The sequence below is a fragment of the Neoarius graeffei genome, chromosome 2 (genome assembly GCF_027579695.1).
Source record: "Neoarius graeffei isolate fNeoGra1 chromosome 2, fNeoGra1.pri, whole genome shotgun sequence".
Classification (NCBI taxonomy): Eukaryota; Metazoa; Chordata; class Actinopteri; order Siluriformes; family Ariidae; genus Neoarius; species Neoarius graeffei.
The window spans coordinates 84,938,607-85,082,785 of NC_083570.1; the positions used below are offsets into that span (position 1 = coordinate 84,938,607).

The 144,179-nt window shown below is 41.5% G+C and overlaps 3 protein-coding genes across 7 annotated transcripts; 2 read left to right on the forward strand and 1 right to left on the reverse strand.

The window, feature by feature from the left end:
- Nucleotides 1-3,038: 3,038 nt before the first annotated feature.
- On the forward strand, nucleotides 3,039-63,203 carry phrf1 (PHD and ring finger domains 1). Of its 5 annotated transcripts, none has more exons than XM_060915100.1 (18): nucleotides 3,039-3,127; nucleotides 3,907-4,069; nucleotides 11,051-11,161; nucleotides 15,557-15,741; nucleotides 15,838-15,921; nucleotides 26,088-26,227; nucleotides 26,523-26,614; nucleotides 28,389-28,555; nucleotides 29,052-29,184; nucleotides 29,354-29,466; nucleotides 33,703-33,896; nucleotides 34,087-34,212; nucleotides 36,964-37,118; nucleotides 41,639-44,464; nucleotides 49,794-49,876; nucleotides 60,810-60,953; nucleotides 61,260-61,388; nucleotides 61,525-63,203. In XM_060915100.1, exons 2-18 carry the CDS (start codon nucleotides 3,976-3,978, stop codon nucleotides 61,675-61,677), a joined length of 4,929 nt encoding a protein of 1,642 aa, XP_060771083.1. In that variant the 5' UTR covers nucleotides 3,039-3,127; nucleotides 3,907-3,975; the 3' UTR covers nucleotides 61,678-63,203. The 5 variants fall into 5 exon arrangements, with proteins under 5 accessions (XP_060771083.1, XP_060771084.1, XP_060771085.1 ...); XM_060915101.1 differs by lacking the exon at nucleotides 3,039-3,127 and adding an exon at nucleotides 3,247-3,588 and having other exon boundaries at nucleotides 29,357-29,466; XM_060915102.1 differs by lacking the exon at nucleotides 3,039-3,127 and adding an exon at nucleotides 3,247-3,588 and having other exon boundaries at nucleotides 28,389-28,537.
- irf7 (interferon regulatory factor 7) lies at nucleotides 63,155-75,732 on the reverse strand. Its single transcript, XM_060915104.1, has 9 exons — nucleotides 75,637-75,732; nucleotides 75,357-75,510; nucleotides 71,022-71,190; nucleotides 70,840-70,937; nucleotides 70,495-70,546; nucleotides 66,667-66,828; nucleotides 66,107-66,499; nucleotides 64,008-64,123; nucleotides 63,155-63,917 (listed from the first exon to the last, which is right to left on the reverse strand). Exons 1-9 carry the CDS (start codon nucleotides 75,651-75,653, stop codon nucleotides 63,768-63,770), a joined length of 1,311 nt encoding a protein of 436 aa, XP_060771087.1. The 5' UTR covers nucleotides 75,654-75,732; the 3' UTR covers nucleotides 63,155-63,767.
- A 13,236-nt stretch (nucleotides 75,733-88,968) lies between these two features.
- Nucleotides 88,969-90,610, forward strand: LOC132874153 (achaete-scute homolog 1b-like). Its single transcript, XM_060910121.1, has one exon. The coding sequence runs from the start codon at nucleotides 89,239-89,241 to the stop codon at nucleotides 89,803-89,805; it is 567 nt and encodes a 188-aa protein (XP_060766104.1). The 5' UTR covers nucleotides 88,969-89,238; the 3' UTR covers nucleotides 89,806-90,610.
- Nucleotides 90,611-144,179: the final 53,569 nt, after the last annotated feature.

A 144,179-nucleotide genomic window follows, 5' to 3' on the forward strand; every position in this document is an offset into this window, starting at 1 on the left:
TCTCTAGCCGCTTTATCCTGTTCTACAGGGTCGCAGGCAAGCTGGAGCCTATCCCAGCTGACTACGGGCGAAAGGCGGGGTACACCCTGGACAAGTCGCCAGGTCATCACAGGGCTGACACATAGACACAGACAACCATTCACACTCACATTCACACCTACGCTCAATTTAGAGCCACCAGTTAACCTAACCTGCATGTCTCTGGACTGTGGGGGAAACCGGAGCACCCGGAGGAAACCCATGCGGACACGGGGAGAACATGCAAACTCCACACAGAAAGGCCCTCGCCGGCCACGGGGCTCGAACCCGGACCTTCTTGCTGTGAGGTGACAGCGCTAACCACTACACCACCGTGCCGCCCGTTAGGACATCAATGGGCTGTATTTTCAAACAAAAGTGCTATTATGGGTACTTTGTTATTGAAGTAACATTACAATGGGACTCGTCTGGTTTTCCTAATGGCAAATTCCTTGATAATATCATCAAATGATATTTCTCTTGAGATCTCTTGGTTGATGCTCATTAGAGCAAGCCCATTCAGATGTTCTTGACTCACTGTTGACCTTAAGTATGTCTTCAGCAGTTTTAATTTTGAAAAGCTTCTTTCAGCAGAAGCTACTGTCACAGGTAGTGTAACAGCAGAGGTAAGGAGCGCGTATTTCTACATCCCCAGCCGTATCAGAGGTGTTGTAAAAAAGGTTTTCAACCTTACATGAGCCAGGGCACACTTTTTTCAATGAAAAAATCTCAAGGCACATCACCAATAGAAAATGTTGACTGAAACTAAAACTCTGTTGCCAATATTTACAATATACAGTCATTCTATAATTTTCCACGGTACACTTGGTGATCTCTCACGGCACACTAGTGTTCCGCGGTACTAGAGTTCGGCAGCACAGTGGTTGAAAACACTGTACACCACTGATGCACTTGGTAACATCTCCATTCAATAACTCCATCCCTCCTTTTTGGTGGGGTTTTGGGGGTGGGCCCCTGGGCATACTTTGCGCTCTAGGCAATCGCCGGCGCTGGTAAAGAGAACACATCTGAGTGCTTGTTTCGTTTCCCTGCAGTCTTGACGCACTGAGATTGTTTCTTGTTTTCAACGCGTTTATTATATTTTCCTCCAGGAAGCTCTTCGCAACATGGTTGCTTGAATGAGCTGCTAAACTGTCATTTTAATGAGAACACAGATCAACAAAGCAACTTTGTTTTATTTATTTTTTTAAATGTGCCAGGCACCATTGGAATATCTCGCTGCGAAATGTGTTCGGTGCATAAAAGACCTTTACTTCAGGCCAGACTGCTCAACGACACCGACAGACTGCTCCAAGTGCAGCCATATTCAAAACAAGCAACAGATCTATGTCAGTTATCTACGTTATGCAAAAACACTCTTTAGCCAACAACACTTAGGCTATTACATGGCCAAAACAGAGAATAGCCGCGGATGCGCACTTGAGCGCTTATTGTTTCATGATTATATAACAACCACCACCACACCCCACCCCACCCCACCTTTTTTGACAAATCGCACCCTGACTACATGCTTTGCTGTACAATTAAATTAGGCTACGACATTACAATGCTGACTCGTTTTCAGAATAGTGGAAGTCATAATTTTTCTCCCCCCGTTTCTGCGCCCCTGGATGGACGCAGCGCCTTTAGCATTTGCCTATATTGCCTATGCCACGGGCCGGCTCTGCTGACGAGGGCCTTTCTGTGTGGAGTTTGCATGTTCTCCCCGTGTCCGCGTGGGTTTCCTCCGGGTGCTCCGGTTTCCCCCACAGTCCAAAGACATGCAGGTTAGGTTAACTGGTGATTCTAAATTGACCGTAGGTGTGAATGTGAGTGTGAATGGTTGTCTGTGTCTATGTGTCAGCCCTGTGATGACCTGGCGACTTGTCCAGGGTGTACCCCGCCTTTCGCCCGTAGTCAGCTGGGATAGGCTCCATCTTGCCTGCGACCCTGTGGAGGGATGAAGCGGCTACAGATAATGAGATGAGATTATAATGCTGACTCGTTTTCAGAATAGTGGAAGTCATAATTTTTCTCCCCCCGTTTCTGCGCCCCTGGATGGACGCAGCGCCCTTAGCATTTGCCTATATTGCCTATGCCACGGGCCGGCTCTGCTGACGAGGGCCTTTCTGTGTGGAGTTTGCATGTTCTCCCCGTGTCCGCGTGGGTTTCCTCCGGGTGCTCCGGTTTCCCTCACAGTCCAAAGACATGCAGGTTAGGTTAACTGGTGACTCTAAATTGACCGTAGGTGTGAATGTGAGTGTGAATGGTTGTCTGTGTCTATGTGTCAGCCCTGTGATGACCTGGCGACTTGTCCAGGGTGTACCCCGCCTTTCACCCGTAGTCAGCTGGGATAGGCTCCAGCTTGCCTGCGACCCTGTAGAACAGGATAAAGCGGCTAGAGATAATGAGATGAGATGAGATATGCACTTTAAATGCAGAGAGGAATTTCACAAGTGTGTGATGAATAAAGTTATTCTTTCTTTGCATGTGCCTAAGACTTTTGTATAGTATTCATCTCATCTCATTATCTCTAGCCGCTTTATCCTGTTCTACAGGGTCGCAGGCAAGCTGGAGCCTATCCCAGCTGACTACGGGCGAAAGGCGGGGTACACCCTGGACAAGTCGCCAGGTCATCACAGGGCTGACACATAGACACAGACAACCATTCACACTCACATTCACACCTACGCTCAATTTAGAGCCACCAGTTAACCTAACCTGCATGTCTCTGGACTGTGGGGGAAACCGGAGCACCCGGAGGAAACCCACGCGGAGAACATGCAAACTCCACACAGAAAGGCCCTTGCCGGCCACGGGGCTCGAACCCGGACCTTCTTGCTGTGAGGCGACAGCGCTAACCACTACACCACCCTGCCGCCATATTTAATAATAATTACTTAACAATAGTAAGAAACGGAATCAAGAAAATAAATGCAGAGTTTGAGGTGAAACGTGCGCTGTATCTTTAAGTGACACTGTGATCTGAGTGCTTTCCGCCATTTCCGTCTCTTCTGTGCAGCCGGTACCGTCTGTCACTCCAAACCCAGAACCGTGTGTGTGGGTTTCAAAATACAGTAATAGTTCATGTCACACACAGCTGTGTAGGGTAGGTCTGCACAACTCACACACTTCATACACTGTAAAGACATGCATGCGTTTAACAAACCGCCATGGAAACTGGCGGCTTGATGAGTGAATAAAGCCAGTCAAGCAAAGGAGTTAAAATTAGCCTGAATGTAGAAGGGCATAGCTTAGCATAGCATAGCCTAGCATAGCTTAGCATAGCCTTTTGGCTAATAACAATTAGCTGTCCTGTTACACGACCTTACAAGCTCGGTGTACAGCCAGAAAATGAGTATTTGGTCATTCTGGTGCTAGTTATATATTTTGAGTAGTTTAATCTTTAAAATGTAAACGTTATTACTTTTATTTGCAGTGTTGTGTTTGTAGCTTGCGTTGCTTGACACTATTCACTGGTTACAGGAAGCAAAACAAAGCGTATTTTGCTCAAGAATATAAACACACACAACAAATGATGTGTGAGAAAAGAGAAAACTGAACTTTAAAGTAAATGTTTTATTTTTGATAATTCATGATCAGTGTGTGGAAAGGAACAATCAGGAAAACTTTGAATGCTCTAACTGACAACTACTACTGACAGTATGTGCTAGCTAGCTAGTTTTATAGACAGCTTTCAGTAAAAGTTATATGATATAAAAGGCGGTTCTCTTGTACCTGGAGGTATTGGCAAACAAAAGTGTGTGTGTGGATTGCTGTTGTTGTTTTTTTCTTTCAATGAATTTACACTAATATGTAAGCAGATATCATGATCACGATTTGGTCGTCTTGCTTGTATAACGTGTTGTTTCTGGTTTGTTTTTCCAGCACTCAGTCAGATACATAGAAGTTTCCATCTGTACTGCATTCAGATTGTGGAGTTTCAGATGCTGAGCCATGGATGAGGAGGACAGCCAGGACGAGCTGATCAACAAGAACCTCTCTCATGGAAAAGGCAAAAGACCTACCACATCTATTCTCTCTGATGACGGTATCATGTATTGATGTACTTTTTTTTTTTTTCTTTTCCCCAAGGTGCTGATTTTTCAGGTCCTCTGTTCTTGGGGTAGATTACCTAAGGCCTCCGTCACAGTTATTCGGAATTAGTAGGAATCAAGCAGAACCAGACGGAATGAAAAATTTTTCAAAATTTGTGCCACATTCGGGCGGGAATTTCAAACTGACCAACATTCTTACAGCTTTGTAAGAATGCCGTTCGAATATTTAGAATGCGCTTCGAACCCACCTCGAATGATTCTTGCACATTCCAGGTGTATTAGCTTTCGAGTGCAGTTCAAATGTAGTTGGAACACTGTAGGAATACCTAGAATGCTGTAAGAATATTAAAAATGCACTTCGAATGCCGTACGAGTGCGGTTCGATTGCTGCCCGAAGTCTGGTCAGAAGGTGCCTCGAATGCTGTACGAATTCACCTCAAATGCAGTCAGAACGCTCCCGGAACAGCCGCCGAATAGCAGCTCGAATACTTAAGGCCTCTGCATGCTCTTATGACAAGGCTTTCGCAGATAGCTTTTCGCAGACAGTTGTAATTTATTGTTGAGCGGGGGAATAGGCGTGCGCGATGTTATTCACCGGCACAACGCAAGGGGGCGCGAAGTCGCTAGGAGTAGTTGGTGGGTGTGGTTAGTGGAGTGTTTATCCTCCGGTTACTTATAATGACTAGAACTTTTTTTTTTTATAATGACTAGAACTGGAGTCGTATAGATGTACGTACTTCCTCAATCAACCGCTCTTCATGCTGCTCCATCTTCGCTCGTGTTTTTAAAAATGCCGGTCGTGAAAACAAAACAAACCGGAAAAGTAGGGAAGCGGAAGTGCGTGTACAGCGGATGTAGAGTGGACCAATCAGAGCCCTCTTGTCTGCGGCGCTGTCTGCGAGGCTTCTGCGGTGGTCACAATTTTTGGGAGGTGCGCGCAGAGCGTCTGCGAAGGTGGGGGGGCTACGCAGACACTGTCTGCGACACCGTCTGCGAGGACTGGGTTGTCAGCATAAATTGGCCTTTAGAATGTACTTCGAATATCCCGGAAGATAAGAAGAATTTTCATTCCGATGGCATTCCAGCTCATTCGAAGGACATTCTGACGGGATTTGAAGTGGCTTGCCATTTCGATTTTTCCCTTGAACGCGATCAGAATGTTTCGAATGCTGTTGGAATGCCGTAAGAATATTTAGAATGCAGTTAGAATACACTTCGAGTGCCGTTCGATATTTCTCCTCTTCGAATGCACCTTGAATGTTTTGAGCATGAGCAAAACATTCGGGCCGGCCACAAGAATGGGCCCGAATGTTTGGAATGCAGTCAGAATTTTTAGAATGCACTTCGAATATCCCGGAATATACGAAGAATTTTCATTCCGACGGCATTCCGGCTCATTCCGCCTCTAGTGTGACTACCCTATAAAGATGGAACAGGATGTCTGCAGGTCTTTAAAAGTCTTCCTTAAAATTAAATCTCTTACAAAATAAGTGTCTAAAAACTGCAAATGCTCATGGTTATAATCTGACAACATCTTTGAAGGGATGCAGAGATTTTTTTTTTTTTAATCAAGATTATATCCAGTGGTGTAGCTCATGTACATGGAGTTTGTGTAGTTTTGGTATTCCACTGAATAAACAACACGTAATTGTTTACTGTCGCCTCTGAAAGTCTTGGAAGACATTTGGGATTGAGATCAAAAGATGAATGTGAGACAATAGAGCAGAATCCCAGCTTTCATTTCCTGATATTTACGTCTAGATGTGTTAAACAACTTTGAATATGACACCTTTGGTGGCAGACCACCAAAATATTTAGATGAGTAAAAGCGTAGGAACAGAGTGTCTTTATAGGGTAGTCACACTAAAGGTGGAATGAGCCAGAATGCCATCGGAATGAAAATTCTTTGTATATTCCGGGATATTCGAAGTACATTCTAAGTATTCGAGCTGCGTTCTCTTTGAATTCTTAGATGTTTGAAACATATTCGGCGGCTGTTCCGGGAGCATTCTGACTGCATTTGAGGTGAATTCGTACATCATTCGAGGCACCTTCTGACCAGACTTCGGGCAGCAATCGAACCGCACTCGTATGGCATTCGCAGTGCGTTCTTAATATTCTTACTGCATTCTAACAGCATTCTAGGTATTCCTACTGTGTTCCAACTACATTTGAACTGCATTCGAAAGCTAATACACCTGGAATGTGCAAGAATCATTCGAAGCGGGTTTGAAGTGGATTCTAAGTATTCGAACGGCATTCTTACAAAGCTGTAAGAATGTTGGTCAGTTTGAAATTCCCGCCCGAATGTGGCACGAATTTTGAAAATTTTTTAATTCCGTCTGGTTCTGCTTGATTCCTGCTAATTCCGAACAGCCCCAATTCCAAAAAAGTTGGGATGCTGCGTAAAACGTAAATAAAAACAGGAATGCACTGATTCGCAAATCCTTTTGCGACTTATATACACTTGAATGCAAAACAAAGACAAGATATTTAATGTTCAAACTGAGAAGCTTTATTGATTGATTGATTGTAAATATACACTCCATTCTGAATTTCATGCCTGCAACACATTCCAAAAAAGTTGGGACGGGGCAACAAAAGACTGGGACAGTTGTGGAATGCTAAAAAAAAACAAAAAACCCAACAACCCGTCTGTTTGGAACATTCTACAGATAAATAGGTTAATTGGTAATTGGAAAGGCTTGTTTACAAGTTGTTTACAAGTAAGGATGGGGTGAGGTTCACCACTTTATGAAAAACTGCATGGGCAAATAGTCCAACAGTTTAAGAACAATATTTCTCAACATAAAGTTTGAAATAATTTATCCGTATTTGTTCATCCATATCCATAATACCATTAAAAGATTCGGAGAATCTAGAGATAATCTCCGCATGTAAGGGGCAAGGTCAAAAATCAACATTAACCTGTGACCTCTGATCCCTTAGGCGGCGTTAATAACCGACATAATCAACAAATCAACATTAACCTGTGACCTGATCCCTTAGGCGGCGTTAATAACCGACATAATTGTATAAAGGATATTACTACATGGGCTTGGGAACACTTCAGAAAACCGTTGTCGGTAAACACGGTTCGTCACTGCATCAACCATGCAAAGCGAAAGCCATACATCGACAACATCCAGAAAAACTGCCAAATTCTCTGGGCCGGAGCTTGTCTGAGATGGACTGACGCAAAGTGAAAAATGTACTGTGGTCTGATGAGTCCACGTTTTTAATTTTTAATTTTTTAAATCATGGACGTTGTACCCTCTAGGCCAGTGGTTTTCAAAGTGGGGGGCGCTAGGGGCCTCAGAAAGTTGGAGGGATGATGACAAAAAAAAACAAAAACTTTTTTTAAGTAATTATTATTAAATATGGCGGCAGGGTGGTGTAGTGGTAAGCGCTGTCGCCTCACAGCAAGAAGGTCCTGGGTTCGAGCCCCGGGGCCGGCAGGGGCCTTTCTGTGTGGAGTTTGCATGTTCTCCCCGTGTCCGCGTGGGTTTCCTCCGGGTGCTCCGGTTTCCCCCACAGTCCAAAGACATGCAGGTTAGGTTAACTGGTGACTCTAAATTGAGCGTAGGTGTGAATGTGAGTGTGAATGGTTGTCTGTGTCTATGTGTCAGCCCTGTGATGACCTGGCGACTTGTCCAGGGTGTACCCCGCCTTTTGCCCGTAGTCAGCTGGGATAGGCTCCAGTTTGCCTGCGACCCTGTAGAACAGGATAAAGCGGCTACAGATAATGAGATGAGATTATTATTAAATATATTGTAATTAGTTTTTTAATCATTATTATAAAATATAATTATTAATAATAATACATCATATCGAAACGTTGTTTGCCATGCTCATCTCTCCGATTGCCTGTGACGTTGCGGTTTGCGCCATTTATCAAGCTGCTTTGCTCCTCAAGCTAGCGTATTGCTAGCGCAAAATGGACAGGCTTTTGAAGAAGAGACCGAAGGAACAAACCAACAGCCCTGCTGTGGAGGACACTGCTGCGCAAAAAACTAAGAAGTCCTGGCCAACTAAAATCCAAAAATATGAGGCAGCATACATTAAGTATGGCTTTACAGCCATACAGAAAAATGGCCATGATTGCCCGAAATGTGTCCTCTGTCTGGAGACCCTGTCAAACGAGTGCTTAAAACCTTCGAAACTTCAGCGTCACTTGGTACAAAAACATCCGACAGATGCTGAAAAAACAGTAGATTTCTTCAGATGCAAAGAAGAGCATTTGGTCAGGCAATCTGCTGCATTCACCCAGCAAGCTACTGTCCCCGAGCGGGCCCTGAAGGCATCATTTTTAGCCTCGTACCACATTGCTCGTGCTAAAAAACCTCACTCAATTGGAGAAGATTTGATTTTACCAGCCACCAAAGACATTGTCCGAGAATTGCTTGGTGAGGATGCTGCCAAAAAAAAATCGATGCTGTCCCACTCTCTGATAACACCGTGAGCCGACGGATTGGTGACATGGCTCAAGACGTATCTGCTCAGCTGTTGGAGCAGGTGAGAGCCAGCGAATACTTCGCACTTCAGCTGGATGAGAGCACAGATTTATCCAATGAGGCCCAACTGCTTGTGTACATCAGATTTATTTCACAGGAAAGATTTGTGGAGGAAATACTATTTTGTAAAGCACTTGAAAGAAGAACTACTGGGAAAGACATTTTTCAAGTTTTAGACGATTACATCGAGTCTAACGGATTGGACTGGATCCGTTGTGTGGGGGTGTGTTCGGACGGAGCCGCGGCAATGACCGGGAAGATCAGTGGAGTGACCGCTCTCATTAAAGAGGAACAGAGGGCAATATATAGAGTAAATATAACAATAAAACACACATTAACGAACCTTATTCAAGACTTACACAAGTTTTTTGTTCTAAGGTTGGAAAGTTATAGTGTTTTGAAAGTAGCTCGAGCAAACTATTTCCGCAGTTTGAACAGCCCGCCATGATATTAATTTTATCCAATCAGAATGCACGTTCATTTTCTCTGCGTAACACTCATGACGTATGTACGTGCCCAGTTGTGTTGGCTCATTGAGGTTGGGAATAGCACGTGTGAAATACCTGTTTCTGCCTCTTGCGACGATTTCGCAAGTCCACGGGTGGCGCCTATCTCATTGCAGCAAATAAATTCTGCTGGACTCGTGAGCAACTCCACGTTACATTTTCCGCACGAGCACCACGCCGTGTCACCTGCACGCAGACGCTCTGCCCCACGCTCGCCACGCCCATGGTCAGCATCAGTCTCATCCTCGCCGTCATCCGAGCTTTCTTCTCTTATTTCATCACCGGAGTCGAGAGTACCTCTCCTAGGTTCAAACTGGTACCCTTCTAAGCCATAGCCTGCTTGCAGTGTGTCTTGCGGGATCTCTTCGTATGATTCGACAGAGCTGTCGCTTTCACTTGATGCGCCCGACGCCATGATTACATGCTTATCTCCTCTATTTCGGAGAGTTCCGCTAGTGCAGTGGGTAGCGCTGACGTCACGGTCTTTTAAAAATGGCGACTCTTGTGCGGTTTAGCGTATAAAGTATTATATTTACAATTACCAAGATATTTCGTTGTTTTCTAGTATATAAATCTGATAGAATACTTAAGAATACGTTACTTTGTCACATCAGCAACTGTATATATTATATTTGGTACCCCTTTAAGCAGAAGGCCCCGCATGTAGTGGCCACACACTGCATGCTCCATCGCAAGGCACTGGTCGCAAAAAGGATGGATAACGAGTTGAATCAGGTACTACAGGAGGTTATACAGTTTATTGTTCAGTGCGAAAATATTTGTGTTGAAAACATGTTAGTTAATAATATTCTTATGCTAAACAAATGTAACAATTATTGAATATTGAATAAAAGTAAGAGAAAACATTCTAAAAGTTGATGTTTCTTTACATATTTTGTAGCATTGTCTGTGGGTTTGCAAAGGGGTCCCCGGCCAGAAGCTAATGCTGTTTGGGGGGCCTTGGCATGGAAAAGTTTGGGAACCCCTGCTCTAGGCTAAAGAAGAAAAGAACCATCCAGATCGTTACCAGCTCAAAGTTCAAAAGCCAGCATCTGTGATGGTATGGGGGTGTGTTAGTGTCCATGACATGGGTAACTTGCACATCTGTGTAGGCTCCATTAGTGTTGAAAAATACATACAGGTTTTTGAGCAACATATGCGGCCATCCAGGCGGCACCTTTTTCAGGACGTCCCTGCTTATTCCCGCAAGACAATGCCAAGCTACGTTCTGCATATGTTACAACAGTGTGGCTTTGTAATAAGAGTGCGCATGCTAAACTGGCTGGCCTGCCTCCCATTGAAAATGTTTGACCCATTATGAAGTGCAAAATATGACACCGCAGACCCCAGAATCTTGAGCAACTGAAGTCGTATATCAAGCAAGAATAGGAAAGAATTTCATGTTCAGAACTTCAACAATTAGTGTCCTCAGTTCCCAAAGGTTTACTAAGTGTTGTTAAAAGAAAAGGTGATGTAACACAGTGGTAAACATGCCCCTGTCATAACTTTTTTGGAATGTGTTGCAGGTGCCAAATTCAGAATGAATGTATGTTTATAAAAACAATAAAGTTTATCAGTTTGAACATGAAATATCTTGTCTTTTGTATTGTATTCAATTAAATATAGGATTTGCAAATCATTGTGTTCTGTTTTTATACGCGTTTTACACAGCGTTCCAACTTTTTTTTTTAAATCAGGGTTGTAAATTAAATACAGTATATAGCGAAAAACAAAAGAATTGGTTTTGCCGTTCCAGTGCTTTCAGAGTGGACTGTATGTGAGGTTGTGTGGATGTTTTTCGTCAAGTATTTAATGACAGCTTTTTTGAATTTGGCCTCAGGACATTTTAAGGGTCATTCAAAAATCTTGAAAGAATTACATTTAATCTGAATGCTGCTGACACTCTGAGATGGTGTATTTATGTTGATTCCGATCTAATATTTGCACATTTTAGAGGAAGATGGCGAAGGCTCACTTGAGGAAGGTACAGACAGTGAGGAAGATGTTTCCCAGGATGGAGAAGATGAAGGTGGCGAGGAAGAGGATGAGGAAGATGAGAGTGATCGTAAGGACATGATGATCCTTTCAGTACTTTGGGTGCTATATTTTATCTTAAATCCTGAAATGTTTGTTTTAAGACATGTGGATATACAGTGTGTATGTGTACCAATACTGCTCTCTAATAGTAATTGCAATTTTGGAAGGAATTACAGTGAACAGGAATATTGGGAATTTTTTTTTTCTTGTGAGAAAATATAAAATGTATAACATATTCTCTGTTATGGACACAAAATAATGCGAATTTTGTGTTAATTACAATAAGTATTCAGGGAAATACGTATTCAGACACTTCTGTTTTTGTTGTTTAATATATTTCCAGTGCGCACATTCATATACCACTTCATATTTACACGCATAATGTCTTGCTTATAAAACAAATGAGCATATTATAAATGTAATATTGTTGACTAGGGTCTGACCAATAAATTGGCGCGCCTATGTTATCAGCTGATATGAGCCAACTGCCGATAAATTGGTATTGGCATTTATAACCAGGGCTTTGAACCAGAATTTTTTTCCTATTGGTTCGTTCCGAACAGAAACGGAATTTTAACGTTTCCGGTTTTGGGTTCCACCATTAAATAGACGTTCCCGAACCGGTTAGAACAAAAAAATTTCGTTCCCGGAACGGTTAATTACGTTCCCTGTCAGCTGTTTAACAAATGGCTATAAAATTATGTCTCTGTCTCATCCGGCTTAAGCCAAATGTAGGCTAATTCTATTACAACCTTCATTAAATAAGACAAGAAATAATTCAAAACAATTATTATTTCAAATGTTGGCGATTTGGATTCTCAGTATGTCTTCCCATCTACACAAACAGAAAAAGTGCCAAAAATGAAAGATAATTCGTTTAGTGTGTTACCAAAGGCTAGTCAGGCCCTATAGAGGGCTACCGCATGACGTCACCGCGCCGCGAGATTTTGTTAGGCGCCATATTGGAAGACCAAGTACACGTCTATGCAAGTACATGCATACATAAAACAAACTACACCTGAAATGTAGCCAGGGCCGGTTCTGCCCTAATCTGGACCCGGGTGCAACATCGCGCAACCCCCCCAAAAAAACCACCAGTCTAAATCAGGACAACCATCACATAACTATAAACATTTTAGATCAACTATTTTAACTAAATGGGCTATAATAAATAAGCCTGCAGGCAGCCACGGCGGGCTGCCTCAGAAAAGTAACCATTTGTCCTACCTTAAAACTCGTTTTGCATTTTCTGCCTCCTTTTTTGTATTTTCGACCCTGCGTTTATTTTCTTTCCTTTTCTGAAAACCCGATTTGTGTCCACTGACGAGTTTGTTCTGCTACCAACGAACTAACTCGTCAGGTCTCGTCTCTCGAGTCCGCGATGATTCCCGTGGGAAGGGCAACAACTGATACATTTTTGCAAACAGCCAATAGGGAGGTTGCAACGTTCAGGCTCTTCTTTGCTCAGACACTCAGTAATGGAGACGTGATAGTAGTCCACCTTCCCGCTCTCTCCATTCAGTCAGCGACCGTCACACAGGAAGTGAACCCCAGCGGGTCATAGAAACTTGCGCAGGAGGAGAATGGCTTTTTTATTTGTAGGCTACGGAAACTTTGAGGAACGAAATAAAAACCGGTATTAACCGGTTACCATTATTTTTAATAAGCGTTTCTGTTCCAGAACATAAAAAATAATAAAGTTTCTGGTTTCGTTTCTGTTCCATGTGAAATAGAAAAAGTTCCCGGTTTTCATTCCTTGAACCGGTTCAAAGCCCTGTTTATAATGGACAATAAATAACAATTAAAAAGAAACTGGGAGATGGAAAATGGAACTATTAACCAACTTATGAGTGTCGTTGCATAGTTTTTCCACCAGAAGGCACAGCAAAACTCCACTGTTGGCAATGATATAATCAGCAAAGTAGCTGCCCACCAGCTATTAATTTTTTTTTTCAGTTGTACACACAAATTAATGCCATATATTTACAAATCAACTTTTTTTTAACTGAAATAATTTTATACAGTTCCTATATAAATAAAGTATCCTAAAGTATTTTATAGCTAGTTATATTAACATTGTGTGTATGCTATATTTGGAGAGGCGAGGTGGCCAAGTGGTTAGGGCGCTTGACCGTCAAGCAAACGGTCCCCGGTTCGAGCCTCGCCTCGGACAGTGATCTGGGGCTCGCCTCCTGTCCACCCAGCAGTGAATGGGGACCTGGTGGAAACACTGGGGAAGTTAAAGGCGGCGAGGAAAGGAACTGGCCACCCTACCTCACCATGCCGACGGCCTAGACAGAGTGTGCTCTCTAACGGGCACTCCCCAACGTACGTACGATAACGTATATGGGACTCTTTGACTTTTTGATGCTATATTTGAGTGAAGATGGAGAAACATTTTTTTTTTCTAATTAAGTAAGCTGTACCTTTAAAACCTTTAATGAATAAATGTTCATCTTTCCAGATGAATAGTCATTTATATAGGCCTAATTAATTCTGTTGTTGAAAGAGTTTTTTTTTTTCTTCTCTTGTACATTTAGGCCTGCTTGACTATTTTTGTGCTATTCACAATGTTTTAGTCCAGGGGTTCTCAACCTTTTCTGCTTTAAGGCCCACCTATTCATACTTGTTATGAGTCGGGGCCCATTAAAAAAGATCCCCAATTATTTTGGCTCATCTATTCTATTAGACTCGAATAATCTGTTGTAAAGTGTATTAATGGGATGCAACATCACTCCCTGTTACAGATGGAAGCCCAGGAATTAAAAAAATGCAATAAAAACAAACACTTTTTAATTGTAGGTATTGTATTTAAAACTGTATGGATGTGCCAGAAGCAAATATAAACCCATGCATGCAGGGCATTCTCACTCAAAAGGGATTAATGATCCAAAAGTGGAGTCTGGTCCATTAACACAAGAACTTATTGCCATGTTTGTGTTCAGCAAACAAGCAAGTTATTAAAACCAAGAAGTACACTCAAAAGAAGTGGATATAGAAACCACTCAGTGGGATTAGATCCTTACACGCTAACAAAGAAGGATTTTTCCTGTAAAAGAAAAAATTACTAGCTAAATTTGACATTAGTAGAATAAATTTTGATCCTATTGTAGCTGTAACTAAATCCAAAAGCAGTAGTTATGGATACTATTAATTAACTTAATGTGAAGATAATTAACAGGTAATCAGCAGATTTATAGGATAATAAACAGATGTGTTTATTTTTAGTCTTCTGTATTTGTAATTATTTGTATCTGTACATACACGACCCCACCAGCTCTGCTGATCAACTTATTGTGTTTTAAATAAAGTTATTCATTCATTCATGATGAGTTGGAAAATTATCCAACTGTTGAGTTCCCCGACATCTCAAACTAACTGGTGCTTTAGATATCGTGCTGCATGAACAAACAGATGAAAATCTGGAAGAGCATGGAGGCGTGCAACTTTTTATATGTGGCTAGGTTAAAGATCTGGGGATCAGGACACTACAAGACAGATGGCAGTAGACGGATTTAAGTGCAGGGAGAGTGTTTATTAGCAGGCGTGATATTTATAAAAACAAAACAGAAAGCAGAGTATTTAAACAGCGTTATAAACATGGCTAGAAACAAACGTGACCGTGATGATAATGATACTTTGCAAAGCCTCTGTGAAAACAGCGTCTGTATCTGTGCATGTTGATTGCGCTCAAATCACTGTCAGGTGTTTCCCATAATGACTGGGTCCCAAGCGTGCGCACAATGCGCTCCGTGAGCATGCGCGGCTGCTCGAGCTGCGCCAGACTCGAAGGCGCGATAGTCAAGTGTTCACCTGCTGTGTGACTACAACTTTTAGCTCAAATGTATATCACCATGCATCGCCACCAAAATGCCTCATTTTCGTCGATGATCCATCGCAAAGCATCGCGAGCTGTAGTGTGACTGTAGTTTAATGAGGCGGATGTGACGTCGGATGCAACCCAGCAATTGTACCCTGCTACGAGTAAAAAAAAAAAAAAAATTAACTTCAACTTGAAAAAAATTTGCGACCCATTAGATGGCGCTTTGCGGCCTACTGGTTGAGAAACACTGTTTTAGTCCATTTCGATGGATGGGTATTGGTCGATAATATTGGTTATTGGAAATCACAGACCTTTTTAAATCACTATCGATGAGTAGAGTGAATGGGGTACAGTTTTTCCTGTGTTTTAAGAGAGACAGCAAATTTTGTTGTATGTTAATTTGCAATGACAGTAAAAGGCGTTCAGATTCTGATATGTGCCAAAAAAATCCCTTACCCGTTGGTCCCTATTGTTAACTTTTGTGCACCTTAAAGCTGCATTAGCGTTTTTCTCCTGCTATCCAGCAGCAGGCAGATTTTTGAACGATATTCATGTTATGTAGTCTGAGTTCTGTCCTCATACTGCGCATGTATTTGGTAGGTGAAGATGGTGAAAACGAGCTGGTGGGAGCAGGAGGGACAGAACTAGCTGATTTTGGGCTGAGTTCAGATGAGGATGCTGAGAAATGCCCTATCTGCCTCAACTCTTTCCATGAACAGCCGGTAGCTACGCCCCAGAACTGTGAACACTACTTCTGTCTGGACTGCATTCTGGAGTGGGCGAAGGTGAGCACGCCACTGTCGGGTCACCAACCTGCAAGCACTTTACACACTATCGCTTGGGAAGTCTTTAATGTTAATTTTTCCCCCTGTTGTCATTAGAATGCCAACTCTTGTCCAATTGACCGCATCGTCTTCAGTAACATCCTGCTGAGAAAATGCTTTGGAGGAAAAGTCCAGAAGACGGTATGGAGCTCATTAATCATTTAGTGTCTTTACTTAATTGTGTGGCATCCTGGGAAAACCCATGAGATATCATGGTGAACGAATTTTGGAAAACAGCCAAAAAATAGAAGAAAATCAGATTTTGGTCAAAATAGGATTTTTCTGCTTATAAAATACTTTGGCACCTCAACTTAAAGAAACTATAAATACAGTGGCATGCAAAAGTTTGAGCACCCTTGCTGAAAATGTCTGTTACTGTGAATAGTTAAGTGAGCAGAAGATGAACTGATCACCAAAAGGCATAAAGGTAAAGACGACACATTTCTTTCTTTTCAGCGTTTTCTGCAAGATTTGTGTATTATTTTTGTTTTGTCCAGTTGGAGAGTGAAAAAAGAAAAGGAACACCATGTGAAAGTTTGGGCACCCCAATACATTTGAGTTCTCAGGTAACTTTTACCAAGGTTCCAGACCTTAATTAGCTTATTGAGCTGTGGCTTGTTCAAATTCTCAACGTCAGATGATGCAGATTTCAAAGCTGTATAAATTCTCTGACTCCTCAAACTTGTCCCTAAAATCAACAGCCATGGGCTCCTCTAAGCAACTCCCTCGCATTCTGAATAATAAAATAACTGATGCTCATAAAACAGGAGAAGGCTATAAGAATGTAGCAAAGTGTTTTCAGGTAGCTGTTTCCTCGGATTGTAATGTTATTAAGAAATGGCAGTTAACAGAAACAGTGGAGATCAAGGTGAGGTCTGGAAGATGAAGAAAACTTTCTGAAAGAACTGCTTGTTGGATTGCTAGAAAGGCAAATAAAAACCCCTGTTTGACTGCAAAAGACCTTCAGAAAGATTGAGCAGACCCTGGAGTGGTGGTGCACTGTTCTACTATGCAGCGACACCTGAACAAATATGACCTTCATGAGAGTCATCAGAAGAAAACCTTTCCTGCGTCCTAGCCACAAAATTCAGCGTCTGAAGTTTGCAAATGAACATCTAAATAAGCCTGATGCATTTTGGAAACAAGTCCTGTGGACTGATGAAATCAAAATAGAACTTTTTGGCCACAATGTGCAAAGGTATGTTTGGAGAAAAAAGGGTGCCAAATTCCAGGAAAAGAACACCTCTCCAACTCTGAAGCATGGGTGTGGATCGATCATGCTTTGGGGTTGTGTTGCAGCCAGTGGCACAGGGCACATTTCATTGGTCGAGGGAAGTATGGATTCAAATAAATACCAGCAAATTCTGGAAGTAAACATCACACCATCTGTAAAAAAGTTGAAGTTAAAAAGAGGACGGGTCCTACAATAAGACGATGATCCAAAACACACCTCAAAATCTACAATGGAATACCTCAAGAGGCACAAGCTGAAGGTTTTGCCCTGGCCCTCACAGTCCCCTGACCTAAACATCATTGAAAATCTGTGGATAGATCTCAAAAGAGCAGTGCATGGCAAGACAGCCCAAGAAACTTGTAGAACTGGAAGCCTTTTGCAAGACGAATGTGTGAAAATCCCCCAGGTAAGAACTGAAAGATTATTAGCTGGCTACAAAAAGTGTTTACAAGCTGTGATACTTGCCAAAGGGGGTGTTACTAAGTACTGACCATCCAGGGTGCCCAAACTTTTGCTTGAGGTCCTTTTCATTTTTTGGTATTTTACGCCTGTAAATCTCATCTCATCTCATTATCTCTAGCCGCTTTATCCTTCTACAGGGTCGCAGACAAGCTGGAGCCTATCCCAGCTGACTACGGGCGAAAGGCGGGGTACACCCTGGACAAGTCGCCAGGTCATCACAGGGCCGACACATAGACACAGACAACCATTCACACTCACATTCACACCTACGGTCAATTTAGAGTCACCAGTTAACCTAACCTGCATGTCTTTGGACTGTGGGGGAAACCGGAGCACCCGGAGGAAACCCACGCGGACACGGGGAGAACATGCAAACTCCGCACAGAAAGGCCCTCGCCGGCCACGGGGCTCGAACCCAGGACCTTCTTGCTGTGAGGCGACAGCGCTAACCACTACACCACCGTGCCGCCCACGCCTGTAAATGATGGAAATAAAAATGTAATCTTGTGGAAAATATTAAAGAAATGTCATCTTTACCTTTATGCCTTTTGGTGATCAGTTCATCTTCTGCTCATTTAACTATTCACAGTAACAGATATTTTCAGCAAGGGTGCCCAAATTTTTGCATGCCACTGTATGTGTATCCAGTCATACAAGGAAAGATTTTAATTTATTTATTTTGTACAGACTGTCTAAGTTTAATAAGTGCAGCAGTAAAAGCAGTCAGTCTATTCTTACTAAAGATGTCCGAATTGTTGCTAGCAAAGGGCGATTTCTTCTCACAGTGAATGTTGGGCTGTATGTAAAGGTGCCATAGAATGGAAATCCGTATTTACCTCGGCATAGTTGAAAAAGGAGAGTTTGGTTCATGGAACTGTGACCCTCAGACAACGTTGTTTCCTCTTTCAAATGCAAATCCTGCCTATGTAAAAGAGTGCGGTACAACGGGTCAATTTCCAAAATCTTGGACTGTTGTACAACAGTTGAAACTCCTTAAGAATAGTAACGAGTATATAATATTTAATAAAATTAATTTAATATAATAGTTATTTAATACTTATTCACGCTTTTTTTTTCCTCCCCTGTATCGCTAGACAGACACCAGGCTTTTCAATGACATAATTTGGGCTACACCCTGCATTTCTGAATTTGGGCTTTTTCTGTCGTGATGCAGGGTAATTTGGGCTGTTCTGCACGCGCAAAGTGCTGTTTTCCCAGTGCGCTGTGTTTAAACCTGCTGCTGCTGCTTTTTTTTTAGCTACAAAGTTGTGAATAAATAAAGAAATCTATGAATCTTTACCTTGATTGCAAAATGTCTACCGCATTAATCCCTCTTGATGTACATGTGCATGACAAAAATAATTAGAATACAGTTAGTTAGTATTTAAAAGATGTGTTGGGGCCTGAGGAGCCTGTGAATGAAAAAGCAAGTTCTGCACTGCTGCCATCAAAGAGACAAACCTGTAGCAGACCTGCGACACAAAAGGTTTTTCAGTCACATCACAAGAATCGGCAGTGCAGTTCACAGCATGCAGTCAGGTAAAAGATCTTAGTTTAAATGAAAGGCTGGCGTCTAAGGCCCTGTCCACACGGCAACGGATTCAGGTGAATCTGATAAAATTGTTTATCGTTTCGGCCTGGCGTCCACACGGCATCGGCGTTTTGGGTGCCCCAAAACGAAATCTTTTGAGAACGGGTTCCAGAGTGGAAAAATCTGGCAACGGCGCCGTTGCGAAGTCGTCTGGATGAGTAGAACGGATTTGTTTACGATGACGTCACAACCACATGACTGTCAGTGCTTCACGCCGGGTAGAAGTGTGACGAACTCGATGCGAGTTGTCAACAAATCCTATAACTTGGTTCATGAAACGCGCTTACAAAATATTTTCACTGTGAATATTTATTGTGTAATGGTGCAAAGTGAGAGAGAGAGAGAGAGAGAATATAGCCCTTAGGGCAGAGTCAATCCCGCCAGCAAAAATAGGGAAAAAAGGAGCGATCTCACCTCTTCAGATGTTGGTTTAAGTCCTACAATACATTCCTCAAAAAGGGCGTAGAAGAACAAATTAATCCATCAATGTGTAGCATTCAATTTATTCCGGACCATTAAAGACGCCGCCTTCCGCGTAGAATCATACGTCATCCTCGCCGCCATATTGGATGGGGCAAAGCGGAGAATAAAGATGCCTCATTCATGTGCTGCGTTTAACTGTACCAACAGGTTTGCCGTCCAAACGAGATCACATGGGATTACGTTTCACAGGTGAGACTGGAAAAATACTTTTCATTGTATTTGGTCATTATAACGTAATTTTACGAACAGATTTTTCTGACATTGTGGCTAATATGAAGTCTCGCGCATAATAGTTTATGCGCATGCGTCCTTACTTCTTCTATTGTTCTGGTGTCTCCGATGGGACCGTCTTACAGCGCCCCTAGAGGTGTGGCATGTGTATTGCATTGTTTTCAGCAAGCGTTGCATTCCCATATGTACCTGATATTTTACTGATCCGTTGCCCATGTGGACGCGATTTTTTTTTTTTTTAATCTCGTTGCCGTTGTCGTGTGGATGTAGCCTAAGACCATCATCAACAAGAGGACCAAGCTCCAAGTCACTGATTCCACCTACACTTATACAACTGTGTGGATTTAAGATGCAAGCTGTATCTTAAATACACACAGTTGTGCTCTGAATAGCTCTCTTTTATTCAGTCTTTTACCTGATTTAAATCATATGACACTAGGTATCAGAGAGATATCGCAGTTGAGGTCAGATAATGTGGGATATAGGGCTATTTTTAGGTTTTTAAATGATACAGGAATTATTCTGAGAATTTATCACAATAGGGTAGTAAACGTTCTGGTTCACACTCCAGTCCAGAAGGTGGCAATAATGCACCTAAAAGCGGTTTGCCAACCACCATAAAAGAAGAAGAAAGACGATTTACCTAAAATGGGCGGCACGGTGGTGTAGTGGTTAGCACAGTCGCCTCACAGCAAGAAGGTTCCGGGTTTGAACCCAGCGGCCGGCGAGGGCCTTTCTGTGCGGAGTTTGCATGTTCTCCCCGTGTCTGCGTGGGTTTCCTCCGGGTGCTCCGGTTTCCCCCACAGTCCAAAGACATGCAGTTAGGTTAACATGGGGCGGCCTTGGGCTGAGGTGCCCTTGAGCGAGGTACCGAACCCCTGACTGCTCCCCGGGCGCTCTGGTGTGGCTGCCCACTGCTCTGGGTGTGTGTGCGTGTGTTCACTGCTTCAGATGGGTTAAATGCAGAGGATGAATTTCACTGTGCTTGAAGTGTGCATGTGACAAAGGTTTCTTCTTCTTCTAATGGTCATTGATGCACGAGTCTCGCTCCTCCATGAAATCATGGCGTGCCAATCGCCTTTGATGGAGAATTCATGCTCTGCACGAGGCTTACGGCTAGTTCGACGAACCTGGAACAACATGGGAATGGTGCGGATTTCACGTCAATTACGAGAAATACATCCTAATTCTCGCTAATTTCTGTGTTTTTAAAGAAGAAAGTCAAGACATTGGGTTTTATGCAGCCAAGTTTATTTAATCAACATTTGTTTTTGTTTTTTTACTTTTGATAGCATATTTTGGGCGCTTGACCTTAATTTGGGCGCCTACAACGTTATCCATCACAGGTTTCATGTAATTGAAAGGCCTGGACACCAACTGCCAGAATCAAATCCCTTGTGTGTGTGTCAGCATACTTGGTCAATAAACAGGATTCTGATTCTGAATATTCATGCACCAAAATTTGCATACACCATCCCAGTCTATGTACAAGTTCAGAGGCGATATTACCATGGGCCTGCACAGTCTAAGCTTCAACAGTTCTGCGGGTATTGGTGCTCAAATACAACAAGATTAAGTGCAGTTGGTGCACCAGTTATTGTTGATATAGATATCCCTGCTCTTACTGGAGTCTTTTGTTCAGTGTGCGCAGTGCAGCATCCAGTCCGTTAGCACAACGGTCCTGTCGGGCACCAGCATGTCTCTGTCTCTGTAAAAATCAGCACATAGCAGTCCCTGAGACATCTCTATATGTTGAGCGACAGCTTTGTACCTTTAGCGAGGAAAATGCTAGCAGGGATGAGAATTTTCCGCCGATCGGCGGATGTCCGACTTTTTCAGACCAAAATGATCGTTTTTGAGATCGATGTAAATCCGTTGAGAAATTTTCGGGGGGTACGGGTTAACGATCTGTGGTCACCTTATGACGCAGACATCCCAAGTCTCCCGGAAGTTCCGGGAGTCTCCCACATATTGATAGTGGCTCCCTGATGCCTGCAAATTGGAGAATATCTCCCGGAATCTAGAGCAAGCGGGCAACAGCGTGCACGCGAAACATTAATGTCTGCCTTGTGCATCTTAGAATGTGCGTATATGACGGAGCGCGAGAGAGAGACTGCGTGTGTGCCTGTTTATGTAGCGCATGCTAGACAAAGAGCATCCTGATTGGGTTACTCAGAAAAATAAGCCAATCATCTTTCAGTGTGGGCGGGCTTTTATCTCTTTTCTCGAGGACCGAAGTTTTCAGTTCAGTCAGTGCAGCCTACAGGATCGTCATGGCAGAGAGCGCGCGCCCCAAAAAACCAAAGTGCAAAACCCACTTCAACCTCAGATTGCACAAAAGAATATCCCTGTCTGATAAGGGTAAAAAATAATGACAGTTTTGCGCGATGTACTGTTTGCAGCAGTGGTTTCAGCATTGCCCATGGTGGCTTAAATGATTGCAAAGGACATGTTGAGGTGAGGAGTGTCATTTCATGTGCATTATATTTAGGTCTACAACAGGCTGGCATGAAAAGACCAAACTTATTGAAGATTTCTGTAAAGTAACGATGTATGACTATACATCATATATATCACCTATATATCTAATACATGTCATATATAAATTCGCCCGTAGTCAGCTGGGATAGGCTCCAGCTTGCCTGCGACCCTGTAGAAGGATAAAGCGGCTAGAGATAATGAGATGAATGAGATGAGATATAAATGTGTATCTTTTATAAATGGGGTTAGCTTATCTAATGTAGCATGTTGGGGAGAATCATAGTATCATATCTATATTTCTGATGAAATTTTAGGTATGATACCATGTATAACTCTCCTACTTATTACTCATTTCATAGGGGGACGGAATTGCTGGCATGCACTGCGCGGGAGCGTCTGCCCAAATTTTTTAGGCCGAGATGAACTTATAGTTTTTGATTTTTAAAAAATTTCCAATATGTAATGCCCATTGTACATGCCTGTTCTTTAATTCAAAATCACCATCTTGATCTTCAGATTGACCATATGGTATCTGTATTACATTACACAACATCCTGTCCAGATAAAACCTAGTTAGTACACACAACAGTTGAAAGGGAAGTGATGAGTGATGTTGAATGTTGCCTGCTTAATATGCAAGACCTCCTGCTACCATGATAACATCAGAAGAAAGCTTAAGAGAATTATATGATAGAACTTTTTTCTGGTTTGCACTTCATTTTAAAGGATTAGAGTATTGAAAGACATGAATAGCAAAAATGCAGAAATATAATACTGTAGAGCTCGTTTATATTAAAAGGTGCATTGATTTTTTGAAATCATCAAATGTGAATTGATTAAAAACAAGTCTCTTGTACCATATCATTTTCACCTGGTAGTCCACCAAGAAGGGGAATTTATTTCCAAATAAATTGCAACTTTTTGCTGATAAAATTAATGGTTTTGGGGTAAAAAAAAATAGCCAAAAATCTTTAGCTCCCACCCCCTGGGCCCCCACCGGGGCTCTGCCCCTGGGCCCCGCTGGGGGCCTGCGGCCCCCAAAGCCCTGTCTTTTTTCAGACTTTTTTAATATTTTTCATTCTCATCCCTGTGCTAGGCAAAGAAGGTCTTTGAAAGTTGCTAAAAAGCTTGTTCACAACTTCACTTGATGTTAAGTACAACCGCGATTCCAAAAAAGTTGGGACAAAGTACAAATTGTAAATAAAAACGGAATGCAATAATTTACAAATCTCAAAAACTGATGTTGTATTCACAGTAGAACATAGACAACATATCAAATGTCAAAAGTGAGACATTTTGAAATTTCATGCCAAATATTGGCTCATTTGAAATTTCATGACAGCAACACATCTCAAAAAAAGTTGGGACGGGGCAATAAGAGGCTGGAAAAGTTAAAGGTACAAAAAAGGAACAGCTGGAGGACCAAATTGCAACTCATTAGGTTAATTGTCAATCGGTCATTAACACGACTGGGTATAAAAAGAGCATCTTGGAGTGGCAGCGGCTCTCAGAAGTAAAGATGGGAAGAGGATCACCAATCCCCCTAATTCTGCGCCAACAAATAGTGGAGCAATATCAGAAAGGAGTTCGACAGTGTACAATTGCAAAGAGTTTGAACATATCATCATCTACAGTGCATAATATCATCAAAAGATTCAGAGAATCTGGAAGAATCTCTGTGCACAAGGGTCAAGGCCGGAAAACCATACTGGGTGCCCATGATCTTCAGGCCCTTAGAAGGCACTGCATCACATACAGGCATGCTTCTGTATTGGAAATCACAAAATGGGCTCAGGAATATTTCCAGAGAACATTATCTGTGAACACAATTCACCGTGCCATCCGCCGTTGCCAGCTAAAACTCTGTAGTTCAAAGAAGAAGCCGTATCTAAACACGATCCAGAAGCGCAGACGTCTTCTCTGGGCCAAGGCTCATTTAAAATGGACTGTGGCAAAGTGGAAAACTGTTCTGTGGTCAGACGAATCAAAATTTGAAGTTCTTTATGGAAATCAGGGACGCCGTGTCATTCAGACTAAAGAGGAGAAGGACGACCCAAGTTGTTATCAGCGCTCAGTTCAGAAGCCTGCATCTCTGATGGTATGGGGTTGCATTAGTGCGTGTGGCATGGGCAGCTTACACATCTGGAAAGACACCATCAATGCTGAAAGGTATATCCAGGTTCTAGAGCAACATATGCTCCCATCCAGACGACGTCTCTTTCAGGGAAGACCTTGCATTTTCCAACATGACAATGCCAAACCACATACTGCATCAATTACAGCATCATGGCTGCGTAGAAGAAGGGTCCGGGTACTGAACTGGCCAGCCTGCAGTCCAGATCTTTCACCCATAGAAAACATTTGGCGCATCATAAAACGGAAGGTACAACAAAAAAGACCTAAGACAGTTGAGCAACTAGAATCCTACATTAGACAAGAATGGGTTAACATTCCTATCCCTAAACTTGAGCAACTTGTCTCCTCAGTCCCCAGACGTTTACAGACTGTTGTAAAGAGAAAAGGGGATGTCTCACAGTGGTAAACATGGCCTTGTCCCAACTTTTTTGAGATGTGTTGTTGTCATGAAATTTAAAATCACCTAATTTTTCTCTTTAAATGATACATTTTCTCAGTTTAAACATTTGATATGGCATCTACGTTCTATTCTGAATAAAATATGGAATTTTGAAATTTCCACATCATTGCATTCCATTTTTATTTACAATTTGTACTTTGTCCCAACTTTTTTGGAATCGGGGTTGTAGTTCCTTGCAGCTCTATGAATGATTCGCACTGGAGGCTAAACAACGCTGCTGTGTCTGGATGAATCATTGCACATTTCACTCTGGATGGTTTCTCAAACCTTAGGCATTATCGAGCAGGCTTCCCCTCAGCGTTTCACTCTGAAGAGAGTTGCAGGTCGCAGCCATGCTGTGTGATTTTATCCACTTGTTAATAGTCGAAACCAGATCGGAGAAATAGTCTGTGGTGTTTTATACATCTGGAATATAAGGCCCATCTTTATCAGTCACTTTGTCAAGTAAATCTCTAATTTATCAGTTTACTCATCAGCAAGACATAACTCGGAAGCTAATTAGATCAGTTGCTTAGAGAGATCCACTCGAATGTGCTTTTTAGACATTTTACTATGATCCATGACTATGGGTTGCCAGATTTTATATTATTATAAATTTGAAACTTTCTAATAACATTTGGATTCTGCAAATTTCCTTTCTGAACATGAGTTTGCTGAAATTTGACAAAAATTCAGATTGCTTTGAAAGTTGCTTCATGGTGAATGTGATTTAAATGACTTCTTGACCGAGATACATAGAAATATCTGGCAACCCTGACCCTTGCTGTGCATTGTGTGAGCCTTTGCGCTGCAAAGTTCATTGATCTGTTGTTAATGATCCCACCAAAAAGGGAATACAGCTTGTTTCATCCTATGGCCAAATCAGAGGGTTGTAAATGGGTGTGTAAAACTGCATCTGGGCATTTTTCCCTCAATCAAAGTCATGTACATGTATTTAAATATCAGAGATCAATTTAAAATCCAGAATAAATGCATTCTTTGGCACCGTTAATCAAATCAGTGTTGGTGATTTGGCACCACAGTTTTCAGAACGTCACATAGTAGAAAATCCGTTTCATCAAAATTTCATCATGTGAAGGATTTTCCCAGGCTGCCACACAGTTTCTCATAGTTATATGTATCTGTTTTCTACCTTCAAATCATTGACCATGACTAGCGAGAAGAAGCCATACTGGGTAAAAAGACCCTTTTGTTGAGGAGTTGGACCTGTTTGTCGTGTGCACATGTAGATTACAGTTCAGAGGCCAGTGACAAATGAACAAGAGGAGCAAGTGAATGTGGATGTGGATCTGGAGCAAACCAGCTGTGAGGTGTGTAGAGGGACAGACAGAGAAGATCGCCTGCTGCTCTGTGATGGTTGTGATGCCGGGTGAGACATTCATGCTGTATTTGTGTCTAAGACACACAGGGTTTTGTTTAATGGTTAAGGTTTGTAAAACACACAATCAGCGAATTTACATTTTGCAAACACCATTTTGGAAAAAAAAAAAACCCACACATCTAATAACTGAATTGAAATGTTTTAAAATTGATTTTAATAATAATATGTTGTTTATGCAGGAAAAAAAAAACCATTGGTATAAGCATTTATGATGTCCTAAATATTTTTATTGAGTGGGGCATTTATCACCTACCTTTCTGACACTCTTGCTTTCCTCTTAAAGGTACCATATGGAGTGTTTAACGCCTCCGTTGGATGCTGTGCCTGTTGAGGAGTGGTTTTGCCCAGAATGTGCACCAAACAACCACAACAGAAGTAATAAGCCAGATTTTACAATTAGCAGCAAATAATTCTATTTTTATTTCCTTTAATTATAATATACAGTGGTGCTTGAAAGTTTGTGAACCCGTTAGAATTTTCTATATTTCTGCATAAATATGACCTAAAACATCATCAGATTTTCACACAAGTCCTAAAAGTAGATAAAGAGAACCCAGTTAAACAAATGAGACAAAAATATTATACTTGGTCATTTATTTATTGAGGAAAATGATCCAATATTACATATCTGTGAGTGGCAAAAGTATGTGAACCTCTAGGATTAGCAGTTAATTTGAAGGTGAAATTAGAGTCAGGTGTTTTCAATCAATGGGATGACAATCAGGTGTGAGTGGGCACCCTGTTTTATTTAAAGAACAGGGATCTATCAAAGTCTGATCTTCGCAACACACGTTTGTGGAAGTGCATCATGCCATGAAGAAAGGAGATTTCTGAGGACCTCAGAAAAAGCATTGTTGATGCTCATCAGGCTGGAAAAGGTTACAAAACCATCTCTAAAGAGTTTGGACTCCACCAATCCACAGTCAGACAGATTGTGTACAAATGGAGGAAATTCAAGACCATTGTTACCCTCCCCAGGAGTGGTCGACCAACAAAGATCACTCCAAGAGCAAGGCGTGTAATAGTCGGCGAGGTCACAAAGGACCCCAGGGTAACTTCTAAGCAACTGAAGGCCTCGCTCACATTGGCTAATGTTCATGAGTCCACCATCAGGAGAACACTAAACAACAATGGTGTGCATGGCAGGTTTGCAAGGAGAAAGCCACTGCTCTCCAAAAAAAACATTGCTGCTCGTCTGCAGTTTGCTAAACATCATGTGGACAAGCCAGAAGGCTATTGGAACAATGTTTTGTGGATGGATGAGAGCAAAATAGAACTTTTTGGTTTAAATGAGAAGCGTTATGTTTGGAGAAAGGAAACCACTGCATTCCAGCATAAGAACCTTATCCCATCTGTGAAACATGGTGGTGGTAGTATCATGATTTGGGCCTGTTTTGCTGCATCTGGGCCAGGACGGCTTGCCATCATTGATGGAACAATGAATTTTGAATTATACCAGCGAATTCTAAAGGAAAATGTCAGGACATCTGTCCATGAACTGAATCTCAAGAGAAGGTGGGTCATGCAGCAAGACAACGACCCTAAGCACACAAGTCGTTCTACCAAAGAATGGTTAAAGAAGAATAAAGTTAATGTTTTGGAATGGCCAAGTCAAAGTCCTGACCTTAATCCAATGGAAATGTTGTGGAAGGACCTGAAGTGAGCAGTTCATGTGAGGAAACTCACCAACATCCCAGAGTTGAAGCTGTTCTGTACGGAGGAATGGGCTAAAATTCCTCCAAGCCGGTGTGCAGGACTGATCAACAGTTACCGGAAACGTTTAGTTGCAGTTATTGCTGCACAAGGGGGTCACACCAGATACTGAAAGCAAAGGTTCACATACTTTTGCCACTTACAGATATGTAATATTGGATCATTTTCCTCAATAAATAAATGACCAAGTATAATATTTTTGTCTCATTTGTTTAACTGTGTTCTCTTTATCTACTTTTGGGACTTGTGTGAAAATCTGATGATGTTTTCGGTCATATTTATGCAGAAATATAGAAAATTCTAAAGGGTTCACAAACTTTCAAGCACCACTGTACAGTTAATACAGTTATGGTATCTGTTTGTTGCAGTTTTAAAACATTCATACACACTCTTTTCACTCTTGACTCACTGAAAAGCCTTTATGTTTCTGTTTCAGGGGCTGAGCAGTTGATAGAGGAGGAGAGCAGTGTTCTTCCTACCACCAGTCACTCTCGGCCAGCAGGCTCCAGACCCACGCGTGCAATTGCACGGACGCAGCACAGCGAGAGGGTCCGAGCTAACGTCAACAGACACCGTATCACACAGGCACGCACTGCTGCACAGGTTTGCATGACGCTTATGTCTGGCTCTACTAACATACCGGTGCTTAGATTTAAGAGGAGAACTGTGAGCTGTTGTCAGTTTCCTCAAAAGCATCACATTCTCAACACTGTGTAGCTCAGAGTGTTGAGAATGTGATGCTAAGTCTCTCAACACAGACTTCGTTGGTAGGAACTTTATTAAGTGGGGGGAAAATTGTGTTGCACTGGTTAAGTTGTACCAGTGATATCACGCATCCCTCAGTAAGTTTGAGTGCCTACTAGAAACTGTTTGAAAAGCATGAAAAAGTTGCTGCCATGTGAAAATCAGGGTTAGACATTGGTATACTCTGTAGGGTGGACTAGGGCACACAAAATAAAATTTTGTGTGTTTTTATGTGTGTGTGTGTATTTAAAGAGATGTGCATTAAAAACCTTAACTGAGGATTGCAGCACAGCATGCCTACCTGAACTATTCCTTCATGCTGAGTGACGTTGGACTGATTTTGTTTCCATTTCAGCTCGCACCTCAGTACCTAATGCGGTCCACCTGGCTGGATGAGACGATCAATGCTGTAGTTGCTGGGCTTAACACAGCCGTGTATGTAAGGGACTTAACTCCCCGCCCAAGAGCTCGCAGGAGACGCAAGAAAGGTAGCTAATAAAATTGGGAAACATCAGCCTAACTTGTCTCTATTTGTACCCAGAATGCTGTGACCTGTGACAAATGATTTTATATTTGACCCTTTATTAAATGCTGACATGGTGAATATACTATATTTTATATTACCAATAATTTCTGCCATTTATATCTTTGGAATAGCAGCAAGAAAGAAAACCATAAAAGACGGGAAGGGCAGTAAGGGTAAAACCTCAACCACGAAGGTGAAAAGGCGGACACGTAAAGTGAAGAGAAAGAAATTCAGGAAAAAAGCGGTATGTTGTGGTCTGTTTGAGCATAACCTAAGCTGCATCTTTTAATATTTGTCAATGATTTATCCTGCAATCAAGTTTATGATAATGTACTCTCTGTCTCAGATGAAAAGTACACTAATTTGTAAGACATTCAAGTCAGAACTGCCAGGTTTCTTTCCGTCCTGTTTAAAGGAGATACGCAGAACCTTTATTTTTAAATACATTTCTGAGTGGATAGTATCTCCACCCTTGACTCTTGTATGCTGCATAAATGGGAATTAAAAAATATATTTTTGAGAGTTAAAATCGACCGCAAAGTTGGTGTTCGAGCTGCCCCGCTGAGCCAGCCAGCCCTGAGTGCGTGACGTCACAGCAGGAACCGATTTTAAGGCCGAGGCCTTTTACAGCTATAGACCAAAGTCATATAAATAATAATTTATGGTGAAAGTAAGAAATGCCGTTCCCGACTTGCTCAACTAAGACTGATTTGACGTCACTGATTGTGCGTTGACTCTCATTAAAACAGGATGGGTGTTATAACTTATGCAATGTACATGTACATGCATGCGTGTTCACTGATAAAACGTAAAAGGCGAATTAAACAATCAGATGAACTGAGACAATCACATTCTGAAGCAAATTAAATAATATTATATCGGTAACTTAAACACACAATACAAGTTACATGTATTAATCTAAATGCAGGTAAACAAGGTGTTTTTGTTGTTTTATATCCAAATGAGAGTCGGAGCTTACCCGTCTGTGTTCTCGCTTCTTGAAGGCCGATTGTTTTGAAACAATCTGACTTTCAGTTGTTCGTTCAGTTCTCTGTTCATTCACTTCTTCCACGTAAGGGTGATATGGCAGCGATATCCAGCGGAGAAATCAGATGGCTGGTCCACTCATTCTCCATTTTCTCCATACTGAGTACTCCGCCATTACTGCTCGGCTCAGGCAATTATTAAAACCCGGGACGGAACTAAATGTCACCGGTTTTAGCAACAACCGCGGGGAGGTCACTGCCCGATCGATATGTCACATCCCGTTCCATCCCGGTGTTTACCAACAACCCTCGGCTCACACGCTTGGAGAACTGGTGCAACTGAACTTACTTTCCTTTTAAAAAATCTCATCTCATCTCATTATCTCTAGCCGCTTTATCCTTCTACAGGGTCGCAGGCAAGCTGGAGCCTATCCCAGCTGACTACGGGCGAAAGGCGGGGTACACCCTGGACAAGTCGCCAGGTCATCACAGGGCTGACACATAGACACAGACAACCATCCACACTCACATTCACACCTACGGTCAATTTAGAGTCACCAGTTAACCTAACCTGCATGTCTTTGGACTGTGGGGGAAACCGGAGCACCCGGAGGAAACCCACGCGGACACGGGGAGAACATGCAAACTCCGCACAGAAAGGCCCTCGCCGGCCCCGGGGCTCGAACCCGGACCTTCTTGCTGTGAGGCGACAGCGCTAACCACTACACCACTGTGACGCCCCCTTTTAAAAAATAAATAAAATAAATGCTTTCCTTTTCTTGTAGTTTTCTTTAATTGTTGGTACTGCACCCTCTTTCAATACGGGTTTATAGCCAACGCTCCTCAACAGATCAGAGGTCTCATAGGAGTCTTCAGTAAAATGTGCAGAGCAGAGGAGAGACCACTTCGTAGGCGCCCAATGTGCCTGTGAGCTTCTCACAAAACGCATCCAAATCTTTGCAGTTTGAACATTCTTGGGCCATGAATGCAACATGAATCCACCTTCTGTCATGTTGCTGGCACATCTACGTGGCATGGCGATAAATTAGCTCTAAATGGAGGACCGGAGTTGCAGTCAGCTCTGTGTTTTAGTATAGCGGAAATGGCGATCAGACCGATAGACTTCCTGCTGTGACGTTATGGATGTCAAGGTCATTCACTCAGACCGCTACCTATATGAATCACTTTAATCATAAAAATGACTATATTAGATTTATTGTTAATGCTTAAAACTATTCCTGTACCATTCTTGAGGTCTTAAGGCATTTATAAACGAAAGTGAGGCCATGGTTCTGCGTATATGCTTTAAAAAGTGACAGGGGATTAATGCTATTATTAGGATGCAGTGCTGCAGCACAGCAACCTATGGGCTCCCCTAGGGGAGCCCATAGGTTGCAGTGCAAAGCACTGCAACTATTGTTCTTCTACGTATTTCCTTCTTCTTCTTCTTCTTATTCCTACGCAAATTTTGATTTCGAATAACTCAATAACCGTACGTCGCACACAGACAAACAATATATCAAAACGTGCGGCTCGATCGGACTCGCTATGCTATTACTTTTCTCTACAGAATAAGATTTTTTCGCGACGTAGTCGCGAAAAAATCGCCCCAAAAAACCCCATTCATTTCTATGGAATTAATTGAAAAAAAAGCTCTTTTTCAACATTTTTCAAACGTCCGCTGCTCTGGCATGCTTTAACCTAGAGACGTGATTCAAACTCTAAAACGTAGGAAAACTTCTCCTCTGTGGATCTGGCATTCAACTTTTCTGCTAGGTTCTACACTTTCGGTTCAGTCCCGGCTCAACCGCCATGTGGCTTCTGGGAGAAAATCCGGCTTTTGAATGGGTGTCTATTGCGTTACACACCAGTGAAGCTCGTTATCTTAGAGTGGAGAGAGGTTGAAAATAAAGCTCAAACTTTCTCGCTTAAACTGTGTTTTCAGCCACAAATTTCACTCTACAGACATGATTTTCTCAAAAGTAGTAGGAAAACTTGTCCTGATTCACACAATGTGTCTACCTAAACGATAGGATTTACGGTTTTTGAATGACAAGCGTCAAACTGAGGACAGGGAAGCTGACAGGCTTCATTGACACCCATTATAAACCTGAGAGAAAAGTCACTCGTATTTAAATCGCTCTAGTGTCGTTATTTTTAAGAGTACAAACAAAAAAATACATCATTTTATTCAGGAGACCCTTCTAGCGCTCACTGTGAAAGAATTTTGTGAATAGCTGCTTCCGTTGTCGAGTTATTTGTCATTGTTCGAGGCCTGTCCCTTAGCAAAATTCAGCAGACACCTGACAAACTCTTGTGTGTGTGTCTTAACCTGCTCAGGCCCTTTACCATGCCGACTGGATTCAGTAAGCGAGCACAGAGGGGAGGGGGGCAGCTGTCTCAAGCACACACATAAATCATGGCATTGTAGCTTCATAGCAGGTCACACAACCGTACGTCGCACACAGACAAACAATATATCAAAACGTGCGGCTCGATTGGACTCGCTATGCTATTACTTTTCTCTAAAGAATGCGATTTTTTCACGACGTAGTCGCGAAAAAATCGTCTCAAAAAACCCCATTCATTTCTATGGAATTAATTGAAAAAAAAGCACTTTTTCAACGTTTTTCAGACGTCCGCTGCTCTGGCATGCTTTCACCTAGAGACGTGATTCAAACCATAAAACGTAGGAAAACTTCTCCTCTGTGGATCTGGCATTCAACTTTTCTGCTAGGTTCTACACTTTCGGATCAGTCCCGGCTCAAACGCCATGTGGGTTCCGGGAGAAAATCCGGCTTTTGAATGGGTGTCTATTGCGTTACACACCAGTGAAGCTCGTTAAGCTCAGAGTGTAGACAGTTTGAAAAAAAAAGCTCAAACTTTCTCGCTTAAACTGTGTTTTCACCCACAAATTTCACTCTACAGACATGATTTTCTCAAAAGTAGTAGGAAAACTTGTCCTGATTCACACAATGTGTCTACCTAAACGATAGGATTTACACTTTTTGAATGACAAGCGTCAAACTGAGAGGAGGGCAGCCGACAGGCCTCACCTTAGCCGCCCACTTTATTAGGAACACTTCTGTTCGTACATACAACCTACAAACACTCTTCTTAGAGTTTAGAGTTTATTTTATTTTTAAAAGGGACAGTGCACAAATTAAACATTATCCTTGTGGTAAGGACAGATGTCTGTCCCAGGTTATAGCAGTACATGCTAATTTCCGCCTGTAGTCACTTTGTTCATGCTCTTGAATAGCTCTTCTTCATGACGGCTGCTGTCTCGAGCACACACACAATCATTGCATTGAAACATCATTGCGGGTCACACATTCACGGCCAGCGAACATGCGTGACCGAATTGCTTCGCGCACTGCATCCTCTCATAATTTCCCCCGGGGAATTGTCCGGTCTAGTTGATATTAATATTGAACCTCTATGCGCCAAGAATCCCTGACCTACTCATAAATGACTCTGTTGTATCCTCTCAGGTGGTGAAAAAGAAGAAAACGTCTCAGGGCCGCATTGCTCAGAGTCTGGGACTGAAGAAACCCAGCCGCAGCTCTTCTATCCCCTCTGTGTACCGCCCATGTGAGCAAACACTGGGTAGCATGAGAGCAGACATCGGGGCAGCCTCCCTCTCCATTTATGGAGACCCCTTTGATCTCGATCCCTTTGATAATGGGTGAGTTTGTGACACGTTACCTTTTAAATGAGTTTAGGTGAAATTAAATGATGAGAATTTGTCAAGCGGTTGACTATTCGAATACTCCTTATACACGTGTCGTTACATAATAACCTACTTACTTAAGTTTTGCTTCCATGAGTGTTGCCAATGTATTTTTAGGCCTAAAGAATGCAACTCTGTTTTTCAGGGATGAGGAGATGGAGCAGGCTCCAGTTCAGCCCTCTTTGTTGGAAGCTAAGCGGCGGGGTTTGTCCCACTCTGCTCTGCGCTCACACCAGCCTGTAGCCAGACCCATACTTGCTGGTTTGTCCAGGTAACCATGTCTCATGTCTCTTTTACATAAGTTATATCCTGTATATCAGCAAATCAGTGTTCAACTAAAACTATTACTGCACTGCAAAAAAAAAGAGAGAGAGAGATCTTAGCAAATAAAGATACAGCGCCCCCCACAATTATTGGCACCCCTGGTTAAGATGTGTTAAAAGCCTTAAAATAAATTCAATTTTTATTGCAGAAGCATAATCTCGCACTGAAAATTGTGTAACCCTTAACTCAAGTGAATTAAAAAAAAAATTAAAAATCCCTGACTAAGAAATAATTATTTTTCATAAAATCACCTGTTCCACAATTATTGGCACCCATAATTCCAAGAAAATAAATGTAATTGAAGCATTTCTGTCATTTCTACTGTCGTTTATAAAGTTGATCAGAGCATCTAGGAACCTTTTAATTAGTAATTCATCACATCCTGTTTCCCTGGGGTATAAATATGATGTGACACAGAGGCCTATTTCTCTTATCCACTCTTCAACAAGGAAAAGACAAGAAAACACACCATTCAAGTAAGGCAGATGTGGGTCAACCTTCATAAGTCAGGCAATGGCTACAAGAAAATAGCCACTCGCCTACACCGGCCCGTATCTACAGTCAGAGGAATCATCAAGAAGTTTAAAACAACTGGAACAGTGGCAAACAAGCCTGGACGAGGATGCAAGTTTATCTTGCCACCACGCACAGTGAGGAGGATGGGAAGAGAAGTAAAAAGTTCTCCAAAGCTCACTGTTAGAGAATTGCATCAAAGAGTAGCATCTTGGGGTCACAACGTCTCCATAACAACCATCAGGTGCTATCTACATGCCAACAAGCTGTTTGGGAGGCATGCACAGAAAAAGACTTTTCTCACTTATAAGCATAAACATAAACGTCTGGAGTTCGCTAAGCGGTACTGGGACTTCAGCTGGGACCGTGTGCTTTGGTCAGATGAGACCAAGATAGAGCTTTTTGGCAACAAACACTCTAATACATCACAAAAGATGAGCATGCGGAAAAGCACCTCATGCCCACTGTGAAGTATAGGGGAGGATCGGTGATGCTGTGGGCCTGTTTCTCTTCCAAAGGCCCTGGGAACCTTGTTAGGGTGCATGGCATCATGAACTCTTTGAAATACCAGGACATTTTAAATCAAAATCTGGTGGCCTCTGCCCGAAAGCTGAAGATGGGTCGTCACTGGGTCTTTCAGCAAGATAATGACCCTAAACATGTGGCCAAATCTACACAAAAATGGTTCACCAGACACAAAATCAAGCTCCTCCCATAGCCATCTCAGTCCCCAGACCTCAACCCGATTGAAGTCAAGTCAACTTTATTGTCAAATATGCTATACAGGTAGTCGTCGACTTACGACTGCGTTTGGTTACGACTGACCGGTCGTAAACCGATCTGGTCGTAAGTCGACCTATGTTAAATGAACGTAAGTATATTGTGATGTGTAATGATATTGTAATCATCTTAAAGTCTTATTTTATCAACATTTTCTTATTTCATTACCTTGGCTCATTATTTGGTTTCAGTCAAACACTGCATATTCGGGGTGAAAGTAACTTTTATTTCTTGCCGGTATGTTATTTTGAGCCATAGTGCGTGCGCGCCAAAAAATACACCTAATTATTTATTATTGTCTACTTATCAAGCATTCACTAGGACTTCTCATCACTCAGTAGTACTAGTATAGTACTTTTTTATCACACTATCACTCTTTCATCCACCTGTATCAGTTTTTGATTATAAATAAATTGCAAACACATCATTTCAACAACACAATCGTTTTAATTACATTTTTTTTAGCTGAACAGTTGAAAACTAACTTTTCATTTTGGACATTGGACACAGAACAGTGTAACAGAACAGAAAAGTGAAAGTTACTTTGATTACCAGCTGTGCACGTTATAGCACAAGATCTGGTTAAGCCGGACGCGTGCTGTAGCTCGCTCGTTGTTTGTCCAGCGAAGCACTGCACACATAATAGAAGAGGCTGGATGCAGTGTTGCCAGATTGGGCGGTTTTAAGTGTATTTTGGCGGGTTTTGAACATATTTTGGGCTGGAAACCGTCAGCAGTATCTGGCAACACTGGCTGGATGCTGGGCGCTGCCGGGAGCTGGGGAGGAAACTGTCGTACACTCGGCTAGCTCAGCTGGGAAACACTTGCCAGTCATAACCAGATGGTCGTAAAGTCGATCGGTCATAAGTCACATAGGTCGTAAGTCGACGACTACCTGTACATGCTCGACATACAGCACAGATGAAATTTCAGTCCTCTCTGACCCACGGTGCAAACAGGCAATGCAATAAATAGAATAATTGAAATAAACAGTATAAACACTCTAGATAAGAAAAAGACATAGACTAAACATATATACATACACACACATATATATGATATATGATTTTTTAAAAATGTTAAACAATAAGCTCTTTAAGCCTATTGCTGAATAGGCTTACTCATGTTGACTCATGTCAACCTTGAAATTGTCTTATCTGCCAAAAGATTGACAGTTTTAAGCTTATATGTATGATGCATTTAAATATGTAAATGTGTTAGTTTTACATCTTAGATAAACATAGATTTTGACTTATGTTTCTTTGGAACATAAAGTTTATCCGTATGCAAGGATGTGATGCTTCTCTTGTTTTGGTAATGTAAATCGCAGTCTTGTAACAAAAGCTAAAGTAAAGTTGCCAGGTTAAAGCATATCCCTCTGTGCTGTGTGTGTCGTTGGTGAACAGGCGAGGGCACAGTATCCCTCAGGTGGAGGAGGTAGCTGAGGCTGCACCAGTCCCGGACTTGCTGGGAAGTATCCTCAGCGGCCAGAGCTTGCTGCTTATGGACAGCTCTGATGTGGTCATCAACAGAGATGGCTCTCTTAAAGCCCCCAAATCTGGTAGGTTTTCCATTTATTCATGCATATTTGAAACTTTAACTAACTAAAATAATCAAATAAAGACTTAATATTTTAGTCTGTAAATTAGGTGTTTTTACATTGCAGTTGTTGACTCCATGATGAGCTACTTATCCAAAATGTTTTTTAAACCAGGGGTTCTCAACCTTTTCTGCTTTAAGGCCCACCTATTCATACTTGTAATGAGTCGGGGCCCATTAAAAAAAGATCCCCAATTATTTTGGCTCATCTATTCTATTAGAAACTAATAATCTATTATAACGTGTGATGCAACATCACTTCCTGTTACAGATGGGAGCCCAGGAATTAAATAAATGCAATAAAAACAAACTGTTTTTATCCCCCACTGGCCGAAAGGCCCGAAGGGGGATTATGTTGTGGCGATGTCCGTCCGTTCCTCCGTTCATCCATCCCTCCCTCCTAGGAAGAGTGCTTGCCTTCTGAAATCAACTCCTCTCACAATTTTTGGAGGAATTTCACGAAACTTGGCAGGATTCTGTGTTATATGTCGGTAATACGCATATTATAATTTTCTTAAATTCGGTCACATTTTACCAGAGTTACAGCCCTTGATTAACAAAATTATAATTTGACAGTTTCACGAGTGTGTGTGTGTGTGTGTGTGTTTTCCTTCTGAAATCAACTCCTGTCACAATTTGTGGAGGAATTTCACCAAACTTGGCCGGATTCTTTGTTATATGTCACTAATATGCATATTGGAATTTTGTTCAATTCAGTTGCATTTTACCAGAGTTATGGCAGAGTTGCCAGCAGGGGATATTATGCTCTCGGAGCACTCTTGTTAATTGTAGGTATTGTATTTAAAACTGTATGGATGTGCCAGAAGCCAACACAAAACCATGCATGCAGGGCATTTTCACTCAGAAGGGATTAATGATCCAGAAGTGGAGACTGGTCTATTAACACAAGAACTTGTTGCCATGTTTGTGTTCAGCAAACAAGCAAGTTATTAAAACCAAGAAGTACACTCAAAAGAAGTGGATATAGAAACCACTCAGTGGGATTAGATCCTTACACGCTAACAAAGAAGGATTTTTCCTACGAGTTGGAAAATGATCCATCTATTGAGTTCCCCGACATCTCAAACTAGCTGGTGCTTCAGGCATTGTTCTACACGGGGACACAGATGAAAACCTGGAAGAGGATGGAGGCGTACAACTTTTTACATGTGGCTGGGTTAAAGAGCTGGGGATCAGGACACTACAAGATAAATTCTGTATCGTTTATGCCCGTGTAAGTAGCATTTCTGGGCTTTTTGTACGCGTCTTTGCGATGATTGTTAGGATGCTACAAGTTTGAGTATCGGGTGTAAACAAACCACAGCCGCTTGATTCTCAATCCTCTCTGCTGTTCTCTTCCAGCTAAACCATTCACAAAGTTCCACAGAAGCCCCTTTAAAGACCTGGGTATTACGGGTAGTATATATGCATTAGTTTACAATATGGCGACTGCGATCAAACAGTAAATAAAAATACATCTGAGGACTTGAGCAACTCCTGAACTTCAAAACATCACGAAATAACGGAAAATGGCGATAAAAGTCATTAGCGAATCCAAATGAAATAAATCCGAAGAATTTATAAACCTTTAATATATTTTATTATTGGTTTTATCAGGCCTAGAAATTCATATATTTTTTCACCAGCCAGCTGGACTAGTTACCTTCCAAAGTAACTCACCAAACAGAAAATCAACTCGGCAAAATTTGTTCATGTATGAATTTTACTTCTGTCAAAAATAACACAAAAGAGAGTAGTTCCCATTGTTCATGACTAATGTGCATTTATTTCAAGACCCGAGTATTTTGATACTGTTAAATACATAAATGAGAACAACACAGAGCACCATAATATAATATCAACAAATAATAATATATTGGAAAACTTGGCAACTTGGTGTATGAGTATTGAAAACAAATACTTACCATCATGACTATAGCACCCAAAATATGTCCAACATGCTTTCTGTATTTAACCATTTATGAGAGAGAAAGCATTAGGAGCTTCATATTGACTAGGAATCAACTTGAAAAAAATTAATTATTCCATAAAAATCGTATCGCAGCCAAGGCCTACCCTGCTCCCACGTTTGCTTATAAGTCCTTTGTCATTTCTCCTTCTCGTACGCTTTATCGGCGGCCTTTTTTCTCCTCTTCAGACCGAGGTCGCTTTGTCCCCCGTCTCTGGCGGTTTCTGTACACCTTTCAGAAAATTCCACATCGCAACGTAGCTTTGGCAGATGTAGATGTAAACAACAACAAAAACACGTGTTTAAATGGGCGATAATGTGGCCACATCTATTGAATTTGATAACGTGATTACCGCGATATTCAACGAGATGCGTTATATGCATGCGCAGTAGTGAAAAAAACGACAGTCTGACTCGTACACGATATGATTCGGAATTCTTCGGTAGTTTCCGTCCTGCTGATAAACACATCGATTAACACAGACACGGCACGCGCTTAATATGTGGCGGCTTTAGTTGACAGTGTGTCTGAATCTTCACTTCATATATATTTTTTATTTTCAACTAGCCAGCCGGGCTGGCTAGTGACAGGAATCACCCGCCAAATGACAAATTAAGTCGCCTCGGGCGACCGGACCACTGCGAATTTCGAGCCGTGGTTTTATGTTTGTCTTATAAATTTTGTCTGTCTCATTTGCAAATGCTTTTTTAATCATTATCAGATACAGCACTTCAGTTTCATTGTACTGTGTACAATGACAATAAAGGCATTCTAATTCTTTCACGAAGTGATCACTGCAAACTTGAGCATTCTTCAACTCCGCTCCTTTCCATCACAGTGAAAGGTTCAAGAGCCACCTTTCTTGTCGTCTTTTGGTAAAATCCTTTGCTCTTTCACCCTTTATCAGTTCACAGGGAACCCACAGGGAAGAAACGTTTATCAGTTTCACGGTTTGTTTGATTCGAACAACCCAAAACAACGCAAACGTAGAATATTTTAACGACTAACAAGGCACTCCAGCAGTAGTAACGCTTTGTGAACAGTGAGCTTAGCTGACCACCACTTCATGTCTTACATATCTAATGAGGCGGATGTGACATCAGATGCAACCCAGCAGTTGTACCCTACTAAAAGTTGACTTCAACTTAAAAAATAATAATAATTGCAGCCCACTAGATGGCGCTTCGCGGCCCACTAATAGACTGCGGCCCAGTGGTTGAGAAACACACTAAACCATCCCATTGCAATCTACCCATTAAACCATCCCATTGCAATCTACTATGAAGTTGGCTTCAGTATTTCAGGGCGCATGCCTTAGAAAGAGTTTGTGCATGAAGTGCATTAAAATAACACATCTGCTATTTAAAATAGTGACAGTGACCCAGAGCATTTTTAAAGGATTTTCCACTAGGAGACCAACTGGTCTGGGCAATACAATCACGGGCCCCAGAGTCCATGCGGCTGCACTGCTGCGGCATATTCTGTGATGCAAAATGGTTCACCAATCACCATACAGACAAACACACTACAGTGACTACACAGCTATCAAGAGCAATTACCAAGTACAAATGTTATGTCAAAGACACTGAAAGTTAAGGCCAATTTATGCTGACAACGCAGTCCTCGCAGATGGCGTCGCAGATGGCGTCTGCGTAGCTCCCCCACCTTCGCAGACGCTCTGCGCGCACCTCCCAAAAATTGTGACCACCACAGAAGCCTCTCAGACAGCGTCGCAGACAAGAGGGCTCTGATTGGTCCACTCTACATCCGCTGTACACGCACTTCCGCTTCCCTCCTTTCCCGGTTTGGTTTGTTTTCACGACTGCCATTTTTAAAAACACGAGCGAAGATGGAGCAGCACGAAGAGCTCGAGGAAGTGAGGAAGTACGTACATCTATACGACTCCAGTTCTAGTCATTATAAGTAACCGGAGGATAAACACTCCACTAACCACACCCACCAACTACTCTTAGCAATTTCGCGACTTCGCGCCCCCTTGCGTTGTGGCGGTGAATAACATCGCGCACGCCTATTACTCCCCGCTCAGCGATAAATTACAACTGTCTGCGAAAAGCTATCTGCGAAAGCCTTGTCGCAAGAGCATGCAGAGGCCCTTACACAGTAATGACATCGGATTCTGACATCAGCCATCTCAGTAACCAAATTTTAGTTTTGTTTTTCTTAACCAACATGATCTTGTGTGTATATCTTATAACATAGATCTTCGTTTTCCTTGCTAAATGTATACTTACATGGTACTTGGTTAATTAATTGCAACTGATTGAACCAAATGATAAGACATAACTTGGTTTAAAATTTGGTCTCCCAGTGAAGCTGGTTTGGCATTGACTAGGAGACCAAATCTGGCCACTGGGAGACCATTTGGTCTCCCAGTAACTATGTTAAAAAATGCTCTGCAGTGACCACAGTATAAATCCCTGTACAGTCTAATGCTCTGCCGTGTAATACTATATCATGACCTGAGAGTGTTTCATAATTGTTCTCTTTATAGCTTGTTTGTCATCTCCAAGGAGCAGCATCTTGGGAGGCTCTTCTTTAGAACGGACACCTTCCACAGGAGCAGCTGACTTTCATTCCAGCAGAGAGCCTGCGCCTTCCTCCAGCCCTTTAACAAATGCATCACAAAGCTCCCTACAGCCCACTCCTGCCCCAGTCACACTTTCAACATCCTGCCCACCCACTTCCCGTGCACCTACATCTGTTCTTGAACACCCGCGTTTATCTGCACCTCTTCCACGCAGGTTAACTCCCACAGACTCAACTGGACCTGGACACAGTCAATGGGGCACCTGTAGCATCAGAGGCCAACCCCCAGCAAGGGTTACAAATGGAGCTCCTGACCCGAATCTTGGGGAAAGGCGAAGTACCACACACGTCCCTGCAAAAAAGCTTCCCCCCAAGCCAGTATGGGTGGATGTGTCTGTGTTGCCAAGAATACCAAAGATTAAAAGAGAGAACAATTCTGTGGCACACGGCAGCACTGGGAGCAATAGCAACAACTTACCAGAATCTTCCATGACGAGTTTAGCAGGTGACAAAGGCCGGCAGAGTTCAGTTGACCAACAGGGAGCAAGTGAAAGCAGGCAGGATAGGCCCATAGACAGCCAGAGGCAGAGACTAGACAGAGCTGTGCCTTCAGCTTCTTTTTCTAACTCTTTTTCTACTCCATCAACCTCTGCTAGTGTAACTTCATATTCACAGCCATCCTCTTCTTCTGCTATTAGTTTTCGCATTAGCAGCAGTGGAAACCCATGGCATGCTCGGCGGCTTTCAGCACCTGATCAAGCCCTGCCTGCAAAGGATAAGGGATCTGTGAAGAGAAATGAGAAAGGCAAGCAGATGTTGCTGTCGACTTATTCTCAGGCTAAAAAGGCCTCTGAGGAGAGTGAGGTCTATGATCCCTTTAATCCCACAGGATCTGATGCCTCGGACTCTGAAGATGAGAATCAGAACGGCAAAACGGAAATGAAGCTCCAAAGCCCTCCACATCCACCCACGGTACAAACTGCGGGGCAAAACGAAGATGCTGAACATGAAATTAAAACAGAGTCCATGGACTTGGATTTTCCTGTGGAAGATGAAACGTCTGGACAGAAAATGCAAGCTAAAAAGGAGCCAACTTCTCCCAAGGATGACTCATGGTCATCACTTTCTTATCAGCCAGCCACCGTGCTTGCAGCTCAGTCAGAGAGTCTTGCTGCTCTTGTGGCATACAGTGGAAGTCCTGTGGCGTCTGATGCTGAGGACAGTGGAAATTCTGAAGGTCCGTTAACAAACGCTCAGGATCGTTCCACATCTAGCTCACCCTGCAGTCACCACAGTGACGAGAAGGTCAAGATAGAGGTAAAGTCTGAACCAGATCTTGAACCATCTCCTGAACCATCTCCTGTGAAATCCACATCTCCAGTTGTGTCTCAGGTAACCAAAGGGAACGGGTTTATACATGAACTGTCGTCCGTATCAGGATGTTCTGATGTAAATCACAAGAGCAAGGAGAAAGAAATAAGATCACCACGTGCCAGTTCAGGAGAGGAGAAGAGGTCACAGTGTGCTTCCAGCAGCCCTCCTTTCAAAGCCTCTAAACAGTCTGATAAACAGAAGAAACACTCGCAGTCCGAAGACAGAAGACGGTCCCATTCTAGATCTCCACGCCGCAGACGATCTCGCTCAAGATCTAGAGAGCGAAGTCATTTACGAGACAGGAGGCGCTCGACTCGCTCCAGCAGCAGCGAAAGCTCAAGGAAGAGAAGACGACGGCGGCACGACAGCCGAGACAAAGAGGGACATAAAAGATCCAAGAAGAAAAGATATTCTTATTCACGGTCAAGATCTCGATCTAGATCCAGATCAAGGTCGAGGTCCAGAGAGAAGAGGAGACAACGAACATTTTCACATAGATCTTCCTCAAGATCCAGGGACAGAAATGAAATAAGTTCTAAAAGGAAAAGGTCGAGATCAAATTCTAGAGACCGGAGACGGAGAGAGAATGTTTCAGAAGGCCCTCGCCACAGAGAACGGCACACTGACAGAACTGTAGCATCTGCTTCTGCTGAGGAAAAGGAGCCGACACGTAGTATAGACAGAAGTGCACTTTTACTGAAGAAGGAGTCACAAAATGAATGCGACACTACGCTTTCAGTTGTTTCAATTAAAAAGGAGACCGATTCCAGTAGTCAAGAGAATTCACAATTAATTGAAGAGTCTGGAAAACCAATTTCGGAGGATGTTCCTTCGATTAGCGTGCCGCACCAATCACACGAATCCAGACCTACTGAGATCAAAGATGAAAAAGACTCCCCACTTAGTAAGATTAAAGAGTCCCAGCTATTAAAAGATCAACTGCCAAAACAGGTCAAAGTCGAGCAGATTTGGCCTGATGATGAGGACTCCAGCAGTGATGATGATGTTCTTGTGATTAATCTGTCTTCCCCTGGCCCTGCTCCCACAGATTGTGAAAAGATGCCTGATTGTGAAACAACAAGCCAGCCTGTAGTGCCAAAAGAGGAGATGGAGGTAGAACCTCTGCAAGCATCATGTCCAGTAAAACAAGAACCCGTGGACTCTTCAGATGAAGAGATCAATGTAGATTATTTGATTGACAACTTGGACTTCATTAAGAAGGAGATGACGGATGAGTCAGTAACTAATGCTGCAGGTGTTCTGGAGCCCCAGGCTGATGTGGGCAAGGAGTCGGCAGGGGTCAAACAGGAGATGGAGTCGGTGTTAGTAATGGCGGGCACCAAAGCCAAATCACAGGGTAAACGAGTCACCTGGAATATACAAGAACCAGTCGCGTCCCAGCCAGACAAAATGAGCAGTGAGTAAATTATTATTTATTTGCCTTTAATGTAGATGTCAGATTGCCGAATGATTTTTGTATTGCTAATGATACTCTCAGTTGTGTTTTAATGTTCAGGGAAACGGCAATACTCTGTCCTTTATTCTGTCTTGGTATTATACGTATTTAACAGTTATTCCACAAAATCGAGTCGTACATGGCACAGAGTCGGCTGTAAGCCATGTACGACGAGATTGAGCGGAATAATTGTTTCTTTCTACCCACATTCACTGGATTTTGAGAAACGGAGCATTTTTATTGTTATTTTTTGCAAATTCAATAAATAAAAATTTTATACAAAACGTCCGACAAAATAATTTCCGCTTAGAATGTAAACAAACCGGCGAAACGACAGGAGCAATTTGTGAAAAATGCAAAAATAATTCTTGAAAAATAAAAAAGATACGTTTTTGCCATCAAATACTTTCATTCCATATTTTGTTGCTTTTTTTGGGGGGGGGGGTGTTTTCGAGTTAAGTTTTTATTTCGTCCTCGGTTGGTTCAGCAACACGTGCCGCGATTTTATTTTTCTCTACTCACGGTATATGAGCTGATAGCTTAGTAGTAGAGTAGCCAATCAGCGCGTGCAGTTGCTCATATCCAGTGAATGTGGATAGAATAATTATCAGTTGCAGGATCCAGGGGTACAAGATGTATCCCGTGTATATATTGTTAAAATATGTAACAATGAACAGGGCAATAAAATCAGTACTGCTCACACAGGTTACTAGAAGGGAAAACTACTTCCACACCAAAAGTCATAGGAATACAACCAACATGTATTTTTTTTATTTTATTTTATCTTTTTTTTTTTTTAAGCGATTTTAGTATTTGGAAATTTGAGCTAAATTCCAGTGTAACGTGTAACATGAAAGCCGCTCACCAACAGAACTTTTACTCGCTATTTTAAAAAAAATGCATCAATTTTCTTTAATTTTTGAATGAATTTTACACTTTGACTATTATGCTAACAATATGGACCCAAACTGGAGAATATGGAACTCGAGAATGAAAGATTTCAAGCAAAATAACAAAACGCATTATGTAATACTGTTTTTAATTATACTCGTATATAAAATAAATCACTAAGTTTTAACTTCATACAAGCTAAAGTTCTCGTCTCGTCTTCGTCCGCTTTATCCGGGGCCGGGTCGCGGAGGCAGCAGTCTGAGCATGGAAGCCCAAACTTCCCTTTCCCCAGACACCTCGGCCAGCTCCTCGGGAAGAACACCGAGGCGTTCCCAGGCCAGCCGAGAGACATAGTCCCTCCAGCGTGTCCTGGGTCTTCCCCGGGGCCTCCTCCCGGGGGGACATGCCTGGAACACCTCCCCAGGGAGGCGTCCAGGAGGCATCCGAAAGAGATGCCCGAGCCACCTCAGCTGATTCCTCTCGATGTGGAGGAGCAGCAGCTCTACTCCGAGCTCCTCCCGAGTGACTGTGCTTCTCACCCTATCTCTAAGGGAGCGCCCAGCCACCCTGCGAAGGAAACTCATTTCGGCCGCTTGTATCCGCGATCTTGTTCTTTCGGTCATTACGCAAAGCTCATGACCATAGGTCAATGAAACTAAAGTTCTCTTCCAAAAAAAATACGCAAGAGTTCTCATACGATTTACTTAGTGTTTGTGAATTTTCAGCTTTCTACTTCTAAAAACGATTCCAAAATTACACTGAATTCTCAACCCCCGAACACATTTATGCAGATAAAAATTGCAGGAAAACTCAGCCATTTTGCTTTGAAAAATGCTTTCTTGGGATCGCGTACAGTGTGTCTTAACAACAGCAAGGCTCGAACTGTCATTCTCATGTCCCAAATGTTCTTTTGGTACCAAATCTTCTTGATTCCATCGTAAACAGCTCCCAAAATTACACATTTTCTGAAACCCCGAACACACATTTCGATCACCAATGTCTAAGAATTGCTTTGGCAGTATTAGTTTACAAAGCAAGTGAGCGTGGTAAACAAAAAGGTTCGAACTTGCTTCTTCTCCACTCACTTCGTGGCCATTTCTTCTTAGTGTGAAGATCTTTGATGAACTGTTAGAGGAGGGCTAATATAATAGTACCCCTAATAACAATAGATATGACGAACAGCCTTGCTAAATGTCGTGTGACTAGCGAAGATAGCGTGACTTTTTACGCTTCGCTACGAATTCAGTAGCGATTTGGAGAAAAAAAACAAAACGAAGAAAAGAAAGTACTATGAGAGAAACCGGGAGGCGCTGGCTGAAAAAGCAAGGGAAAGAATGTAGAAGCTGCGTGAAAAGGGAAAGCAAAGTAAACCGGATCCTCGCGCACAAACATGGACAAAGGTACAAAGATGAGGAAGTAATGCCTTCTTTTTAGAAATAAAAATGAACTTGTATGATTTCTGCACAAGAATGCAAATCTTAGACAATAAATGTGAAAATATAAAAAAAAAAGACCACACCTGCAATGCCTTCTGGGTATTAGTTAAAATGAATAACATAATAGATAATCTCTCAGAATAACTAAAATATTTGTTCTCATGATCAAATCTAATTAATAATCAATATTCTGATGACAGATAAGTGACTGTGAAATTGTTCATTTTTCTCATATGTTACACCTTTGTACCCCTGGAATCTGATCAATATATTTTAGGATTCTGATTTCACAATGCTGTGCGTAATGTTAACTGAAAAATTTAAGTTGCATTGTAGCCAGTAAGCAGCAAAGTGCACTTTTTTGACAGTTTGGAGGCACTTCAAAAGTTATAACATTTGTGACTGGCATAGAAAAATGCTTGAACAGTTATTGTACAAAATTGCAAGTTCAGATGCACACACTTTCAGTTACATAGCACTTAGCAGCTTACCCTGAGCGACTTACTTTATATTATTTTTTTCGCGGTCCGGTTTCCATCAAATCCTGCGCTCTGATTGGCTGACGAGCGGGGTCCTTATCCTATGGTACGGACCCCGGTTATGGACCTCTGGTGACTCGCTCGTTCACAGCAACAACAAACGTAGCAATTTTTGTCAACATTTATATTTTTAATAAGATTTATTTATAAGATTTTTATCAAAAATCTTATAAATTTTAGCATTAATTTTACATCATGGATAGCGAAAGCGAGTTTTACTACCCTGAGAAAGAAGAAATAAAAGAAAACATTTCAGGAGAAAGCTAAAACCTGTAACTGTTGCTAATGTCGAGCAAAAACATGGCTGAATCCTGAATGGCTCAATTTTGTATAAATAGGGGACTACATAGGCGGCAAAATTTAGTTTTTTTTTTCCTGCCATGGAAGTGCACTTGTATACTGAGGAGGAAGCCATTTGCATTACAGCCGTGAATGAGGATTCAGAATAGCATTAATTTTACATCATGGATAGCGATAATGACAGTGTTCACAGCGAAAGCGAGTTTTACTACCCTGAGGAAAAGAAATAAAAGAAAACATTTCAGGAGAAAGCTAAAAACCTCTAACTTGCTAACGCCGCGCAAAAACATGGCTGAATCCTGAATGACTCCTATTTGTATAAATAGGGGACTACATAGGCAGCAAAATGTAGTTGTTTTCCTGCCATGGAAGTGCACTTGTATACCGAGGAGGAAGCAATTTGCATTACAGCCGTGAATGAGGATTCAAAATGGCGGCTCAGCTCGGTTTTCCCTTTCGGACGCTCTCGTTTTCTGTTAGAATTTGGGAAAGAAAAAAATAAATATATTATTTACCAGCTTGAGGGCGGTCCATATGGTGAAATACCGTGACCTCGGCCCAGAGGGCCTCGCTCAGTACTTTCAAGACCTCGGTCACAGTATTTCATGATATGGACCTCCCAGCTGGTAAATAACATACATGTCTCTATCAAAAGCATATCTTCATGTTAGTACAAATAAATCAGAGTCTAAAGGCCCGGTCACACAGCGCTTTACGGCTTTATCACGGCCAAAACCCGTCAAAAAGTGCTCTCCCGTGAAGCAGACGATGTTGTTCGTGTTGATGTCGAAGTTAAGACGTGTTACAGTCGATATACAGACGTGACAGGACGCAGGGGAAAATCGGAACGGCGTCGGACGCGGTAAAAAGTTTTGGACTGCTCAAAACTTTAGACCGCGGACAACCACGGCCGGCACACGTGGTAAAGACGTGCAACACACGTGAAAAACACGTGATAATCAGTGTCCCGGCCGTTATTAAAACTTGGGGAGACGTGGTAAGACGTGAAAGTTTGGCGGTCTATCACGGGCAGAGCACGGTCATCGGACGGGTGTTACGCGTTGGTATCACGGGATATAGCGTGTGTTTAGCGGCTTATCACTGAGAAATGGATTTTTCCGCGTACATAGCACTGTCTAAGCCCGTTAAACGACGTCTCAAACAAGTTCTAAATTCGGTTGATCACTGTCTAATCACTTCTGCATCACTTCTGATTTGCGGCATGTATAAATACCGTAATTTTCTGAGACCTCGGCACTTGCAGTCTAGATGTCAAGGGGTGAACATGAACCCTCAACGCTGTGATGTCCTCATCTTAATGCTCCAGCACCAACAGAACCAACTGATACAGGCTCAACATATCCTTGCTGAGAGAAGAAGAAGAAGGAGGAGGAGGAGGAGGGTGGTACGGAACATCTGGGTGCGTGGCTGGACTTGGTTAGCTGTGCTTAGGCAGTGCTGCAGCAGTGAAACAGCCGCCGACGGCCATACCCCGTACAAAGCACGGCAAAGCCAAAATTGACCAAAAATTAGCACTTACGACCACGTCCACCAGATTTTTGTATCTTTTTGTACGTGATATAGACGCGGAGTGCTGTGTGACCGCCCCTTAAGAAAAAAAAAATTTTTACAATTCAAACACTAACTGAAATAGAAAATCTGGTTAGTTTAGTGGAGATGTGGAAATGTATCCATTTATATTGTTGAACTGTGCTGCATGTGAGCATGGTGAAAAAGACTGAAACAGCAGTTACACTCTTAATTTAAATGTGGCTCGATTGTCTCCCAGTAACATTTTGAAATATTAGCGTAGAGTTATTGGCTGCTCCCGATTAGGGATCCGCTGTGGCGACCCCTAATCGGGAGCAGCCAAAGGAAGAAGTAGTGTAGAAAATCTGTCCTCATAGTTAGTGATATTTATTATACTAATTTGCAACATAAATGAATAAAACAGTAGAGGATATTGTGAGCCCATTTGTAAATCAAGCAGGACTCCTAGTTTGGGAACCTCTTTGTTAGTGGCTCAAAGGGAATGTAATGCAATGCAGAGTTGGGTTTGATAGGATTTTTGCTAATTATTTAGCCAGTAAAGTTTTGTTTTTTCTTTTCTCTCATCACTTTCAGAGCTTGCACTATTCAAACTGAAACTGAAGCAGGAAGGGTCTCGTAAGGCTGCCTCATCCTCCTCCATGCAGAACACTGGCCAGGTACAGTGATGTTCCTCTGCCTCTCTCAATACGTCAATACCATAGCGACTCATCGGGGCTGGAGATAGTGTACATGCATATGACAGTCTCATGGTGGCAGCATGGTGCTGTCTGCATTCCTACCGATAAGCAAAGTTTTAACCACAATGCTGGTTTCACTTGTCCTTTCAGTCATGTAGCAGGGTGGTGGTTTTGTGCAAAATGGCTGGCTGCAACTGTGGAGGATATAGCTGCTCTGTCATGTGACTAAAACTGAAAGTAGACGAGCAGGGTTTTCAAGGGAAATGAAAGTGAACCCAGAGCTGGGTAATTATAACTATTCAGGAATAACAGTGGCCCTTTAGGAAATGCGTACATATACAGTACGATTTTGCAATTTGGCACAGATTACACGTCTGCGGTTCTGAATCTGATACCACACAAGCATAGTTTGTTCTCAGCCACAGTCAGGATATTTTAACAAGAGATAATGTTTCAATATGCACTTTCTAATATCAGCAACAGTACTGCTTTTTGTAAATTATGATTAATAGTTAATTAGTCTATTCAGGACATTGTCCCAGTGTATGGCATTATCAGTGTCACGGCTTCCCGAGTACAGTGGACATGGGAACGGGCAGGTGGGATCAAGGTCACATTCGTTTTTGTTAAACTGTTAGTTGAACACAGAAAACACTTTTCAGCAGTATCCAAAATAAACTTCTGTGTGCCACTTCACCGATGTGATTTCAGCCAGGGGAAGAGAACCTCACTCTGTACTGCTCTTCTCTTTTATCTGCTCCTTCTCACTGTGTGCGCACACACACACACACAGCACATTAATTTACAACAGGTGCTTCCACTTTGCCACTCACCTTCCCCGGCCTCGATCTCCATTCACAAACCGGCACTTGACCATGCCCCCGCTGCCACAATCAGTTATTTGAGTCTTTGTTTGAACTCTGTGATTGTCCATTTAGGATAATTGTCTGAATGGCAGTTTTATAAGAACCATCTTCATTTAGTGTATTTGCAGTGAGTGTCCGCTAGCTATTAAAGACTACCCTAATTCCAAAAAAGTTGGGACACTGTGTAAACCATAAGTAAAAACAGAATGTGAAGATTTGCAAATCATGGAAACCTTATATTTCATTGAAAATAGTACAAAGACAACATATCAAATGTTGAAACCTAGAAATTTTATTGTTTTTTGAAAAAGATGTGCTCATTTTGAATTTGATGTCAGCTACACGTTTCAGAAAAGTTGGGACAGGGGCAACAAAAGACTGAAAAACTTGTGTAATGCTAAAAAAAACCCCCTTAATTTGGTAAAAAGCAAAAACAAAAAAAAAAACAATTGGCAACAGGTCAGTAACATGACTGGATATAAAAAGAGAATCCCAGAGAGGCGGAGTCTCTAAGAAGTAAAGATGGGGAGGGGTTTCACGGCTCTGTGAAAGACTGCGTGGGCAAACAGTGCAACGATTTAAGAATAACGTTCCTCAATGTAAAATCGCAAAGAATTTGTGGATCACATCATCTATGGTACATAATATCATTAAAAGATTCAGAGAATCTGGAGAAATCTCTGTATGCAAGAGACAAGGCTGAACACTGACACTGGATGCCTGTGATCTTCAGGCTCTCAGGAGACAGTGCATTAAAAGCAGACACGTGTCTGTAGTGGAAATCACTGTATGGGCTCAGGAACACTTCAGAAAACCATCATCTGTGAAAACAGTTCATTACTGCATCCACAAATGCAAGTTAAAACCAGATATAAACAATATCCAGAAACACCACCACCTTCCCTGGGCCTGAACTCTTTTTTACAGTGGACTGAAGCGAAATGGAAAATTATCCCAAGGTCTGACAAATCAAAAGTAGAAATTATTTTTAGAAATCATGGACACCACGTCCTCCAGGAGGAGAGGGACCATCCGGCTTGTTATCAGTGCACAGTTCCAAAGCCAGCATCTGTGATGGTATGAGGGTGCATTAGTGCACATGACATGGGTAGCTTGCACATCTGAGAAGGCATCATTAATGCTGAATGATATATACACGTTTCAGAGCAATATACTGCTATCCAGACAAAATCTTTTTCAGGGAAGGCCTTCCTTCTTTCAGCAAGACAATGCCAAACTGCTTTCTGCACATATTAAAACTGCATGGCTCTATAGTAAGAGAGTTCAGGTGCTAAACTGGTCTGCCTGCAGTCCAGACCTGTCTCCCATTTAAAACATTTTGTGCATTATGAAGTGCAAAATACAACAAAGGAGACCCCGAACTGTTGAGCAACTGAAATTGTACGGTCATGTTCAAAATAATAGCAGTGTGTTTAAATACATGAGTAAAGCTCAAAATCCTTATAATAGTTTTTATTTCCATGCATTGGGAACACTGCACATTATATTCTACATCAAAACATGAAGAAAAATGTATCAATATTTTAATTACTTTACAGAAAATGAAGAAAAATGAATATTGGGCTGCTCAAAAAAATAGCAGTGTCTGCATTTTTCATTACAAACTCCAAATATTTACTGTATAAACTGAAAAAATCTTTAGGATTTAGCATTCCTGTGAATCACTAAACTGATATTTAGTTGTATAACCACGGTTTCTGAGAACTGCTTCACATCTGTGTTGCATGGAGACGACCAACTTCTGGCACCTGTGAACAGGTATTCCAGCCCAGGATGATTTGACAACATTCCACAATTCCTCTGCATTTCTTGGTTTTGCCTCAGAAACAGCATTTTTGATGTCACCCCACGAGTTTTCAATCGGATTAAAGGAACAGTCCACCGTACTTCCATAATGAAATTATGCTCTTATCTGAATTGAGACGAGCTGCTCCGTACCTCTCCGAGCTTTGCGCGACCTCCCAGTCAGTCAGACGCAGTCAGATGCGCTGTCACTCCTGTTAGCAATGTAGCTAGGCTCAGCATGGCCAATGGTATTTTTTGGGACTGTAGTTAGATGCGACCAAACTCTTCCGCGTTTTTCCTGTTTACATAGGTTTATATGACCAGTGACATGAAACAAGTTCAGTTACACAAATTGAAACGTAGCGATTTTCTATGCTATGGAAAGTCCGCACTATAATGACAGGCGTACTAACACCTTCTGTGCGCTTCAGCAGCGCATTGATATCTGAGCTCCGTATCAATGCGCTGCCGAAGCGCGCAGAAGGTGTTAGTACGCCTGTCATTATAGTGCGGACTTTCCATAGCATAGAAAATCGCTACGTTTCAATTTGTGTAACTGAACTTGTTTCATATCACTGCTCATATAAACCTATGTAAACAGGAAAAACGCGGAAGAGTTTGGTCGCATCTAACTACAGCCCCAAAAAATACCATTGGCCATACTGAGCCTAGCTACATTGCTAACAGGAGTGACAGCGCGTCTGACTGCGTCTGACTGACTGGGAGGTCGCGCAAAGCTCGGAGAGGTACAGAGCAGCTCGTCTCAATTCAGATAAGAGCATATTTCATTATGGAAGTACGGTGGACTGTTCCTTTAAGGTCCGGGGATTGGGCTGGCCACTCCAAAACTTTAATTTTGTTGGTCTTGAACCCTGATGCTGCTCGCTTACTGGTGTGTTTGGGGTCGTTGTCTTGTTGAAACACCCATTTCAAGGGCATTTCCTCTTCAGCATAAGGTGACATGACCTCTTCAAGTATTTAGATATATGCAAACTGATCCATGATCCCTGGTACGTGATAAATAGGCCCGACACCATAGTAAGAGAAACATCCCCATATCATGATGCTTGCACCACCATGCTTCACTGTCTTCAGAGTGTACTGTGGCTTGAATTCAGTGTTTGGGGGTCGTCTGAAACTGTCTGCGGCCCTTGGACCCAGAAAGAACAATCTTACTTTCATCAGTCCACAAAATGTTTTTCCATTTCTCTTTAGGCCAGTTGATGTGTTCTTTGGCAAACTGTATCCTCTTCACCACTTTTTTTTTTAACAGTGGGACTTTGCAGGGGCTTCTTGCCGATGGATTAGCTTCACACAGGCGTCTTCTAATTGTCACAGTACTCACAGGTGACCTCAGACCGTCTCTGATCACCCTGGAGCTGATCATTGGCTGAGTCTTTGCCATTCTGGCTATTCTTTGATCCAGTCGAATGGTAGTCTTCTGTTTTCTTCCACGTCTCTCTGGTTTTGCTGTCCGTTTTAAAGCGTTGGAGATCATTTTAGCCGAGCAGCCTATCATTTTCTGCACTTCTTTATACGTTTTCCCCTCTCCAATCGTTTTAATCAGAGCACGCTGTTCTTCTGAACAATGTCTGGAACGACCCTTTTTTTTCAGGTTTTCAGAGAGAAATGGATGTACAACATGTGCTGGCTTCATCCTTAAATTAGTGCCACCTGATTGACATTTGTTTTTTCACAGAATGAATGATGTCATTAATTGAAGTCCACACTGCTATTATTTTGAACACGCCCCTTTCACTTAATTATTCAATTACACAGACTCAGGAGCAGGCATATCATGAATGCTGGGTCTGTTGGTTTTCTATGACTCTCCTACACCTACTGGTAAATTATTTGCCATGTAGTAACATAATTTCTACCAAAAACAGTCAGTGCGTTTACATGCACATAGATAAAATCGAATTTCTGCCGTAGCTCGACTGAAATCGAAGTTCTAAATGCCATGGAAACACCTTAGTTCGGCTGAAATCGAACCAAACTGGATTTCTCGTCATCGAGCTACGCGACCTAGATTATGTGATTGTAGCCGAGCTACTTGGTGCATGTAAACCCTGTCGAGCTACTTACTTCAGCACCGCCCCTTCCGGAAGTGACGAGACCACAAGCGGGAAACACAACAGCCTCGGTCGGCATGACAACAGTAGCAGTAGCAAGCAGCAGAAGAGGTCAGGAGGAACAAGGAGAACGAACGAACACGGAACTGATGACTTTGTTTACACTCTTGAATAGCTCTTCTTCATGACGACAACCGGAAGTGTACGAACACGATGGGGCGTGTAGCGCCACCTGTGGCTCGGGTGCACAATGTACCTCACACAATAGCTCGATTTCCTTGTGTGCATGTAGGATTGGATTTCTCTGGCACCCCTGCTGGGACCCTTAGCTCGATTACCGACAGTAGCTCGATTTGGATGTGCATGTAAACGCACTGAGTGATTGATCTGGTTAGTCATGTTGGACTGCTATTATTTTGAACACAACTGTATATCAGGCAAGAATGGGACAACATTTCTCTTTCAGAACTACAGCAATTTGTCGTCTCAGATCTCAAATGTTTACAGTGTGTTGTTAAAAGTAGAGGTGATGCAACACAATGGTAAACATGCCCCTGTCTCTCTTTTTTTTTTTTTTAAATGTGTTGCTGGCATCAAATTCAAAATGAGCATATATTTTTCAAAAAACAATAACATTTCTTAGTTTCAATATTTGATATGTTATTTTTGTACTATTTTCAATGATTTGCAAGTTATTGCGTTCTACTTTTGTTTACAGTTTATACAGCGTCCCAACTTTTTTGGACTTGGGGTTGTACCGTATATGTTTTGGTGATGGAGGATAAGAAATTTCACGAGAAACAGCCAAGAATAATTATTACCCATTAAGCAGAAGAAAAGGGAGCATTCGTTTTCAAACTCTTCAATTGCCTCAGGTCTCTCACATGTTGAAAAGCCATTTCAGTGTTCACTCTTGTCTGCCTGATCATCATCTTAAACTGTTTTGTGTTATAAGCTTCTCTGAAACCTAAAAACGTCTGCCTTTCATGCATTTGATTGCATCCGATATAAGCAATAATTTGCCTCAATCCTTGTCTCTGTGAATTTCTGTCCTGATTATTTCTATGCACACAACGTAATGCAGTGCAGTGAGACAGCCTGTAATCTGATTGGTTAATATCGCTAGACAATGTTGAAAGGTTTAGTTTTTAAAAGTAGACGGCCTTTCGATTTCATAAAATCAGTGAAATTTAGTTCCCTCTGAAATTTGGTCATTTTGAGATGTTTATTTCTGTTATATCTTTAAAAAAAAAAAAAGCCATTCTGTGTCTGGCAAGTACCGTATTTTCCGGACTATATGTCGCTCCGGAGTTTAAGTCGCATCAGCCAAAAAATGCATTATGAAGACGAAAAAAACATATGCGTATACGTCGCACCGGACTACAAGTCGCACTTTTTTGAAGGGTTATTCTATCCATAGAATCTGTGATTCTATCTGATAAGCGGTGCGTGGTTACTGCGCGACTGCATTGTTTATTTAATAAACGAACAGCGGAGCAGTGATAACGCGCCCTTTGCCCTGTAAGTAGCCTAGTCTGATTATTTTAAATATCTACTACTATTTTTAATACTATCACTATCGTTATTACTAATAGCCTATATTATTATTATAACTAATATTAGTAGCCTATTACTGATGCATTAATCAGTTTGCTTTTAGAATATTTTTACCGGTAGGGCTTATTATCGCCCCATGGCTCTTTCATCTGTGTTATTAAAGCTGTAGTCATCATCGAGGAGTGTCATGCTTCATTTTTGTCGAATTTTATTTCATCAAATCAGAGGTCAAGTAGGCTATAGGTATATCATCTCCAAAGACAGGTACGGTAGTAAAAACAACCGTCTAGTGAAAAAAAACAACCACCGCTCAGAGAAAAAAACAGGCAGAAAGTGCGCCTGCCAGTTAACGTCATATCAGATAAAAACATTAAACGTTATTCAGACCATTAACACCATAACATCAGAGACGAAGAATAAAGTTCATCTTGGAAGGAGAGTTATTTTTAAAAATGCAAAACAAAATCATTTATAATAGCCCAGAGAAAAACTGGCTGAATATGGACCGTAACATCAAGTTATTCAATAGCCTATAGGCCGAAAATCAGGGCTTAATTTGAGCCGGAACATGACGGAACAAGATCCGTAACCTCCGTTGTCGGATCCGGCAGCTATTTTCATTTCATTGGGTGTTCCGGCAGCTATTTAAATGGATCAGATCACCTCCGTGACCATCACAAAGGGAAAAAAATCAAACAATAAATTAAATAAGTAAATAAAAATTTGTTTAGTGTTCGGTTTTGATTTTGATATCTGTTGTTGATTTCTCTCCTATGACATCCACAAAATCTATGCGAAAGGGGAAGAGGGAGGGACATGGGGTGTATACTTCCGCTCAATAGAACACCGGGTTTTTTGTAGCCGTTAGCTTGCGCTGTGGAAAAAATGGCAAAAAAACAAGAAAGCTTACTAAAATTTTTAAAATGAATTCTCCAACTTGTTTTGTAAACCCTTTATTTCTTAACTATTACTTGAATTGATTGCACTTATGTTTGCTGGCACTGCTTTTAATGAGCAGGAGAAAAACAGGGAGGGCTTGGAAAATGACCGCAGGTTGGAATCGAACCCGGGTCCCCGGATTTATGGTATGGCTCCTTACCCACCTGAGCCACGAAGTCCCGCTGGCACTTCTTTTAAATACCCTACTTAAATCCTTAAAATGAGTCATTTAACTCATGTCTTGTGTGATCTGATCTCCAATGGTGAAATAAACCAGTTGTGATAAGAGTACAGTCTGTTATTCTCATCTCATCTCATTATCTGTAGCCACTTTATCCTGTTCTACAGGGTCGCAGGCAAGCTGGAGCCTATCCCAGCTGACTACGGGCGAAAGGCGGGGTACACCCTGGACAAGTCGCCAGGTCATCACAGGGCTGACACATAGACACAGACAACCATTCACACCTACGCTCAATTTAGAGTCACCAGTTAACCTAACCTGCATGTCTTTGGACTGTGGGGGAAACCGGAGCACCCGGAGGAAACCCACGCGGACACGGGGAGAACATGCAAACTCCACACAGAAAGGCCCTCGCCGGCCACGGGGCTCGAACCCGGACCTTCTTGCTGTGAGGCGACAGCGCTAACCACTACACCACCGTGCCGCCCCAGTCTGTTATTTTAGAAGATAAATTTAATATATAATTTAATATATAAACTAATAAAAAATATTTTATAACATAATATCATGACATATTACTGTCTGTAACTGTTCGTCACTAAAGCGTTTTCTAAGATCATAATGTCTGATATTATTATTATTATTATTTTTTACACACACAATAAGCGTGTGCGTAAAGTTATAGTAAACCACCCCCCGCCTTTTTTTTTTTTTTTTTGAGTCGCCGGACCCACCCACCTCCTGCGTTCCGGGACCTCCCACTTCACAAATTAAGCACTGCCTAAAATCACTACATAACTTATTTAAATAACTATAGGCCTATCATTAATAATAAAACACAGGTCAATCAAGTTTATCAAGCTGATGATTTCACTCCAAATCAGCAAATCCATTGAATTCCTCATCCTCAGTGTCGCTTCTGAACAACTCTGCCAACTCCAGCAGCAGACGAAGCGCCGTTTCCTCTTCTTCTGCGTGGCTGTCGTCAGACTCAGCATCAGCTCAAGTTATTCCGCGGTGAAAAAAAAAAAAAACATATATACGTCGCACCGGAGTATAAGTCGCATGGCCAGCCGAACCATGAAAAAAAGTGCGATTTATAGTCCGAAAAATACGGTAATTTAATTTGAGGGGATTCCTGAGCAAATAATGTGCATGGAATCGCTCACTTCGCGCAGTCACACAGACAGAAGTAGTCTGTGTGCGCATGCGCAGGTTTACCTTAGCTGTCGTCATCATCTTTAGGGTTTTACGGCAGCTTGCATCCAGTGTTGCATTACTGCAGGCCTAGAAATTCATATATTTTTTCACCAGCCAGCCGGACTAGTTACCTTCCAAAGTAACTCGCCAAACAGAAAATCAACTCGCCAAAATTTGTTCATGTATGAATTTTACTTCTGTCAAAAATAACACAAAAGAGAGTAGTTACCATTGTTCATGACTAATGCGCATTTATTTTAAGACCCGAGTATTTTGATACTGTTAAATACATAAATGAGAACAACACAGAGCACCATAATATAATATCAACAAATAATAAATATATTGGAAAACTTGGCAACTTGGTGTATGAGTATTGAAAACAAATCTACTTACTATCCTGACTATAGCACCCAAAATATGTCCAACATGCTTTCTGTATTTAACCATTTATGAGAGAGAAAGCATTAGGAGCTTCATATTGACTAGGAATCAACTTGAAAAAAATTAATTATTCCATAAAAATCGTATCGCAGCCAAGGCCTACCCTGCTCCCACGTTTGCTTATAAGTCCTTTGTCGTTTCTCCTTCTCGTACGCTTTATCGGCGGCCTTTTTCTCCTCTTCAGACCGAGGTCGCTTTGTCCCCCGTCTCTGGCGGTTTCTGTACACCTTTCAGAAAATTCCACATCGCAACGTAGCTTTGGCAGATGTAGATGTAAACAACAACAAAAACACGTGTTTAAACGGGCGATAATGTGGCCACATCTATTGAATTTGATAACGTGATTACTGCAATATTCAACGAGATGCGTTATATGCATGCGCAGTAGTGAAAAAACCGACAGCCTGACTCGTACACGATATGATTCGGAATTCTTCGGTATTTTCCGTCCTGCCGATAAACACATCGATTAACACAGACACGGCACGCGCTTAATATGTGGCGGCTTTAGTTGACAGTGTGTCTGAATCTTCGCTTCATATATTTTTTTAAATTTTCAACTAGCCAGCCGGGCTGGCTAGTGACAGGAATCACCCGCCAAATGACAAATTAAGTCACCTCGGGCGACTGGACCACCGCGAATTTCGAGCCGTGCATTACTGCCATCTACAGGTTTACCTTTGACCGTGCACTGACAGTTCCATCATTCTGTTGCTAAGCGAACAGCTGATCACACCGAGGTGCTCGCTGACTGCCGATATTTATTAGTTTGGTCCTGCGTTTCCTTTCCTTCGCTATATAACGTCTTTTCTTCTCCCTTTCTGTTACTATAGTCAGTCTTTCACGTTTCATTTGCACACTCACGTCCTCCATTGTTCACTCCTGTTTCAAATTTGTATCCCACAATGCCTTGCACTAACAGAGAACGCTCATCACGTGATGCATGACGTAGTATCTTGAATTGTGTCATGGTGAAGCAGGAAAAAATAGCAGAGAATTTAGGGCCATGTGGCCCTAAATTCATTAATTGTTCTGTTAAAAAAAAAACTAATAAAATTGGAAGTCTGTGATTCGAATTCAGTAGTTTTCGGTCCACTAAACAAAAATAATTGGGTGTTAGGGAAAATTCATTTTATGACCTAAATTTGAAAAATTTGAAAGGCAGTCTACCTTTAAGTAAAGAGCACAAGGAGTCACAGAGATGGTTTCTTCTTTTTTTTTCCTGCCCTTAATGCCATTGTAAGAATATACACTACCGTTCAAAAGTTTGGGGTCACCCAGACAATGTTGTGTTTTCCATGAAAAGTCCCACTTTTATTTACCACCATAAGTTGTAAAATGAATAGAAAATATAGTCAAGACATTTTTCTGGCCATTTTGAGCATTTAATCGACCCCACAAATGTGATGCTCCAGAAACTCAATCTGCTCAAAGGAAGGTCAGTTTTATAGCTTCTCTAAAGAGCTCAACTGTTTTCAGCTGTGCTAACATGATTGTACAAGGGTTTTCTAATCATCCATTAGCCTTCTGAGGCAATGAGCAAACACATTGTACCATTAGAACACTGGAGTGAGAGTTGCTGGAAATGGGCCTCTATACACCTATGGAGATATTGCACCAAAAACCACACATTTGCAGCTAGAATAGTCATTTACCACATTAGCAATGTATAGAGTGGATTTCTGATTAGTTTAAAGTGAGCTTCATTGAAAAGAACAGTGCTTTTCTTTCAAAAATAAGGAAATTTCAAAGTGACCCCAAACTTTTGAACGGTAGTGTATATATATTTTTAATAGTTAAGCACAGCAAACATAAGTCACCACCATGTTTTCTCTTTATCCCAGGTGGCAGCTGCTGTCCAGGGTGGGTCCAAGTCAGCAGCCACGAGCATCGGTTCTCCAGCACTGGAAGGGAAGTCCAACACCGGCCAGGAGAAATCTAAATCCCGCAAAGAGGAACTGTTACAGAATCCTGATCAGAAGGACAAGGTGTGTGTACACAGAGTAAGATTTGTGGCATGTAACAAGGTAATGGTTAGAATTAGGGAAAAGAGGGCTGGTTTTATATCATTGCACAAATATAAAACCAGAACTCAATTTTGTTTGCGGTACCCGGAAACAAAGACAAATTTACAGCAGAAAAAGATTATAATTTAGATTTTGCTTAGTTTGACTAATGTTTAGGGCAAACTCCAAGTTTATGAGTTTAGGAGTTAATGGTTCAATGAATGCACGTCTATGGAGCTTTAGAAAAACAATGTTAAGTCTGTAAACGTTTTGTTTCACCACCTGTAGTACATGAAGAAGCTTCATATGCAGGAACGGGCCATAGAGGAGGTGAAACTGGCCATCAAACCCTTTTATCAGAAAAGGGACATAACGAAGGAGGAGTACAAAGAGATCTTACGGAAAGCTGTCCAGAAGGTATGCAATTCGTACGCGTGGTTTTCATCCCTGATGGTTAGGCTCTGAATCATATGCAGCAGTGAAGCACATGATTTCCTCAGAATCATATTTTCCATTGTTGTAAGTAACTTTGCTTCCTGCTTTTTTGTACTAGGTATGTCACAGTAAGAGTGGTGAAATCAATCCAGTGAAGGTAGCCAACCTGGTCAAGGCATATGTGGATAAGTACAAACATGCCAGGAAACATCGTAAAGCAGAGGATAAGCAGACTGCTGAAGGCTCCAAAGATTCGGAGACTCCTGGCTGATAAGCAAACACGCTCCGTAAACTTGATGCACGCCCTTCTATTAGTCAGACTTCTTGAAAGTAATGTGACCCTGAAGAGCTGCACAGTTGCATAATAAATTTAGTTCATTGTGTTCTTTGTGGAGAGGGTCTCACCTCCGTAAAGCTAGCGATCTGGGTTGAACAAAACCGTTTTACATGTATACCAGCAGTATGGTATGACCTTTAGCATATTTGTACACTATTGTTAATATAGTGACATTTTTTTATCTGGTCAAAGTCAACATGATCTGTTTTGAAATGTTTGATAAACATTGTTATTCAGCGAAATTTGGAAATTGCACCACTGAGGCTGCTCCTTTTTCATAGTTTTGGTTTGCCAATGTTGTACTGCTGTCATTAAAACTTTGAGAACTGGAAAAAACTGACCTTTTCAAAATAACAGTTATTCAATAGAAGAGTATTTAGGTATTGATAGTATAGATGTATATTTATCACACTGGGCTTGCTATGGATTTAAATCTGGAAAATTTGCACACCAGTAAAAACCAGATTTGTCAGTAAACACTTTCAGTATGTGTGGTTGGATAGATTGCCTCATAAGGCTAAACTAGCTTCATGATGACTGTATGACATGGTGTTTCCTGGTTACAGCATAAAGGCCTGCCTAATATTGTGGAATGTGTGCAGGAAAAAAATCATTGTGAAATATTGTCACTGGAGAGAGTTCGAAAAGCTAAGCGCCAGTATCCAGCCTTGGTCCGAAGCTGTTTTTAGACTCGTATCACCATCCCAATGAATCTTTTTTTGGTCTTTGACATTAAAGGATTATTTTACAGAAAATATGCAGAAGATTTTATATACACATGTTCAAGGATTTGAATATTGTATCATGACTCAACAGAAACTCCAGTTTGACTAAAAAAATCCTTTTTTTTTTTTTTTTTGTTTATATACTTAAGCCATATAGAAAATGTTTAACAACCAGTATGAAATAATGTATTTAGATTAACTGGATATAAATCATCTTCATTAACCGTGTTTCCGTCATTGTTTCTGTTGAATATTGCCCGAGAGCTGTTTTGCCAATTATATATTTATGTTTCTGTACAGAGATTTTAAGTGTAGGAGAATACAGAGTGTGGTCCTGCAGTGTATTATAGGAATAAAGCTTCTTGAACATTGTTCCTGTAAACCACATAACATTTGTCTTTGGGACAGGGGGAGGATCTTTTTAACAAGGTGCTTTTGTTATTCTATTCTTTGTGTTCATTTACTTATCAGTAATTTGAAATGTATTTTTTCCACTTCCCCATTCAAAGCATGATTGGTAACTCTAATTCAAAGACAAAATCAGTGTAATTAGACTCGTAGAAGCAGGAACTGTTTTCATAGTTGCTGAAGGCAGACTGTTGATAATCCTCCTTGTCTAATGTGCTGCCTTATTACTGAATTATACTTGATTCTCATTGTGAGCCGGAGAATCCATTCTGCTGATTTGTAAATGCATTTCTTTAACAATTTATTTAATAAAAGTGAAAACAAAAATTTCATTTCTCCCCCCCCACATGTTAATTGTCACACAAGTGTCTCTCAAAGATTCTCAAAACATATTTGCTAGCACAGCATAAATTGATTTTACTGTCCATATGACAAACTATAGTAGAAATAATCTTTCAAGTAATAGATGAGAAAACTTTAAAAGTGTAGCGCTGGCAGAGCCAGGACAATTCTTCACTAAAGACATAAACAAGGTTGTGATTGATAGCAAAAGAAAGCAAAGCAGACAGTTTCTTAAAAGAAAGAGAAAAGAAAGGGACTATACATTAAATTTTAATTACTTCCAGTTGAATATTTTAGGCTGAAGTTATTTTATATTGAACAAAATAGGTAAACACATTTAACAAACCAACTGCTAGAGTTTGGGATACCAGTTTCATTTTGGCAGTGTAACAGGTATGTTTTGTGCAGTCATTCTGCATTCCTGCAACCAAGGAATGCTACATGACCGAGGACATGTGAAACCAGTATTGTGGTTAAAACTGTGCTCATCAGTCAGAATGTAGAGAGCAGCAAGCAGTGTCAGGATGAAGAAAAAAAATAAACAAAAAACTATACAGCAGGAGGTGGTGAGAAAGTGGCTTCAATCAGTTCAAACAGGCTGTTGTGGGAGAGCTGCAGGCTGATGTTGTCATTTTGCAAAGACGACGCTCCCTCCAGCTGTGCTGCCTTATGCAACTCGCGACAAATCAGAGGCACGACCTGCAAAAACCAAAGAAATAAACCCCTGATGTTACAAGCATGCAAAAGGGGCGAACTGTTTCAAGGGAAACAAAGCAGACCACATTTTACCTTCACAACGATCAGCTTCCTCTCCAGTGGCTTTCCATCTGGAAACTTCTCCCCAAAGCACAAATAGATGGTGTACTCAGGAGAGCCACGTTTATTCTCTTTGAAGTCCATGAGATCTGAAATAGAGGTTTAAGAAACATGCGTGATACTGCTGATAACTATATAACAATGCACAATTTATACAGTTTATAGATTTCTACTACAACTATTGAAGTTTCTGATTTCCTGGTATCCGTTACACCCTCTCGGGCAGATCTGGTCAAACAACTGATCAAAGTTTTCATCAAAATTCTCTCGGTACATTAAGCCTGTTGGAATGTAAGCTTAACAAGAAGCTAGTCCTGGTTTTACTGTTACTGCCGTTAGTATTATTCATCTCATCTCATTATCTGTAGCCGCTTTATCCTTCTACAGGGTCGCAGGCAAGCTGGAGCCTATCCCAGCTGACTACGGGCGAAAGGCGGGGTACACCCTGGACAAGTCGCCAGGTCATCGCAGGGTTGACACATAGACACAGACAACCATTCACACTCACCTACGCTCAATTTAGAGTCACCAGTTAACCTAACCTGCATGTCTTTGGACTGTGGGGAAAACCGGAGCACCCGGAGGAAACCCACGCGGACACGGGGAGAACATGCAAACTCCACACAGAAAGGCCCTCGCCGGCCACGGGGCTCGAACCCAGGACCTTCTTGCTGTGAGGTGACAGCGCTAACCACTACACCACCGTGCCGCCCCGTTAGTATTATTGCTCAGTAAAAACAAGACAAGTAAATGATGCATTTTAACATCAATTTTAATTTATTTTACACTACCGTTCACTTTGAAATGTCCTTATTTTTGAAAGAAAAGCACTGTTCTTTTCAATGAAGATCACTTTAAACTAATCAGAAATGCACTCTATACATTGCTAATGTGGTAAATGACTATTCTAGCTGCAAATGTGTGGTTTTTGGTGCAATATCTCCATAGGTGTATAGAGGCCCATTTCCAGCAACTCTCACTCCAGTGTTCTAATGGTACAATGTGTTTGCTCATTGCCTCAGAAGGCTAATGGATGATTAGAAAACCCTTGTACAATCATGTTAGCACAGCTGAAAACAGTTGAGCTCTTTAGAGAAGCTATAAAACTGACCTTCCTTTGAGCAGATTGAGTTTCTGGAGCATCACATTTGTGGGGTCGATTAAATGCTCAAAATGGCCAGAAAAATGTCTTGACTATATTTTCTATTCATTTTACAACTTATGGTGGGAAATAAAAGTGTAACTTTTCATGGAAAACACAACATTGTCTGGGTGACCCCAAACTTTTGAACGGTAGTGTAACAAAGAACTTGGAAGAATGAGAAGCGGTGGAGTTTGTATATAGTATAAACAAGTTACAGTATATTTGAACTTTACATAAAAATGATAACCTGCAGATTCACATCAAAGTAAAACATGTACGAAAAGTTTTTCAGATGTTGGTATGAGTCAGATAACACCCAAGAAATTGTCCTAATAAGCGTCCCAAACAATAAACTGTTGCATGTGTTGTTTCTAAACTAATAGTTGCTTATTTCTCACCTTACCTACTTATCAATACCAAGCCTGTCAGGTCAGGAATCTACCAGCGTCAAGAAAGTTTTAGCCGGCTTTTTCACTGACTGGGTGCACATTTTATCTAGAGATTTACGTTATGCCAAATAATCCCACGCTGATGGTCTGATGATTTTTCAGGATGTCTTAGTGTTCCATTAGGCTTGATAAACAAATCACATATAGATTCTGACCCTATGCATCCTACAGTCATAATCCTGGAACATCAGAATGTCAATATTATTTTATTCTTGGACATGAAGCACGAAAGGCAATCTCAGGTTTGCACTCACCAACAACTGATCATCTGATTTTATGATAAAGTTACATTCATCCAGATGAGCAACCTATTATTGACATTTGTACAATACAGTGCCCTTTCATTTCATTTATTTTCTGTTGGTACAATTTTATTGGTTGTTATTTCTTTCATAAACAGTTTCCAATCTCAGATACTAGTCTATAGATAATTCATAAAGATGTTAATCTTGAGCTTCCGGTTGTCTTGGTTGTCCTACCTTTCTTGTACTTGTCGAAGCTGAACAGCAGTTCATTCTGGTTCTGCAGCAGCTTTCTGGGCTCTGGGTTCTGGATCTCGGCTGGATCGCAGGTGCTGATGAACACATTGCACTTGTCCTGGCGGAAGCCGTAGATACCTGAGGGGAAGACCTCTAGGAGAAGACCTCTTTTGATGTTGTCCAGGAGACGCTTAGTGTACTGGATCTGTTTGTGGTCAATGAGCTCCTCTGTGCTGGGGAAGGGCACGGACACGCCCCTGAGCTCTGATTGATCACACTGTGAGTGGAGCTGAATGCGTGGACCTACACACTGCACCTTCAGCATCTCCGTTCTCCTGTAGTGAATGGAGATCTCCAGGTCGTTGATAGAATGCATGATTAAAGACTGGTGCACTGAGAAGGCACAAGTAGAGAGAGTAGAGAGTTAGACACTGCTAAATGCTTGTTTTGAAATAATATGTAATTCATAGCCCTAGTATTAGAGTTGAGTAACTATTGCACCAGGAAACGCATGTAAATAAGAAATAGAAACATTGAACAACTTGTTGGCTTGTGCATACCTGTATTGTAGGGTAGCTGTGCTAAAATTGGTGCTGAAGCAGGCATGTTATTCGGAAGGCAATGCTGCGGTACTGGTACAACTGGCATTTGGGGAACACCATAGTTGGTGTGACCTGCTAGGTTTTGGATAGGTTGTTGATAGGGTTGCCAATATTGTATTTCTAAAAAGGATTCAAAAGTATATTAAATAATTATCACATTATAATATTATCCTTTTTGATGATAATTCTTATCCAAAAGGTCACATACAGTGGTGCTTGAAAGTTTGTGAACCCTTTAGAATTTTTTATATTTCTGCATAAATATGACCTAAAACATGATCAGATTTTCACACAAGTCCTAAAAGTAGATACAGAGAACCCAGTTAAACAAATGAGACAAAAATATTATACTTGGTCATTTATTTATTGAGGAAAATGATCCAATATTACATATCTGTGAGTGGCAAAAGTATGTGAACCTTTGCTTTCAGTATCTGGTGTGACCCCCTTGTGCAGCAATAACTGCAACTAAACATTTGTGGTAACTGCTGATCAGTCCTGCACACCGGCTTGGAGGAATTTTAGCCCATTCCTCCATACAGAACAGCTTCAACTCTGGGATGTTGGTGGGTTTCCTCACATGAACTGCTCGCTTCAGGTCCTTCCACAACATTTCGACTGGATTAAGGTCATGACTTTGACTTGGCTATTCCAAAACATTAACTTTATTCTTCTTTAACCATTCTTTGGTAGAACGACTTGTGTGCTTAGGGTCGTTGTCTTGCTGCATGACCCACCTTCTCTTGAGATTCAGTTCATGGACAGATGTCCTGACATGTTCCTTTAGAATTCGCTGGTATAATTCAGAATTCATTGTTCCATCAATGATGGCAAGCCGTCCTGGCCCAGATGCTGCAAAACAGGCCCAAACCATGATACTACCACCACCATGTTTCACAGATGGGATAAGGTTCTGATGCTGGAATGCAGTGTTTTCCTTTCTCCAAACATAACGCTTCTCATTTAAACCAAAAAGTTCTATTTTGGTCTCATCTGTCCACAAAACATTGTTCCAATAGCCTTCTGGCTTGTCCACATGATGTTTAGCAAACTGCAGACGAGCAGCAATGTTCTTTTTGGAGAGCAGTGGCTTTCTCCTTGCAACCCTGCCATGCACACCATTGTTGTTCAGTGTTCTCCTGATGGTGGACTCATGAACATTAACATTAGCCATTGTGAGAGAGGCCTTCAGTTGCTTAGAAGTTACCCTGGGGTCCATTGTGACCTCGCTGACTATTACACGCCTTGCTCTTGGAGTGATCTTTGTTGGTCGACCACTCCTGGGGAAGGTAACAATGGTCTTGAATTTCCTCCATTTGTACACAATCTGTCTGACTGTGGATTGGTGGAGTCCAAACTCTTTAGAGATGATTTTGTAACCTTTTCCAGCCTGATGAGCATCAACAATGCTTTTTCTGAGGTCCTCAGAAATCTCCTTTGTTCGTGCCATGATACACTTCCACAAACATGTGTTGTGAAGATCAGACTTTGATAGATCCCTGTTCTTTAAATAAAACAGGGTGCCCACTCACACCTGATTGTCATCCCATTGATTGAAAACACCTGACTCTAATTTCACCTTCAAATTAACTGCTAATCCTAGAGGTTCACATACTTTTGCCACTCACAGATATGTAATATTGGATCATTTTCCTCAATAAATAAATGACCAAGTATAATATTTTTGTCTCATTTGTTTAACTGGGTTCTCTTTATCTACTTTTAGGACTTGCGTGAAAATCTGATGATTTTTTAGGTCATATTTATGCAGAAATATAGAAAATTCTAAAGCATTCACAAACTTTCAAGCACCACTGTACATTTGTTTCAACACGTAGTTAAAGAATTTGTCTTTATATTGCAAACACAGAAATGGTTGTAATATTGCACAATATGGCCAAAAGTATGTGGACAACTGACCATCACACCCATATGTGGGTATTCCCCAAACCCTTATCACAAAGTTTGAAACACAAAATTGGATAGGATGCCTTTGTGTGCTGTAGCATTAAGATTTCCCTTCACTGGAACTAAAGAGCCCAAACCTGTTACAGGATGATGTGCACAAAGTGAGGTCCATGAAGACATGGTTTACCAAGGTTGGTGTAGAAGAACATGAGTGGCCTGAGCCTTGGCCTCAACCCCACTGAACACCTTCGGGACAAATTGGAACTCCGACTGTGCTCATGGTTTTGGAATAGGCACTTATGGGTGTGATGGTCAGGTATCCAAATATCATTGCCAATAATAGTGTATTTAATGGTAGCTACTTCAGCAGGGGTTGTCAACTGATGGACTCACCATAATACGTGTAAGTACTTGTAAAAAAAGAAATACTGCAGCAAACCCAGTAAACATATGAAAAACAGGCACGTGCATTTGCCCTATGTAAATTAGCTCTAGGCAGCTCATATGACTAGAAACTAGCTACAGGTCAGAAGGAGAAGAATTTACACAGTTTAATTGATTTTCATTTAGTTTTATTTTCCCGCACTGGTCTAAACAGCAATTTTGTTGAATGGATTTGGAAATTATTATTATTATTATCATCATCATCCCATTTCCACTTCAGTGGACATGGGATCTTGAAATTGCTTAGGTTTAATGTACACGTCATAGAAGTAGTTAGACAAGGGTCATTTCTTGCTCAGTTTTCAATATCTGGATGAAACTTGGTGTGCATAGGTAGTGACCATCTGTGATCTCCATATCATGCATGATGTCACATGGCATCATGACACCATTTTATGACATCATAAATTTTTCAGGATTGGCTATGAATGGGACTACCTGGTACAGTACCAGAACAAGCTAGACAAAATTCTTTCATGCCATCTTCCATGGCCCTTATACCTTAATGCTTTTTTGCACTCATTTGACCTCTGACCTTGACCCTTTGCCAGAATTAGGTCAAAGGTCACTTACGCGTTAAATCGCTACTCCTCCCTCATTTTTTCATGAATTTTCACCAAATGGGGTATGGAGAACATGTTTGGGGGGCTTCAAAATAGTTCACATCGGTTAAGCCATTTCACCTATTTTCACTGAGTTACGTGACTTTGAACTTGTATAGCAAAAAGTGAGAGTTTTGTCTATTTTTCATGGTCTCTGAGCTAGCCGTGCTCCTTTGCCATCGAAAAATATGTTTTAATGAATATTCATAGTTTTAACCTATTGACCTTTGACCTAGGTCAATATTAGGTCACATATTTTCAATGGCCATGTCTCAAAAATGGAGCAAGATAAAGCCATCGTTACTATTAACCATGAATAGGAAGTCATATATGGGCTTTCATTTGAGAACATTGGTTTTGCCCTAGAGTGACCTTGACAGGTCAGATCAGTGATCCGCATATTTTTCACTGGCCTGCATCAAGAAATTGGTGAAAAATAGGAACTTAGTTGATATTATTGACCATGGAAATATATCCTTTTCCCTTTGTCATCAGATTCCAGACAAGTGGCCTCATTTTTCTCAGTTCTGTGACCTTGATCTTTGTCCCAAGGCCTCAGGTGTGGAAATGGGATACCGCTGTGCCCTTGGCACAGTACATCTAGTTATTATGCCACTATATACAGCATAGTATAATGGGGTGAAACACACAAATATAATCACTTTGAACTGTCTATAGCCATAAACTAAATCACAAATGGTTAAGCATTTAAAGGTAATTATCATCATGATTCAGTCATGCTCGTTGCTTGTCCGGACCTTAGCAAGCAATCATTTTGTGTATCTGGAAGTTTTGGAAAAGATTTTGATAAAAGCTGATATTTGGAACATACCTGTGGGCTGTTGATTTAGATGCAAGGTATCCATATGGTTTGGCAAATCATACTGTATTAAAACAAGATGATGTCAGTAAATGACTTTGCACTTTGAGCCATATTTGTTGTAAATAGCACTTAGTGTAGAGATTCTACTCGAATCAAAGTACACTGTACAATGTTTAAGCATATCTGCTCTCACTAATTTTACTTTCTGAAAACATACAGAAATACAGATGATAAAAGTCATGTACTATGTTGAATTTCAGTGAAGAACCATAATCCTTAATAGCTAAGAAAATTGCCTTTACTCTCATCAGAACAGAGTATATCAATACTGACAGCAGTCTTTTGGAAACTTACCTCCATTTCTTCACATTGGCTGTTTGTGGAGCTGTACATTGCTTTAATTTGAATGTTTGAGCACTGCTGAGGATTTGAATTTGAGCACTGCTGATGTTCTATGGAAGAAGACAGATGTGACTCAGCTTCTTCTAGACCAAGGTTAGCGGTTTTAATTATTCTGTTTGCATCAGGTGTCTTACTTTCAGGACGGACGATACGGTAGATTTTATGGGGATTCTCCAAGTCCTTGGAGTTGTCATGGATCATCTTGAACTGTGTAAGGCCGTTGAGGGCACAGCGGAAGTTGGTCTTCCACTTTGCCTTGTCATTGGGATACTCATTGATCTTACCACTAACCACAGCCCATTCCTAGAACAGGAGAAAAAAAAAGGACTCTTTTATACGGCTTTGCCACACTTATACCAGCAGCATATATGCAGTACACACACAACCGTGTCACTATAGACTCAGCAGTGTTTTTAAATAATTCAGTGTCACTACTGGTTTATTATCAACCAAAAACTTCCAGACAACAGTGTTCTCAAGTCATCTCAAACAGACACTAAAATAAAGCTAGAAGACAAATGGCACAAATTCTGTATGGAAAAAAAAAATGGATATAAGGTGGACCAATGAGGTTGGGTTGACCAAAAAAAATAACCAAAAATTGGACACAGCACTGCCATGCCAGTGAGTGTAGACATAAGATAAATTAGCAACAGTGTGTAGCATGTAAAGTGTATATACTTTCACAGCATTTGTGAAAGTATATACACAATAGAGAATAGGATGTGAACTGAATAATTATTTCAGTATGGTGCCAAATATGAATGGTTGCATCAACAAAAATGGTTCCTTCCATAAAAAAGTGTCACTCTAAAAATAGCATAACTAAATAGCATCACTCTAAAGCAATGGTTCTCACAGTGAGGTCTATGAATCATAGCCAGGGGTTCTGAGATTTAAAAATTAATCTGAAGTCTAAAGTCCTTCCCGCACCGTTTGGCACATTAGGTGGCATCAACCTCCGTTTCTGTAGCCCTCGGCCTCTCACCTATTACATAGCTAAGGGTTACAGTGGGGGGCTGGTCCTCTGGTAACCACAAGAGTTTAGAAATTAATACAGAGGTGAAAATCACAACCCACTTTCATTTATTATATTTGAGTTCTTATCACTTGTATTGAATGTGTTTAATCAAAACCTCAACAATGCCAAAAAGTAGTCTATAAAAATAATGTCAGCGTACACCTGATGTTTACTGCTGTTGGGAAGTTCAGGAATAATAATGAGGAAAACAAACAAACAAACAAACAAAACGAGGGCTTGAATAAACAGAGTATTACTGTACACATTTCAATACTGAGCCTAATGTTTTAAAATGTGGATTATGTTCATAAATGTGTTGAGAAGGTCTGTAAATGTATTTTACAGTGAAATAGGCCCCTTGCTCCAAATATTTTATCATCCATTGCTCTAAAGAGACTTTGTCATTCTTATTTTAATCACGTGCTGTAATAAAATTCTAACATGCTACCTGAACTGCTAATGTAAGGCTAAACCTGTAGAATAAAGAATAAAACTATGTGGATGAAACCTTGTTTTGGAGCAACAATGAAGTGGACTGACTTCTCTCAGTACTGAAACTTCTTCTCAATCTACAGTATATGCTACAGGGGTGCACTATTTTGACATCCTAATTAATACACATCTAAAATATGCTCAGAAATAAAGGTGCGATCTCAGGTGGTATCATCCAGGGGATGTCTTTTGAACTTTTAGTAGATATCTTCTACCAAGGAGGATGGAGCTGGTGTAGCTTTAATAAGCTTTTAGAGCATTACTACAGTACAGTAATAATCCATGCCAGAAATCCCCATAACATAACATAACATAACATAACATAACATAACATAACATAACATAACATAACATAACATACACCAGCTACAATACAACATAAAACAAAATAAGCCAAGAAGCCTTTGTTTGTCACATGTACACTCAAGCACAGACTTAAGCACACATGGTGAAATTCCTCCTCTGCATTTAACCCATCTGAAACACACATGCACACACAAGTGAGCAATGTGGGTACACACATACCCAGAGCAGTGGGCAGCTATGCTACAACACCCACATACCCAGGGAGCAGTCGGGGGTTAGGTGCCTTGCTCAAGGGCACTTCAGCCCAACCTCAAGCCATGGCTGCCCCATGTTAACCTAACATGTCTTTGGACTGTGGGGGAAACCGGAGTACCCGAAGGAAACCCATGCAGACATGAGGAGAACATGCAAACTCTACACAGAAAGGCCCTCGTCGGCCGCTGGGCTTAAACCCAGAACCTGCTTGCTGTGAGGTGACTGTGCTAACCACTACATCACCACAACATAATCCTAATTCAGATATTAGGCTTATTATTCAGAATGTCCATCCATCCATCCATCCATCCATCCATCCATCCATCCATCCATCCATCCATCATCTGTAGTTGCTTATCCTGTTCTACAGGGTCACAAGCAAGCTGGAGCCTATCCCAGCTGACTACAGGCGAAAGGCGGGGTACACCCTGGACAAGTCGCCAGGTCATTGCAGGGGTGACACATACACAAACAACCATTCACACTCACATGCACACCTATGGTCAATTTAGAGCCACCTGCATGTCTTTGGACTGTAGGGGAAACCGGAGCACCCGGACGAAACCCATGCAGACATGGGGAGAACATGCAAACTCCACACAGAAAGGCCCCCGTCGGCCGCTGGGCTCGAACCCAGAACCTTCTTGCTGTGAGGTGACAGTACTAACCACTACATCACCAGACAACACAACATAATCCTAATTCAGATATCCATCCATTATCTGTAGCCGCTTTATCCTGTTCTACAGGGTCGCAGACAAGCTGGATCCTATCCCAGCTGACCATGGGCGAGAGGCGGGGTACACCCTGGACAAGTCGCCAGGTCATCGCAAGGCTGACACATAGACAAACAACCACTCACACCTATGGTCAATTTAGAGCCACCTGCATGTCTTTGGACTGTAGGGGAAACCGGAGCACCCGGATGAAACCCACGCAGAACATGCAAACTCTACACAGAAAGGCCGTCTGGGCTTGAACCCAGAACCTTCTTGCTGCGAGGTGACAGTACTAACCATTACATCACCATACAACACAATCCTAATTCAGATATTAGGCGTATTCCGAATGTGCACAATCATATTCTGGCTGCGTCCTGAAATATTTACTCACAGAATAAATAAGGTTTAAGTTGATATGATTGAGCTATTATCTGGTAGTTACTGACAGAGCATTTTTTAAGGATTTTCCACTAGGAGACCAACTGGTCTGGGCAATACAATCACAGGCCCCAGAGTCCATGCGGCTGCACCGCTACGGCATATTCTGTGATGCAAATTGCTGCATTACGAATCCTCGTTTCAGCCAACATAATATCAATTTTTTTAAGAAACATCAAGTATTTTAAGAAACAGTGAAAAATAAGAAATAAGAAAATCTTCAATTTTATTGCTCAATGTGAAACATAGTATCAAATAACTATATTTAGTCTATAATTTGGAAATTGGAACAGTCTTGACAACCCAACTTCAATATTTCTTAAACATTCCAATCCAAAGAAAACAGTCTTATGAATTTGGACCAGCAATTCAAGCAGCTCCCATAATCCCATTTCAGTTTTACCTTTCAGCATCAATCTAACATAACTTGGTTTAAAATTTGGTCTCCCAGTGAAGCTGGTTTGGCATTGACTAGGAGACCAAATCTGGCCACTGGGAGACCATCTGGTTACAGTCTTATGAATTTGGACCAGCAATTCAAGCATCTCCCATAATCCCATTTCAGTTTTACTTTTCGGCATCAATCTAACATAACTTGGTTTAAAATTTGGTCTCCCAGTGAAGCTGGTTTGGCATTGGCTAGGAGACCAAATCTGGCCACTGGGAGACCATCTGGTTACAGTCTTATGAATTTGGACCAGCAATTCAAGCATCTCCCATAATCCCATTTCAGTTTTACCTTTCAGCATCAATCTAACATAACTTGGTTTAAAATTTGGTCTCCCAGTGAAGCCGGTTTGGCATTGGCTAGGAGACCAAATCTGGCCACTGGGAGACCATCTGGTTACTGTCTTATGAATTTGGACCAGCAATTCAAGCATCTCCCATAATCCCATTTCAGTTTTACTTTTCAGCATCAATCTAACATAACTTGGTTTAAAATTTGGTCTCCCAGTGAAGCTGGTTTGGCATTGACTAGGAGACCAAATCTGGCCACTGGGAGACCATCTGGTTACTGGGAGACCAAACCATTTGGTCTCCCAGTAACTATGTTACTGGGGTTTGCATTAAACAGTTCAAGGGACCAGCCAAACTGCTATGAGAACTCAGTGTGACATGTGAGGACTATGATGATGCATTCTGAGTTCCTTCTCTGCAACTACAGAAACCGACGCCCTGCCTGCCACCGGAAATACTTCACCAGTCATTGGGTTTAGTATCCAGATCTGACTCACTCGGAATATTCGGTTGTCCTCGTCTCCACAGTCTTTCCTCGAGTTGTGTTTCCACGGGATGCGGAATGTGTCCCTGTCGAGCATGTAAAGTCCACCATACCGTCCGGACTGCACTTGCTCGAGGAGCCACTGTCCCAACTGCGGTCTCCCTGCACTGCTCACAACAACAACAACAACATCATCATCATCAGTTATGTTATACTGCATCAGCACTTACTGACTGCGCATGTATAATGTAAGTTAGCATTAAAAATCCATCTTTACATAAACAACACTCTACCTGTTCATTATTGCCATGCTACTCTAAGCCAGTGGTGATCAGAGTAGTGTTTTCTCCTCTCGAGAGCTGCATGTTTATACCCAGCATGACGTAGATCAAAAGCAACACAGGCTTTCGATCCATATATGGATGTTCCGGTTGGGCACGTCATGGCATCCCACGACAGCAGTGTAGAGCCGCACCTCTTTGAAATTTCCCTATCAAAACTGAAAGACAAACACAGACGCTGTTTCAGCCACAGTTTCGTCACCATTTCCTTCACACTGTATTGACTGATTATAACAAAGCAAGGCGTTATTACATGGCCTACAGTAGCTCATCTCATCTCATTCATCTCATTATCTCTAGCCGCTTTATCCTTCTACAGGGTCACAGGCAAGCTGGAGCCTATCCCAGCTGACTACGGGCGAAAGGCGGGGTACACCCTGGAGAAGTCGCCAGGTCATCACAGGGCTGACACATAGACACAGACAACCATTCACACTCACATTCACACCTACGCTCAATTTAGAGTCACCAGTTAACCTAACCTGCATGTCTTTGGACTGTGGGGGAAACCGGAGCACCCGGAGGAAACCCACGCGGACACGGGGAGAACATGCAAACTCCACACAGAAAGGCCCTCGCCGGCCCCGGGGCTTGAACCCGGACCTTCTTGCTGTGAGGTGACAGCGCTAACCACTACACCACCGTGCCGCCCCCTACAGTAGCTACTTATATCATTATTATTGCCCCACAGTGCAAATCTATTACATTTTGGGTCATCATTGTCACTGCCAAACCCAATCCAGACTTGAGGCGAACCATGTTTGGTTGATTTGGCCAGAATTGCAGCAGCACATTCACACCTACGGTCAATTTAGAGCCACCAATTAACCTAACCTGCATGTCTTTGGACTGTGGACGAAACCCACATGGTTAGAACATGCAAACTCCACACAGAAAGGCCCCTGTCAGCCACTGAGCTCGAACCCAGAACCTTCTTGCTGTCTGGCGACAGTGCTAACCACTACACCACTGTGTACCATCCATTATCTGTAGCCACTTATCCTGTTCTACAGGGTCGCAGGCAAGCTGGAGCCTATCCCAGCTGACTGTGGGTGAGAAGCGGGGTACACCCTGGACAAGTCGCCAGGTTATCGCAGGGCTGACACACAGAGACAAATAACCATTCACACCTACAGTCAATTTAGAGCCACCAATTAACCTAACCTGCATGTCTTTGGACGAAACCCACATGGTTAGAACATGCAAACTCCACACAGAAAGGCCCCTGTCGGCCACTGGGCTCGAACCCAGAACCTTCTTGCTGTCTGGCGACAGTGCTAACCACTACACCACTGTGTACCATCCATTATCTGTAGCCACTTATCCTGTTCTACAGGGTCGCAGGCAAGCTGGAGCCTATCCCAGCTGACTGTGGGTGAGAAGCGGGGTACACCCTGGACAAGTCGCCAGGTTATCGCAGGGCTGACACACAGAGACAAATAACCATTCACACCTACGGTCAATTTAGAGCCACCAATTAACCTAACCTGCATGTCTTTGGACGAAACCCACATGGTTAGAACATGCAAACTCCACACAGAAAGGCCCCTGTCAGCCACTGAGCTCGAACCCAGAAACTTCTTGCTGTCTGGCGACAGTGCTAACCACTACACCACTGTGTACCATCCATTATCTGTAGCCACTTATCCTGTTCTACAGGGTCGCAGGCAAGCTGGAGCCTATCCCAGCTGACTGTGGGTGAGAAGCGGGGTACACCCTGGACAAGTCGCTAGGTTATCGCAGGGCTGACACACAGAGACAAATAACCATTCACACCTATGGTCAATTTAGAGCCACCAATTAACCTAACCTAAACTGCATGTCTTTGGACGAAACCCACATGGTTAGAACATGCAAACTCCACACAGAAAGGCCCCTGTCGGCCACTGGGCTCAAACCCAGAACCTTCTTGCTGTCTGGCGACAGTGCTAACCACTACACCACTGTGTACCATCCATCCATTATCTGTAGCCACTTATCTTATTCTACAGGGTTGCAGGCAAGCTGGAACCTATCCCAGCTGACTATGGGTGAGAAGCGGGGTACACTCTGGACAAGTCGCCAGGTTATCGCAGGGCTGACAGACAATAATAATAATAATAATAATAATAATAATAATAATATGTTCAATTTATATAGCACCTTTCTCAAAACCCAAGGTCGCTTTACAATGATAGGCAGAAAAAAGAAAAGAAAAAAAGTCCACCAAATAGAGGTCAGGATATCATTCCAGTGGTGTAGCAGCCACAGTCCCACCAAAAGGTGCACAAAAACAACCATTCACACCTACAGTCAATTTAAAGCCACCAATTAACCTAACCTGCATGTCTTTGGACTGTGAGGGAAACCCACATGGTTAGAACATGCAAACTCCACACAGAAAGGCCCCTGTCAGCCACTGGGCTTGAACCCAGAACCTTCTTGCTGTCTGGCAACAGTGCTAACCACTACACCACCGTGTACTGTGCTGCCCTATCAGAGAATTGTGTAAAACCTTGCATACAGGGTACTACAGCGATCACAACAACAAAATTTTCAAATGCTGTATGTTATAATGGGTAGCATAGTGGTGTAGTGCTTAGCACTGTTGCCTCACAGCAAGAAGGTCCTGGGTTCAAGCCCAGCAGCCAGCAAGGGCCTTTCTGTATGGAGTTTGCATGTTCTCCCCGTGTCTGCATGGGTTTTGTCCGGGTGCTCCGGTTTCCCCCACAGTCCAAAGACATGCAGGTTAGGTTAACAGGTGGCTCTAAATTGACCGTAGGTGTGAATGTGAGTGTGAATGGTTGTCTGTGTCTATGTGTCAGCCCTGTGATGACCTGGCGACTTGTCCAGGGTGTACCCCGCCTTTCGCCCGTAGTCAGCTGGGATAGGCTCCAGCTTGCCTGCGACCCTGTAGAACAGGATAAGCAGCTCCAGATGATGGATGGATGGATGGATGGATGTTATAATAATATCCGTGCAGAAAAATACTTCCCTCCCCCATTTCATCTCCCTTTCTTAATGTGATATTTACATTTGCTCATTTTGCTGATGCTTCTCTCCAAAGCGACTTACAATTGAGACAGGATGCAAGTGAGCAGTTAGGGTTAGGGGTCTTGCTCAAGGACCTAAGCTTGGTGGTGCTGGGATTTGAATTCACTACCTTCTAATCAGTATCCCAAAGCCTATTCTCTCATTTGTACTGTATGTCCACCCTTTGCCTCTGATAACTGCTTCTGACCTGATAGCATATCCTCTGAGTAGCTTTTAAATCCTCCCAATTGTCCTTTACATAACTGCTATCATTCAGATTACTGAGCCGTTTGACCTTTCCCCTGTGATTTATCTATTCAACTATTTATTTTCTGTAGAGTTTGCTTTATATTTTTTATTGTGGTGTTGCCACAGGATGCACGTACATTTTATTTATAGCTTGTGTATTTTTACATTTTGATAAATGCAAACAATGCAGATCTTTGTCCTCAACTCTCCTTAGAATAAAACAGACAGTAGAGGAATTTGTAGACCTTTGCACATCGATCTCAACTTGATCCTGGACTAAAAAAAATGTAATTTTTTTTTAGATGGGAAAGAAACCAATAGAAACTGTATCTGTACAGGGCCTAGCAATGTAGGGGGCTCCCCTAAGATGTAACATCTGATCCCTACATACATAGTGTGTGTGTGTGTGTGTGTGTGAGAGAGAGAGAGAGAGACAGAAACCAGTCATTCTAAGTCAAACAACCTCTGCCAAACCAGAAACTTTCAATGACATAAAAACACCCCAGTGTCTTTTATGCCAAGGGAATTTCATCACGTCGTACAGATATGGATAGTTTGGATACAGAGAGTGCATGGCTGTAGTGTACAGTTTTTATTACTTAATTCTCAGGTAATTACTCTCAGCAGCGTCAACAAAACCCTTTGCTAGGGTTCAACATGCTCCTGTTAGTGTGTTGTAATAAGGAAGTTACATCACTCTTTTATATGTAGTGGAATGCCAATTTAAATTTATTTGTGCTATTTAACCCATAAACGTTCTTTACCACACAGTAATGCAGGTCTCAATGACCCTGGCTGTGTCTTTAGGTTTTATAGCAAAACAAATGTTTAAAATAATCACTTCACTTTCATTTTATTTTTTAATAATATGTACAATATCAGTGAACTGTTTGCATCCACAAGATGTGTGTGCTCAAGTGTGATTTAAAAAAAAAAAAAAACCCCGAGAGATGGAGGAAACGTGACAGGGACGAAAAATTAACATTTGTTTTTCGATTTACACAGACAGGCCAACAATTTTATATCATCTTCTTATTCTCAGGGCAAAATCAACTGAAAATGTTCACTGTACTACATACAATATACTATATACACTATACTATATACAATATAATACATATGTATATTCTTTTAAATGGTGGTTTAGAAATTGAGCAAAACATTTTTAGTATTTTTCAGATTTTAGTAATAGTTTTTAGTTTAACAGGTAAACAATCAAATGATGACAATAACTAATGCAATAAATGATACAGTAAAGTGCAGCAACTGAATTCTGATAAAGTGACAATGTTTGGCTCACGTCTTTGTAAATCATATTTAATTGTATAAAATGCTCCCTCTACAAATAGTGTGTGTGTGTGTGTGTGTGTGTATGTGGGGCGGAGCAGTTTCTATGCCACATCATCTCAGCAGCAGGTGTATGCTTCTCTCTCTATGTCTGTACACCTTTCGGGGAAAAACATGATTCTCATTGTGTGAACCTTTTATTCATTTTTTTTCCAACCACATGACATGAGTGTAAAAACAGCTGTGGATGGAGTTCCACATAACTGCAGTCCACAAGGAGAATATTGCACACTTTCATCAGCAGACCTGTGCATGTGCATATTCCATATTAACTTGAGGAAAAAGGAAATGAATCTCGCTCTTACTGGTGAGCTTCCTTTTTAAAGCTCGCTGGAAGTGCTGTCCTCCATTCATGTGGCTGGACTCAACACGCACAGACCTGGCCTGGTTCAGCTGAGCTGGGGGTCCCCCTTTTTCATCTCCGTAACGCAGAATTCTCACATCCCCTTTCTCTCTTATGCAAAACTCACATCAGTATAGAGAAGTACACCAAGTCACACCAAGAAATGGAGAGTCAGACTTAAGTTTTTATTTCAATGTGCAGAGGTGTTTTTTGTTGGAAAAAAAGTAATGAAATTCAGTCAAACTCCTTTGCTTCAAATACAACTATGGTACATAATATCATTAAAAGATTCAGAGAATCTGGAGAAATCTCTGTACACAAGGGACTGTGAGAGTATCCCATTAGTGCACATGGCATGGGTAGTTTGCACACCTGGGAAGGCACCATTAATGCTGAATGATATATACAGGTTTTGGAACAATATGCCGCCATCCACACAAAATCATTTTCAGGGAAGGCCTTCCTTATTTCAGCAAAACAATGCCAAACTACATTCTGCACATATTACAACTGCTTGGCTCCATAGTAAAAGAGTAGCAAGAAGGTCCTGGGTTTGAACCCAGTGGCTGACAGGGCCTTTCTGTGTGGAGTTCACATGTTCTCCCTGTGTGTGCATGGGTTTCCTCTGGGTGCTCCGGTTTCCCCCAGAGACATGCAGGTTAGGTTAATTGGTGGCTCTAAATTGACCGTAGATGTGAATGTGAGTGTGAATGGTTGTTTGTCTATATGTCAGCCCTGTGATGACCTGGTGACTTGTCCAGGGTGTACCCTGCCTCTCACCCATAGTCAGCTGGGATAGGCTCCAGCTTGCCTGCGACCCTGTAGAACAGGATAAGTGGCTACAGATAATGGATGGATGGATGACCAGTATCACGTCTCACATATTACCAGAATCACATTTCACAAAAATTATCATTTATCCCTTCTGAGCCATCCTTTTCCAAGTGCAGCAGAGGCCCGAAAGTGACATTTGCTGACCAGATCACCAGGTAGAAACCATGAAATGTCTATGCAGAATCTTTTACTCTTCTTTCGACTGCTCCTGTTAGGAGTCGCCACAGCAGATCTGTTCCGCATATTTGATTTGGCATAGGTTTTTCACCAGATTCCCTTCCTGACACAACCCTCCCTAATCTATCCAGGCTTGAGACTGTCACTAAGCAAGCACTGTCTTGTACAACCCACGTGGCTGGATATTTTACCTAATCTGCATATCTTTGAACTGTGGGGAAAACCGGAGCACCCAGAGGAAACCCACACAGACATGGGGAGAACATGCAAATTCTGCACAGAAAGGCCCCAGTCCACCATCAGGCTCGAACCCAGAACCTTCTTGCTGTGAGGCGACAGTGCTAACCACTACACCACCGTGCTGCCCTATGCAAAATCTTTGACATTTATAATTAAAGTAAGGAAGGCAGGAAGGACAGCAAGGCGGTGCAGTTGGTTATCACTGCCACCTCACAGCAAGAAGGTTCTGGATTCGAGCCCAGTGGCCAACGGGGACCTTTCTGTGTGGAGTTTATATGGTCTCCCTGGGTTTCCTCTGGGTGCTCTAGTTTCCCCCAAAGACATATAGGTTAATTGGTTACTCTAAATTGTGTGTGAATGGTTGAGAGGAGAAAATCTCTATAATAATCCAGTAGAAGGCAATGGGAAACCACTACTGTAATTCTTCCCTAGAGATTTTGATGGCTGAAGCTATCAGAGTGGCCATGTCACTGCAGTGATATGCCAGATAGATAAGGAAGGAAAGGCTATAACACTGTCACCAGCAATAACAACTATTATTATTATTATTATTATTATTATTATTATTATTATTATACATATTTTCATACTTAATGTGACAGAAAGCCTGAGTCTATTAGAGATAGGTTGGATTTTTTTTCCTCTTCTGACTGTAGGTTATAGACACTAGGCCTCAGTATCTATATGGGTTTGGTCTCCTTATTTGCTAATGCTGTAGAGTGGAACATTGTGCATACACAGACATTTTACCACATAAACACACATGCAACACTTTCCATGGGAAGTACCACAGAAGTACCTAAAATTCATCTGGCTAAATTTAGCTGCAATTAGACTGCTTTCATTTTATTCTGTGAGAAATCAATCCTTCTGCTTATATACTCAGGTAAGACGCTGAATGGCTGGAGTGGAGAGGAAAAGGAGTGGTAAAACTGCAGAACTGATGAGGAAATAGAAAACAATGCTGGGAAGCATTAGGCTTGTTTGGACTGGTTTGGGGGCGGCACGGTGGTGTAGTGGTTAGCACTGTAGCCTCACAGAAAAAAGGTTGTGGGTTCAAGCCCAGCGGCCGGCGAGGGCCTTTCTTTGTGGAGTTTGCATGTTCTCCCTGTGTGTGCGTGGGTTTCCTCCGGGTGCTCTGGTTTCCCCAAATACATGCAGGTTAGGCTAATTGGTGGCTCTAAATTGACCGTAGGTGTGAGTGTGAATGGTTGTTTGTCTCTATGAGTCAGCCCTGCGATAACCTGGCAACTTGTCCAGGGTGTACCCCACCTCTCGCCCACAGTCAGCTGGGATAGGCTCCAGCTTGCCTGCGACCCTGTAGAACAGGATAAGCAGCTACAGATAATGGATGGATGGACTGGTTTGACCTGGATTACTAGCGCCCTCTGCTGGGCGACTAGCCTAAAGTAGCTGACTAATTTTTTTTTTATTGATAAAAAAAAATAAGTTAATGCTTACTAAAAACGAGCCCCTTTAGTCTAAAAGTAATATAAATACAGGAAATTTTAGAATTTTTTTATTGTCTCTATTATTATACTATTTCTCTATTCAGAAACAGAGGGAATTTTACTGATATCTGAGAACAGGGGCGGCACGGTGGTGTAGTGGTTAGCGCTGTCGCCTCACAGCAAGAAGGTTCTGGGTTCAAGCCCCGTGGCCGGCGAGGGCCTTTCTGTGTGGAGTTTGCATGTTCTCCCCGTGTCCGTGTGGGTTTCCTCCGGGTGCTCCGGTTTCCCCCACAGTCCAAAGACATGCAGGTTAGGTTAACTGGTGACTCTAAATTGACCGTAGGTGTGAATGTGAGTGTGAATGGTTGTCTGTGTCTATGTGTCAGCCCTGTGATGACCTGGCGACTTGTCCAGGGTGTACCCCGCCCATGGGCGCCGCCAGGGGGGAAAGGTTAGAACAATTCTAGGGGCCCAGCACTGCCATGGGGCCCTTTAAGGGGCTGATAATATGCTTTTAATGATTTTAATAAGACTTTTGAAATAACAACAATGCAATATTCCATCTGGTAAAATGAGCTAATTGAACAAGGTTGTCTATTTCTTGAGTTCTTCAACATATTGTCATTTAACCCTCCCCCTTTTGCGAAATGGTACGGTCCAGTTCTGGTAGAAGCGCGATGCGTTAAATCTGTGTGCTGATCAGTGCAACGCTACTTGCTGCTGTGTCGCGGTGCAGCAGCCAGCCAGCCAGCAGTGGAGTGCGTACAGTCTATGATCGCTAAATATGAAGAGTGGCTGTCAAAAACGTAAAGAAAGGCAGCTGAAAGCTGAGAGGGACCAGAGAGGCAGGCAACTGCTCACTCAGTTTTTCCCAAAGAAAGGTAGCTATCGCTCACATGTGTGTTCAAAATATTAGCGAATGGTAAATGAACAGTATGAACGTGGTTGGATTAGCCTATCAAGAGAACACTTTTACAGTTTGTACAGTGACATTTTTTCCATTTTAATAACTGAACTGACTTGTGTGATAAACAGGATGAAATATTACGTTATGCTGGTGCTAATAACTAGTGCTAATAACCAGTTTCATAACTAATGGGGTGCCCTAAATATGCACAGATTCAGCCTCAGGGGGACCTCCGCCCTACCAAACCACTGAACCCCCCTTTGGAGAAGGAGGTAAGCAGCAATACAACCCATAAATGCTTTAGGATTGAAGTTTTTAATGAGCGAGCGCCATATACAGTTTGCTAGATTAAAGTGTTGCTAATAACGGACACCAGTCAAGTGTTTGACATGGTTACATGTGTGGAATGTTCACACGTTCTAAACCATTGGTTTCAAATTGAGGAGCTGGAGAAAGCGCAGCACACATAAAAGAGGGATAGAGGTTACAACATATGAAGAAATACGTACGTAATTGATCAAATTGAAATGTCACTCCGTGTCACTTTGAAATAAATTTATAATAAGATGTTTCCTGTCAGGGGCGGCACGGTGGTGTAGTGGTTAGCGCTGTCGCCTCACAGCAAGAAGGTCCTGGGTTCGAGCCCCGTGGCCGGCGAGGGCCTTTCTGTGCGGAGTTTACATGTTCTCCCCGTGTCCACGTGGGTTTCCTCCGGGTGCTCCGGTTTCCCCCACAGTCCAAAGACATGCAGGTTAGGTTAACTGGTGACTCTAAATTGACCGTAGGTGTGAGTGTGAATGGTTGTCTGTGTCAGCCCTGTGATGACCTGGCGACTTGTCCAGGGTGTACCCCGCCTTTCGCCCATAGTCAGCTGGGATAGGCTCCAGCTTGCCTGCGACCCTGTAGAAGGATAAAGCGGCTACAGATAATGAGATGAGATGAGATGTTTCCTGTCTTTTATGGGTAACATTTGTAAGGCTACTGAGTATGGAGTTCATTTAAATGCATCAAACTTGTCCCTGGTAGGTTAATACATAAAATGTAATAACAAAGTCACAAACTCAAGGTCCATGGGCTATCAAAAGTCAAATAATGACAATAGTGCAATTGTGACGAGGGTGGGCAAAGTTGGGGGGCCCAAAAATTTTGGCGGCGCCCCTGACCCCGCCTTTCGCCCATAGTCAGCTGGGATAGGCTCCAGCTTGCCTGCGACCCTGTAGAAGGATAAAGCGGCTACAGATAATGAGATGAGATGAGATCTCAGAACAGGAAATGAATGCAGCTTGGGAATTTTCGTTCCTTTGGTGACTGAGCTAACAGTGTGAAGTGAACTGCACTACCACTAGTGGCCACTAGATGTCACAAGACATCTATTTAATTAACATTCCCATGAGTTTTTGTGTTTAGTGTGTGTGTGTGATCGATGATCTTCTGTAAGATGTTTTAATGCTGTCGCTATGAAATAAACACGAATAAAGCACTTATCTTGTATTTTTGTAGCAACTGTTTGTTATCTACAAATATGGAAAGGTGGAGAACTGGGTGTTTTGTACAAAAAGAATGAAATCGTGCTCTGTAGCTTGAACAGAGTCGTCACGACTAATTGATTCAGATAATAAAGAATAATATAATACAGGCTACAGTGTGTGTGTGTGTGTGTGTGTGTGTGGGGGGGGGGGGGGGGGGGGGGGGGGGGTTAGTGGAAAAAGAAACAGCCCAATAAATATCATCAATGTTATGCAAATTTGTTATTTTTTTCATCTCTAAATTTGTAGTTTATTTCTTTTATATATACAGTGCCTTGCAAAAGTATTCATACCCCTTGAACTTTTTCACATTTTTCCACCTTACAACCACGAACTTAAAAGTTTTTTATTGAGATTTTATGTGAGAGACCAACACAGAGTAGCACATAATTGTGAAGTGAAATGAAAATGATAAATGGTCTTCAAAATTTTAAACAAATAAAAATCTGAAAAATGTGTTGTGCATTAGTATTCAGCCCCCCTGCATCAATACTTTGTAGAGCCACCTTTTGCTGCAATTACAGCTGCAAGTCTTTTGTGGTTTGTCTCTACCAGCTTTGCACATCTAGACACTGAAATTTTTGCCCATTCTTCTTTGCAAAATAGCTCAAGCTCAGCCAGATTGGATGGAGAGCATCTGTGAACAGCAATTTTCAAGTCTTGCCACAGATGCTCAATGGGATTTAGGTCTGGACTTTGACTGGGCCATTCTAACACATGAATATTCTTTGATCTAAACCATTCCATTGCAGCTCTGGCTGTATGTTTAGGGTCATTGTCTTGCTGGAAGGTGAATCTCCTTCCCAGTCTCAAGTCTTTTGCAGCCTCCAACAGGCTTTCTTCCAGGATTGCCCTGTATTTAACTCCATCCATCTTCCCATCAACTCTGACCAGCTTCCCTGTCCCTGCTGAAGAAAAGCATCCCCATAGCATGATGCTGCCACCACCATGTTTCACAGTGGGGATGGTGTGTGCAGGGTGATGAGCAGTGTTAGTTTTCCGCCACACATAGCACTTTGCATTTAGGGCAAAAAGTTCAACTTTGGTCTCATCTGACCAAAGCACCTTCTTCCACATGTTTGCTGTGTCCCCTACATGGCTTTTTATGCCTGTCTTTCAACAATGGCTTTCTTCTTGCCACTCTTCCAAAAAGGCCAGATTTGTGGACTGTACGACTTATAGTTGTCCTGTGCACAGATTCTCCCACCTGAGCTGTGGATTTCTGCAGCTCCTCCAGAGTGATCATGGGCCTCTTGGCTGCTTCTCTGACCCTTGCTCGCTCTGTCAGTTTAGGTGGACGGCCATGTCTTGGTAGGTTTGCAGTTGTGCCATACTTTTTCCATTTTTGAATGATGGATTGAACAGTGCTTCTTGAGATGGTCAGAGCTTGGGATATTTTTTTTATAACCTAACCCTGCTTTAAACTTCTCCAGAACTTTATCCCTGACCTGTCTGGTGAGTTCTTTGGTCTTCATGATGCTGTTTGTTCTTCAGTGTTCTCTAACAAACCACTGAGGCCTTCACAGAACAAGTGTATTTATGCTGAGAGTAAATTACACACAGTAGGACTCTATTAACTAATTAGATGACTTCTGAAGGCAATTGATTGCACTGGATTGTATTTAGAGGTATCAGAGTACAGGGGGTTGAATACTACTGCACACCACATTTTTCAGATTTTTATTTGTTTAAAATTTTGAAGACCATTTATCATTTTCGTTTCACTTCACAATTATGTGCTACTCTGTGTTGGTCTATCACATAAAATCTCAATAAAAAACTTTTAAGTTCGTGGTTGTAAGGTGGAAAAATGTGAAAAAGTTCAAGGGGTATGAATACTTTTGCAAGGCACTGTACATATACTATTTTTGTATACTTAGTACTTTTGCACTACTCCTACACTGCCTTATCTTTTTCTCTTTATATATTTTGCTACTGTAACAATGTAAATTTCCCCTTGTGGGATAACAACAGGTTATCTTATCTTATCTCACCTTATCTTATCTTAATTAATATATTCATTTTTTTTCTAAACAAGCTGATTATTTGAACATTGTTGAAATACATTTGAATTTAGGGAGGACTCTTACTTTGCAGTCACTTAATAATTTCACATCTTAATGCATTTAGGGCTGGTGAAGAAACATAAATAATGAATAGGCTAATAATAATAACGAGAGGGACAAACCACAACGCATGATCTCTGGCATCCTTTACTGAGAGGCGGCACTATCCATCCATCCATCTCATTATCTGTAGCCGCTTTATCCTGTTCTACAGGGTCGCAGGCAAGCTGGAGCCTATCCCAGCTGACTACGGGCGAAAGGCAGGGCACACCCTGGACAAGTCGCCAGGTCATCACAGGGCTGACACATAGACACAGACAACCATTCACACTCACATTCACACCTACGGTCAATTTAGAGTCACCAGTTAACCTAACCTGCATGTCTTTGGACTGTGGGGGAAACCGGAGCACCCGGAGGAAACCCACGCAGGGAGAACAGGCAAACTCCACACAGAAAGGCCCTCGCCAGCTGTTGGGCTCGAACCCAGAACCTTTTTGCTGTGAGGCGACCGTGCTAACCACTACACCTCCATAGACGCGGCACTAATTAATATTAATATGACTTTATCTCAGGATAAAGTTTGGGTTGTCAGGATCTGTGCAACAGCAGCACTTTATCCAGCCCATGATTCCCCCTGTGTGGTTGTGATATGGTTCCTGCTTTGTGTTATCTGATCTGTGCAAACGTTTAGGTGCTCGTTTGCACCGCGCAAATACGCAAAGGGCACACGTTCAGCCGGGCGCCTGGCATTCACTTTCTACAAACAGGCAGCACCTTGGATACCACTGAGTCTCCTTGGTATTTCGGATTTAAAAAGCTTGGGACTGGGAGGGGAAGTGGGGAAAACCGATAAATTGTATTCTTGCCAATGGGTACATTGTTTAAAAAAAAAAGCATTTCAAAGCACCAAGAAAACTATTCTTTTTTTATTTCTTTTCCCCCCTCCCTCTCTCTCTCGCTAGTTTGCAAGGCGTTTTGCATCCACCAATAGGCTTTCAGGCTGCAGATATTGGGATGTAAATGAGCAGAGCGCGTGCTGGCGCAGTGAAAGCGTCGGATTGTTTATTGAGCCCCGTGCAGCCACGCGCCTGGCCCGCCGAGCTGCAGCTCAAGAATCCCGCAGCGGGGCGGAGACTCCCACACGAGCGTGCGTCTTTTTAAGGGGGTGGGGTGTCGGACGCGTGTTGAAAAAGGGCCGAGTGCTGCCAAAGTTTGTATCAGATCGAGCACTGGTAGGGGGCCAGTAGACACTTGGACATTTCGACACTGAGACCTGGCCACACACGCGAAAGACACGCGAAAGTTTTTTTTCCCCCCCGTTTTCCTTTGTGATCACTTCTTCTGCATCGCCTTGGTGGAATCATTGTACAGGTCCGTCCTGGCGTAGCCCCAGATCGAGATGGAGACCACCAGCAGTATGCCAACGACACAACTGGCGCAGGGTCAGTGCCACTTCGGACGTGAAGAGTGCGCAGTCTCCAACACGAGCCAGAGTGAGAGCAAGAGCAAGGTGCTGAAGAGACAGCGCTCCAACTCTCCAGAGCTGCTGCGCTGCAAGAGGAGGCTCAGCTTCACCGGCCTGGGCTACAGCATCCCGCAGCAGCAGCCGGTCGCCGTGGCGCGGCGCAACGAGAGAGAAAGGAACCGGGTCAAGCAAGTCAATATGGGCTTTCAGACCCTGCGCCAGCACGTCCCGAACGGCGCGGCCAACAAAAAGATGAGCAAAGTAGAAACACTGAGGTCGGCGGTGGAGTACATACGCGCTCTGCAGCAGCTCCTGGACGAGCACGACGCCATTTCAGCCGCGTTTCAGTGCGGCGTCCCGTCTCCAACCCTGTCCAACAGCTACTCCGCCGACCCAGAGTCGCCACATTCGTCTTACTCCTCTGACGACGGGAGTTACGAGCCTTTGAGCTCCGAAGAGCAGGAGCTGCTGGACTTCACCACATGGTTCAACAGATACTGATGAAGTGCTTTGCGCATTTCCACCAACTCCAGCTGAGCGCACCTGGATCCCAGTCTTCCGACTGAGCATTGACCCAATCCAGAATCCAACATCTTTCAAGGTTCAAAGGCAAGACAAGGATTAAAGCAGTGATGAAGTTCGAATCACCACGCAACACCACCGGGGACCCCCTCACCCACCCACCTCTTTCTCTTTCCATGCGTAATGATGATTGGAGGAGAAAGGACTAAAAAAAAAAATCCGACGTTTAAAAGTGCAATTATGGACTTTAATGTTGTATGTCATTTTCTATCCATTTTTAATCAACACCAGCCAAGTAGAGACAAAAAGTCAGTGTGGGACTGTTTTGGATTCAAAAGCGCGCGTTCACGACCCTCGGCGCACATGGGAGAAAAACATACTGCGCATGCGCAGTGTGAATGTTGACAAACTTTGAAAACAGCTGTAGCGGCTAGACTTTAGTCCAGGAATATTATACGCCGTTATTATCATCTAGTGTGTCTCTGTTGATTTAACTAGTCGCTGACCTGAACGTTTTTAAAATGGAAACTTGTACTATAAGTTGTATTGTTTAAAAAAATAAAAATAAAATGAAGATTTATTTTTGTATGCTGAGCAAAACAACAAAAAACAGACACTGCCTCTCTGTGACAACGACCATGTTGTAAACTAATTAGCTGGAAGATCCGTTATTGCTTTTAACACTGAATAGAATGCGATAGATCATAGTACTGATTAGACATGATGCTCCATGATAATGAGCAACCTGTATGGAAATGTTTTTACAAGATATGCACTTGTTCTCTCTTCCTGTAGACTAAGAAAATGTACATATATGTGATTTAACAGATATGCTGTATTTTGTGTAAAATGTTTTATATATTATATATATATATAAATAAATTCACTCTATTTATACATAAGAGCTGCCTCTTTTTACATCCTGAACTTTATAGGTCTGAGCTGCCGCATCAGTTCATCACTTAACTTTCATGTGCATTAATACAATTAACACCAATACACTATAAGGTGGGCGGCATGGTGGTGTAGTGGTTAGTGCTGTTGCCTCACAGCAAGAAGGTCCGGGTTCGAGCCCCGTGGCCGGCGAGGGCCTTTCTGTGCGGAGTTTGCATGTTCTCCCCGTGTCCGCGTGGGTTTCCTCCGGGTGCTCCGGTTTCCCCCAAAGACATGCAGGTTAGGTTAACTGGTGACTCTAAATTGAGCGTAGGTGTGAATGTGAGTGTGAATGGTTGTCTGTGTCTATGTGTCAGCCCTGTGATGACCTGGCGACTTGTCCAGGGTGTACCCCGCCTTTCGCCCGTAGTCAGCTGGGATAGGCTCCAGCTTTCCTGCGACCCTGTAGAACAGGATAAAGCGGCTAGAGATAATGAGATGAGATGAGACATTATAAGGCCTATTTATGCATAAATAGGCCTTATAATGCACTTTTAATCACGATGTCAGATGAGGCAATCATAGTGCCGTAAATTCTTGTCGTGTCTTGGCCAGGAGACTGACAACACTACAAGTTTGACCCCAACAAATCATCATTCATGCCCTTGTGTGTCATTGGGAAGGAGGGTCATGAAATTGTCATGGCTATCAAGGACTATGTTGTAGGATTGTTGTTAAACTAGGCGATAAAATACAAAAAAAGTTGCCGGATCACTCTGCTGTGCAAAGGCGAACTGCAGTATCTGCATATTTTGTCGGTGGCAAAAGACAGTCCAATAATGTCACCTATTCGCTATTGGACCGTCTTTTGCCACCGACACAATATGCAGATACTGCAGTTTGCCTTTGCACGGCAGCACTGTTCTTCGATTATATCACACGACGAGGCAAGTTCATCTTTCCCAACATTCATATCCAGGCCTGACACTGGAAATTTGTCAGCCATGTCAAAATTGTCAAAATCTGCCTGAATTCATGCAGTCTGATCTCAGCATAACATGGATTTATACATATCAGGCAAGGGATTTCGAGAACAAAGATGCTGGAATGATCCATGGTGAATTTTCTTCTCAGATATAGACACTATGGAGATGGATTAATTTACGTTGAGGTCTTTGAAATAATGACTCGTCAGTGAAAATGAGGGGTTGGGATGGAGAGGGGCACTGGGCCAAAACCCTTATTTATATCAGACTGTCTCTCTGAGTGTAATGCACAACGCTCTATTGTGCACGCTTTTGTAGGCCATTATCCATATTAGAGCACTCAACCATTGTAAACAAACACTGGTGGCAATGAAATGAAATAATGGCTTGAATTTCACCTGCAGGCGTTTGCATGTGAAATGAGAGTGATAAAAGAGATGGGACCTCACATCATGACCTTTTAGAAGAGGGTTAGTTCTATTAACAGCCCTGCAACCTCTCAGACATAAGATTCTAGGTTATGGATTAGTGGTCTGCATCAAAACTGCATGTTACCATAAATACCGAAACATGCAGGCCCACAGCACTTTAATGAATAAGTAGTCCACTGATTATAACAATGACTTATCATGTAGGCTATGTATATAATTTATGTACACAAAAACCTGCTGTATGGTTAAAAAAGTATGTTTTTGTAACAAAACAAACAAACAAACAAACAAACAAACAAACAAACAAACAAACTAATTTGGCAACCCTTTTTTTTCATGGAAGTCTCACTCAGCACACACATAAAGCCCAGCACCCCCTTTAACCCCCTGTTACCCCTTCACACACACTCATGGTTCTGTGAGCAGGTGCAAGGCCACGTGCCTGCACTTAGTGACTCGTATGTACTGATGACTGCCATTGGCCATCGTGCCCCAGTCTCATTCCTATGACCTCCGGACCTGTAAAAAAAAGAGCAAATGATTTATAGCAGCAATTATTCATCTGTTTATATAACCTTTATATTTACGAAACAATCACTAGGAAGATATATTCAACATGAATCACTCAGCAGTGGTGTAGTAATCAAAATGATCAATAGACTCATTAGGCTCCTTGTGTATAGGACTTTAATTGTAAAATTAATTCCTCAGAAGTTGTTCTACAGAATTCCAAATATAATTTGAACATCATCCAATTATGGAAATACAGTGCTCAGCGTAAATGAGTGCACCCCCTTTGAAAAGTAACATTTTAAACAATATCTCAATGAACACAAACAATTTCCAAAATGTTGACAAGACAAAGTTTAATATAACATCTGTTTAACTTATAACGTGAAAGTAAAGTTAATAATATAACTTAGATTACACATTTTTCAGTTTTACTCAAATTAAGGTGGTGTAAAAATGAGTACACCCCACAACAAAAACTACTACATCTAGTACTTTGTATGGCCTCCATGATTTTTAATGACAGCACCAAGTCTTCTAGGCATGGAATGAACAAGTTGGAGACATTTTGCAACATCAATCTTTTTCCATTCTTCAGCAATGACCTCTTTTAGTGACTGGATGCTGGATGGAGAGTGATGCTCAACTTGTCTCTTCAGAATTCCCCAAAGAAAATAATTTCTTTACACCACAAAGGTGAAGGCTACAAGAAGATCAGCAAAGCTTTACTTATCAGTCAGAATACTGTAACAAAAGTGGTACAAAAAATTAAGAAAGATGGAACTGCAACCATCTCACAGAGACGTCCAGCTCGTCCACGGAAGTTAACACCTCGACAGGACCGTCTTCTGATGAGAAGGGTTGAAGAAAATCGGCATGCAAGTTCACTGCAGTTATCTAAAGAAGTAGAAAGTCAAACTGGGGTGATTATTTCCCGTGACACAATACAGCATATGCAGAGGAATGGCATGCATGGATGCCGTCCACGAAAGAAGCCTCTCCTAAAGCCCAGGCACAAAAAAGCCCACCTAGAGTTTGCCAGGGCCCATGCTGACAAAGATGAAGACTACTGGGACTCTCTACTCTGGAGTGATGAGACTAAGATAAATGTTTTTGGAACTGACGGCTTCAAAACTGTATGGCGTCGCAAAGGTGAGGAATACAAAGGAAAATGCATGGTGCCTACAGTGAAACATGGTGGTGGCAGTGTCCTTATGTGGGGCTGCATGAGTGCTGCTGGTGTCGGGGAGCTGCATTTCATTGATGGCATCATGAATTCACAGATGTATTGCTCTATACTGAAAGAGAAGATGCTACCATCACTCCGTGCCCTTGGTCGTTGTGCACTTTTCCAACATGACTAAACACACATCTAAGGCCACTGTTGGATTTCTGAAGAAGAACAGGGTGAAAGTGATTCAGTGGCCAAGTATGTCTCCTGATCTGAACCCAATCGAACACCTATGGGGAATTCTGAAGAGACAAGTTGAGCATCACTCTCCGTCCAGCATCCAGTCACTAAAAGAGGTCATTGTTGAAGAATGGAAAAAGATTGATGTTGCAAAATGTCGCCAACTTGTTCATTCCATGCCTAGAAGACTTGGTGCTGTCATTAAAAATCATGGAGGCCATACAAAGTACTAGATGTAGTAGTTTTTGTTGTGGGGTGTACTCATTTTTGCACCACCCTAATTTGAGTAAAACTGAAAAATGTGTAATCTAAGTTATATTATTAACCTTACTTTCACGTTATAAGTTAAACAGATGTTATATTAAACTTTGTCTTGTCAATATTTTGGAAATTGTTTGTGTTCATTGAGATATTGTTTAAAATGTTACTTTTCAAAGGGGGTGGACTCATTTACACTGAGCACTGTAAATATTATTCTCATTCTTCAGATATCTTTTTCATTATGAAATTATTATATGAAATATAAGGCTATTACGGTATTTTCTGGACTATAGAGCGCACCTGTATATAAGCCACATCCGCTCTATTTTTAAAAAAAAATTAAAAAAAAGATATACAAGCCGCACCGGGCTATAAGCCGCAGATATCTATGTTGAAAAATTAGATATTTACTGCATGTACAGAACGATTTTGTACTGTAAATGTACATGTATGTACCTGAACAGATTCTTTCCGAACAGTGCCTTTTAACACGGCAGCAACTTTGCTGATTAAAACGGAAAAGAACCAAGAGAAAATAACCGGTATTTATTTACCTTCATTTCTCCTGTGTTTGAAACCACAAGTCACTTTAATCATCTTCGCTGGATTTGAAAATAATTACCAGTTAGTAATTTGTCGTGCGTGTTCTATCTGCTAAAGATCTGCTAATTCTTCTTTGCATTGATTTTTCGTCTATCTTATTTTTGATTCTACTTCCGGTTAGAGCGCCCCTAGCGGTGGAAGAAAAATCCACAGAATAGCCGCACCTTTGTATAAGCCGCATGGTTCAAAACCTAGGAAAAAAGTAGCGGCTTATAGTCCAGAAAATACGGTAATCTAATTTCTAGACATATTTACTCATTTCGAGCTTAAATGTATCTTCTATTAAGAAATTATTTTGCTTCTTTCTAGAAATAAACAATTAAAACAAGCAAAATTGACTTCCAACAGAATTCAAGGCAATTTCAAACTTGAAGTGAGTAAAACATGTTTTAGTGATCTTATATTTGTTTCAAAAGCTAATAAATCTAATAAAGAAAAATCATTTGAATTTGCCTAGATTCAAAAACAATTTTTTTAACTTGCTGTCATTTTTGCAGTGATTCTATTCCTGAGTTTTCCATCAACAGAATACATCCCTGCAAGAAATTAAAGGGCTAAAGCTAGTAGTCTATAACAGTACATCTTCAAGAGAACTAAATACCAACTATGTATAAAACCCCTAACAACAACAACACTAGGAATGATCCATCACCCAAATAACATCTAGTCAGTGGTTATATTGTAGTGGTCTCTTTCCGCAGAGTAGAGGGGACTAACACATTGTGCATCTCAAGAAGTCTACTGTAAGTAACTATGCCTACAAAGTGACCTATATGATGGATATACCTGGTCAAATGGCCAATAATTGTAGCTACAAGACAGGTATACCCAGTAAACTGGTAGCGCATTGATAGTCAGTTGATTCAACACTAAATCAGACTAAACAGTAGACACTTTATTTATGCAATAGTTTGTTTTAAGAACATCATTATATTTCATTTTGTGAATGTATAAGTATTTTATAAACATTTTGATTGGCCAGTATGCCAATTGTCATACTATCCTATGCTTGCATAGCATGTTTTTCACATAGGCTCTGAGATGTCATTTATTACCTATTTATTATCATCTTCTCTCCAAGACAAAACATCATCTTCTGTATTTCATCCAGGCAAAAAAAACCTTAATCAGTTGTTCTGCTCTGTTTGGCTCATATTGTGATCTGCTCTTCTCATTATCTCTAGCCACTTTATCCTGTTCTACAGGGTTGCAGGCAAGCTGGAGCCTATCCCGGGCAAAAGGCAGGGTACACCCTGGACAAGTCGCCAGGTCATCACAGGGCTGACACATAGACACAGACAACCATTCACACTCACATTCACACCTACGGTCAATTTAGAGTCACCAGTTAACCTAACCTGCATGTCTTTGGACTGTGGGGGAAACCATAACACCTGGAGGAAACCCACACGGACAACATGCAAACTCCGCACAGAAAGGCCCTCGCCGGCCACAGTGCTCAAACCCGGACCTTCTTGCTGTGAGGCGACAGCGTTAACCGCTACACCACTATGCCACCCCTGATCTGCTCTTATTTTTCCAAATAAATTCAGTCTGCCCTACAGACAAATTTAAATGGGCACTTGCTCTTACTACAGACAAGTTGTAGCCATTTGGAAATCCTGCATAGTTCAGTAATAAACTTTTTTAAAATCATCTATGCAGGGTAATTTTTATAGCCCCACATCATAGCTGAGTTAAAATGTTTGATCTTTTTGTGATCTCAGTGGGTCCGGAGTCAGATTTGGTATTTGGTATTTTCTGGGCCATGAGTAAGACAAATACCAGTGGTTTATAATAAAATGCAGACAGCTCTAGCCTGCATCATAGCACACTTAAATGATAAAATGAATTTTAAGTATACAATGTGTAGGTAGCATTGTCACCTCACATCTCCAGGATCACCGGTTCTATCCTGAGCTCGGGTTGCTGTCTGTGTGGAGTTTCATATGTACTCCCAGTGTTCTCCTGGGATTCTTTAGGGTTCTCTGGATTCCCACCTCTCCAAAAATACTGGTAGGCCATCTGGTTACATTAAATTTCTCCTAGGTGTGAATGGATGTGTAACTGTATGTGTGCAGTGAATTGGCATCCCATCCAGGGTGTATCCCTACCTATTGCCTAGTGTCTGATCAAGAGGACCAAATGCCCCATGATGACAATTATAGGAATATAAAAAAATCCTGAAATTTTATATATATATATATATATATATATATATATATATATATATATATATATATATTAGTGCTGTCAAAAATGTTGTGTTATTAACGCGTTAACTTGACTCAATTTTAACGGCGATAATTTTTTTATCGCGAGATTAACACTCTGTGACATGATGCAGGTTTTTCATAAGCTTTTGAAACTGCCAGGAACTTGGAACAGAGATTTTGCTTAGAAAAACGATAGCAGCTAGACTGTAATGCCACGCCCCGCACAGCCAGAGTCCTCTGCCCTCCCCCCAAAGAACCAGCGCGGGCAGGGCGCGCTAGCCCCGCGCCTCGGGACGAAGAGCCATGGTGCTCGGCTTAGGTTTCGTTTTCCCATCGGCGGCTCCAGCCCGACTTTGCAGTGGCTGTGACAAGACGTGTTATGCTCTGCAATAAAAAAAAAAAAAACATTGGTACAACCAGTGTTCGAACTATGCTGATATTTTTGGGGGGTCCCTTTTTTTCCCTTGGGGGGGGTGCTTGCGCTTGTCTCAGAGCGCGGCTCTCCATCGCGTGCTCACTTCGGATATGCAAATGCTTCCCATTACACACGATTGCTATGTCAATAAACATCATTTTGCCAATATTTTAGAGACCCCCCAACATTTCCCAAATCATGTTTTCAAGGGATCTCATGTCTGTTTCAGGGGATCTCAGATCCTCCGAGTACCCCCATAGTTTGAACGGTGAGCAAGCCCATTCACTTTTTTATGCTGATAAGAGAATTACAATGGTTTTTCATGTGACAAAAATGTGCGATTAAATTGCGATTAATCGCGAGTTAACTATGACAGTCGCGACATTAATCGCGATTAAATATTTTAATCGCTTGACAGCACTAATATATATATATATATATATATATATATATATATATATATATATATATATATATATGAAATTTAAAAATATATTTATTCTATCCACATTCACTGGACATGAGCAATCCCACACTTTACTTTGGCTACTCTACTACTAGGCTATCAACTCATATACCGTGAGTAGAGACAAACAAAATGGTGGCGTGTGTTGCTGAATCAACTGAGGACAAAACAAAAACTCTACTCGAAAACAAAACCCCAAAAATACAAAAAAGCAACAAAATATGGAATGAAAGTATTGGATGGTAAGAATATATATCGTACATATATAGCATTTTTCACAAATTGCTACTGTCATTTTGCTGGTTTGTTTACATTCTAAGCGGAAATAATTTTGTCGGATGTTTTGTATAAAGTTGTTATTTATCGAATTTGCAAAAAATAAAAGTAAAAATGATCTGTTTCTCAAAATCCAGTGAATGTGGATAGAATAAAACAGTTAATCCACTCAATCTCATTGTCCATGGCTTATAGCCGACTTGGTGCTACGCGCCTCATCAGCTATCAGTTCATGTACAACTCAATTTTGTGGTATAACTCTTAAATAGGCGGCACGGTGGTGTAGTGGTTAGCGCTGTCGCCTCACAGCAAGAAGGTCCGGTTCGAGCCCCGTGGCCGGCGAGGGCCTTTCTGTGTGGAGTGTGCATGTTCTCCCCGTGTCCGCGTGGGTTTCCTCCGGGTGCTCCGGTTTCCCCCACAGTCCAAAGACATGCAGGTTAGGTTAACTGGTGACTCTAAATTGACCGTAGGTGTGAATGTGAGTGTGAATGGTTGTCTGTGTCTATGTGTCAGCCCTGTGATGACCTGGCGACTTGTCCAGGGTGTACCCCGCCTTTCGCCCGTAGTCAGCTGGGATAGGCTCCAGCTTGCCTGCGACCCTGTAGAACAGGATAAAGCGGCTAGAGATAATGAGATGAGATGAGATATTGTTTCAGGGAACTTTGCCTGCAGATAAGAATGAAATGTTGTTTTCAGAGTTTAATACGAATTACAATAATGAATCACCTCTACACAGAAAAGGCACCACGTTGATTTGGGAAAAGGTAAATAACGATAATAGAAAGCTTGCTCCTTTGTAATGTGTGTGCGTGTGAGTGTGTGTTGCTTTCAACAGATGTTAATTTTTAGCCAAAACATACACCAAGAAAGGGTCCAAAAAGGTCTGTTTCCCCCCAATGAGACACTTTGTAACCCATCTTAGTACATATCTCTGTCTGTGCAAACACACACAATCAGTGATGCAAGGTTTATTGCAGATGAAGAAGCTCCTCTACCACTTTGTCAAATGTGTGCATACATGTTTGAACCATGAAACACTGCTTTATCACATGCTAAATTGAATCTACTCATTATAGCTAATTGTCATCCCAGGTTAGTCTTGATGATGCCTTCTAATACACGCTTCCTACCCTTGCTGAAACCTGCTGCTACATACACAGACTTGCTGATGGTTTTCAAAAGGCCCTTCTACACCTGCTCCTGCAGGAGAAATAGGTGCACAGTGACTTGCTTTCCTGTGCCAGGTTTTTATTATACCTTCTTCTAATGCAGGCTAGTGTCAGCAGGCCTCACTAGTGTCCTAACGCTCGATTTCAGTGTTCCATTCTGCAGCACTGTGGGTTGGCTGCAGACGCTGACAAAAAAAAAAAAAAGTCAGTGGACTTCTATCTCTAAAGAAGATTTTTTTATATAAAATAAGAAAAGGGTTTGAATGTGCTCAGTCTAATACTTTCAACTGACACCTCTTAGCAGAAATAAAAGGAGCTCTAAACTTCAGACGACCTAACTCTCTCTCTCTCTTCTCTCTCTATCTATCTGTCCAACTCTCTGAACCATGAGGGGTGGGTGGGAGGGTCTGCTGCTGTCATTTGCATGGGCCATTGTGCTGCACAAGTTTGGCTGCTTTTTTTTTTGGTGAGGGCCTTTTGGCCATTTACTTCCACTCTGGCTGTCTGTTTGGGGCCGTGAATGGCCTCTGCTCCAGGCCCCCACAAAAGCCCTTTGTGCCATGGCTGCACCATATTCATCATGTAATGCCTGTAAGACAAATCTGATTGGACATTTCTGTCACTTTGATGTGCTTCCAGAGAGCGAGTGGCTTGGTAGTAGCAAACTTATCTCTTTTCTGTTTCTCTCTCTATTTTTATCTCTGTCCGTCTCCATGATTCCCCCCCTTGCCTTACTAGGCCTATAATTCTCTTTCTCTCCATCAATTTGTCTGTCTATCTACCCCCATCTCTCTCCTCCTTTCCGGCTTGGTTAATATGGTAGGCAGATTGTAAATTCAGAAGGGTTGGGGTTCTCATTGTGGTTGCAAAATTCATAATAAATACTTCAGCCACTGAAAAACCAGGTCGAGATGATTGACGCCACTTTACTTCGGTCCGAATAAAAGCCTTGATTTGAGCAGAATACCAAATGAATAGGCCAAGCGTGCACTCAATTCAAACAATTTTAATCTCTCCATGTCCCCTCCCCTTCTCTTCCCCCTCGCACTCTCCTTCTCCCACTTTTTTTTTTTGCCCTGTTCTATCTTCAGTTCCTTTTGTCAGAGGCATTTTTAGGGTAATTCTGCCTAACACAACTGCTAATTGAGCTTCATTAATTTGGATGCTACTAGGCTTTTCTGACAGTGAGCTTATCAGTCTAATGACAGCTCACAGTGTTGAAACTTTGGCAGGGTTTATATTGATCTTTGAATGATGAGAATAGGAATTTTAGGAGCTGTTTTTGTTGTTGTTTAATTACACAATGCCTGTGACCACAAACCATATACTGAAACTAAGATCTTGTGTACAGTTAAGTATAAAATGTCTCAGTATTACATATAAAAATAATTCAGGATTTAATTAGAAGCAGAACTGGCAGAAAATTCACATTTTAATGCTGCCCTATCTGTACTTGTGTGCAAAAGATTGCATCCGCATGGTTTCTGGGAGCTGTATTTTAAAATTCTAGAATTAACTTTAGACAGCAACTGAGCACAACAATATATGAAAAAGAAAAAGAAACAACATAAGAATAAAAATCCATTATCCTAAGCATGTGACAGGTTTACAGAAATGTGAAGAAAAATATCACAACAGAACTAAAAGCTGTTTTGAGGATATGAAAGAGGTTGGGGGCAGTTCTGAAGGTTATGTCACATTCGAAAAGGGAAATGCAAACTTCTGAACTGATATTTTGATCTTCTCACTTTGCTTTCACTATTTGATCATTTGCTAGTCATCATAAAGAAACCTAATGTGTTAATGTTTGGCTGGTATACATTTTTATTTTTAATCCATCAAATACAAGATGGGTGGCACGTTGGTGGAGTGGTTAGCAATGTCTCCTCACAGAAAGACGGTTCTGGGTTCGAGCTTAACAGTCGATTGGGGCCTTTCTGTGTGGACTTTGCATGGTCTCCTCATACCTGTGTGGGTTTCTTCCTGGTGCTCCAGGTTCCTCCCACAGTCCAAAGACATGTGGATTAGGTCAACTGGCTATTCTAATCTGCCCATACGTGTGAATAGTTGTTCATCTCTATGTTAGCCCTCCGGTAGATTGCTGACCTGCCCAGTGCGTACCCTGCCTCTTGCCTGAAGTCTGCTGGGATTAGCTCTAGCTTCCCCCACAACCGTGGTGGACAAGTGATATAGGTAATAGATGGCCACTTTTGGGAGACTTCGTGAGACTGTCCGGGAATGGAGAGGGCTCAGCCATACCACTAAGTTGAAGGTCTACCATGCTGTGATACTTACCACCCTACTTTATGCCTGTGAGACCTGGACTGTCTACAGCAGACACACTAAGTAGTTCAATCACTTCCATTTGACCTGCCTCCACAAACTCTTTCATATCAAGTGGCAGGACAAAATCCTGGACATGGAGATCCTAAAATGGGCTAGATTTCCCAGTGTTAACACTCTTTTGCAAAAAGCCAAAGCCAGATGGACCAGCCATGTCATCAGGATGCCAGACAGTTGACTGCCCAAACAGTTGTTGCATGGAGAGCTGTGCCAAGGCAAGCGCTCATCTGGAGTGCAGAAGAAACGCTTCAAGGACAATCTCAAAGTGTCCCTCAAAACCCTAGAAATCGATCTCAACTCCTGGGAGTCGCTTGCTCAGGATCGTCCAGCATGGCAAGCAAAGCTCACCAGTGCATGTGCAGCAGAGATGAAATGCATCTCCGAGGTCCAGAAGAAATGAGCTGCGTGAAAGGCTCGAACTATCACCACCCCCACTTCAGCACCTACTCACGTGTGCCCGACATGTGGGCGTACCTTCAAAGCCTGGATTGGCCTCATCAGTCACCTCTGGACCCACAACCGCCACCCATCAAAGTGAAGTCATAGTCATCTCCGACCCCGAAGGACGAATAACATCATCATTAGATGGATGGAAAATACAAGACTGGCATATTTTCAATCATGCATATCTGAACATTTAAAAAAAGTATTCTGTTTGATGTTGGTATAGCTTTTTGCAGTAGTTAAAATTATCTATAAGGTCAGTAGAAATTGGGGCTCATAACAACCAAAACAAAGGAGCATGAACCAGTTTGTATGGTTAAGGTTGCATATAACCTTTCCTACAAAATCATATTGTATGAATTAGATTTACAGTATATGTACTCTATAACATATATGTACATTACAAAGATGATTACTAGCATACCAACCACTCAGAAACTCAGATGTTAATTGTAGCATATCCATGAAAATTCAATATTTTCCTTAATTTGTAATGATGATCAACACCATGTCAGTGCATCCTGCCACCTACCTACATTTTAAGAACCTTAGAAGTCTATGCAAAGTGCTACTGCTTATTGACCTGCCTGTTTTAGTATAAATCTGCAATATGGTCGCAAAAATGGCAGCTGGGCGGACTCACCATCACCTGACGAAGACAAAGTCTACTGAAGCTGAATGAATATTTGTTATAAAAAAAGGTTTAGTCGTTGGAACATTTCCGACCACTTCACCAATCAAATTTGTTTCACATTCACCTCACAAAAGGACAGACTCTATTCACTTTCATTTCTAAAGCACTTTTAACAATAGAAATTGTCAAGAAGCAGGTGTACAGAAATCCAGATGGAGATTTAGATTTCTAATGAACAAGCCAGAAGAAACAGTGGCAAGGAAAATCAATGTAAGGGAGAAACCTTGAGAGGAACCCAACCAAAAAGGGAACCCATCATTTTCTGGGACAGACAGTATAATTCAATTATAAATCATTACATTAAATAGTTATGGAAGAGTAAAGACAAACATTACGTAGTGTGTTGAACAGATCTTCAGTATGAATATTGTGAATAAGAGTCCTGGGATGAGTGCAGAATAGAGTTTATTTATGATTACAGCAGCAGTGTAGCAAATCCCTGATGTGGGTGGAGTACAGAAGCATGGCAGGCAAGAAGTGAAGTTCTTACAAACTTTTATTTTTAGCGTATATGTTGAGCTTTTCAGCTGACTCACTCCCACACACACACGCATTCTGGTCGGGAGCGTCCCTTTTCTCTGCTCTCCCCCTCCTTTTATGCTCCGTCCCTGTAACACACACACACACACACACACACACACACACACACACACACATACACACACACACACACATTAATTGACAGCAGGTAGGAATGACTTAGCCACTTACCTTCCCCAACCCCGCCCTCCATTCACAAACTGCTGCTTGGCCATGCCCCTACTGCCACATACCCCCACCGCCCAACTCAGGCCGAGGAGCCGTCCGGCCTGAAGCTGACTCCTCCCCCCGACAGGACAGCAAGTCCACCACCACTATCTGTGCACCTGGCCTGTGGATCACCTCGAACTTAAATGGCTGGAGGGCGAGATACCAACGGGTGAGCCGCACATTGGCATGTTTCATGCAGTGGAGCCACTGGAGGGGTGCGTGGTCTGAACAGAGAGTGAAAGGGCACCCCACAGGTAGTATCGGAGGGTGAGGACCACACACTTGATGGCAAGACACTCTTTTTCGATTGTGCTGTACTTGCTTTCACGTATTGAGAGTTTCCAGCTGATGTACAGAACACGGCGCTCCTCACCCTCCACCTTCTGGGACAAAATGACCCCCGGCCCTCTGTACGATGTGTCAGTCTGTAAAATAAAGGGGAGAGAGAAGTCAGGGGAGTGCAAAAGTGGCCCCCACACACAGTGCAGCTTTTACCTCAGAGAAGGCCTGTTGGCACTGTTCCGTCTACTGAACCAGATCTGGAGCCCCCTTTTTAGTGAGATTGGTTAGCACGCTGGTGACATCCGAATAATTAGGTAATATATAGATTTAGGCACTGCCTAAAAGCGGAGCTCCCATCTGTTTCTGGGTTGTAGAATTTTCTTATATCATAGCCAGTCTCTTTTGTTTTATTTCTTTATTGGCTAGCACTGGCCACTAGGCTGTATGTATGACTGGTAATTACTAACACTGGCCACTAGGTGGTGTGTATGACTGGTAATTACTAACACTGGCCACTAGGCGGTGTGTATGAAAGGTAATTACTAACACTGACCACTAGGCGGTGTGTATGACTGGTAATTACTAACACTGACCACTAGGCGGTGTGTATGAGTGGTGGTACACGTACACGGACAAACCACAAAAAATCGACTCAATGGGTTTACCATTTTTTCTTAGGTATGGTGCTCCGCTGGGAGCTCCGCTATAAACCTGCGATAATAGCCAGCCAGCCCCAGGAACCGTCTCACCTCCTTTTTGGTCTTGGGCCTCAGGCAGGCCGCAATCGCTGCAGTCTTATTAATTTGGGGATGCACCTGCCCATGACCCAAGTGGAACCCCAGATACCATACTTCCACCCGTCCAATTGCCCACTTTTTCGGGTTAGCTGTGAGGCCCGCTCTCCTCAGCGACTTTAGAACGGCCCTCAGGTGTTCCAAGTGCCGCAGCCAATCATGGCTGTAGATTATTATATCATCCAGATATGCGGCTGCATAGGCAGTGTGAGGGCGGAGGACCCTGTCCATAAGCCACTGGAACGTAGCGGGTGCCCCAAATAACCCAAAAGGGAGCATGACAAATAGGTGTAACCCAAACGGTGTGGAAAAGGCCGTTTTCTCTTGGGATAGAAGAGTCAAGGGGATCTGCCAATATCCCTTTGTTAGATCCAGTGTCGAATAAAAGTGAGCAGCGCCTAACCTATCAAGCAACTCATCAATGCGAGGCATTGGGTATGCGTCATATTTAGACACTGCGTTGACCTTTCTATAGTCCACACAGAACTGGACCGACCCGTCAGTCTTGGGAACCAGGACCACTGGGCTGCTCCAGTCACTGTGGGACTCCTCGATTATGCCCATTTCGAGCATGGCCTTGAGTTCATCCCGAACCACCTTTTTCTTGTGTTCAGCGGTCAGCACTTGATGCTGGTTCTGATGGGCAGGAGGGAGGGCATGGACGAGCTCCATAATTGGCGAGGACTCCATGGGGTGGTTCCCTTCCGTACTCGCTCCCGGGTTTCAGCACCACTGTAGCAAATCCCTGATGTGGGTGGAGTACAGAAGCATGGCAGGCGGGAACTGAAGTTCTTACAAACTTTTATTTTTATTAGTGTATATGTCGAGTTTTTCAGCTGACTCACTCCCACACACACATGCATTCTGGTTGGGAGCATCCCTTTTCTCTGCTCGCCCCCTCCTTTTATGCGCCGTCCCTATAACAAACACACACACAGACACATTAATTGACAGCAGGTGGAATGACTTAGCCACTTACCTTCCCTGACCCCACCCTCCATTCACAAACTGCTGCTTGGCCATGACACTGCTGCCACAAGCAGTTCTTAGAGGGTACAAATCTATAGTATTTGTATTATATTGAGATCCTCATTAATGTTTTTTTTTCATTTAAATATGTCAAACATGGGGCAGCACGGTGGTGTAGTGGTTAGCACTGTAGCCTCACAGCAAGAAGGTCCTGGGTTCGAGCCCAGTGGCCAGTGAGGGTCTTTCTGTATGGAGTTTGCATGTTCTCCCTGTGTCTGCGTGGGTTTCCTCCGGGTGCTCCGGTTTCCCCCACAGTCCAAAGACATGCAGGTTAGGTTAATTGGTGGCTCTAAATTGACCGTAGGTGTGAATGTGAGGGTGAATGGTTGCTTGTCTCTGTGTCAGCCCTGCGATGACCTGGTGACTTGTCCAGGGTGTACCCCGCCTCTCACCCATAGTCAGCTGAGATAGACTCCAGCTTGCCTGCGACCCTGTAGAACAGGATAAGCGGCTACAGATAATGGATGGATATCAAACATGCCAACTTCCTGTGGCATTTTGTACAATTTGCAACACCATTGCTAAATTAGTATAATTAGTATAATCTACACCTGCGTTTTACACCACATCTCTATGGCAACCATTTCAATTTTATGTCACTATAATTCCACTTTACACATTACTAACCTTACAGTAATGTTAAACAGATGAAATAAGATGAAATGCATGTACCCAAATATATTAAAGGCTTACACATAAAAGGAATGTGTGTGGCTTATTTCCCCCATCATTCTTAGTTATTGATTATTCAGCCGCTGATCTTTTCTGCCACCCCCCCAATAAAGCCCTGCTACAGGACGGATTAGCGAGCACCATTTTGGGAATCTTTTCAATTCATTAGTGTGTGACCTCTCCAGTTAATTATCCTGATCTGGCCAAAGGCTGAAGCCTGTGTTTAATGATGCTGAGTGACAAACTGCCCAGAGAACCACACAATACTTATCACAGGGAGAACAAGAGTGAAAGGAAGGACAGGAAGACTGAAAGAGAGTCAGAGTGGCATTTACTAGACGTAAGTCTAGGAGTCTGGAAGTGTTTTATAGCGAGATGAAATGGCCTCAAGCTTTTAGGAGAATATGTACTTATTTCCACATTGATTATAGTCTCAAACTTCATTAGTTTGATATACTGTAAGTTGTATGAAAAGGTTCAAAGGTTAATATTGGAATGGGTTTGCATTCAAAATTTAGTGAGACAAGCTGATTAAACAATATATTCTTTGATTATTAATATAATTTTCTTTTGTGTTACATACCATACTAGCGCCTTGCACATGTACCTACAAAGAAATAAAGAAGGATCAGGAAGCTAACCATTTTTATATCATGCCATTAAGATTGAGAATTTTCTGATAAAGCTAAAAAGCTTGAAATTTTTCAAGTACCTTTTTTTGATGGAGCCACATTGGACTGGTGTGAGTCACATGTTCTCACTGAATAATTTAATATTCTCATAGAAACTGCTTTTTGTCTTCATGAAGGAGACACCACAATTATTTTGGATCCTTCACATGTCTTCAACAACAACTTGAAGGCACTTTAAAGGTCCCATGCTTGAAAGTCATTTTGTTCACATGCATGCATTCATGCTTTACAAAAACATTTCTTTTGAGAGTTGTCCTTACTGCAGCCTAACTAATATTGTTTCGAGAGGAGTGAAAGATTCACACAACAATGTTAAGTAGTAGTAGAGTGAACAAAGTCCTAATGTTTGTATAGTGGTTACGTTAAGAGCTTATTGACAAAAAGACAGGAGGCTGAACTGGAGATAACGGAGTTGAAGATGCTGAGATTTTCATTGGGAGTGACAAGTTGGACAGGATTAGAAATGAGAATATTAGAGGGACAGCATATGTAGGATGGCTTGTTGATAAAGTGAGAGAGGCAAGCTTGAGATGGTTTGGACACATATAGAGGAGAGATCCGGGGTATATTGGGAAAAGAATGATGGAGATGGAGTTGCCAGGTAGGAGGAAAAGAGGAAGACCAAAGATGAGATTTATAGATGTGGTGAAGGAGGACATGAGGATGGTTGGTGTGACAGATATGGAGGACAGAAGGAGATGGAGGGACATTATCTGCTGTGGCAACCCCTAATGGGAACAGCTGAAAGAAGAAGAAGGAGAAGGTTCAGAGCTACTGAAAAGAAGGATCTGAGTTTAAATCCCAGGACTGTGAAAAAGACACTGTTGGGTTCTTCAGCAAGACCTTTAACCTTCAACTGGCCAGTTGAACTCTAAGTCACATTTAATAAATCTCATCTCATCTCATTATCTGTAGCCGCTTTATCCTGTTCTACAGGGTCGCAGGCAAGCTGGAGCCTATCCCAGCTGACTACGGGTGAAAGGCGGGGTACACCCTGGACAAGTCGCCAGGTCATCACAGGGCTGACACATAGACACAGACAACCATTCACACTCACAATCACACCTACAGTCAATTTAGAGTCACCAGTTAACCTAACCTGCATGTCTTTGGACTGTGGGGGAAACCGGAGCACCCGGAGGAAACTCACGCGGACACGGGGAGAACATGCAAACTCCACACAGAAAGGCCCTCGCCGGCCCCAGGGCTCTAACCCAGGACCTTCTTGCTGTGAGGCGACAGCGCTAACCACTACACCACCGTGCCACCCCATTTAATAAATAATAAATAAATATAAAATGCATTTTGGAGATTTTTTTTTGGTGTTGCTTGTTTCTCTAACTGCCCTTGTATGAAGGCAGGATAATAAAAGACCAATAAAATGTAGGCTCAGTCTTCTGAAAACCTTTATAATTGTATCCCACAAAAGGTGTTGCCATTCATCAGAGAGCAGGCAAGCCCAACCTGGAGTAAAGCCACTTCACCTGGGGGGCCTACTTTAAATGAACTAACTCTCTCTCTCTCTCTCTCTCTCTCTCTCTCTCTCTCTCTCTCTATCTCTCTCTCTGCACCTGTGGCCAAACTCTCACTTATTTATTCACTCTAATGTTTGCTGAGGGATAGCATCCCTTTACCCACCAACTCACGCACAATATTGAATGCAAACAGCACCAAACCCAAGCAGTTGGTGGCTCTTTGATTTCAGGCATTTAGATAAATATTGCTTACTAACAGAAGAGAAGAAAAACACTGAAATGTTGCAGTCAGGAGATTGAGGAGATTCAAAGATGGTTTGTTTTTCTCTAGCTCATTCCTCGTGTGTGTGTGTTTTTCCTGTTTGGATTTACTGGAAGCCAGAACAGTCCTCTCTGTCTGGCTATGCATGTAAAGAGAGTCGCCTTTTTGTTCCAACAATGGCTGAGTGCCAAAGCGTCCTCTTCAAACTTCCCTACTCTGCCCCTCCTTCTGAAAATGCTCCCCGGCACCCTGACTGAACCCCAGCTTCAAATACCACCCAATAAAGTGCTTCAGACCTGGAGACAAGCGTCATTTAAAAAAAGCAGGTGTTCCCAAGTTTTTCAAGGACGTTGATTTCGAAATGAGAACCTTTAACTGGCCTGCTTTATGAAACTGGTGCTAAAGGTAGATGGCCAGGAGGGCCAATCAGTCTTATCTGACAAAAGCATAGGGCTGAGAGCTGCCACTCCATCTTTGAGAGGGACAGCAGGACGAAGCCAATCAGAGAACTGCTGATTGGTACCTTATTCGAAGGTGGCGGGTGGCGAAGCTTCCTTACAGGCTGAAGTGCAAAGGTCAGGCCATGTAATTATTGCTGTGCATGCAGTGTTCATTAAATCTGACAGTGAGAGTTCTTTACTGCTGTTTCATCAATAGGCTGCATTATGGCCATTACAGCTACTTAAATTAGCATGGCTTTTCAAAAACCTGGATCATAGCCCTAAAATGTTAATGCTTTATGCATAAGAAAGAAAAGACTGCTTTGCATAACTATACATTTATAAATACTCTTTCTTTTACATGCATATGTTATTGAAATAATTAGGCAATACAGTTTTGGGACCTTGTTTTTTTTTCAAGTAATATTTGATTTTCAGCAACTTCAAATGCACATCAATATTGTGAGAGATTTTTGTAGAGGAAGGATCTAATGCTGTTTGTAAGGCAAATGCCTACCCAGTCACCCATCTATAACCTGTTTGGACTGCTCTGGGAGGAGTCAGGTCAAAAGGTTACCTAACCAGCTCTACAAACCTACAGCGTCTTGTGAATGCCTGGATAAAACAGACTCTTCAGATGAAGAAAGTATGTGCAGCAGTTATAGCTGCTGAGAGATATTTTATAGAAGAATGTTTCGAAGAATGTACAACCCCAAATCAGAAAACACTTTGGAAGGTATGTAGAAATTGAAACTAAATCTGAAAACAATGATTTGGAAATAATCTTTGACCTGTTGCACTCAAAACCATACAACAGCACATTATTTGATGTTTTATCTCATGAATTGTCATCTCATCATCTCATTATCTCTAGCCGCTTTATCCTGTTCTACAGGGTCGCAGGCAAGCTGGAGCCTATCCCAGCTGACTACGGGCGAAAGGCGGGGTACACCCTGGACAAGTCGCCAGGTCATCACAGGGCTGACACTTAGACCCAGACAAACATTCACACTCACACCTATGGTCAATTTAGAGTCACCAGTTAACCTAACCTGCATGTCTTTGGACTGTGGGGGAAACCGGAGCACCCAGAGGAAACCCACGCGGACACGGGGAGAACATGCAAACTCCGCACAGAAAGGCCCTCGCCGGCCACGGGGCTCGAACCCGGACCTTCTTGCTGTGAGGTGACAGCGCTAACCACTACACCACCGTGCCGCCCCCTCATGAATTGTATTTTTTTTTAATAAACACATTTTTGCATCACATTTCAAAAAAAGTTGGGAATGTAAAGCATTTACCACTTTGTAATGGTCTTGTTGAAGTATTCCTGGAAAAGATGTAATCTTGAAGACAGCATATATTGTTTCAAAATTTATTATACATTGCTCTCAGTGTATTTTTCTGCATCAATGCTGCCATCACAGAAGTGTAAGTTAACTTTTCCAAGGGCACTGACACAACCCCATACCATGACAGACCCTGACTTTTACACTTTTTATTACTAACAGTCTGGATGGTCCGTTTTGTCTTTGGTCCAGAGCACATGGCATCCATTTCTTCCAAAAAAAGACCTGTAATACTGATTCATCTGACCACAATATACATTTCCACTGTGTGATGGGCCATCCCAGATCCATCTGAGCCCAGAGAAGTTGATGGCGCTTCTGGACACAGTTAACACAAGGCATCCTTTTTGCACAGTAAAGTTTTAACTGCCATTTGTGGATATAACTCTGTATTGTCATGCTTCGCAAAGGTTTGCCAAAATAATCCTGAGCCCATGTGGTTATATCAGCAATAGATGAATATCGGTTCTTGATGCAGTGCCGTCTGAAGGATCAGAGATCACAGGTGTTCAGCTTAGTTTTTAAAGGATTGTCAGAAAGGTTTACATGTGATAGTTCTAATCAAAATTTATTTAAAAATTATTACTTGTAATAAGTAAATGTAAATGGATATAAAGCTAATGCAAATTGACAAAGAAAAATGCTAATTTATTAAAGAATTCTAAGTGTTTCCAAATATTTGATAGTAAATGTATACTATTGTACACATATGGATGTTTAAAAGGTTTAAACATATACTGTCTTTTGTGATTTTCTATGTTAAATGGTTAATTCCTAAGCATTTGTAACTTTATATGTAAATTTAGACATACATTCTGCAACATTTAATCCCATTTATAATGTATAGCACAGTGTCTATTTAAAAATGTTAAGTATCTGATCAAAATATTTGATGGGTGCAGCATGTAGGTAGATTGTTCTCCTCAAAAATTAATCAGGATAAACTTCCAGTGTGAATAACAATTTTTATTTGAGATCGTAGTCTCAAAGTGCTTTAATTTAGAACAACTTCATGGTTAAAACAGAGTGTTCATGAAAAGACGTGAATAAACTCAATCTACTAATCACTAATGAACTGATTCCTAAAAAGTATTCTGTCACAAAAACACAAGAACTAGGCCAATTAAACAATAATGTTTTAATCTGGATTTAAATGCACTGTTTGAGCAATAGTGCATTCCCACCATCCTCTGAAACACTACTCCAGATTTTGGGACGAATGTAAGCATTGACATAATTGTGCAAAACTACATGTACAATAGGGCAATAAGGTATGCATTTGTTCTACTTTGTTCATTTTAGCCAGATGTTCATATGTAAATACATAAATATATCAACTTTACTTTTGCTAATATGGTGGTGCAACATTTAGCATAATGCCACACACCACAAAATAACATCTAATGGCCATTTTGTGATTAAAAAAAAGATCTCTTTTGTCCACAAGATCTCTCTCTCTCTCACACACACACACACACACACACACACACACACACACACACACACACACACACACACACACACACACACTTTGTAGACCTGAACTCTGCCCAGCAGTGATGAAGCAATGGCAGGACAAAAACTGAAGGGTATTTGGAGGTTTAAGCTTTTATTACCCATGAACACCAAGCAGTGAAGGTGTAAGCTCTGCTGTAAATGTGCACGGCACCTGCTTTAGTGTTGACTTAAAATCCCCCTCACTAATATCTAATAACACCACCGTCTCCTCTTTCTGATAAATTGTATCAGAGTGGAATTTTTACTCACTTTAAGTGTGATGTTCAGCACACACACTGTTATTCACAAAGAGCTGATGCACAGCCTGGCTAATAGTTGCTCAGAAGAGGCAGGAGGCAACTATAGGACCTCCACTGGGGTCGAGTAAAAAAAAAAAAAAGATATGAATATCTAGTACAGATATTAATAACATATACTTAGGATAAATTTACAAACTAATCAGCTAGTCAAGTCAAGTCAGGTTTATTTGTATAGCACTTTTAACAACAGACATTGTCACAAAGCAACTTTACAGAAAATTAAAGACTTTAAACATCAGCTAATTTTATACCCAATTTATCCCATTGAGCAAGTCTGTGATAACGGTGGCAAGGAAAATCTCCCTCAGACGGCATGAGGAAGAAACTTCGAGAGGATCCAGACTCAAAAGGGAACCCATCCTCATTTGGGTGATAACAGACAGCGTCATTATAAATAACTTGCTTCTATAACTGTGTCCTATACAGTCACAAAGTACAACTCTGAAACCTGGAAATTCTTTATAGCTTTAGCATGAAGTCTGCTTTGTTGAAGTTATCAACTGTTCATTGATGGAGACTTGAGCGCAAAACTGTTCATGACAACTGCAGTCCGAAAGTTAGCAAGTCAATTGTAGTCCTCAGCCATCATAGCAAAACTGTTAGTGTCCAGAGCGTTTTCCAAGTGTGACTTTTGACTGTCCATATGAGGCCGTCCTCCACAAGAGCAATGTGATGAGACTCCAGTCAGACGTAGGGCATCAGGATGGATCAGGCCAAGGAGCAGAAGAGGTTGGCATCACTGGTGTCTCAGGATCGACATGTAACTCAGCAGAGAGAGACATACGGGGGGGGGGGACACACCACAGGTTTTTAGGTATACCTAATGTCATCTAATGAGTAAGAACAGTATATATTTTGCACTGAGTGCAAGCAGGGACTCCAGCAAGACTAAATATGACAGAATAACTAAAAGGGGAGAGCCAGAAGGTAACACAGACATGAGGGAGCCCTGGGACATAAAGCAGCCAGCCACTACACTGTCAACAACCCTGAGTGCACATGGGGGTGGGGTGGGCGATAGCATCCACACATCCCAGTTTACCAAAACACTCTATGCCTGAGGACCCACCAGTTCTACTCCTTTACCTAATAAAAACTATTAACAAAAGGCTTGACTAAAAAGATATGTTTTCAGCCTCGACTTAAACACTGAGCCTGTGTCTGAGTCTCGAACACTACTTGGAAGGCTGTTCCATAACTGTGGGGCTTTGTATGAAAAGGCTCTGCCCCCGATGTATCCTTCACTATACGAGGTACCAGCAGATAGTCTGCACCTTTTGATCTAAGTAGGCATGGCAGGTCTTAAAAGACCAGGATTTTGATCAGGTACCGTGGTGCAAGACCATTCAGTGCTTAGTGGTATTTTATAATCAATGTGAAATTTAACTGGGGGCCAATGCAGACAGGTGTGATGTAGGTGTGACAGCTATATGACTAACATGACCCCAGTGCCTCATGGAGACACCTCTCAGTGTTCACTAATAATAATGACATCATTTATATATAAACCAGATCCAGCAATAAAGTCTTTGTGGTATATACATAGGTAACAGGTGTCTGGCTTTTTCTTTTATATTGTAGCATTTATATGAATGGACTAAAAAGTTATTTTTGTATGTTTACATGTTTTATTTTACCTTTTAGTGATTTTTTTTTTACTTTTAGTAAACGCAATGCTACAAACATGAGAAACAATATTGGTAATATGATATTCAAATATTAAAACATATTGCCCAATTTGATGCAAAGATTTTTGTCCTTAAATAATAAACTTATGCATGGAATATACAATGGATACCACATTTTAAGAAAAGAAAGCACAACTTTATTCATCACACACTTGTGAAATTTCCTCTCTGCATTTAACCCATCTGAAGCAGTGAACACACACACGTACCCAGAGCAGTGGGCAGCCATGCTAACAGCACCCGGGGAGTTGGGAGCCTCGCTCAAGGGCACCTCAGCCCAAGGCCGTCCCATATTAACCTAACCGCATGTCTTTGAACTGTGGGGGAAACTGGAAGACCCGGAGGAAACCCACACAGACATGGGGAGAACATGCAAACTCCACACAGAAAGGCCTCCGCCAGCCACTGGGCTCGAACCCAGAACCTTCTTGCTGTGAGGCAACCGTACTAACCACTTACACCACCATGCCGCCATAGCGTTAAATAAGGAAGGTGTGTCTGCTGGAATGTACATGACTGTGTGCCTCAACATTGCTGAACTTTGCATACACAAGGAACTTCGCAAAGCACAAGGTGACTCATATTTCAGCACAGAACCATGCAGACTACAAGGCCAAATGGCATCAAGGCATTTTTCTCAGCAGTAAGATGCAGACCAATCCAATTTTATCATCCATCCTACACCGTTGATATTTGCATGATAAGCACTGTGCAATTGATGGCAGTCAGGCAAAACTGGGCTTGTCTAGTCTTGCTTTTTTTAGTGGCACTTCCCCAGACTTGTACTTTACAACTTAATGGCTATACCCCATATTCATAGTGTCCTCTATCCAGAGAACACTAATTTCACAGTATGGGACTCCTCATACCGGGGCTCTTTTTACTATTCTATTCAATTAACAAATAAAAATTAGAGAGTGAACACTCAGGGGTGCATGAGGGTGTTTACAGTAAAACTCGATCCTATTTAATCACATCCTGTACCACAGCACATTCTCATTAACTTTAATACATCAGTCATCAGTGTAACACTAATATTATGGTATTGTAAGACAAATCATTATCTGCTATAAACAATTAGATTTTGAACATTTAGTTGGCCTCAGGTGAGGCTGAATGAGAAGGATAGAAATGCATGTTCCCTTGAGCTCCTCCATCTGTTCTCCTTCATCTCACTCTGTATCTCTTAAAGGTAGACATTTTTCAAGTGTAGGTCATAAAAAGAATTTTCCCTGACACCCAATTATTTTTGTGTAGTGGACCGAAAGCTACTGAATTCAAATCACAGATTTCCAATTTTATTAGGTTTTTAAAAATAGAACAATTAATGAATTTAGGGCCACATGGCCTTAACTTCTCCCCTATTTTTTCCTGCTTCATCATGACCCAATTCAAGATACTATGTCATGCATCATGTGGTGGGCTTTCCCCGTTCGCGCAAGGCATTGTGGGATACAAATTTGAATCAGGAGAGAAAAATGGAGGACGTGAGTGTATGAATGAAACCTGAAAGACCGACGACAGTAAAAAGCAAGAAGAAAAGACATTATTTTGCAAAGGAAAGGAAACGCAGGACCAAACTAATAAATATCGGCGGTCAGCGAGCACCTTGGTGTGATCAGCTGTTTGTTTAGTGACAGAATGATGGAACTGTCACTGCATGGTCAAAATAAACCTGTAGATGGCAGTAATGCAACACTGTGGATGCCAGCTGCTGTAAAACCCAAAAGAAGAAGAAGAAGTCGTCTGCACACACGGACTTCCTCTGTCTGCTTGACTGTGTGACGCGAGTGATTTCATGCACATTATTTACTAGGGAATCCCCGCAAATTAAATAACCTCCCAGCCACAGAACAGCCTCGTATTTTGTGAGATATTATTGAAAAAAAAACCCATATATCACGATGACCATTTCAGAGGGAACTAAATTTCACTGATTTTATGAAACCGAAAGGCCGTCTAGCTTTAAGTCGAAGTGTGTGTTTCTTAGTCAGTCTGTGTGTGCACATATGTTTGTCAGGCTGTGGTGGTCCAAGCCTGTGTCGCACAATACAATAGAGATAAGTAATCTCATTGCAACTACAAGAATGTCGAATCTGTTCTCTTTTCTTCCAGGAGGTCCTTGAGCAGATGCCACAGTAGCAGTTCGCAGATGGGGTTAAATAAGAGGGCAGTGTGAGAACTGAAACAGGTAGCCTGTCTGTGTAATTGGAATCTCCTTTGTCTAAAACCTGACAGTATATTTGTTTAAAAAAAAAACATGCTGTTTCTACAAAACATTGTTTGCTTGAGTAATAACTGTCAATTTGGGTAGATGTAGCTGATCAGTCTACACTTCCTAAAGCTGCCCTGTTTGGAATTCACACAACTGGTGTATAGGTCATGAGTTAATTTCATTACTTGTGGTAGAGGAAATTGTAAAGGAAAACACCAGGTCCATTTTTTTTTTTATTTGTAGCAATACACTCTCAGAAAGAAAAGTGCCACACTATACTTTTCCCTGTTGCTGAGTGGTATCATCAAGATACTGTACATTTTTATGAAACTTTTATATCCTACGTATATTGTTTAGCTTTTAGAGTAGCTTTAATGGTACATAAGTGGTCCTTAAAGTCCAATTATATACCTTAAAGTGTTTTTTAAAGGTCTATAGTTAAGCAATATCACATGAGAGGGAGTGCTGTTATACAAATATCAGCATGACTGTGATTCAGTCATAGGCATGAGGCTATAGACCGAGTGCTGAAACTAATCACAGACCGTACTGATATTCAGTACAACAGCATGACCTTGTGTGTGATATTGCTTTTATATAGCATTTCTATAAACAAGAAATTGATGTTGAATAAGTGACATTTTAGACAGAGTATGGCCAAACGTTGTGGTTATTTTTGCTTCGCTAGCAGACTTATGGGCCTTTTCCACTACCCTTTTTCAGCTCACTTCAGCCCAACACGGCTCGCGTTTCGACTACCTCAGAGCAGCACGACTGAGCTCACTTCAGCCTTACTCAGCACCCAAAACTTGCACGGTTTTGGAGTGGGGCTGAAGTGAGCCCAACCGAGCCGAGTGGGGCTAGGGGCGTGAGGAGACACTCCCCTGTGCACTGATTGGTGAGTAGGAGTGTCCTCACATGCCCACACATGCCCCGCGAGCACGCTGGGATCTGTAAACACCGTAAACCCGGAAGAAGAAGAATTACGACAAAGAAGAAGAAGAAGATCAGAAAACTAGAAGATGGAAGACCAACCCAAGCGAGGAAAGGCCAGCCAGTGGTCCATCGTGGAGACACAGACGTCCATGTCCATGTTTATTGTTTACTCTCCGGGTCGTGAGACTACCGCTTAAAAGGTCACTGATGTCACTGTTTGCGCCGCCTAACGACATCACGTGATGTCCACCCACTTTCGCTAACTCCACCCAATGTGTCCACCCACTTCCAGCCAGCACGGTTCAGCGCGGTTGTAGTCGAAATGCAACCCCAATAGCCCCACTCAGCTTGACTCAGCCCAACTCAGCACCGCACGGCTCAGCCCAACTCAGCCACGTTGGTAGTGGAAAAGCCCCAATAGATCCCAAAGAAGCCACACTCCCTTCATAGCCTGTTCAGTAGCTGACTAGCTAGCTCACATTGATTTATACTACATTCCCTTTAAAGGTCTCATCTCATCTCATCTCATTATCTCTAGCCGCTTTATCCTTCTACAGGGTCGCAGGCAAGCTGGAGCCTATCCCAGCTGACTACGGGCGAAAGGTGGGGTACACCCTGGACAAGTCGCCAGGTCATCACAGGGCTGACACATAGACACAGACAACCATTCACACTCACATTCACACCTACAGTCAATTTAGAGTCACCAGTTAACCTAACCTGCATGTCTTTGGACTGTGGGGGAAACCAGAGCACCCGGAGGAAACCCATGCGGACACGGGGAGAACATGCAAACTCCGCACAGAAAGGCCCTCGCTGGCCCCGGGGCTCGAACCCAGGACCTACTTGCTGTGAGGCGACAGCGCTAACCACTACACCACCGTGCCGCCCCTTTAAAGGTGCCTCCAGAAAAATTGTTATCCCATCTTCTGTTTCTTCTTCATCTGATGAGCGCTCATATTTTAAAAATGTTATATTCCTAAAAAGTATTGATTGTCATTTCTGATAATTATGTTGATAACACTACCATAGTAACTGATTTGAACTAGGAAGTGGAATTTTATATGGTGAATACAGACCACCATAGGAAGAGGATTTGGCCTGGCACCATTTACAGTAAGGCAAATCTGTGCTATGTTTTCCGTGTTCACGCTGGCTGAGATACGCACCTTAAAAATGATTAGCTAGTACGACAATTAATGCACGACACCCAAATGATGCGGCCTGGGTTTGGGATGTTGTGCATAACTATTCTGGCTCAGATATTAATGATGGTTAAAATTTTAAAAATGTGGGCCAAACAAAATTTGCTGTCAGAGGACAAGCAGAGTGATACACACAGTGAAATGGCCTGGTGCTGTCATAGTATGTGAGCACTTGGAGAATTCCACTCTACCAATCAAATTAGTGGACCAGAACTAAGTGTTGTATAAATAACCTACATATTAAAGGTACCTTGATGGTACCATTCCAGTGGCAGGGAACAGTAGACTTTAGTACCTTTATTTCTGGGAGTGTAAATTGAACCTCTGGTGTTACACATCTCATCTCATTATCTGTAGCCGCTTTATCCTGTTCTACAGGGTCGCAGGCAAGCTGGAGCCTATCCCAGCTGACTACGGGCGAGAGGCGGTGTACACCCTGGACAAGTCGCCAGGTCATCACAGGGCTGACACATAGACACAGACAACCATTCACACTCACATTCACACCTACGGTCAATTTAGAGTCACCAGTTAACCTAACCTGCATGTCTTTGGACTGTGGGGGAAACCGGAGCACCCGGAGGAAACCCACGTGGACACGGAGAGAACATGCAAACTCCGCACAGAAAGGCCCTCGCCGGCCATGGGGCTCGAACCCGGGCCTTCTTGCTGTGAGGCGACAGCGCTAACCACTACACCACCGTGCCACCCACATTGTATCTAATCAATAAAAAGCCTATTTATTTATGTATTTAAATGTTATTTAACTAATTGCAGTTCAATCGTCTTTCTTTTACCTAGAAAGATGAATGTAGTGTCCTTTGAAAACTTTACTTTAAAAACTAATTCCCAGTCCATTTGTTCACCTGAACCAATAGCCACATCTAGATCCATAGGCTATTAATGGTACAAATGATGTAAGCTACTCTTGAGGGCACAACTCCAATGACAAGGATGAAACCAATGACCTACACTTTAATACTCAGGTCAAAACATCATCCACGGTTCCCATTTTCTTGGACAGAGTGGCGTTATTTAAACTTTCCATCCATCTTTCTGAAATCCCACCCACGGTCATGGTGTATGTGTCAATGAGATGAACTTTTACTGTACTCTCCTAATTGAGCCGATAAGGAGAAACGGGTATTGAAGATAAAGCGGAACAGCTCGCGAGTTTATGTACCTGTGTGCACGAGCTCAGTGCCCAGGAGCCAATAGGATTGCAGCACGTGCTGGTCGGGTGCTGCTTGTTTCCCTCATGATTGCATGTCGCGAGCTCTGGCTTATCTCGTGTGCTGATTGTCAGTTAGATAATGCAGCGCGTGGCCAAGAAGCTGTTTGTTGATTTTGTTTTGCCCCTATCTGTGACCAATAGCAGGTACTTTCTCTTCTAAACAGAGCCTGAACCTTTTCAAGTCTGGACATATTTGTTTATTACCGTTCGGGGATTTCTTCATCCCTTATCAGTCCGGCCTGCAGGTGAACTGTGTGTGTGTGTGTGTGTGTGTGTGTGTGTGTGTGTGTGTGTGTGAACCCTGGAAAATTATGGAAATCTCACACACATTAATATGTGACAGTATGAATAATCTGAGTCCATATGTGGTAAAACAGTCGCGTTTTTACTGCAAATTGGACATGTGAACAATAAGCAGAGCTGGACAAAGTACCCAACTTCATTATTCAAAGTACAGATCCCACAGGTCAAATGTTACTCCAATACAAGTGAAAGTTCTCCAGTCAAAGTTTTACTTAAGTTAAAGTACTTGCTTTTAAAAACACTTAAGCACATTTTCTGTTAACACATTGTTGTATTATTGTCATAACGCTCATGCCTCTGAAACAACCTACTGGATTATTTTGTAAATTCACAAAATGAACGCACGCAGTGCAGAGCATTTTTTAAAGGATTTTCCAGTAGGAGACCAACTGGTCTGGGCAATACAATCACAGGCCCCAGAGTCCATGCGGCTGCACCGCTGCAGCATATTCTGTGATGCAAAATGGTTCACCAATCACCATACAGACAAACACACTACAGTGACTACACAGCTATCAAGAGCAATTACCAAGCACAAATGTTATGTCAAAGACACTCAAAGTTACACAGTAATGACATCGGATTCTGACATCAGCCATCTCAGTAACCAAATTTTAGTTTTGTTTTTCTTAACCAACATGATCTTGTGTGTATATCTTATAACATAGATTTTCGTTTTCCTTGTTAAATGTATACTTACATGGTACTTGGTTAATTAATTGCAACTGATTGAACCAAATGATAAGACATAACTTGGTTTAAAATTTGGTCTCCCAGTGAAGCTGGTTTGGCATTGACTAGGAGACCAAATCTGGCCACTGGGAGACCATTTGGTCTTCCAGTAACAATGTTAAAAAATGCTCTGACGTTGTGCCATCATGGTGGTTTAACGTAGGGCTGTGTACCTAAACGTAACATCAGGTACCGGTACAGAGGTTTAGGTACAGGTCCGGACCTGTACCTGTACCTGAACAATTTGACAAATTAACGTGCTCTTCTGAACTTCTTCAATAATGACAAACATTAATAAACTGTTGACAACTTATCAGTATCTTTATTCAAAGAAAACCGAACATAACTAGGTTTCCTACCTCACTTCTCAGTCACCCTCTCAGTCTCACACTTAGTTAACTTGGGACAAAAAGTCATAAGTTGTCTCACAGCGAGACAACTTGCGTTCTGGCACCCTGAAAGCTTTGTTACGTGATCCCAGACCTTACTGGTCTTCCCACGTGGCATGACAAACAAATTCACTCCGCGCAGTCCACGGCCTTTAACTTACGCGGCAAAATTACACAAAGCAACAAAGGCTGCCAATGCCAGCAAAGGAAAAATGGCTGACCTGCTTTTGAGTCTTTTTGACCAATCAGAACGCTGGATCAGCCAAGCTCTTGCAATGTCTCGTGAGACTGTGGCGAGAGGCTCTCAAATCAAAGATGGCTCTGATTTCAAGTTTCAGCGCGGCATTTTACGTCTTTTCCAGTGCTAAATTTTCGTCTTTGTGGTAGGATTTATGCATCTTCAGTCACAAAATAAGCATATACTTGGTGTAAATTTATATCGGTACAGTACCGGTACTTCATGATCCGGTATTTTGGACCTGTACCGAATCGATTTTCATGGTACAGTACCGGTACACAGTACCGGTACGCAGCCCTAGTTTAACATTAAGCTAGCTAGTCAGTGAAACTCCACCTGACATGCTAGCAAACTCTTTTCAAACTCAAAATCATATTGGGTAGTTAACATTACTAGAAAAGAAAGATTTCTACGTTTTGTTTATTTGGCAAGATTGTGCTTAAAACATGGGCGGCACGGTGGTGTAGTGGTTAGCACTGTCGCCTCACAGCAAGAGTTCTAGCCCATGCAGCTGGTGAAGGCCTGTGTGGAGTTTGCATGTTCTCCCCGTGTCCGCATGGGTTTCCTCCGGGTGCTCTGGTTTCCCCCACAGTCCAAAGACATGCAGGTTAGGTTAACTGGTGACTCTAAATTGACCGTAGGTGTGAATGTGAGTGTGAATGGTTGTCTGTGTCTATGTGTCAGCCCTGTGATGACCTGGCGACTTGTCCAGGGTGTACCCCGCCTTTCGCCCGTAGTCAGCTGGGATAGGCTCCAGCTTGCCTGCGACCCTGTAGAAGGATAAAGCGGCTAGAGATAATGAGATGAGATGAGACAAACACATTACTCAGATGGATATACCCACCAGCCCACCCCCCCCACCCACCCAACCAATGACTGTCACTATTAGTTATTGCCACTAAACAATGACAATAACAGTAACTACAGAAAAAATAAGAAAAAAATGAGGTGTCCCTTAATGAATTAAGGGTCCTAATAGCCACTAAAACAAAAGAATCTCTGGCACGCCTTGTCCTTACAGCAGGAATTCTAAAACGGCGGCCTGAGGGGAGCAGACTAAATTCCCCAAAAAGTGGGTGGTCGGGGTATTTTAGAATTTGTTGTGCCTTACTCATGACCTGTTTTACATACACATCTTGCAGCTGGGTAAAATGAACCCCAACCACCTTTGCTGCCACATTAACTAGCTTTGATAACCTGCCCTTACTGGTCAATGGCAAACCACCATACCACACAACAGTACAAAAGGACAGAACAGATTCAATAAAACTTTGATAAAATAAAGTCATCAAGGTCCTACACACATTAAAAGACTTCATCTTCCTTAAAAAGAAAAGCCGCTGTTGGGCCTTTTTACACATAGCATCAGTGTTACTCTCAAATGACAATTTGTTGTCAATAATGGTTCCCAAGTATCTGTATTCTGTGACAACATCAACATTTTCGTTTTGAATAACAGTGTGTGTAAAAGATTTCTGAGACCTGCGAAAATCAATTATCATATCTTTGGTCTTGGCTACATTAATAGATAAATAAAACTCTTTACACCAAGCAATAAAATCATCAACAACAGAACCAGATCCCTTCTCATCATTGTTTAAAAGGCTAACTATGACTGTGTCATCAGCAAACTTCAAAAAATGTCTATTCACATAATTACTCCTGCAATCATCTGTATATAGCAGGAAGAGAAGGGGGGAGAGCACACAGCCCTGAGGTGAGCCGGTACGTGAAACTTGTATGGAGGAGAGGGCACCATTAACTTTTACACACTGTGTCCGCTCTGCCAAAAAATCAACTATCCAACCTATGAGATTAGACTCAAGGTTAAAGTGAGTTTGAAGTTTTTCAGCCAGCAAATAAGGCTGGACGGTGTTGAATGCTGATGAAAAGTCAATAAAAAGAAGCCTAACATGGGTCTTACGCACCTCCAGATGTTAATAGAGGGAGTTTAACAATGTTAGGATGGCATCCTCCACACCTCTACCAGCCCTATAAGCAAACTGGAGAGGATCTAGCTATTGCTCCACCCGTTTCATTAATTCCCACTTAACCAGTTTCTCAAATGACTTCATCACCAGTGAGGTGAGAGCCACTGGTCTAAAGTCATTGAGAACCTTGGGGTGGCTACACTTAGCTAAAGGGATAACAGTGGCATGTTTCCAAATTTTTGGAATAGCTTGCATCTGAAGGGATAGAGTGAAAATAAATTGAAAAATTTCACTCAACTGTCCTGCACAAGACCTAAGCACGCGACCACTAATGTTATCCGTGCCAGGGCTTTTCCTTATTTTAGTATGCTTGAACAGCTTTTTGACTGCAGCAACATCAATACTAAAAGCAGACGTGTCTCTGACCCTTTCCCGCATGTCTATGATTTTATCATTCAAATCATCATTCGAAAATCTCAAATAAAAATGATTTAATTAATCTGCCAGCTGCACATCAGAGGCAAAACCTTTTAAAAACACAGTATTACTATTGCAGCTGTTGTTTAGGCCTGTCATAAGTTTCATGTCATTCCACACAGATCTGAGGTCAGACTCATTAAACTTTGACTCAATCTTAGTTTTATATTTACGTTTAGCTTTGGCTATTTCGGCCCGCACAACCTTCCTTATTTCAGAATATACGATTTTATCACCACTTTTAAAAACAGACCTTTTTTCCCTTAACAGCTTTTTTTAATTCTTTGGAAATCCAAGATTTGTTATTGGGGTAGGAAACAATGGTTTTAGATTAGATTAGATTAGATTAGATTAGATTAGATTAGATTAGATTAGATTAGATTAGATTAGATTAGATTAGATTAGATTAGATTAGATTAGATTAGATTAGATTAGATTAGATTAGATTAGATAAAACATTATTGATCCCTTTGGGCGGGTTCCCTCAGGGAAATTAAGATTCCAGCAGCATCATTACAGATAAACAGAGAAAAGAAATAGAGAAAAATTATAGATAAATTACAATAAATTAAGTATTTACATATACAAATATAAAAAGAATAAGATATGGGGAAGAGAGGAAGGGGGGAGGAAGGAGGGAAAAAAATAAAATAAAAAAGGGGGGTAGAAGGGGGGGGGCGGAGGCAGGAGAGATATTGCACTTTATATTGCACATTGTCCGGTATTGCTTATTGTTAGGCTAGGCTACTGCTCCTTCCCGTCCTCTGTCCTCCTGTTACCCCTCCTCCCCCCCAGAGAGGAGTTGTACAGTCTGATGGCGTGAGGGACAAAGGAGTTTTTAGTTGGTATTACGCTATCCACACAAAAAGAGATATAACTGCATACAGTGTCTGTCAGTTCATCAATACTATTGGATGAATCCTGAAAGATAGACCAGTCAGTACAGTCAAAGCAGCCCTGCAGGGCCAGAGTGCTATCTTCACGCCACACCTGAAGCTCACGCGCCCTCACTTTGTCTCTGCGCAGCATAGCCCTGTATGTGGGTATAAGATGCACCACATTATGGTCGGAGCAGCCAAGGGCAGGACCTGCAACAGAATTATAAGCTCCCTTGATGGAGCTGTAGCAGAGATCCAGCATCTTATTACCCCTAGTGGGGCAGGTGACATCTCATCTCATTATCTGTAGCCGCTTTATCCTGTTCTACAGGGTCGCAGGCAAGCTGGAGCCTATCCCAGCTGACTACGGGCGAAAGGCGGGGTACACCCTAGACAAGTCGCCAGGTCATCACAGGGCTGACACATAGACACAGACAACCATTCACACTCACATTCACACCTACGCTCAATTTAGAGTCACCAGTTAACCTAACCTGCATGTCTTTGGACTGTGGGGGAAACCGGAGCACCTGGAGGAAACCCATGAGGACACAGGGAGAACATGCAAACTCCACACAGAAAGGCCCTCGCCGGCCACGGGGCTCGAACCCAGACCTTCTTGCTGTGAGGCGACAGCGCTAACCACCACACCACCGTGCCGCCCAGAACGCCACCCCTTTTCCCCACGCTTCCTGATTCTTTTAGTTAACGCACTTTTAAAACTTTGATTTGGCACATTAACATCAGCGAACAGTTCAAAGGGATCCCATTCACCTCGACTGTGTTGCCGGATTGCATCCCGATCCAACAGATAATTGTTCGATCTCAATCCCAGGAGAAAGTCCCTTGTGTATTGAATCCTGTCGGGCTTGGTAAACAAACCCTGTACGATGTTCAGCAAGATTGCCAGGAGTAGTAGGGGAAATATATCCATTATAAAGTTTATAGTGCACGCATAAACACTCAGAAATAAAATGACGTGCTCATTTGGGAACAAAAACGAGACGCAAACAACACAAACAAATGCGAACACTTGCTGCCGGTCGCCACAAGAGCAGCGTTTGTTTTCGGCAAACATTTAAAACGAAACGAATCTTTAATCCTTTCAGAAAACTGAAACATGGGTTCATGGGCCATAAGCGTGTGCGTTCCCCAGAAGAACCGCCTCCTTCCATTCTGCCATCAACTGATTGTGTTAAATAATGCTGCTGAGAAATCACTGAACTTGATTTTATCCAGTCTATGGATGTGACCCGAGTGATTACTGATAGGCTGTCTCAGTGTCACCTGCGGAAAAATCAATCACATTTTAGAAAATAAAATAAAAAAACATCGACTTTCAAAGCTGCTTCATAGTAACGAGGACCTTGACAGAAATGTAGTGGAGTGAAAAGTACGATATTTGTCTTTCAAATGTAGTGAAGTAAAAGTCATAAGTTTCCAAAAAAATAATACTCAAGTAAAGTACAGATACTCAAAAAGTGTATTTAAGTACAGTACTCAAGTAAATGTACCTTGTTACTGTCCACCTCTGACAATAAGTGATCACATGTCAAACAAATAAATAATTGATGTGAGAAAATGCTGTTGTCTCACAGCAAGGTTTTGGGTTCGAACCTGCCGGTTGACTGGGGCCTTTCTGTGTGGAGTTTACATGTTCTCCTTGTATCTTTGTGGGTTTCCTCCTGATGCGCTGGTTTCCTCCCATTGTCCAAAGACAGCTGGATTACATCAACTGGCTACTCTAAATTGCCCGTGTGTGTGAATGGCTTTCTGTCTCTCTGTGTTAGCCCGCTGATAGATTGGCGATTTGTCCAAGGTGTACCTCGCCCAGTGTCAGTTGGTACTGGCTCCAGTCCCTATGACCTGCAATGGATACATGGTACAGAAAATGAATGAATGTGAGAAAATTGGTTGGATTCCCTGGACCAGCAGGAATAGCTGAAGTGCCCTTGAGCAAGGCATCTAACCCCCAACTGCTCCCCAGGCTGCCCACTGCTGTGGGTATATTAGGGTCCTGTTGTACATCACTCTGGATAAGAGCGTCTGCTGAATACCTATAATATAATGTGAAATGAAATGTCTGAAAAATGAAGTCCTATGTGAGAAATTAATGTGAGAAGAAAAAAATGCAAATTATTTTGTAAATAAAAGCATGTAAATAAAAGAATGCACCACATGCAAAACATTAACAAGAATGAAAATGAACCATACAAAAATTTAAATAAAATAAAAATACGTGGTACATTTGGTGCCTATTCCTGAATCACTGGGCATGAAGTGGGAATATACCCTGGAGAGAGAGGGATACACACACACACATTGACCAACTACTGTTTTGTTTTTAGAGGTGGGAGGAAACTGGAGAACCTGGACATGCACTGAAATTCCACAGCTCAGGATAGAACGCTGGGACCGCAGGAGGAAATAGAGCCCAAATTACATTACATTACAGGCATTTAGCAGACGCTCTTTTCCAGAGCAACGTACAACGTACCCAGAGCAGCCTGGGGAGCAGTTGGGGGTTAGGTGCCTTACACCATGTGGATATAATGTCTGTCCATAAAACTTTAGCTGACTCTGAGACTTCAAAGGGAAGAAGTAGACATGGAGGAAAAGAGAGCATTGTAGAAACGGGACCACAAGCGAAAGCAGGAAAGGGCTCTACTGAAGTTTTATTCCATACATCACTGCCACTGTATGTCAGATCAGAACTTCATATTGTTTTCAGTCTGGTTAAAGGAACTGCCTTTTTTCACGCCAAGGCAAACACATACGAGATCATTTACACTCAGTCGATCAAATAAGTGAAAATGTGTTTAGTCTCAGACGCACACTTTGAACATACCTGAGAAAGCTCATTGACATTACCATAATATTCCAACACTGCATGACTTGTCTGACGTCTGCAAGCTTTCTGTTGTTGCAGCGTCAGAGTATTTGAAATGGTTTCTAATTAAACTAAACAGAGTTATTACCTCCAGTGCTACAGAACTCAGGCTTTCCAAGAGGTTGTCTGTGGCTTTGGTGACATTGTGGGTGGTGTTTCTCTCAGATCTTATGCCTGACTGCAAAAAAAAAGCATATACAGTAAGGCAAAATATCCAAATCTGACCATTTTGCTTAGAACTGAGAATACACAATTACTTGAATGCAAAAGTTTACATCACCTTAGATCAAAATGAAGATTACATTAACAGCATTTAGCAGACGCTCTTATCCAGAGCGACATACAACATACTCAGGGTAGCCTGGGGATTAGGTGCTTTGCTCAAGGATACTTCAGCCATTCCTGCTGGTCCAGGGAATCAAACCAGCAACCTTTTGGTCCCAAAGCTGCTTCTCTAACCATTAGGCCATGACTTCCCCATTATATCATGGGTGCCAACAATCTGGGAATGCAGGAAGTGTACTATTCAATTTAAATGGCGCTATCAACACTGACACCATAGAAATGTGATAGAACTGCAAAGTGAATTTTAAAAAAAAATTTATTCACACATTGTAAAAAAACAATACAAATAAAGGTACAAAGTATGTGCTGGGGGAGGGGAAGAAACCTAAATGGCTTATAATTGGCCTTCCCCCATCTAACATTATATATATATATATATATATATATATATATATATATATATATATATATATACACAGTGGTGCTTGAAAGTTTGTGAACCCTTTAGAATTTTCTATATTTCTGCATAAATATGACCTAAAACATCATCAGATTTTCACACAAGTCCTAAAAGTAGATAAAGAGAATGCAGTTAAACAAATGAGACAAAAATATTATACTTGGTCATTTATTTATTGAGGAAAATGATCCAATATTACATATCTGTGAGTGGCAAAAGTATGTGAACCTCTAGGATTAGCAGTTAATTTGAAGGTGAAGTTAGAGTCAGGTGTTTTCAATCAATGGGATGACAATCAGGTGTGAGTGGGCACCCTGTTTTATTTAAAGAACAGGGATCTATCAAAGTCTGATCTTCACAACACATGTTTGTGGAAGTGTATCATGGCACGAATAAAGGAGATTTCTGAGGACCTCAGAAAAAGCGTTGTTGATGCTCATCAGGCTGGAAAAGGTTAAAAACCATCTCTAAAGAGTTTGGACTCCACCAATCCACAGTCAGACAGATTGTGTACAAATGGAGGAAATTCAAGACCATTGTTACCCTCCCCAGGAGTGGTCAACCAACAAAGATCACTCCAAGAGCAAGGTGTGTAATAGTTGGTGAGGTCACAAAGGACCCCAGGGTAAATTCTAAGCAACTGAAGGTCTCTCTCACATTGGCTAATGTTAATGTTCATGAGTCCACCATCAGGAGAACACTGAACAACAAATGGTGTGCATGGCAGGGTTGCAAGGAGAAAGCCACTGCTCTCCAAAAAGAACATTGCTGCTCGTCTGCAGTTTGCTAAAGATCATGTGGACAAGCCAGAAGGCTATTGGATAAATGTATTGTGGATGGATGAGACCAAAATAGAACTTTTTGGTTTAAATGAGAAGTGTTCTGTTTGGAGAAAGGAAAACACTGCATTCCAGCATAAGAACCTTATCCCATCTATGAAACATGGTGGTGGTAGTATCATGGTTTAGGCCTGTTTTGCTGCATCTGGGCCAGGACAGCTTGCCATCATTGATGGAACAATGAATTCTGAATTATACCAGCGAATTCTAAAGGAAAATGTCAGGACATCTGTCCATGAACTGAATCTCAAGAGAAGGTGGGTCATGCAGCAAGACAATGATCCTAAGCACACAAGTCGTTCTACCAAAGAATGGTTAGAGAAGAATAAAGTTAATGTTTTGGAATGGCCAAGTCAAAGTCCTGACCTTAATCCAATCGAAATGTTGTGGAAGGACCTGAAGTGAGCAGTTCATGTGAGGAAACCCACCAACATCCCAGAGTTGAAGCTGTTCTGTACGGAGGAATGGGCTAAAATTCCTCCAAGCCGGTGTGCAGGACTGATCAACAGTTACCGGAAACGTTTAGTTGCAGTTATTGCTGCACGAGGGGGTCACACCAGATACTGAAAGCAAAGGTTCACATACTTTTGCCACTCACAGATATGTAATATTGGATCATTTTCCTCAATAAATAAATGACCAAGTATAATATTTTTGTTTCATTTGTTTAACTGTGTTCTTTTTAAATACTTTTGGGACTTGTGTGAAAAGCTGATGATGTTTTAGGTCATATTCATGCAGAAATATAGAAAATTCTAAAGGGTTCACAAACTTTCAAGCACCACTGTATATATATATATATATATATATATATATATATATATATATATATATATATATATATGTCACAATATTAAAAACAAGCAGTTTACAAGCAGTAAAGTTAAAGTAAATAAAGTAAAAGAGTAAATATATACTAATTAAATATAATATCTGAGTAAATGATTAAGTAAATAGGTACTTGGGCAATACAGCAGGTAGTTTTTTAAGACATATTTAAAGCCAACAAATGATATGGTGGCTCTAATTGAGGAATCAAGACTATTCCATGCATTAACGCATTTGTACTGTACACTGGATTGGGCTAAAGATATTCTAAAGAGAGGAACATGATGTTTACTCCTTTGGCAGGTAGAGTAATTGTGAACCAGTGAGTTAGGGCTCATAAAATTATCAAATGTTGGAGGGAGACTATTTGTGAGGAACCTAAATGCAAAGAGACAAAGCTGTAGTTTGTTGATGTCCATGACATTTAAAATTTTTAGCTGCTGGAATAAGGGCATCGCATGAGTACGAAAACTAGAAGCAGTAGCTATCCGCACAAACTTCTTTTGCAAGGAAACAATAGGAGATAAGGTGGTTCGACAGGCGCTACCCCATACAATATTAAAGTAAATAAGGTAGGGGTAAATAATGCTGTTATAAATAGTGACAGTAGTCTTTTGAGCAAGGAGATATCTAATTTTTCCCAATATCCCAATAGTTTTAGCAGTCTTCTTACTTAACATGGAAATATGGGGCTTCCAGCTCAGTCCATCATCGATAATTACTCCTAGAAAGTTTGCCTGGGTTTCCTGCATAAGAGGAGCATTATTAAGGACAATTTTAGCCTTCATGCTGTCATAAGTTTTATTTTTACTGGTGAAAATTAGGAAGTTTGTCTTTTTAATATTTATGGATAATTTGTTTGCTTGGAACCATGTAACAACCTTTTCTAGTTCTTGACTGGCCAGTTGTATCAGAGAATCAAAGTCCTTGTGAGAGAGGAATATATTTGTGTCATCGGCAAATAAAATAAAGAAAAGAATCGTGGAAGCTTCAGCAAGATCGTTTATGTAAATCAAGAACAACAAAGGGCCTAGAATTGATCCTTGTGGTACTCCACATTGGATTTCTTTGCAGGAAGACTTAATTTCATTCAATGTTACATATTGTTTTCTGTTACTTAGATAACTCCATAACCAATTTAAAGCAATATCACGTATGCTGTAGGCTGATAGTTTTCTGAGGAGTATAGAGTGTTCTACTGTGTCGAATGCTTTAAAAAGATCTAAAAATATTCCTATTGTAAATTCTTTGTTGTCAATAGCTGTGGATATTTTGTCAATAAGTTGTATAAGGGCCAGGGAGGTAGAAAATTCTTTGCGAAATCCATACTGATGTTTGTAGAAGATATTATTAGCATTTAGGTATTTCAAAAGGCGATTGTACATGAGTCTTTCAAAATTTTTAGATAGGCTGGGTAAAACTGAAATTGGTCGATAATTGTTCATTGATGTAGGATCACCACTTTTAAAAATAAGAATTACTTTAGGGATTTTTGTCCCACTTGGGACCTCTCCACTTTGGAGTGACAATGTGAGGATGAGTGAGAGGGTTAAGAATCTGGGGAAGGGCTATCTTTAAGATTTTGGAACTAATATTATCATGTCCGGCAGCAGAATCTTTTAGGTTTAGAACAATATCAGCTATTTTGGTGGAGGTTGGGGACTCGAAAGAGGACAAACAGATGTTGTGGGAGGTCTTAATGTAATTTAGGGGATCTTTGTGATGAGTATTAATTTATTTGCTAAATTTGGACCAATATTGACAAAAAACTTATTAAATTGATGACACATTTCGTCATTATTTGTAAGGATTTTGTTGTCAACTTGCACTTTTTGTGGGACTGGACTTGTACTTTTTGTACGATTCATCACTTCATTGATAACATTCCAGATTTGTTTGGGTTTTTTTTTACGTTATGAGAGGCATCTGAAAACTTTTTGTGGAAATAATCTTTTTTCACAATTCTTAATAAGTGATTTAGTTTGTTTCGGAATTTTTTAGATACATTTCTATTCCTCGGTATTGGAGACTTTAGGTATTTTTTATACAGTTGATTTTTCCTACTTATCGATTTGAGTAAACCCTTGCTTAGCCATGGTTTACTGCAAGCATGTGGTGAGGTTTTTGCTGTTTTGAGGGGAAAACATTTCTTGAATATAGAGGTGAGCATATGAAATAACTCACATGCTTGACTGGTGTCTGGTTCCTCAAGTACTTCTCTCCATAATGTTTTGGAGAGCATGTCATTGAATTTCTGCACGTTTGTTCCATTAATTTGGCAATAAGGACATTTGTTTGTATTCATCTTTGGATGTTCTATTCCAGTTCTCAGTAATATTGGAAAGTGGTCAGAATCAGTGGTGCTTGAAAGTTTGTGAACCCTTAAGAATTTTCTACAACCCCGATTCCAAAAAAGTTGGGACAAAGTACAAATTGTAAATAAAAATGGAATGCAATAATTTACAAATCTCAAAAACTGATATTGTATTTACAGTAGAACATAGACAACATATGAAATGTCGAAAGTGAGACATTTTGAAATTTCATGCCAAATATTGGCTCATTTGAAATTTCATGACAGCAACACATCTCAAAAAAGTTGGGACGGGCAATAAGAGGCTGGAAAAGTTAAAGGTACAAAAAAGGAACAGCTGGAGGACCAAATTGCAACTCATTAGGTCAATTGGCAATAGGTCATTAACATGACTGGGTATAAAAAGAGCATCTTGGAGTGGCAGCGGCTCTCAGAAGTAAAGATGGGAAGAGGATCACCAATCCCCCTAATTCTGCGCCGACAAATAGTGGAGCAATATCAGAAAGGAGTTCGACAGTGTAAAATTGCAAAGAGTTTGAACATATCATCATCTACAGTGCATAATATCATCAAAAGATTCAGAGAAATTGGAAGAATCTCTGTGCGTAAGGGTCAAGGCCGGAAAACCATGCTGGGTGCCTGTGATCTTCGGGCCCTTAGACGGCACTGCATCACATACAGGCATGCTTCTGTATTGGAAATCACAAAATGGGCTCAGGAATATTTCCAGAGAACATTATCTGTGAACACAATTCACCGTGCCATCCGCCGTTGCCAGCTAAAACTCTATAGTTCAAAGAAGAAGCCGTATCTAAACATGATCCAGAAGCGCAGATGTCTTCTCTGGGCCAAGGCTCATTTAAAATGGACTGTGGCAAAGTGGAAAACTGTTCTGTGGTCAGACGAATCAAAATTTGAAGTTCTTTATGGAAATCAGGGACGCCGTGTCATTCGGACTAAAGAGGAGAAGGACGACCCAAGTTGTTATCAGCGCTCAGTTCAGAAGCCTGCATCTCTGATGGTATGGGGTTGCATTAGTGCGTGTGGCATGGGCAGCTTACACATCTGGAAAGACACCATCAATGCTGAAAGGTATATCCAGGTTCTAGAGCAACATATGCTCCCATCCAGATGACGTCTCTTTCAGGGAAGACCTTGCATTTTCCAACATGACAATGCCAAACCACATACTGCATCAATTACAGCATCATGGCTGCATAGAAGAAGGGTCCGGGTACTGAACTGACCAGACTGCAGTCCAGATCTTTCACCCATAGAAAGCATTTGGCGCATCATAAGACAGAAGATACGACAAAAAAGACCTAAGACAGTTGAGCGACTAGAATCCTACATTAGACAAGAATGGGTTAACATTCCTATCCCTAAACTTGAGCAACTTGTCTCCTCAGTCCCCAGACGTTTACAGACTGTTGTAAAGAGAAAAGGGGATGCCTCACAGTGGTAAACATGGCCTTGTCCCAACTTTTTTGAGATGTGTTGTTGTCATGAAATTTAAAATCACCTAATTTTTCTCTTTAAATGATACATTTTCTCAGTTTAAACATTTGATACATCATCTATGTTCTATTCTGAATAAAATATGGAATTTTGAAACTTCCACATCATTGCATTCCGTTTTTATTTACAATTTTTACTTTGTCCCAACTTTTTTGGAATCGGGGTTGTATATTTCTGCATAAATATGACCTAAAACATCATCAGATTTCCACACAAGTCCTAAAAGTAGATAAAGAGAACCCAGTTAAACAAATGAGACAAAAGTGTGATACTTGGTCATTTATTTATTGAGGAAAATGATCCAATATTACATATCTGTGAGTGGCAAAAGTATGTGAACCTTTGCTTTCAGTATCTGGTGTGACCCCCTTGTGCAGCAATAACTGCAACTAAATGTTTCCAGTAACTGTTGATCAGTCCTGCACACCAGCTTGGAGGAATTTTAGCCCATTCCCCCATACAGAACAGCTTCAACTCTGGAATGTTGGTGGGTTTCCTCACATGAACTGCTCACTTCAGGTCCTTCCACAACATTTCGATTGGATTAAGATCAGGACTTTGACTTGGCTATTCCAAAACATTATCTTTATTCTTCTTTAACCATTCTTTGGTAGAACGACTTGTGTGCTTAGGGTCGTTGTCTTGCTGCATGACCTGCCTTCTCTTGAGATTCAGTTCATGGACAGATGTCCTGACATTTTCCTTCAGAATTCGCTGGTATAATTCAGAATTCATTGTTCCATCAATGATGGCAAGTCGTCCTGGACCAGATGCAGCAAAACATGCCCAAACCATGATACTACCACCACCATGTTTCACAGATGGAACAAGGTTCTTATGCTGGAATGCAGTGTTTTCCTTTCTCCAAACAGAACACTTCTCATTTAAGCCAAAAAGTTCTATTCTGGTCTCATCTGTCCACAAAACATTTTTCCAATAGCTTTCTGGCTTGTCCACGTGATCTTTCGCAAACTGCAGACGAGCAGCAATGTTCTTTTTGGAGAGCAGTGGCTTTCTCCTTGCAACCCTGCCATGCACATCATTGTTGTTCAGTGTTCTCCTGATGGTGGACTCATGAACATTAGCATTAACCAATGAGAGGCCTTCAGTTGCTTAGAAGTTACCCTGGGGTCCTTTGTGACCTCACAGACTATTACACGCCTTGCTCTTGGCATGATCTTTGTTGGTCGACCACTCCTGGGGAGGGTAACAATGGTCTTGAATTTCCTCCATTTGTACACAATCTGTCTGACTGTGGATTGGTGGAGTCCAAACTCTTTAGAGATGGTTTTGTAACCTTTTCCAGCCTGATGAGCATCAACAACGCTTTTTCTGAGGTCCTCAGAAATCTCCTTTGTTCATGCCATGATACACTTGTGAAGATCAGACTTTGATAGATCCCTGTTCTTTAAATAAAACAGGGTGCCCACTCACACCTGATTGTCATCCCATTGATTGAAAACACCTGACTCTAATTTCACCTTCAAATTAACTGCTAATCCTAGAGGTTCACATACTTTTGCCACTCAAAGATACAGTTAGGTCCATAAATATTTGGACAGAGACAACATTTTTCTAATTTTGGTTCTGTACATTACCACAATGAATTTTGAACAAAACAATTCAGATGCAGTTGAAGTTCAGACTTTCAGCTTTAATTCAGTGGGTTGAACAAAATGATTGCATAAAAATGTGAGGAACTAAAGCATTTTTTAAACACAATCCCTTCATTTCAGGGGCTCAAAAGTAATTGGACAAATTAAATAATTGTAAATAAAATGTTCATTTCTAATACTTGGTTGAAAACCCTTTGTTGGCAATGACTGCCTGATGTCTTGAACTCATGGACATCACCAGACGCTGTGTTTCCTCCTTTTTAATGCTCTGCCAGGCCCTTACTGCAGCAGTTTTCAGCTGTTTGTTTGTGGGCCTTTCTGTCTGAAGTTTAGTCTTTAACAAGTGAAATGCATGCTCAATTGGGTTGAGATCAGGTGACTGACTTGGTCATTCAAGAATATTCCACTTCTTTGCTTTAATAAACTCCTGGGTTGCTTTGGCTTTATGTTTTGGGTCATTATCCATCTGTATTATGAAACGCTGACCAATCAGTTTGGCTGCATTTGGCTGGATTTGAGCATACAGTATGTCTCTGAATACCTCAGAATTCATCCGGCTGCTTCTGTCCTGTGTCACATCATCAATAAACACTAGTGACCCAGTGCCACTGGCAGCCATGCATGCCAAGCCATCACACTGCCTCCGCCGTGTTTTACAGATGATGTGGTATGCTTTGGATCATGAGCTGTACCACTCCTTCGCCATACTTTTTTCTTTCCATCATTCTGGTAGAGGTTGATCTTGGTTTCATCTGTCCAAAGAATGTTCTTCCAGAACTGTGCTGGCTTTTTTAGATGTTTTTTAGCAAAGTCCAATCTAGCCTTTTTATTCTTGAGGCTTATGAGTGGCTCGCACCGTGCAGTGAACCCTCTGTATTTACTTTCATGCAGTCTTCTCTTTATGGTAGATTTGGATATTGATATGCCTACTTCCTGGAGAGTGTTGTTCACTTGGTTGGCTGTTGTGAAGGGGTTTCTCTTCACCATGGAAATTAATTTGCGATCACCCACCACTGTTGTCTTCTGTGGGTGTCCAAGTCTTTTTGCATTGATGAGTTCACCAGTGCTTTCTTTCTTTCTTTCTTTCTTTCTTTCTTTCTCAGGATGTACCAAACTGTAGATTTTGCCACTCCTAATATTGTAGCAATTTCTCGGATGGGTTTTTTCTGTTTTCGCAGCTTAAGGATGGCTTGTTTCACCTGCATGGAGAGCTCCTTTGACCGCATGTTTTCTACACAGCAAAATCTTCCAAATGCAAGCACCACACCTCAAATCAACTCCAGGCCTTTTATCTGCTTAATTGAGAATGACATAACGAAGGAATTGCCCACACCTGCCCATGAAATAGCTTTTGAGTCAATTGTCCAATTACTTTTGTTCCCTTTAAAAACAGGGTGGCACATGTTAAGGAGCTGAAACTCCTAAACCCTTCATCCAATTTTAATGTGGATACCCTCAAATGAAAGCTGAAAGTCTGGACTTTATGTCCATGTCCATTATATAACTATAACTTGAATATGTTTCAGTAAACAGGTAAAAAAACAAAATTTGTGTCAGTGTCTAAATATATATGGACCTAACTGTATGTAATATTGGATAATTTTCCTCAATAAATAAATGACCAAATATAATATTTTTGTTTCATTTGTTTAACTGGGTTCTCTTTGTCTACTTTTAGGACTTGTGTGAAAATCTGTTGATGCTTTAGGTCATATTTATGCAGAAATATAGAAAATTCTAAAGGGTTCACAAACTTTCAAGCACCACTGTACGTCTGTAACAAGAATACCTATTTTGTGATCATTGTTTAGGGAGTTAGTATATATGCTATCAATTAGGGTTGCAGAAATGGGCATAATCCTGGTGGATTTACTTAAAAGTGGGACGAAGGAGGAAGAGAATAAATTATTTATGTGTTCAGCATTGGGAAAATTAAAGCTTTTTCGAAGATCTATGTTGTAGTCACCAAGTATGTAGCAGGGGAGTCTTTCCTTATTAACTTTACTCATACAGAGAGAAAGTTGGTTATCAAATTTGTGAATGTCTGTATTAGGTGGACGATAAAGACAACCGATGATTACGTTTTTTTTTCCTGTTTAGGAATTGCCAATTCAATAAATATACACTGGGTGTTTGTTTCGTCTGTTTCAAACTCAAGATAATTTCTTTCGGTATAGTTTAAATCGGTTCTAATGTACAATGAAACTCCCCCTCGATTCTTATTCTTTCTACAATGGTGAATGCTCTTATTACCTAGTAAACTATAGTTATCCACAGTATCTTCTGACAGCCAAGTTTCGCTCAACGCAATTACCGAAAAGTTGTATTGTAATGAGTACAGATAGTTATTAAGCTTATCAGAATCACATGGTAAACTATGTACATTTAGGTGGAACAAAGACAAAGAATCAGCGGTATCTTTCCAAGTGGGAATTTAATTTTTAAATGAGTTGGGAGAATAATATTGAGAAGTACTTTTTGTATTGCCATAGTAATTGTTAAAAAAGTTTGAGTCAGGATCTAAATATGAAACAGAAGATTCATTATCTTCATTTAGATCAAATGGGCAGAATATAAGAGAGCTCAGGTAATCTGGGTCAGGTGCCTGGCCCAAGGGTTGCTCTGTGGCAGAGGTCATGGTGGTTGGAGAATAAAATATAGCAGTGTCAGTTTTCATTATCTACATGTATACTAGTGCATCTCAAAAAATTAGAATACCATGAAAAGGTTCCTTTTTTCATAATTTAATTCAAAAAGGTAAACTTTCATATATTCTATATTCATTACGTGTAAAGTGAAATATTTAAAGCCTTTTTTGTTTTAATTTTGATTATTATGGCTTATAGCTCATGAAAATCAGAAATCAAGTATCTCAAATTATTAGAATATTCCCGAAGATCAATCAAAAAAAGGATTTACAGTACAGAAATGTCCAACTTCTGAAAAGTATATTCATTTATACACTCAATACTTGGTTGGGGCTCCTTTACCATGAATTACTGTATCAGTGCGGTGTGGCATGGAGGTGATCAGTCTGTGGCACTGCTGAGGTGTTATTGAAGCCCAGGTTGCTTTGATAGTGGCCTTCAGCGTATCTGTATTTTTGGGTCGGGTGTTTCTCATCTTCCTCTTGACAATACTCCATAGATTCTCTATGGGGTTCAGGTCAGGCAAGTTGGCTGGGCAATCAACACAGTAATATCATGGTCAGCAAACCATTTGGTAGTAGTTTTGGCACTGTGGGTAGGTGCTAAGTCCTGCTGGAAAAGGAAATCAGCATCTCCAAAAAGCTCGTCAGCAGATGGAAGCATGAAGTGCTCTAAAATCTCCTGGTAGATGGCTGTGTTGACTTTGGACTTGATAAAATACAGTGGACCAACACCAGCAGATGACATGGCACCCCAAATCATCACAGACTGTGGAAACTTCACGCTGGGCTTCAAACACCTTGGATTCTGTGCCTCTCCACTCTTCCTCCAGACTCTAGAACCGTGATTTCCAAATTAAATGCAAAATGTACTTTCATCTGAAAAGAGGACTTTGGACCACTGAGCAACAGTCCATTTCTTTCTCTCCTTAGCCCAGATAAGACACTTCTGACATTGTCTCTGGCTCAGGAGTAGCTTGATATTAGGAATGCGAAAGTTGTATCCCCTTTCTTGAAGATGTCTGTTCATGATGGGTCTTGATACACCGACACCAGCCTCAGTCCACTCCTTGTGAAGCTCTCCCAAGTTCTTGAATCAACTTTTCTTGACAATCCTCTCAAGACTGCGGCCATCCCTGTTGCTTGTGCACCTTTTCCAGCCACCCTTTTCAGCAATGACCTTTTGTGGCTTACCCTCCTTGTGGAGGGCATCAGTGATCATCTTCTGGACAACAGTCAAGTCAGCAGTCTTCCCCATGATTGTGGTTGTGTGTACTGAACTAGACCGAGAGATACACTGTGTTCATACTGTTTTACTCAAACTCGAAATGAAATATTCTAATATTTTGAGATGTTTTTTTTTTGTACTGTATGCCATACTGATTAAAATTAAAATAGAAAAATGCTTGAAACATTTTAGTTTGTGTAATGAGTCTATAATATATAACATTTTCACTTTCTTAAATAACTGATGGAAAATATTGAATTTTTTCACAATATTCTAAATTTTTGAGATGCACTAGTACTATAGAAATCATATATCATTATATATCATTAAAGAACATCATGCTAGGGCATATCTGCATTTTGTTTTTTCCGGATAACCAGTTGGTCATAGTTTAGCATGGCATAGTCTCCACGTTTCCGTGCTGCTTTCATCTCCAGTAGTAGTTTGGCATGTTTTTTCGGACTGATTCAGAGAAGTCTTTGTTGACGTAGATTGCAGTGTTCTTGAGATGTGATCTTGCGCGATTGAGGATAAGTTGTTTGTCTTTAAATTGGAGGAGCTTTACGACAACTTGTCTTGGACATGGATTTTCTCTGTTAAAAGTGCCGTTTTGATGAGCTCTCTCGATTTCGATGTTCTTTGACTCCAGCTTGAGGTTCTTGGAGAGAATTTCCCATACTTTCACTTCGGTGTCTGCCCATGTTTCTCGGATGTTATCCCCTTCCACCTCATAAGTGACTATGTTGTTGCATCTGCTCTGGTTTTCCAAGTAATCGATTTTCCTAGCCACCTCTCTTCCTGGAGTTTGGAATCCTTCACTGTTTCTTTAATTGTGTCTTTTAATGAGTCTATTTCAGCTTGGGAGTACTGAAGGGAGGTTTTCAGGTCTTGGACTTCCCTTACCAGTGAATCAATCCTCTTATTAGCCAAGTCCATTAGCATCTGGATGAAAGATTGGAATATTGACTCTTGTCTTTTTAAAAGATCTTCATAGTACTGTTTGTTTTGCTCAAGCATTTCTTTCATTTCTTTCATTGTTACCAAGTCATCTTCGACTTGGCCTTTGTAACCTCAAGTGGGAATGATTATTGGAAGTAAAAGTAAAAGGGAATAATCCTACCTGAATAATGATGAATTAATCCTGCTTGCTGTTGAGAGTTCCAACCTGGGTGGTGGTGGTGGGGTGTGTGTGTGTGTGTGTGTGTGTGTGTGTGTGTGGGGGGGGGTGTCACTCTGAAACAACAATGAAAATGCCCGGCAGCCAACGGCGGGGTCTCCAACTTAGGGAGCCCGCTGAGGTGATTCTGCTTCGTTTGCTGGGAGTGGATCAATTATTTGGCTATTGAATATAATAAAAATCTGTTCACTCGAAATGGGCCTCCTGTATGGTTGATTTATCTGGCAAGCTTTATAGTGACAGTGACAGTCTGTGTATGTGAATTATGCTAGGTACTGGGGTGATTCCATGATCAGGGTGCCATTTGTTTCTCACTGATGTTATATTAACTAATATGTTATGTCAAATAAAGCTAAACGATAAAAAGCATTTTAAACACAAGGAAAGTGTGTTTCATACCAACCTAAGTGCATGTTTCAGGTGAATGATGTAAAATGTATAAAACCTAAAATCTCATGCTTGGTTTCAATGCTGTTACTCATTTAAGAACAAAATGCAACCCTTTTCAGCAATGAAAATCTTATAAAATTGAGAAAATATTATGTTAGATTGGTTAACACTTTTTAAATAATTAAATGTAAGTTTTCTTATGTTTAATGATAAAAAAAGCTAAAAAGAAAAGTTTTATTTATGAGAGTTGCAAAAGCTAAAAACCACCCAGTTGTTGACTCACCTAAACAAATTGCTCTGTGAAAGTAATTTGTTTGGGTGAGTTCAAATTAAATTGGGTAATTTGGATTTATTTTGAATAATGAAGAACATGGGTAATAATCAAGGCTATGCAAAGGGTGACTCATCACTAACTTACTGATGTGACATACCAGCAAGAAGGACTGAAAACATATTTACACAATTGGCACAATGTGAGAAATCATAGCTAGAAACAAGCAGTGTAAAACAGGCCATGATGTTGGGGTTGGAATTTCAGTGTAGCTAGGATGTACCTGTCTAAAGGCTGTGTGTCATTGTGATGTGTCTCATACATACATAATTAAATGGCTTGCATGATGATTTTATTAGAAATTCTCTACATTTTACATAAATTTCTATAGCTGAAACTCCCTCCCTTGCACCACCAATCAATTTAACCTCTAAAAATATATTTTGACTTAGTTTTAAGAGCAATGTTCGTTTCCGGAGCATATATCCAAAACTATTCATGATACGGATTTGAAACTTGGTATACATGCTAACAAGGTGATGTAGATGTGCCTTTTCAGACTAAGAAATTTGAGAATTTTTAATTTTTCATGTTTCCATGGAAACAATTTCAGACTTAGTCTCTCAGGTTAGTCTTAGGGGTAGGTTTTGTTTCTGGAGCAGAACTTGAAAACTATGAGTGCTATGGTCTTGAAAGTTGGTATGTGTGTTGATTAAGTAATGTATATGTGCCTTTTGATACTAAGAAATGTGAGAAGCTTTAATTTTTAGCTCACCTGGATCAAAGATCCAGTGGGTTTATGCCATGGGCTGCTGAGGTCAGTGTAAAGAGGTAGAGTTGGTTGGTTTCCTGCAGCAGAACTTGAAAAATGTGACAAATAATATCTTGAAACTTACAATACAATAAGCTTCATTAGGTTCCCAAACATGGGCTCTTCATACCTAATTTACAAAAATCTAATCATAAATATTTCTAATTACAAATAATAATCATAAATTTTAAATGTAAACTATGATAAAATCTAATACAAAAAATTAAAATATTAATCTAGAAAAATATATAAAAAGCTTAAAAAACTATAAGACTTGGTATATAGGGTGGGAGATATAGATGACTCTATCTTCTTGTTGGTCTCTGTGTTAGCCCTGTAACAGGCTGGCGACCTGCCTAGGATGTACCCCGCCTCTGACTCAAAGTCAGCTAGGATTGGCTTCAGTTCACCTGCAACGCTGATGGATAAGCGTTATAGATAATGGATGGATGGATGGATGGATGGATGGATAACACCTTAAGCCCAGTGTCACCTAGAAAATCAATCAATCAATCAAGACTGAATATTGTGTGAGTAAAAAAAAATCATAGACATGCTATCTCAGTCACAGGAACAGTGTTGGAGGCAGTGCAGAAACTTGGATGCCAATCACTCCTATAACTTCTGGTCATGCCCCAAAATCCAAATATTTTGGGAAAATCTATGTCTAACTCTAAGAAAGATTTTGGGATATGAAATTCTTAAAACTATTAAGGTCTTGAACTTCTGTGTTTTAAAAGATGATGTGCTCTTAAAAAAGACTGGTATGGTGGTGCTCAAAAGTTTGTGAACCCTATAGAATTTTCTGTATTTCTGCATAAATATGACCTAAAACATCATCAGATTTTCACACAAGTCCTAAAAGTAGATAAAGAGAACCCAGTTAAACAAATGAGACAAACATATTATACTTGGTAATTTATTTATTCAGGAAAATGATCCAATATTACATATCTGTGAGTGACAAAAGTATGTGAACCTCTAGGATTAGCAGTTAATTTGAAGGTGAAATTAGTCAGGTGTTTTCAATCAAACTCACGACTGCTATCATTGGAATACCAGAAGCACTATGTAGCTTGCAAATATACCCATATAGCAAATTAGTGATGGCCCAGTGCCAGCACACACATCTAGTCCACATACTGCCATACTATGACAACAGTGAGCTCTTTCAAATTTAATAACCAGAAAATAACCACAACTTAACAATGCTTAGATCATATTATGGGTACTGGATAGACCAGAAACTGGAATGGTCCTAAATCCAGTTTCAGGGGGAAAAAAAGTCACTAAAAAAGCAAAAATATTGGTCTGTAATATATTTTTTCCTGGTGGTGCAGTGGTTAGCACTGTCACTTCACAGCAAGAAGGTTCTGGGTTCAAGCCCAGTGGCTGATGGGGGCCTTTCTGTGTGGAGTTTGCATGTTCTCCCTGTGTCTACGTGAGTTTACTCCAGGTGCTCCAGTTTCCCCCACAGTCCAAAGACATGCAGGTTAAGTTAAGTGGTGGCTCCAAATTGACCATAGGTGTGAGCGTGAATGGTTGTTTGTCTCTATGTGTCAGCCCTGCAATGATTTGGCGACTTGTCCAGGGTGTACCCCACCTCTCACCCACAGTCAGCTGGGATAGGCTCCAGCTTGCCTGCGACCCTGCACAGGATAAGCAGATCTGACCACCTCGCTCTGACCATCACTACGGTCTCAAAAAGGAATGATCACCTTCGTTCTGCCTATCACCGAGACCATATATCAACAAAGTCATGTCCATGACCTCCGGAAGCAGAACGACTCGCGTTATAAATAGCAGCGATTGCTCCTGGTTCAGCCTCTCACCTTGATCGCCTCATACGAGACGGTAAGTAAGAGACCCGTAAGGTAAGAAATCCTGATTTCTTTGCTTCACATTCCACTAATTCGTTACCTGCGTGGTACGGGTGCCTTGTCCCCAAGGATTGTTGTGGTTTGTGTATTTCTGAGCTACATGCTTAGCTTAATTTGCCGGTAGGCTGTAAGCTTGTTTTTTTTCAGGTATCCTTTTTGTTTGATGTTATATGCGCTAGATTTCCGGGTAATCTGAGTTTGCTACCACTGTGTGCCTATACCGCTGTTCACAGCCGTGGGCTTAGTGCAAGCCCACTAAGTGCGTTCGCGCGCTGGTGTGGGCCGCCGTAATACCGATGTTTTGTGTTTTTTA

Coding starts and splice junctions, on each gene's coding strand:
- phrf1 (XM_060915100.1), top strand. CDS start 3,976: ATGGATGAGGAGGACAGCCAGGACGAGCTGATCAACAAGAACCTCTCT. Junction 11,162..15,556: donor TGAGGAAGATGAGAGTGATC/GTAAGGACATGA, acceptor TGTATTTGGTAG/GTGAAGATGGTGAAAACGAG. Junction 15,742..15,837: donor GCATTCTGGAGTGGGCGAAG/GTGAGCACGCCA, acceptor TGTTGTCATTAG/AATGCCAACTCTTGTCCAAT.
- irf7 (XM_060915104.1), bottom strand. Junction 70,938..71,021: donor CCGTATCGTCCGTCCTGAAA/GTAAGACACCTG, acceptor CTTCTTCCATAG/AACATCAGCAGTGCTCAAAT. Junction 66,829..70,494: donor TCTAAATCAACAGCCCACAG/GTATGTTCCAAA, acceptor AATCCTTTTTAG/AAATACAATATTGGCAACCC.
- LOC132874153 (XM_060910121.1), top strand. CDS start 89,239: ATGGAGACCACCAGCAGTATGCCAACGACACAACTGGCGCAGGGTCAG.